The sequence below is a fragment of the Helianthus annuus genome, chromosome 6 (genome assembly GCF_002127325.2).
Source record: "Helianthus annuus cultivar XRQ/B chromosome 6, HanXRQr2.0-SUNRISE, whole genome shotgun sequence".
Taxonomy (NCBI): domain Eukaryota; kingdom Viridiplantae; phylum Streptophyta; class Magnoliopsida; order Asterales; family Asteraceae; genus Helianthus; species Helianthus annuus.
Window position 1 is genome coordinate 3,333,336 of NC_035438.2, and position 143,787 is coordinate 3,477,122.

The 143,787-nt window shown below is 36.9% G+C and overlaps 12 protein-coding genes, 3 long non-coding RNA genes, 1 other non-coding gene and 1 pseudogene across 18 annotated transcripts; 9 read left to right on the plus strand and 8 right to left on the minus strand.

Moving 5' to 3' along the window:
• Positions 1–7,749: 7,749 nt before the first annotated feature.
• Positions 7,750–9,581, minus strand: LOC110866078 (lichenase; the record flags this gene model as incomplete). The annotated part of the gene is made up of 3 exons (XM_022115428.2): positions 7,750–8,182; positions 8,306–8,846; positions 9,530–9,581. Coding segments are annotated over 3 exons (1,026 nt in total), but the record flags the coding sequence as incomplete, so codon positions are not given.
• Positions 9,582–12,714: 3,133 nt separating this feature from the next.
• On the plus strand, positions 12,715–12,787 carry TRNAA-AGC. Its single transcript has one exon. It is a non-coding gene; the product is annotated as a tRNA-Ala (tRNA).
• Positions 12,788–13,765: 978 nt separating this feature from the next.
• On the minus strand, positions 13,766–19,033 carry LOC110864383 (probable DEAD-box ATP-dependent RNA helicase 48). The gene is made up of 10 exons (XM_022113433.2): positions 17,801–19,033; positions 17,603–17,709; positions 17,395–17,450; positions 17,078–17,302; positions 16,792–16,998; positions 16,158–16,241; positions 15,945–16,040; positions 15,339–15,554; positions 14,570–14,752; positions 13,766–14,468 (listed from the first exon to the last, which is right to left on the minus strand). The coding sequence occupies exons 1-10, from the start codon at positions 18,967–18,969 to the stop codon at positions 14,238–14,240; spliced, it is 2,574 nt and encodes an 857-aa protein (XP_021969125.1). The 5' UTR covers positions 18,970–19,033; the 3' UTR covers positions 13,766–14,237.
• A 957-nt stretch (positions 19,034–19,990) lies between these two features.
• LOC110864384 (salutaridine reductase) lies at positions 19,991–22,566 on the plus strand. Its single transcript, XM_022113435.1, has 4 exons — positions 19,991–20,361; positions 21,531–21,602; positions 21,732–21,914; positions 22,010–22,566. Exons 1-4 carry the CDS (start codon positions 20,110–20,112, stop codon positions 22,388–22,390), a joined length of 888 nt encoding a protein of 295 aa, XP_021969127.1. The 5' UTR covers positions 19,991–20,109; the 3' UTR covers positions 22,391–22,566.
• A 14,046-nt stretch (positions 22,567–36,612) lies between these two features.
• On the plus strand, positions 36,613–39,105 carry LOC110864385 (eukaryotic translation initiation factor 3 subunit L). Of its 2 annotated transcripts, XM_022113436.2 has the most exons (5): positions 36,613–37,029; positions 37,256–37,393; positions 37,475–38,122; positions 38,195–38,314; positions 38,645–39,104. In XM_022113436.2, exons 1-5 carry the CDS (start codon positions 36,769–36,771, stop codon positions 39,053–39,055), a joined length of 1,578 nt encoding a protein of 525 aa, XP_021969128.1. In that variant the 5' UTR covers positions 36,613–36,768; the 3' UTR covers positions 39,056–39,104. The 2 variants fall into 2 exon arrangements, with proteins under 2 accessions (XP_021969128.1, XP_021969129.1); XM_022113437.2 differs by lacking the exon at positions 37,256–37,393 and having other exon boundaries at positions 38,645–39,105.
• A 265-nt stretch (positions 39,106–39,370) lies between these two features.
• Positions 39,371–41,702, plus strand: LOC110864386. Its single transcript, XM_022113439.2, has 4 exons — positions 39,371–39,706; positions 39,808–39,837; positions 39,927–40,233; positions 41,548–41,702. Exons 1-3 carry the CDS (start codon positions 39,677–39,679, stop codon positions 40,227–40,229), a joined length of 363 nt encoding a protein of 120 aa, XP_021969131.1. The 5' UTR covers positions 39,371–39,676; the 3' UTR covers positions 40,230–40,233; positions 41,548–41,702.
• A 6,078-nt stretch (positions 41,703–47,780) lies between these two features.
• Positions 47,781–49,678, plus strand: LOC110864387 ((+)-neomenthol dehydrogenase). The gene is made up of 5 exons (XM_022113440.2): positions 47,781–47,941; positions 48,038–48,281; positions 48,609–48,683; positions 48,872–49,060; positions 49,168–49,678. The coding sequence occupies exons 1-5, from the start codon at positions 47,895–47,897 to the stop codon at positions 49,543–49,545; spliced, it is 933 nt and encodes a 310-aa protein (XP_021969132.1). The 5' UTR covers positions 47,781–47,894; the 3' UTR covers positions 49,546–49,678.
• A 2,754-nt stretch (positions 49,679–52,432) lies between these two features.
• Positions 52,433–59,891, minus strand: LOC110864388 (probable LRR receptor-like serine/threonine-protein kinase At1g63430). The gene is made up of 13 exons (XM_022113441.2): positions 59,554–59,891; positions 59,021–59,153; positions 58,856–58,927; positions 58,620–58,763; positions 57,961–58,110; positions 57,767–57,883; positions 56,891–56,955; positions 56,528–56,785; positions 56,241–56,446; positions 56,018–56,150; positions 54,113–54,270; positions 53,739–53,954; positions 52,433–52,903 (listed from the first exon to the last, which is right to left on the minus strand). Exons 1-13 carry the CDS (start codon positions 59,636–59,638, stop codon positions 52,658–52,660), a joined length of 1,983 nt encoding a protein of 660 aa, XP_021969133.1. The 5' UTR covers positions 59,639–59,891; the 3' UTR covers positions 52,433–52,657.
• Positions 59,892–69,804: 9,913 nt separating this feature from the next.
• LOC110945155 (protein LURP-one-related 4) lies at positions 69,805–70,913 on the plus strand. Its single transcript, XM_022186767.2, has 3 exons — positions 69,805–70,032; positions 70,288–70,515; positions 70,604–70,913. Exons 1-3 carry the CDS (start codon positions 69,805–69,807, stop codon positions 70,736–70,738), a joined length of 591 nt encoding a protein of 196 aa, XP_022042459.1. The 3' UTR covers positions 70,739–70,913.
• Positions 70,914–75,187: 4,274 nt separating this feature from the next.
• On the plus strand, positions 75,188–76,406 carry LOC110945156 (protein LURP-one-related 4). Its single transcript, XM_022186768.2, has 3 exons — positions 75,188–75,447; positions 75,702–75,929; positions 76,087–76,406. Exons 1-3 carry the CDS (start codon positions 75,220–75,222, stop codon positions 76,219–76,221), a joined length of 591 nt encoding a protein of 196 aa, XP_022042460.1. The 5' UTR covers positions 75,188–75,219; the 3' UTR covers positions 76,222–76,406.
• Positions 76,407–80,884: 4,478 nt separating this feature from the next.
• Positions 80,885–83,283, minus strand: LOC110864390. The gene is made up of 3 exons (XR_002549816.2): positions 83,084–83,283; positions 81,670–81,773; positions 80,885–81,212 (listed from the first exon to the last, which is right to left on the minus strand). It is a non-coding gene; the product is annotated as an uncharacterized LOC110864390 (long non-coding RNA).
• A 987-nt stretch (positions 83,284–84,270) lies between these two features.
• LOC110945157 (eukaryotic translation initiation factor 3 subunit L) lies at positions 84,271–86,520 on the minus strand. The gene is made up of 5 exons (XM_022186770.1): positions 86,232–86,520; positions 85,851–85,988; positions 85,122–85,769; positions 84,930–85,049; positions 84,271–84,573 (listed from the first exon to the last, which is right to left on the minus strand). The coding sequence occupies exons 1-5, from the start codon at positions 86,484–86,486 to the stop codon at positions 84,529–84,531; spliced, it is 1,206 nt and encodes a 401-aa protein (XP_022042462.1). The 5' UTR covers positions 86,487–86,520; the 3' UTR covers positions 84,271–84,528.
• Positions 86,521–91,811: 5,291 nt separating this feature from the next.
• LOC110866079 (secreted RxLR effector protein 161-like) lies at positions 91,812–92,351 on the minus strand. The gene has a single exon (XM_022115429.1). It carries the CDS (start codon positions 92,349–92,351, stop codon positions 91,812–91,814), a length of 540 nt encoding a protein of 179 aa, XP_021971121.1.
• Positions 92,352–96,087: 3,736 nt separating this feature from the next.
• On the minus strand, positions 96,088–98,806 carry LOC110866080 (annotated as a pseudogene).
• A 6,868-nt stretch (positions 98,807–105,674) lies between these two features.
• On the plus strand, positions 105,675–108,786 carry LOC110864393 (DNA topoisomerase 3-alpha-like). Of its 2 annotated transcripts, none has more exons than XM_022113446.2 (6): positions 105,675–106,286; positions 107,506–107,691; positions 107,771–107,976; positions 108,062–108,096; positions 108,195–108,324; positions 108,551–108,786. In XM_022113446.2, exons 3-6 carry the CDS (start codon positions 107,899–107,901, stop codon positions 108,590–108,592), a joined length of 285 nt encoding a protein of 94 aa, XP_021969138.1. In that variant the 5' UTR covers positions 105,675–106,286; positions 107,506–107,691; positions 107,771–107,898; the 3' UTR covers positions 108,593–108,786. The 2 variants fall into 2 exon arrangements, with proteins under 2 accessions (XP_021969138.1, XP_021969139.1); XM_022113447.2 differs by lacking the exon at positions 105,675–106,286 and adding an exon at positions 106,376–106,513.
• Positions 108,787–110,548: 1,762 nt separating this feature from the next.
• Positions 110,549–111,050, plus strand: LOC110864395. Its single transcript, XR_002549820.2, has 2 exons — positions 110,549–110,782; positions 110,898–111,050. It is a non-coding gene; the product is annotated as an uncharacterized LOC110864395 (long non-coding RNA).
• An 836-nt stretch (positions 111,051–111,886) lies between these two features.
• On the minus strand, positions 111,887–112,118 carry LOC118479666. The gene is made up of 2 exons (XR_004859888.1): positions 112,031–112,118; positions 111,887–111,940 (listed from the first exon to the last, which is right to left on the minus strand). It is a non-coding gene; the product is annotated as an uncharacterized LOC118479666 (long non-coding RNA).
• Between the last annotated feature and the right edge of the window lie 31,669 nt (positions 112,119–143,787).

Sequence of the window (143,787 nt, forward strand, 5' to 3'; positions counted from 1 at the left end):
AACATGCAAGCCAAGAAAACCTCTCAAAACCGCTGATATAGCAGTTAAAATTGAGAGTTTAAATGGTTGAGATTTAATCTCAGCCTGATCTAATGGATGACATTGATTTAAAAGTTAGTTAGACTTAATGGGAACCATATATATATATAATTCTCATATTATTTCATGAAGTGTTCCAATTCCCTTGCAATATTCACCCCTCATATTTAATCATCTCTAACAGCTATATGTACATAATCAAACCAAGAAAAGAAAAACAAATGAACCCTTGGATTGAAGATTATGCTGTGAACAAGTAAACAGGTCGGGTTGGCGGGCTATGTTCTAACCCGAATGCCTAGTATATCTTTTAGGCCCAAATCCTGAATCTTACATATGTAAGATTCAAATCAAAATATACAAAAATACAGGATCAACTGATCAGTTGATCATAGAAATAAAACATCACTGCAAGATCAAACACTGGATCAACAACAAGATCCAACACTAGATCAACAACAACCAGACCAAACTTAGCTGGTGAACAATGAATACAGAAAAGCCAACAAGACTGGACCCATAATCGAATCAATCAACTAAAACAAGATCAACTGCACATGATGATCGCAACCATCCAGATATTACACAATACACCCTTGATCTTCTAACAACATTCCATCTGCTATAACAAACTAACAAACAAAACATTAAACTAACAGATCAGGGCCCATTCTCATACAATCCCATATCTACTAAGCCCAACATGCAAATATAACACTTTAGCCCAGTTACCTTTTATAAGCCCATTCTCATATGACTGATCAATAATTATAACATAACAACCATAGTATATGAGTTAATTTCTGGTTTTTCAACACCCACACCCAATGGTCTAAACATGCCAACTCAATGAACACTTCATTTTTTCACTTATCCAGTTATCCATCCTTCAAAAACAACATTTTTCTCTCAAAATCTACGTACTTCACAAACATTCCACATTGTCATCATTTTAACATTAAATTCTCAAAAAAGGATCATTTTTTTGTATAATTAACTATATATTTTAAATTGTATTATTTTAAAATACTTTTGTAAATATAAAGTATATTGTAAAATTTTAACAAAATGCAAATTAATACAACCAAGGATTTTTTTTCTCCAATGCACGAACACACGGCCACACGGCCACACGCAAAACACCCATATGGACTTTGTATGGCAACGAGTTAGCTCCAACCCGCGCGTTGCAGCGGGATATTAATTATTATCGCTTATTTATACAAATACAGTTAAAGATACGGATAATTGCTACTTTCAAAAAACCGTAATTTAAATTAGCGGCCACACACAAAGGCCTTTTGAGACTGATTTCAATAGCTTATTTCCATGTGAAGACCACAAATGTTGGTCAAAATGTCATATCCACAAAATGTCAAGTGCAAACTGTAACATTACAAAGAAATTAATATGTTTCAAAGTTCTATTACCTTTAGAAATACATACCGCAATATAAAGAAAAGATGCCATAAAATATGTTCTTTTGAAGCATGACATAAAGAATCGGATTACAAACAATCTGGAAATGCCGAACCAATCTAGTAACCCAAAGAACATAATAGTAAAATAAAAATTGTTGGCTGGGATTTAAACTTGGGTTTGCAAAGCCGCAAAGTGGCAACCTTGCCGCTAAGCTAAAATTACATAATATATTTTGTTTTCTTTCAAACAGAGGCCCTAAAATTATGGAGCCAAGCCTTAGTTTCTTATAGGGTTGGGCCGGCCCTGTTTGAAACAGAGATCAAGGTTTCGCACAAAGCCTAATATTCGGTAAGAAGCAAATACGATCAAGATTTGGATAGATAATCAGATTTGGTGACGACCGAATGCTACCCTCGATGAAAAACCCATTCAAATCATTTTTCATCAAGCGTAATGCATCAGTATTTTACTTTAATACTAATGAATCTTTCCATTAATGCATAAATCTTCTATTTCAAATCATTTTACTATAACACTGTCACGACTATTCAAATCATTTTTCAGTGTATCTGTCAAATCATTAGTTTCCTATTGCCTATTGAACGTCAACCAATCAAACATTTGGCGACATCAAAAGTTTAGATTTAGAATTATGTTCAATGAATTCAAACTTTTCCATGGTTATTGGTTTTTGCTTCTTGAATTTAATTTATGTTTAAGCGATTGAACCTTTTCCATAGTTATAGTTTGTTTCATTCTTATATCACGAATCAATTAAATTCAAAGACACGAAGAACACTTAGAAATTCAAGTATAAAACCAGTAATTAATTCAATTCAATGGAACGAATGTGAATACTGACTTGAAAATGGCGGTGCGTGGTAAAGATTTTGGACGACGCTGGAACAACGTAAGTCTCCTATAAAGCGGTCCATCCCGTCGTACACCGTTTTCCTATCTCCTACTATGACACGCCTATCGCCACCTTCTGTCTTACGGTTACGGGCGAAGGCCAAAAAAGCACGTTGACGTTCTTACGGCAGGAGAACAAAAATGGGGGTGGTGATGGTTATATAGAGTGGTGAAAAGGTGGCAAACGATGGGGGTGGTGGCCGTTGGAGGAGACGTGCGTGCTGTTTGAAATGGGGTGGTGAGAGGAGACGCCTCCGTTTGTGCACGCAGGTTGTTGAATGTTTGTGTCGACCTCATGACAACGGTAAAGTTTGAGAGTAAATATTGTTGTTGGATTGTAGAATAACTTGACCCATATAATATATAATAAACAAATGAAATTGGGTGAGTAAAATGAATTAAAAGATGTGACTTTTAAATAAATAAGACATAACCTAAGGGTGTTCGGTGTGGGCTTTGGCAAACCCACTTTACCGAAGTGGTAAAGTGTGGCAAACCAATGCCTACACCCATTTGCCGAAGAAGATGATGCCGATCGGTGAGGGTATGCCGAATCGGTGAGGGGAGGAAGGAAAGAGAGAGGGGGTGTGTGGGTGGGGTTCATTCCATCTCTCAACCAATCACATGTTTTACTTTTTTTTAAGTTTACCACTTTATCAAATGTCTAAACCATTGCCAACACTTTTCACCAAAGTTTAAACACTTTTGCCTGATTGACATGGCGAGCTCTGATTGGTCGTTTTTTAGTTTACCACTCCAAAATGTTTAACCACTCCTTACACCCTAACTATATAATTAAATGGTGTGTGTAAAATGAAGTAAAGATGTGACTTTTAAACAAATGAGACATACCCTAAGTTGCTAATTGTATAAGGGTATAATTCAAAACATATGAAGTTGGGTGGCTATAATATGAAAATATTAGTCAACTAATTTTTTTCGTTTATTTTTTACAAGTTGGTCGCTTTAATAGTTTAGTATACTAGAATTTTACCAGTCTTTTGAAGAATATTAAAAATATATATTATTTTTTAATAAAGTATATATCCGTTTAATTTTTTCAGTTCGTATTGGTTTTTCATTTTTTATCCATTACCCAATACTATATTTTTCAAAATATTTAGGCATAAGGTGTTGTACATTAGGCTTTGGGTGTTTTTCAAAAAAAAAAAATTGATTTTTACTTTTAATTCAAAACTATTTAATTCTTTACTTTTAACCCAAAACTATTTAGGTTTTTTACTTTTAGCCCCAAAACTTTTTGTAGTTACTTTTAACAAAAAATTATTTGATTTTTTTTTACTTTTAACCTCAAAACTTTTTCATCTTTTGCAATTTAACCTCACAACTTTTTTACTTTCAATTTCGGTCCTTTATACTTTTCATCATTTTACGTTCCATTCTAAATTATGTGAGTTAATATAGCGCAACGTACGTGTGTGGCTAAACGTTTTTACGTCGTCTATTTTTTCCGTTTGACAGGTTCATCATAATGCGCGGGTTCTAGATTGACTTAGTTATTCTTTTATATGTTTTACGTTTTGGTTTAATTTCTTTGCATTAACACGCCACAACTTCAGTGTTACTAACAGTAATATGACATTGGTGTTCGCCCCCCGCCGCAACGCGGGGGTGCTTAATACTAGTTCTAACTAAACACCAAAAAAGTAACTCAATACTTAAGTAAGCATTCTCGTATTTTCATGAGCCCAATGCCCACTAATGTTTGGGCTTTTTATTTTTATTTTTTGCATTCCATCTATAAACATTAACGAAGGATATGGCATTCATCAGTGGCGGATCCAGAAATTTTGTCGAGGAGTTCGCTTTTTTAAATGTTTCAATTTCATGTGTCCGAACATAAAAAATTTCAGGTTGGGTCGACGGTTCGGGTCAGTTATCCCCACGGTTCAGGCCAAATTCATTCGTAAGCTTGTCTTTTTAAAAGTTTAAGGAGTGAAAATTATTCCAAAAAAATTATAATTCACAGTCAGTGTGAGAATTCCCACTACATTCATATATACATGTTATCCCAATATGATCAGAAGATAAAAATTATGAAATATTAACCGGCATAACAATTTTTTTTGCTGGTCATAAGTATTATCAAAAGTTATGAAATATGGATGTTTTATGAAGAAACCCTAATCCAGTTTGATTTTGAATTAGAAAACGCCAAAAAAAATAGAACAAAGACGGTTTAAAGCGGAATCGAACATGGGACCCAGTCGACCAACCTGCACATTTCTTTATAAGGTTCCCCTACAAAATATTAACGGGTTCCTATAGAATTTTGTATATAACTAAACACTAAAAATTACGAACCGAACGGGTTCCTGGGAACCCCCTAAGTAAGCGTAGATCTGCCCCTGGCATTCACAAACTATATGTATTATTAAACCAGGATCACAAGAGAATACAAATACATTAAGCATGGATTTTTTTTTTTTTTTTCAAATTCACCCTCCGGAAAAATACGCTTTATGTTCATCAGGAACATGATAAACCAACTCTAAATCGACCCTAATCTTTTTTTGATCGAACTGAAATAGAGGTTATACTTTGTTGTTTGGCTTGGATAAAACAATCCAATGTTTTAAAAAGTTACGTATAAAAGGTTATTGACGTTTAAGAAAAGCGGGGGAAACTTGCATTTGCATTGAGGTGGACGACAGTTTTTTCATTTAAACAAAAAGGCACTATTACCCCTAATCTAGCTAAATTAGTCAAAAAAACTAAAACATAATTTACATTTAAGCCCTTTTTGATCTCAACCATTAATTTACATTTTAGGCATGCCCCATTGCGCATGTGCAACCATACAGGTTAAATATGTGCATGCATTATCAAATGTTGCCGTAGATGCACCAGCTGATGGCCATCCGGTTTCGGACACCACGATTTCTACCCAGGCCCCCTGGCTTTCTCTAATGCTGAGTACACCACATCTAGTATTGCGTCAAGAAGGTTTTAGTATCCAAGTGTTCCGTCTTGAACTACGATACCAGGACAGAGAATTCATACGAGGGATAGGCGACAAACACAACCATTAATCTCTCAAGATCAATGGCTCAAAACTAGGCGGTGACATTTTCGTAAATCTCAGGTTCAAACAATTGAAGAAAAACAAATAGAGAAAGGGTATTCTGGTCCTTTCTCACTTGAACTCATTCCCTCCTTAATTTCCAAACGACTGTAACTTTTTTTATACGTTAATATTTTTTTTAAATTACACCGTACTAACGAGCATTTCATTCTCTTTAATTCGAGCAAGCCTATTGCTGTAATTTTCTTTAAAAAATTACATGATTTTAAATACCCATCACGTGATTATATGATTTTGAATACAGAGCACATAAATAACTACGTGATTTTTGAATACTGATAGCGTTTTCGGTAACGCCTATCTTTTAGATCTATACCATGGGTTTAATATATCAAAAACATTTATCATCAATCGTTTTATAATTAAAAAAGGGCATTATGTTGACCGAACATGAGATCATTTTGAAGGTACTAAACTAAGAGTAAATCTAAAATTCATTCTAGTTGGTGATCGTTGGCAGAACACAGGTGTAGACATAGGAAAGTTGGCATTCGATGTGGCGGTCAACATGATGTCCGACATATGCGTGTTGCTAAACGTGACCACCTACGAGTCAGGTGATATCGGGGATTTAAAACGGTCGTTAAGACAGGAAGTTTAACGTAGCGGACATATATCCGGTGTTGAATCCGTTGGACCATCAAAACATAAGACGGCATGGGAAGGCGGTTTAAACCTGCTCGACCACCATGAAGCCGTTCCTACTGAGAGTTTTGTATGCTTTGTAAATAACTATTACGCTATGTATGTCACGACAGACGCGTGTACTAGTAACTAAAACTGGTAACCTAATGCCAAGCGATGGTTTTTTATTACGCAACAAAACACCACCACGTGCGAAGAAATACCTAAGTGCAAAATAAAAACAGTCGACTTACAAACCATCAGCCAAAATAAAATGCGAATTCAAGAGTCTAAAGCTTAAGGAAAATAAGTTAAGGTAGAAAGCATAATCTGAGAGTCCAAGCGACTTTCATCTCAATCCCGATCAACCCTGCAGCGAAAACAAAGAAAGCGGCTGAGCTTGTGCAGCAGATGACAAACAACAAATAAACCAGCAACAAAGTAGCGAATATTACCTTCCATGGAGGTTCCGGAAGGCTAGCTTATCGTTGGGGTCTGGGTGTTCAATGAGCCTGATCACCTTCCAAAACCGAAAAACCTTCTCCTTCTCTTCAACGGTCTTGAAGGATCTGCCATATCTAATGTTATCCGCTTCGAAAAGAGCCTTCCTTTCATCCTCTGTTTTCCCCACGATCGACACAAGAAATCTTCTTGTTGTTGAATTAACAGAAGAAGAAGAAGAATCACATAATCGAAGCACCGATTTTGATTTTTTCCACAGCAGGGCCATTGGCTGACGTACAAACAAACTATTTCTTTCTTTCTGTAACCCTAATAATAATTATTACCGATTTATTTAGAGTTAAATCCCATTTTAGTCCATCTGGTTTAGGTTATTTTGTCAGTTTATTTCAAAGATTTCATTTTTCACATGTGAATTCAAAAAGGTTTCACTGTTGCCATTTTATTCCACTGAGTTAACTTAATCTGTTAACGGGAAGGGCAGTTCGGTTATTTTACATGTAGTTCTGTTAACTAGAAGAGCTATTCGGCCAAATAAAATGACTGAATTGCCCTTCTCGTTAACAGAAACAATGGATGAAGTTAACCTAGTGGACTAAAATGGCGACATTGAAACCTTTTTGGACCCGCAGGCAAAAATAAAACCTTTTGACTAAACTGACAAAATGACACAAACATATGGACTAAAATAACATTTCACTCATTTCTTTATTTGAGAGTAAATTACACTATCCGTCCCTCTAGTTTACTGCAACTATGATCCTCATGGATTAAAACATATATTTTTTGACAAGTTGGGTGGCTGTTATATGTAAAAAAAAATTCGTTTATTTTTTACAAGTTGGGTCGCTTTAATAGTTTAATATACTAGAATTTTACCAGACTTTTAAAGAATATTTAAAATATATATTATTTTTATAAACTATATATCTGTTTAATTTTTTCAGTTCTTATTGGTTTTTCATTTTTTATCCATCCTAACTAAACACCAAAAAAAAAGTCACTCAGCATTCTCATATTTTCATGAGCCTAATGCCCACTAATGTTTGGGCTTTTTATTTTTAAATTTATTGTAGTCCAACTTTAAATACAAGAAAATACAAATGCATCATTAAGCATGAAAAATGTTCAAATTCACCCTCCGAAGTACGCTTTATGTTCATCAAGAACACGATAAACCAACTCTAAATCGACTCGAACCCTTTTTGGATAGAATTGAAATAGAGGCTATACTTTGTTGTTTGATTGGGATAAAACAATCCAAAGTTTTTCTCGATCTGAGGTTCCTTATTGTTCTCATCAAACATGGCAAATAAGTATGTCTCTATGGCTCTTCCTGGCCTCTTAGGCGTGCCCCATCGTGCATGTGCAACCATATTTCTTAAGTATGTGCGTGCATTATCAAATGTTGCTGCAGATGCACCAGCTGACGGCCATCCGGTTTCAGACACCACGATTTCTACCCAGGGCCCCCCAGCTTTCTCTAATGCTGAGTACACCACATCTACTATTGCGTCAAAAAGGTTTTGATATCCAAGTGCTCCGTCTTGAACTACGATACCAGGAGAAGTAAAAGTAGCATACGCTAGCGATATGTCTACTGGATTGTCCGCATAACTAAGGAACAAAATATAACACGGACTTAAAATCTAATTAACCATTATTCAATAGGCCTTTATTTGTATTTACTCAACAAACAATAAAACATTATAGTTATGAATATGTTGAAGAAAAACATACCTAAAATATGGATAGACGTTGACTAACAATGGCGCATTGTTCGCGACTAGGAATGCGATGATCGGGTCAATGTAAGCCCTAACTTCATCCTTAAATGCACCTTGCGACGGAGGATAATTGGCTCCAATCAAGGTCGTGTCAATCGAAGTTGAAACTTTGATTTGATTCCCGAGGCCATAAAACACAACTACTTCACGGATGTTGGTCAATGCACTATACACCAACGGAGCCAACGTGCCATCAGACGGCTTAACCTCATTTCCAACTGATATGTAACGGAACTTAACATCCGGATAAGTCATAATGTTATTCCACACCCAATCAAATGAATTGTCACGACTTGCAGCAACGTATGAAAGTTCTGAATTTGGGACCCCTACCATAACCTCAATGTTGGATCCACTCAATGCTTGTAGAGCGGCTTGGTTAGGATCATAGAGTCGCATCAGCCTAATGTCGTTTGAGTTATATAAACTTATGACATCTGTCGCTAACGGAAGATTGTCGCCAAGCATTCCATAACATACTCCAATTTGTGATTCTACATAGATATATAGATAGATAGATTAACGATTTATTCATATAAGTCATTTAATGTTTTTGTTTTGCGAGTTGTTTTTATAAAATGTTACATTATATAAGAAGATAATGAATCAATATTGGTTTCAACTACTCTAGCAATGATATTTGATTCTTCAAATGTGACAATTAGTACCTTTTTACAATTGGTTTCAACTACTTGAACGTGATAATTTAAATATCAAATTATACTAAACAAAGGCGATAAATACCCCACTCGAAAGAACTTTTTGTCGATGAAAGGTCAACGGACCCTAAGACCATGTAGTTATTTCCTTAATTTAAAAAAAAAAAATCGAAAACGCTAACGTTGTGTTCCCAAGTTTCATTTAACAAAGGAAAATAAATGATTTGTAAGGATGTCAAAAAAAGGTTGTGTTCCAGAGTTTTTTTAAGGAAGGAAAAGAAGAGAAATTGAAGGAAAACTTATGTCTTTTTTCTTCATTTTTAATCCTTCCAGATTAGAGAGATTTTAAAGGTAAGGATTTTTAATACATAAAATCCTTACGTTTTCTTTTGAACTCGGGAACAAAGTAGTAAACTAAATTTTTCCAGTCTACTCATTTTCTTTTCTCTTCTTTTCTTTTCTTTTCTTTCGTTTATTAAACTCAGGAACACAGAGGGGGAGAGAGAGATATGACGAACCTGTTGTATCTAGGAACGAAGCAAGGAGACCCAAAATAATAAGTAGAGTTGTCACGGCCCCCGACCCGGTTTGACCCGTTTCAGGAGCCGCGGAACAGAAATCCTGCGGTATTTTAATTTAGGCGACAGCGGAAGTCTTTTTAAAACAGGATCTTTAGTATTTAAAACTGCTCATTACATAATTTAGGGATAAAACCCAGTAATTTACAATAATGTGATTTCAATGGAAATCTTTATTTTCCAAAACATGTTTCTTTATTTATTTACACTGAGCCACTTTTCTAAGCTGGTAGTGCTTCCTGGCACTTTTCTTTGCTCACAACAGATTACCTGAAACATGTTTGAAAAAGGTTTTGTCAGCGGGGAAATACTGAGTGAGTTCATTCAGTTTTTAGGAAATGACCCATAGTTATAAATTACAGCATAAGAGCGATTACAATGGTTCATATCTTATTTTTATCTGGCTTTCTGTCACAATGGTGACAAGTCACAATGGTGACGATGGTCATACCACTATTAGGTCAATGAACTCTAATAGTGACGTTTCTCCCTAGTAGGTCAATGAACCTAACTGGGAGAAATAGTAATGTGCACAATACCCCACTAACCAATAGATCAAGATATCCACGACTTAGTCCCTGTAATTATAACATTTTGAAAATAATTTGGAGTATTGTAAAACAGTTGATAAAAAGAAGAATGACTCACATTGCAGATTTAACGAGCAGTGTATAAGCCTACTGATTAGCCTTGATTATTTCTAATTTAACAATAATGCACACAAAACAGGATTAGTGATTAATACAGCAGTTACGATAATTTCCCGAGATCAATTTTGACAATGAATGTCCAAGTGCAATACTTCGGCTCATTTATCAAAATGACAAACGATAAAGTATAGTACTTCAACTCGTATATCGAATTATCGACAACGACAAAGTACAATGCTTCGGCTCATTATCGAATTATCGACAACGATAAAGCATAGCCCAATGTGGGCGGCACTTAGACATTCTTTGAATGTATTGATTCTGGAAACTGAATCGTAATAGCGATCGAGTAATTACCCTGTTCTACGGCAGCGATTCGATAATTGTGTGTGTGTTGGACTGTTTTGCTTATAACTCGACCTACGTAACTCCGATTTTCGTCGTTCAAGTGCCAAAATTCAAGTCCCAACCCCTGCTATTTATACTGAGATTTTGACACCGTCGCGTAGCGCGAGGGGGTACCCCCTTAGGCGTCGCGCTACGCGAGTGACCACCCTATTTTCATAGAGTAGCCCTTCATGCGTGTAGACTTGCTGTGTTGTCAGTTTCTTAAAATTCGATTTTTATAATTAGTTATGAAGATAATCGTTGGCTAGGGTTTATCCCCCCCTGAGTTTTAGGGGCCCTGATCCTGATTCTGAAAATTCTGAAAATTTTAGGGTTTGTGTAGAATCACTTGGGTTTCTCAATTAGGGTTTCCTTAATAGCTAATTACCATCCTAATTAGGGATTTTAGTGACAGTTGTTACAAGAGTAGCCATGGAAGACATATCTGGTTATGTAAAATGTAACATATGATGGTCTCTTTATATAATAGGCAAGTAAACCATTAAAAAATATACATGTTGAGGAGGGGGATTATTAATTTTGAGCAACTAAGCAAGTGGACTGTGGAACTTTAAATGTACCAAAATAAATAAATAAATAAATATTGATAATGATATAAATTCTAGAGTAAACTTCTGTTTTGCTCCCTGTGGTTTGGTCATTTTAACGGTTTTGCTCCAATAGTTTAAAAATAGCCATTTTCCTCCCTGATCTTTTGAGTTTGTCGCCAGTTTGCTCCCTAATCTTTCGAGTTTGTTGCCAGTTTCCTCCCTGATGGAGTTAGAGGCTGGGAGCAAAATGAAGATAAGTTAGAAAAATCAGGGAGGAAAATGGCTATTTTTAAACTATTGGAGCAAAACCGTTAAAATGACCAAACCACAGGGAGCAAAACGGAAGTTTACTCTAAATTCTACTTTAAGGTTCTAATACTGATTGTCTAATTCAAACATTGGCATATTCTCTTCATCATTGACTATGGTTCTTTAACCCTACTGGCAGTTTATGTCTCATATCTAGTCTGTGACCAATGCGATGACCCATGGTTATAAGTCAACGTTTATCTCTTCCCAGTGCCATCAACAACTTGTATATTAGAAAGTTACATCCTAAATATTTATTTAGGAGTCCAAGTGGGGCTAGCCCACTTGGTAGAGGCTCTTGCCTCTTAGTGGGAGGTCTTGGGTTCAATCCCAAGTAAGGGTGAGTTATTTGTAAAATAGGAGTTTGGGAGAGTAATGTTAGCCATTCAAAAAAAAAATATATATTTATTTAGGAATTATAAAACGATATTGTGAAGATGTATTTGCAAAAATAAGAGATAGCATGAAGGGGTGAAATGAGAACAATAGAAAAAGAATATTGGACTCATAGAATTGTAACACATGACGAAACTAGTTACTTATTTAATGTGTATAGAATTTGAATGTCGAAGACATAGTTTTTAAAAATTGTTGAAGACATAGAATCCAAATTTAATTTGAATGGTTTCAAGAGGGCGTAGAGGGGAAGATGAAAAAGAATTTTACTTCTTTGCAAAAATGCACATCGGCGGTTAGAAAACTCGAAATAGACATGTGTTCATAGTCGTTCGTTAAACAAACAAATAAATGAACATAAATATATGTAAACTAACAAACAAAAAATAAACTTAAAGGAACTAGCGTTCACGAACTAGACATGTGTTCATGTTCGTTCATTAAACTAAACAATTTTTTTTTTCATGTTCGTCCATTTATTAAATGAACGAACATAAACAAACTTTCCGTATGTTTATCATAATCAATCTTTAGTCCTACAAGACCAATTTCAATTTCCATATGGTTCTTTGAATCTAGGTGAACATATTTCAACATAGAGTTAATATTGCCATGTTGAATTTCCTCGCTTTTTTCATCGCCATCATCAAACTTTAACGTTGCATGGTTGATTATCGGGACACTCTAGGGAATTGGAAAACTCAAAACGAGTTAATTGAACAAGAAATATTAATAAGTCATATTTACTTAACTACAAATGTGACACATATGTTTCTAACTTAATACATTTGCACTTTATAGCAATCAATGAGGCTGTTGAGTAACACATCATGGGGATGTAGCTCAGATGGTAGAGCGCTCGCTTAGCATGCGAGAGGTACGGGGATCGATACCCCGCATCTCCATTTTTTATTCAACATTTTTATGTTGAAAGGTTTGTTTTGAGTCACACCGAGTGTCTTAATTTCAGACACGAATTTCTGACTTAACACGAATTGAGTCACACCGAGTGTCTTAATTTCAGACACGAATTTCTGACTTAACACGAATTTTTTTGGTAATATGAAAAAAATGGGTTAATCATGTCGTATTTGTTTCATCTTGCAGACACGAATTTCTGACTTAACACGAATTTCTTTGGTAATATGAAAAAAATGGGTTAATCATGTCGTATTTGTTTCATCTTGCGAAAACTAGTTTGTGTTCAAATTTTATGTGTCTAGCATGATTGTTTAAGGTTTGCATCGAAATTTCCATGTTCTTGTTGGTTTAACCTATGATTGATGAACAAACATTTAAGTCTAGGATCTAAATCTTAATTCCATGTACATTCTGGATCGTGACATGAAGCTTCGTGATTCCGTTTAGTAATGGAGCATAGGTGTGAGAGTATATACGTTGGGTATGGACACAGAGAATTCTCATATCATTTAAATGAAGTGTTTCAAGATTACACGACTCCAAAAGGCGTATAATTGCTTGAAAATGTTATGCATTAAATAATACCAAAACTTAACTTTTTAAGCCTTAAAAATCATCCGTAATAGTTAACCCCCTCTAAAACCATGCGCAATGGATATTGTATAGGTGCAAAAAGGCTTCATAGCACCCCCAACACTGATCCCCTGGGTGTTATATGAGCATGAAGAGGTCTAGGCATTTCTAGTATAATGCCAACAATGGAAAAAAGCTATTGGAAAGTAATGACTGAAAGTGCATTAGGAAGCATTACAAATTCTTTTGAAAGGCCGTTATGTTGATGTGGCGGAAAATGCCCCTTAAAATGTAAATAATAAAGAAACCCTATTAGTAATAATAAATTCATACTCAAAACTCTTTAGTATGATTTATAAAAAATAAAAATTTGTAAGACTCTAGAAAGATATTTAAAGATCCCACATGATATTACAAGATTCCAATTCCCTTGCAATACTAAGGAGTATACCCACCCCTCTCATATTTGATCATTTCTAACAGCTATATGTAGGGATGAGCAAATCCTGATCCCGTCCCGATCCCGAAAATCCTGATCCCGAATTTCGCCAAAACTGGGTACCGATACCGATACCGAAATATGTCGGTATGGTATCGGTACGGTAGCGGTATTTGAAGGTAAAATTCGGTATTTTACCGGTACCGATCCCGAAAATACCGATACTGAAAATGCCAAAAAGCGGATACCATTTCCGGTACCGAAAAAATTCGGTATGGTATTTTCGGGATCGGGATTTGATACCAAATGCTCATCCCTAGCTATATGTACATAATCAAACGCAAGAAAAGGAAAACAAATGAACTCTTGGATTGAAGATTATGCTAGGACCCGTAAACAAGTAAACAGGGCGGGTTGGCGGGCTATTTTCGAACCCGAATGCCTGGTATATCTTTTAGGCCCATCTTGAGCACTGTTTTTCTAAAGAGTGCAGGCACTTTTTCTAACCCAATCGTGTCACAAAAAACCTTGGCTAGCTCAACTAGTGTCGTTTTATCCCTACCTATTTCCCTGATCGAGTTATAATATCCAAGCCAGGCATGATATGCTGCCTCTTTCACACTCGGGTCAACTTTCGCCATTGACTTCTCAATCTGCAAGTCAAATTTTCCAATTAGTGAAGCACCCCGCACCCCTTGATGGTATATGAATGAAATAACTCGAATTAACATGGAACGTTTAATTAAAAACAAACCTTTAATTTCATATCTGGATCTAAATGTGGTGACGGAGATTTATGAAGAGGAAGATCATTGATATCTTGAAGAAAATATTCTTCCCATGGTGCAAGTAACAATATTCCTACTCCGCCTTTACCTTCACGCCCTGTTCTTCCAAGTCGATTTATATATTGTTCACGATCCACAGGGACACCCACCTGCTCACGATACAAGTTTTCAAAACACAACAAAAAGCTAAACGATCTAGTGATGCCATTCTCGATATATGAACCAAGGATGGTTGAGTAAAATGTCGTTTTCGTCCCTGAGGTTTAGCCAGTTTTGCGCCTTTCGTCCAAAGGTTTGTTTTTTCACATCTGGATCCAAAGGTTTGAAATCTTGTCATTTTCATCCGGCTCGTTAACTTCATCCATTTCATTTTTCTCTGTTAAGTCGGGTATTTTCTTACATAAAGTGAAAAAGACCGAATTGCCCTTTAAGTGACAACTTGTACATTATGCTAAACGCTTGTACATAAAGTAAAAAACCCGAATTTCCCTTTAAGTCAACAAAAAAGACGGAAATACCCCTGACTTAACGGAGAAAAATGGATGGAGTTAACGAGCCGGATGAAAATGGCAAGATATTAAACATTTTGGATCCAGATGTGAAAAAAACAAACCTGTAGACGAAAGTCGCAAAACTGACCAAACCTCAGGGACAAAAATGACATTTTACTCTATCTTTTTTTTATTAGCAAAGTACATTGTAGATATCATAATTTCTATATCTTGTTCTTTTTACCTGAATTACCAGACTGACATCAGGATAATTCATTCCACGAGATGACACATCCGAGGTAATTAGAATAAGCTGGTTTTCTTGCTTAAACTCTTCAGAAACACGAGTTCGGTAGAGCTGCGGTTTCCTAGAATGAATCTCTCTGACATTCATTTTCATCTCACGGAGAAGCGAAAACATAAGTGACGTCATCATTGCTGTAGTACAGAACACAATAACCTGAGAAATAATAAGTTGTCACTGTAAGTCCAACATATGCTACGAATTTCAAATTATTATCAAGAGTTAATTACTGTTTTCGTCCCTGTGGTTTGTCAAAAATCACTATTTCAGTCCATTAGTTTAAAAATTGCGATTTCCGTCCCTGTGGTTTCACTTTTTGTAACCAATTCAGTCCCTGTGGTTTCACTTTCATAACCATTTCAATCCATTATTCTGTTAAGTACAGGGACTAAAATGGTTACAAGGTGGACTGAAATGGTTACAAAAGTGAAACCACAGGGACTGAAATCGCAATTTTTAAACTAATGGACTGAAATAGTGATTTTTGACAAGCCACAGGGACGAAAATAGTAATTAACTCTATTATATCAATTATAAGCATCATACCTTATAATTCGGGACCTGAAAAATGTGATCCTTTAATAGATGGTGTACTATTTGGAAATGTTGTTCATGCGGTGCAATAACGTAAGATTGATTGACCTGCATCGGTTATTAAAACAAGCCACCTAAACATCAAAACCAGTTCCTTGCAACAACGCAAAAATAATAAAATTCTGTATAGAAAACACAGCCGAACAATTGGTCAACAATATACACCTTATCGTGTGTTTCTGGACCTAATCCAACTGTATTAATATAAGCATGCTCCCTTTGCAAAACAAGTTGAGATACTCGCCGAACCTGCAGATTGTGTACCAACAGCAAGTGATCAATAATAATCATGAAATCAAAAGCTCATCATGCTTTTACTATCAAAAAAAGATAGATGCTAACAAATCGAGTAAAAGCCATTTTCGCCCCTGAGGTTTGGCCAGTTTTACGACTTTCGTCCAAAGGTTTGTTTTTCCGCATCTGAATCCAAAAGGTTTGAAATCTTGACATTTTCATCCGGCTTGTTAACTCCATCCATTTTCTCCGTTAATTCAAGGGTATATTCGTCTTTTTTGTTAACTTGAAGGGCAATTCGCTCTTTTTCAGGAGTATTCGGTCTTTTTACAGAAAGTGAAAAAGACCAAATTGCCCTTTAAGTTAGCAAAAACAGCCAAAAATACCCCTGACTTAACGGAGAAAATGGATGGCATTAACGAGCTGGATGAAAATGACAAGATTTCAAACCTTTTGGATCCAGATGCATAAAAACAAACCTTTGGACGAAAGTCGAAAAACTGGCCAAAACTCAGGGACGAAAAATGGCATTTTACTCCTAACAAATCAAACTAAAGATGCTAACCTCCTTTGGAAGTGTTGCAGAAAAGAGTAAAGTTTGCCGTTTACGAGGTAAACAATCGACGATTTTCTCTATGTCCTTCCGGAAGCCAAGGTCTAGTAAATGGTCTGCTTCATCAAGTATGAGCATCTGCAATCCCATCAAACGTGCAGAGAATCCCGATTTGTTCTCAATGTGATCCAGCAATCTACCAGGAGTTGCTACAATAATCTGCAAATGACAAAGAACATTTCAGCTTGTACAACTGAATCATCATGAGATGTAACAATGAGCAAACAGAGTTGCATACATGGCATGGTTCTGTTTCTAGACGTTTCTGATCATCTTTGAATCGAGTACCTCCAACAAGTGACTGTACACCAACTCCATCATGGTACTTTAGCAATACATTAGCTTCTGCAGTTATCTGACTAGCAAGTTCTCTTGTGGGGCACAGAATAAGAACACATATTGGTGGGACCCGCTTTGCAGTATTGTTAACTGAAGCCTTTAAAACTGTTTCAATTGCGGGGAGCTGTTTGTGTTTAACAACATTGCATAACCAGAAAAGAAAAGGGCTAGAAAGTAATTAACTTATATATAAACAAAAAGGAGCTTTTCATGTACCAAAAAAGCAGCACTTTTCCCGGTTCCAGTTTTCGCTTTGACTAAAGCATCCTTGCCTGTTAGCAAACCACTGAATGCATTAGCATAAGATATGTTTGGAGGATGTCATATTCATTTCAGTCACATAGAAGCTGGAGCATACGATAACAAATTGAGAGAGATATAAGCTAATTAACAACAAAAAAGATCCGACAAGTGAGCCCCATACCCTCAAGGCATGCAGATATCGTAGCATCTTGAACCTTGGTCATTTGCACATAGCCTGCTAAAGTAAGCGCCTTTACAGTCAACGGAGATATATTGCACTCATCAAACCTGAAAAAAAATCCCCATTCCGTTGTCAACGCAGAGCCTAAAAGGTCTTGTCTTTTTACATACTTATACCAGAAAAAATAACAACACGGACCTCTTTGGACTAAGGATCGAGTCATCATCACCCATTTCCCTATCTTTCTCAGCCATCCGTCTCTTATTAAACTCATTCCGAATAACCTGTACATGCAGCGACAAATCATCCTCATCTTCCAACGCTTTCAATGGTATCCGTTTCGTCTTCTTAACATCATACTTCCCCAAAGCCGCACTACTCATCATCACCCCCTTCTTCCCATTTCCCTTCCCTTCCTCATCACTCCCCTCCCCGTCCGACCCAACCAAACTCAACCGCACCCCTCTCAAATCCCCATCCCTCCTCTCCTTCATCATATATCCCTCATCATCGTCCGTACCGTCACTCGACGAACTATCATTCTTCCTGTAACTAAACCTAGAAGCCCTAACTGAATAATTATACACAGAGTAATGGCTAGCGTTCACGTTCAACAACTTATATCGGTTTTCCGGATATAAACACACAGAATAATGCCTAGCATTCAGGCTCCACAACTTATAACCGTTATCCGGATATAAACACGAAGAATAACGTCTGGCGTACAACAACTTACATCGGTTATCTGGATATAAACTCGCAGAATAATTCCTAAAGTTCAGGTTCAACGACTTATATTGGTTATCCGGATACAAACACGAAGAATAACGCCTACTGTTAAACTTATTATAGCCAAAACGTGAAGAATTTTCACTCAATTGATTACTCACACTATAACTTTGACTATTTTGACCAGATAACATTCTCTTCACATCAATTGGATTATGATTAGATTCAATTCTTACTATTTGTTGCTTAGAAGATGAACTAACGGAACTAATTGGACCATCAGCTTCATTCCACAGATCTTCAGCACCTTCTTTCATGAACCGGTCCGCTAGGGTTTTAATATGTTCTTTAGGAGATAACGGTTTATAATTGGGTGAATTAACGTGTACGGATGGATCCGGATCGGCGAGTTTGGAGCGGATCTCGGATCGGACTCTGGCTTGATAGAGTTGTTTTTCTTGATCGAGAAGGCGTTGTTCTTTTTGTCTGGCTTGTTTTTCGTGGAGACGCTTCCATTGCCATTTGTTCAGGCCGCCGGGGAAGGTGCGTGGACCGCCGCCCATGTGGCGGAGGATGGTGAGGCTGTGGTGGCGGAAGATGGTTCTAGAACGGTGGTGGAAGATGGTTGATGAGGACATTTTAGGTGGCGTAGGGGTTAGGGTTTTTAGGGTTTAAACGGTTGATTTTTGAAGGGGTGTTCTTGCAGATTTGATAGTTGATGGTTTTTGTATATTTACATTTTCAGCCCTTTTTGTTTAGGTGTTTGCTACATAGACACACGTTAGTTTCTGGTTACACGGACTATATACTTACACTCCTAAATTTATACCTTTTGTTGACTTAAGAATGGGGTTGTTCACGAGCTGAACCGAATCGAACGGATCTTTGCCCGTGTTTGGCTCGTTTAACTACGCGTCATTGTTAGAGTGTCATGTAGGCTGTTAACTATTAACTAAAGCACACTTTCACATAAACGTAATGATTTAACTAAAAGCTAAATAAACTTAAAAAAATATATATGTGATTGGTTAAACAAAAACATGGTCTCACTCCCTTCTCCTCCCTTAAAGCTCATGATTGCAATGGCAATGGTAGAGTTTGGTGTCGGCTTTAATGGTGGTGTAATAATGTTTGGGGACGTGTTTCAAGAGATGCTGCTGCTGGTAGTGGAGATGCTTGGGGTCTGGTGCGGATGCCAGAAAAGATGCTTCAAGGAAGAAGCCAAGGCAACGTTCCCTGATCCGTGCAGAGGATACATTGGGCGACATCTACTATAAGACCTATGATGAGAGTCGCGCCAATGAACCTAACCATTAAAATATATTTTTACACATATACATGTATATAAAACCAAAAAATAATAACTTTAACACACATAAGATAGGATTTGTAAACCAAAGAATTTATAACAAATATGTATTATAATCTTTTTTTTTTTTAACTTGGCTTACTCACCTTTTGACATTTTAGGTTATAGTGTTTATATATTAAAATAACTGCTTTTAATGTCAGTCTAGTGAAGATAAATATAATCAGATGGTTCCCTTTATGACATGATCCAAATTTGCCGTTAAAAAAAATTAAACGTGCCTAACAAGAAATCAAGCTTTACAAACCAACCTAGCCAAAGGCCCAAAGCCAATTCAAGCTTTACAAGCCAAAGCCAATTTTGAAGTGGCTTATACCAAATTACCAAAAAAGTCAACGCCCTCACATATAAGTCAAAAGGGACATCAATATTCTCACGCAATCCTGATATTGAAGCCCTTCAATCCATAATGTCGAGAATTGGTGTTGTTACCGGTGGAAACAAAGGCGTCGGTTTCGAAATATGCCGGCAACTGGCTGCTGATAAAGTCACGGTGGTGTTGACTGCAAGAGACCAAAAAAGGGGCGTTGACGCCGTCGCTAAACTGCACTCTTCCGGTTTACCCGACGTCGTTTTTCACCAGCTCGATGTCACAGATCCGGCCAGTATTGCTTCTTTCGCCAATTTCATTGATACCCGGTTCGGAAAATTAGATATATTGGTAATCATTTGAACTCCATCTTTTGCTTCATAATTTATATGTTTTAATCCGTATCTTTTGAGTTAACTCATTTAAGCTCGGGAGCTTTTAATGATCCCACTTTGAGTAGCTCACCAGTTAATAGATAAGCAATGATTTGATCAGCAATCCCAAACATGATTAAAAAAAACGCTTAGGGTATAGGGAGTGGTTAAACACTTTCAATAGGGAAACTTTCAAATCGACCAATCAAACACTGTCACGTCAGTTTACCCATTTTGTTTACCTATTGCTCAAAAACGTTGGCGGTGGTTAGACACTTTGGAATAGGTAAACTATTTAAAAAAAAAGGAAAAAAGTGTGATTGGTTGAGAAGGCATGGACCCCACCACACACCCCCTTTCTCTCCCCTTCCCTCCCTTTCTCCTATTCGGTGAAGGTTCACCGCATGAAACCAAGTTTGATAGGTAAACTTATGTTGCCGGTGGTGTTCCCGATAGGTAAACCAAGTTTACCGATGGAAACCGATACCACTCCGTATACCCTTATTGTTGTACCAAACACAATAAGGATATGAATAGTTTTAGTATGTAACGCCCCTAAAACAGCATGTTATACTTGGGCTTGTGGACGGTTCAAGGACCGAACCGGTAGTTACATACCAAACAAGAAAAATCAACCCAAAAGACTAGTTTGGTGGGTGAGAGAGCCCATTGGGTATAAACCCCACATTGGTTACCCATACATCCGAATATCCGTTGTGCCGTACTTTGCAATGGTGTTAGTCCATAACACCGGTTATAGACAAAACTGGACCAAGACTCTTTCTTTGTGAAAAGCAAACCGAGGGCCAGTCCGGTTTTACACACTTTGGTTTCAGTCTGTCGGTTTTCCATGTTAAACTGAGACAATAATCTGAACTAGGCTGCTTCGAGTCTAATTAAAAATATATGTTTTTAATTTCAAAAGTATAAAACTGAAAATAGCTTCAAGATTTACAAAATTTATATTAAATCGAACAGATCCATTTTCTGTCCGAAAACTGAATTTTCTCAAAATACTAGACCCAAGACCGAACCACAAGCTTACATTCGGTTTGGGCTACTGCTCTGCCCAGTCTAGACCGAATTGTGCACATGCATAGTTATACTACTTATACGTTATATGGAATAATGGAAGTAATGGAACAGGTGAATAATGCTGGAGTCGTTAGTACTACAGTCGACGAGGAGTCGTTTTGGAGTATAGACCTTCCATCTGAGGTAAGCCTTGTTCTTTTAAGGTAGAATGAAGCATGATGTTCTTTCTGACAAAGTTTCAAGTTAACCCATTTTTAGACAAACATGTGTTTTTTTTTAAATGAAATGATTGCTGGCATTTTCTTTTGATAGGTAAAAGATGAAAAGGCGAAACAGGCGAAGAAAATCGTAACACAAACATTTGAAGGAGCCCAAAAGTGCATGGAAACCAATTATTATGGAGCTAAACATGTCACTCAAGCTTTGCTAACGCTTCTTCTTAAATCTAACTCTCCGAGAGTAGTCAACGTCTCATCCAAATTGGGTCAACTAGAGGTAAGATCGACTACAAGCTAAAGTGAGATAGTATGTACGCGTTCTTGTTTGATTTAATATTCTAAAAAATTTAAGGTCATGTTTTGTTGTTACAGAATGTTCAAGATGAAAGCGCAAGGAATATTCTTAGTGATGTTGATGGATTGACTGAGGAAGTTGTGGATGAGGTTGTGAAGGAGTATCTAAAAGATGTTAAAGATGAAGAACTGTTGAAAAAGAAAGGGTGGTCTAGTAATGTTTCTGGGTATATTGTGTCCAAAGCGGCTCTTAACGCGTACACGAGGATCTTGGCCAAGAATTATCCATCATTGTGTGCAAATGCAGTTAGTCCTGGTTTTGTTGCGACAGATATGACATTTTCTAAAGGAACTTCAACTGCCGAAGAAGGTGCGAGAGGGCCTGTGAGACTAGCTTTGATGCCAGACGGTGGGCCCTCGGGTCAATACTTTTGGACAATACGAGACTCTACTTTTTAATACGAAGTAGAAGTCGTCGATGAAAGTTGAGAGTTGGATGAGTTTGCTAATGTATAAAATAAAGCGAAGAAAAGATTGATGTTGTAACACTATACATGTTTAACCTTTTTGGTGGCCTAAAGTGTAACACCTGTACTTTTAAAGACTCAATAAAATTGGTTATCCAATTACTAGAATGTGATACTTCCAATTTAATAAATGTCAAATTTGTATGCTTAAAAAACTATTTACTACATATACATTTTGAACTTGAGGGAATAATGTCAGGCAGCTTGCCTGACATTTCTCTATTGAACCAACTCATTTTTAATTTAATTTTATTCTTAGTTTAAAATTACGGTTTCGCCTTCGTTTAAAATTACGGTTTTGCACTCAGTTCAAAATAAAATTATAATTTTGCCCCTAGCTCAAAATTACGCTTTTGCCTCCAGTTCAAAAACCCATATTTTATTTCATTCCCAGTTTAAAATTACGGTTTCGCCCTCTGTTTAAAATTACGTTTTTACCCCTAGTTTAAAATTAAATTATGTTTTTGCCCCTACCTCAAAATTACGTTCTTGTCCATAGGTCAAAATAAAATTATGTCTTTCCCCTAGCTCAAAATTATGATTTCGCCATCCGTTTAAAATTATGATTTCGCCCCCAGTTCAAAATATAATTACGACTTTGCCCTCTGTTCATTTACTACATATACATTTTGAAGTTGAGGGAATTGTGCCAGACAACTTGTCTGGCACTTCCCTATTGAACCCACTCATTTTTAATTTAATTTTATTTCCAGTTTAGAATTACGATTTCGCCATTCGTTTAAAATTACAAACTACGGATTTCCCCCGTTCAAAATAAAATTATAATTTTGCCCCTACCTCAAAAGTACACTTTTGCCCTTAGTTTAAAAACCCATCTTTTATTTCATTCCCAGATTAAAATTACGGTTTTGCCCTCCATTTAAAATTATGTTTTTACCACCAGTTTAAAATTAAATTATGTTTTTGCCCCTACCTCAAAATTACGTTTTTGCCCACAGGTCAAAATAAAATTATGTTTTTCCCTTAGCTCAAAATTATGATTTCGCTCTCAGTTTAAAATTATGATTTCGCCCCAGTTCAAAATATAATTACGACTTTTCCCTCTGTTCAAAATCCTGATTTTCTTCTCATTTCAAAAATTACGATTTCTCCCCCAGTTAAAAATTGTGATCTTGCCATCATTTTACCTTTTTTTTACAAAATTATAGTAGTGTTTTATTTTGCTTGGTTGACTCAATGTAACTTTTATTGTGTCAAACAGTTGTCTAACACTCGCTCACTGGTCCTGTCAAATTAGTATTTTACCCCCAGCTCAAAATTACAGACCTGTCATCGTTTTAATTTTTTTTTAGCAAAACTATGGTAGTGTTTTGGTTTAATTAGTTGTCTCGATGTATTTTTTTAAATCGTGTTATAAGTAGTATGTACAAGTAAACTAAATAGATGCATACATGCTATGAAACTAAAAAAATATTCAATTTAACGCCCCGCAACGCGGGCGGGCATAAGTGTAATTTTTATTCGTCCATGCTTGCCTGGTACATGCTCATTTGTCTTGAAAAATTACAATTTTGCTCCCAGTTTAAAATTATAGTCTTTCTATCGTTTTAATTTTTTTTAGTAAAAGTATGGTAGTGTATTTGTTTTAATTAGTTGACTCGATGTAATTTTTTTAGATCGTGCTATGAGTAGTATGTACAAGTAACCGAAATACAGACATACATGTTATGCGAGAGAAATATTCGGATTATTGACCCGCAATGCGGGCGAGGCAAAAACTAGTTACATACAATACAAATTTAATAGTTACATACCTAACACAATTTACAAAGTGACATTTACAAAATTAGTTTATGATACTTCACCCCTATACCTATATAGATTCCATGACAAACCTAACCCATACATATCACGATTTTGTTTTTTGGTTTTCTGTTTTAGTTATAATGAGTGTTGGTATCGTAACGAACCAAACCAAATCGATACCTAATGAACACTGCCTAGTTGCTCCATATTAAGTGTAGGTCCCTCGTGGAGGATGAGGTTAAACCTTAACCTTGTTATATTAACACACTAGCAAGTGCGGAATCCAAGCTAGAGTGCAACCGAGTTGAGACAAGCATAAACACAATACACACAAGATTCACCGATTAACACCACTTGTATTAATGCGAATGAAGGTTCCGGTTACAAGCACAATGTTTACAAATCAGTTTTGTAAACTCTCTCTAAGTGTGTGTGTTCTTGACAGAATACTCTCTCTATCTCTCGAGTCTATCCTTCTGTCTGTGTGCATATGTCAAATGAACGCACTGCATGGGTATATATACCCAAACACAGGTAGTCTGTCCGAAGGATCATCAAGGCTGATCGAAGGATCCGATAGATGATCGAAGGATCATCTATCGAAGTCAAACCTGTCGAAGGACCTATGTATATCTCGAAGGATGATTTGTCGAGATTCATCTTTCGAGCTCATCGAAGGATCTAAACTATCCTTCGATGAGACATCCTTCGGCACAGACATTTTACATTCATGCACAAACTGTTTGGCCAAGTCAAACTAGGAGGATAGTTGACTTGGTCAAACTTACAAGACTAACATAGACATCGTTTTACATCGAGACCGAATACAGACAAAGTACAGACACAAGTGCACCAACAAACTCCCCCTTGGCTGTAGCTTTGTCTCGATCTTGATCATCTTTGATCTTCGTGTCTTCAAGTCTCGGATGTCCTTTCGAGTCATCAAAGTCGGAGGATCTTCAAAGTCTTCACGTCTTGAAAGCAGAAAGTGTATCAACAAACTACCCGTATCATGTAGGAAGTGTGTTGACAAACTCCCCCTTAACATAAGCTCCCCCTTGAGTTATGCTCGTGAATGACTTGATCTTCAAAGCTTAAGATCCTTGTGGTGTTGATGATGATCAGCGGCAACTCGATCATCTTCATCTTTTGAGTGCCTTCACGTCGTGTCTTTATTCCAAAGCTTGTCATCGACCATGTTCTCCTAGCCTTTAGAATCTGCACATGCAAGAAATCTAAACGCGTAATGAGAACAACTGCTTGGAATAGTTAGTGTAAACAAATGACACACGAATGACCATGTCACAATCAAACACCGTCCGACAGTTTGAAAGTTTAATAAATTTGTCAATTTTAGTCTTTAACTATCAAAACATGCAAATTTCGACCGTTTATGAAGATTTAGTCAATTTGGTTTTCAGTCAGGTTTCAGGTAACGAAGACTCGAGCTCCAACATCGTACGATCGAAAATAAGGTAGAAATAAAATCTTTTTGGCTTTTACAAAGTTTATATTAAAACTCACCTAAAATCTTTTTGGTATTCTTGAAATTAAAAGACAACAATTTTAATATCCTTTGAGTGTTATCAAACGACATCACCGCTAATGTCGTGCTGATATGCACCAAACGACGAAACTGTTTAAAATAAAACAATAAAAGTTAAGCAGTAAATAAATATATACAGACATTCTTTTTGCGAGTTTCGAGGGTAAGAGAATCATATCATTGTACGGTCATGTCAAAACACTCTTGTTGTTCAGTTAGTTAACATTAAAATAAGCATCCTATAACAATTATCGGTATTGTTGTCCACTTAAGCTCAACTTATCAGATGTAATCATGGCGAGGGATACGTTAAGGTATGATTTATACTTACCGACCGGTGTTCATCCACATCACGACACATTCCCGTATCAAGGTATGCACGAGGGTTCATCTTACCGGTGAGTATACCGATTATCATCTGTTTGACCGTATATGATGTGAGATTCTCACTTATTTTGATTTGAAAACAAGCCCTATGTGATATAATCACTTATTGATGAGGAACTTGATTTTCATATGCATGAGGGCACAGGAGCAAGTCCGTGAACAGGTCAGTACTTTCGTACAGCAGAGAGACGAACTTGACTCCCGGATAAATGTGATATTTTATCACTTATTTGATATGGACATGTGATTGTTTATCACTTATTGAGGTCGAATGCAGTATGTAATATGTACACGTATGTATAGTATCGTGGAAGATCTAGACTTGCGTCCCCGTTATTTTTCGGTAAAAGATACAACCATGATACCCAGATGATAAGCAGCATAAAGACCGAATATCTCAGAACCTTGGCAATCTATCAAACGAAATTTCGGTACTAAGACCATATGCCAATTAATGGTTTCCACCTGGTCTTCAGTCGATTTAAGTTTATATCACCCTGCACACTTTAAAATGATTGTGAGCCTACCGATACATCTTATATAGAGCTGCTTATCGTTTTTCATTTAAGGTTTAAAGAGGTTTGGATAGACCACTGATGTACTATCATTTTCTCTTTTGCGCGTCAGGAAACTCATTTTTGTTTTTCTATTGTTTTTGTGTTTTTGAAATTTTTCGATGTTTTTGGATTTTCAGATTTTGGATTACTCCCCCTAAAATCAATAAACTAAGACAAATTTAAAACACAAAGGTATTTACAAAAATGATTTTCCGATGTTGGTTTTACTCTTGCTTGACCTTAATGCCGTTTACCAATAATAAAAAGTCAAATCTTGATTTGTCAAATGCTTTGGTAAATAAGTCGGCACGTTGGTCATCGGTGTGGACCTTAACAACATCGATTAGCCTTTTCTCAAAGCAATCACGTATGAAGTGATATTTGATTTCGATGTGTTTGGTCTTTGAGTGCTGCACAGGATTTCTAGTGATCTGTAAAGCAGCAGAATTATCAACGTAAATAGGAGTAGTTAGGAATTCAAAACCGTAGTCCCGCAATTGTTGTTGGATCCAAAGAACTTGGGAGCAACAACTTGAGGCAGCAATGTATTCAGCTTCGCATGTTGATGTAGCGACGCACGTCTGCTTCTTGCATTGCCATATGACTAGGCGATTTCCTAAAAACTGACATCCAGCCGTTGTGGATTTGCCGTCGATTTTGCATCCGCCATGATCAGAATCACTGAATGCGATCAAGTCAAAGTTATTATCCCTAGGGTACCATAGACCGGTGTCAGGGTAACCCTTCAAATAACGAAAAATCCTTTTTACAGCTGCAAGATGTGAGGCCTTCGGGTTGACTTGATATCTGGCAAGCAGGCACGTTGGGTACATTATGTCTGGCCTTGATGCTGTGAGGTACATAAGAGATCCGATCATTGCGCGATAGTATGAGGGGCTAACAGCTTCACCCTTCAAGTCTGGAGTAATTCCGTGATTTTGTGGCAGTGGGGTACCAATGGGCGTTGCATCAGACATCTGGAACCGACTCAAGATGTCACCAACATATTTAGTCTGATGGATGAATATCCCAGACTCAGTTTGTTGCACTTGTAGGCCCAAGAAGAAGGTCATTTCCCCCATAGCACTCATCTCGAATTTATCCTGCATAATGCGCTCGAAATTCCTACACAAAACATCATTAGTAGAACCAAAAATAATATCATCGACATATACCTGTACAAGAAGAAGATCTCCATCTTGTTCTTTGATGAAAAGAGTACAGTCGATAAGACCTCTTCGAAAACCGTTCTCCAGCAGATAGGTGGATAAGGTTGCATACCAAGCTCGTGGTGCTTGATGAAGACCATAGAGAGCTTTGTTGAGCAACCAAACCCGATCGGGATGGATAGGATCTTCAAAACCTGGAGGCTGTTCGACGTACACCTCTTCTTCAACCACACCATGTAAGAATGCACTTTTGACGTCCTTCTGGTAAACCTTGAATCCTTTGAATGAAGCATAAGCCAGAAAGATCCGAATTGCTTCCAGACGTGCAACAGGTGCATAGACTTCGTTGTAGTCGATTCCTTCTATCTGACGAAAACCTTGAACGACTAAACGAGCTTTGTTCCGAATAACCACTCCACGGTCGTCTTTCTTGCATTTGAAGACCCATCGAGTGCCAATTTTCTTGTAGTTCTCAGGTCTTTCAACAAGCTTCCAAACACCAAGCTTTTGAAATTGCTGTAATTCTTCCTGCATGGCTTCAACCCAAGCGCTGTCTTTCAACGCTTCTTTCCATGATTTTGGTTCTTCTTGTGACACGTAACACGCGAAGGACCAGTCATTTTGTTGACCAGATTCTCTTATAGCTGAATACAAACCAGCATTACGGTTGTTTCTCAGCTGATTACGCGTCTGCACACCGCGATGGACATCTCCTATAATATTCTGCTGGGGGTGGGTATCATGAATCCTCATTTCAGGATTTTCTGGCACACGAGCATTGATACCCAAATTGTTAAGATTAAGATCAACAACCAACTCCACACCAGGAATGTGGGTAGAGGTGGATGCATTCCCTTCAGCAGTGTCTACATTCTGCATATGAGGTGTATCAACATAGGCACCTTGAACAGGAGCAGCTGGAGCCGAAGATCCTTCAGCTGCATCATGATATTCATCATCTTCAGAAGATTCATTATAATCAGCAGCATCTTCATAAACCTCATTTTGAACCATATTGTTGACAGACGAAGAAGCTTGTGGGTCAACAACAATGGGTCTAACCAAAGGCGAGAGAGCAGCGTTGTCACTTTCCAACAACATCCTAGCCGCTGCTGACTCTTCATCAAAGGTTGGCAGATTGAAGGAGTCAAATAGTCCATCATAATCGAACATCCACGGATCACCCGGAGCCCTAACAGGACTCGTGTACCTTTGAACCCTCACTTCACTCCATAGCTCAATCTTTTTGGTAGCTAGATTCCAAACACGAAAATTTGGAGTAGCATATCCAAGGAAGAAACCCTCGATAGCTTTTGCTCCAAACTTTCCATCCGGCTCAATCATAGTACATGGAGCACCAAACGGTTCTAGGTAAGAAAGATCCGGTTTCCTTTTCTGAAGGAGTTCGAAGCAAGTTTTTCCATGTCTCTTTACTGTAAGAACTCTGTTTAACGTGTAGCATGCAGCCGATACAGCCTCCCCCCAGAATTGTATAGGGAGTTCCGACTCTACTAACATTGTTCTTGCAGTTTCTATAATCGTTCGATTCTTCCTCTCCGCGACACCATTTTGTTGTGGAGTATAACGAGAACTGTACTCATGAAGAATGCCTTTAGAAGTACAAAACTCATCCATAACTTGATTCTTGAATTCGGTTCCATTGTCGCTTCGGATCCTCTTCACTTTCAACGAATAGAGATTCTCCAACATTGTAAGAAGATCCTTGAGGATGCCAGGAGTTTGACTCTTGTGTGCCATGAAGGATACCCAAGAAAATCTAGAATAATCATCGGTAACAACTAGGCAATAAGCATCTCCGAATGTTGTCTTGTGTTTCATAGGTCCAAAAAGATCCATATGAAGACGTTCGAGAGGCATGCTGACAGTGTTGATTTTCTTCAAAGGGTGAGACTTCTTTGTTTGCTTCCCTTTTTGGCACGAGACACAGATATCTTGTAAATGAAAACTTCTCACAGGCACACCATTCACAAGATTATTTTTCACCAAATGGTTCATCTTTCTCAAGTGAATGTGTCCCATTCTTCTGTGCCAAGATATAGACTCCTTTTCCGTGGCTTTTGAGACAAAGCAAGTGACTTGTGCAGATGTTGTAATCGCTTGGCTCATGTCGAGAATATAAAGATCATTAACTCTCGGAGCCGATAAGAGAATCCATTCTTGTGGAATTTTGAATCCAGGTTTCAGCACATAGCAGCCGGCATCATCAAAATGTACTGAGAATTTTTTATCGCAGATTTGCGACACACTGAGAAGATTATGATCAATTTGCTTAACATAATTGATCTTATCGAAGCACACAAAACCATTTGAGATACTTCCCTCTCCAGTGATGAATCCTCCTTTGTCTCCCGCAAATGCAACATACCCTCTTCTAATGTTTCTCACGTCGTATAGGAGCCGTAAGTCGCCAGTCATGTGCCTGGATGCTCCACTATCAACAATCCAGTGACTGTTAATAGTTCCTCCTAGAACATCCTGCACATGTCATTTAAAAACATCAGTTGAGAATGGGGACCCAAGCCTTAGTGGTCTTGGGTCGTCCCTGAGCATCACGAAACGTGATATCAATCTCTTGATGGTTTTCAAGAAAAACTGCTCCCCCTGAATTGTCACCCGCCTTAGTTAACCAAGTTCGTTTTTGCCTACCAGTTTTTGAAGATTCTGGTTTTACAGGTTGTGACACACTTGGTTCCCTTTGAACTGTTTTAACTTCAGATTTTAAAGCTTTTTCAACAGTTTTCATGTTCTTACGTCGTTGTTTAGTTTCTTGTTCTTTTACAGTTCGTTTATCATGTTTAGGTGAAACTGACCGACGTTGAAGATGAACTGTTTCAGGTGGAGCTTTCTCAACAAATTTATTCTTTGGAGCATTTGGGCAGTTTTTGATGATGTGCCCAATTTCTCCACATTTAAAACATGTTCTCCTTTCAACAAATTTAGGAGAACTTGATTGACCACAAGATGTCGAACTCGTGGAACCCGAGGTACTAGCCTTTTCATCACACCTATTTGTGCGTTGAGTGTAATTATTATCACTGTTACGTTTTAAGATTGTGACTTGTTTTACAAAATCAGTGTTAGATTTGTTCTCAAAAGTTTCAATCTTATCAGTACCCTTGGATGACACGAACTTGACATCTTTTGCTTTCTTTTGAAATCGAGCTCCTTTTGTTTCAGACTTCATCTGAGAGACTTTATGCTTTTGAGCTCGTTTGACTGGTTGTTTACCATTAGAAGCACTAGGTTGTTGAGTGGTTGAAGATTTTTGATTACCAAACTGTTTTCTAATCTCAGCCTTAGGAATTGGATCACATTGTGTTACAACAATTCCCGGAAGTGTTTTTCCCAAAAATTTGTTTGTGTTGTCTTCAAAGACTTTGTCAATCAAAGATTGATTTACATTTTTAATTGGGAAAACGTGATCTGAGTAGATTTGATTATCTCCAACCAATGTATACAACACATTACTGCTTTTAACAGTAGACACACATGTCTTATCAACTTTGACAGAATCAATCACTTGGTTCTTAACAGATGAGACATCAGGAGTATCAGAATCACAAAGAATGTGATTCTCTCGTGGAATAACTACTCCTTTCATCTTGTTAAGTGATTTATCCTGTTCACCTACATCCACTTCTGATTCATCATCCGATGTCTCATAGTCCTCGATAATTGGAGGACTTTGCTTCATGGATGATGAAGTTTCTTGTTGCTTAGAGGATGTGTTTGAAGAATTGTCCGGTTTGAACCCTAGGCCAGTAGCAAATTCCTCAACATCAAGAGGCACACTGGGTTCATACCGAGGCATTTCCTCCTCATCAGGCATCTTGGTATAATTGTTCATCAAGGGGGGCGGACATTTCTTATACCCTATGCCTTTCTGATTTCCCTTCGGTTGTTGAACATCGATGATGTGATCAAGCACAAATTGGGAGTTAGAATAACTCTCCAATTTTTGTTTGATCGCATCATGCTCGCATTGGGCTATGGCTAATTGCTTCTTAGTTTCTTCCACAATGTTAATGTATTCATTTATACTTACTTGCTTGTGGTAAACTACTTTGTTCACTTCGGACACATTTTTCTTTAATGTTTCAATTACTGATTTAAAATCTTTTTCGTTCCGAGTTAAAGCCATATTTGCCTCTTTGCATTTGGAAAGTTCAATAACCAAGTTTTGATTATGACTATGAAGCTTTTCTAGTTCAAGCTTCATTTCAGCACAAGATTCACAAACACTAGGAGCAGGAGGTTCAGAATTTACCTGACTCGAAGAGGCTGACGCATTTGTCATAAAAGCAGTTTGAAAAGAAAAAGATCCGTCTTCAGAAAAGAACTTTTCCATTTCCCTGGATGTAGTAGCAGCCTTCTTGATCAGAATTGATTTCTGACATAAGAGATCATCAGCTTCATTCAATAAATCTTCAACACCAGAACCTGCTTCCTCCTTCACATCAGACTCTGATTGATTATCCCCAGAAACAGAGCCTTCTTCATCAGAACTTCCAGAATAACCAGAACTGTCATCACTTTCAGAGGACTCTTCTTTATGAACATGCTTGATGATCTTTGCATAACAAGCTGTTCCACCTCCTTGATCACCTTCACCAAACTGCACAAACCAGTCACATCCCTCATCAGCTTGAACAGCCAAAGCCCGATTGGGATTTGAAATTCCAGACTGGCCCTGATTGTTATTAACTGCCACAATCCTCCTCTCACGGTTTTCTTGCTGGGCATTCACATTTGTAGTACTCGTCTGGTTTCTGAAAGGGTTGTAATTGCCTTGTTTTGTTGGTCGAGTGCACTCACGTTTAAAGTGCCCTTTATTACCACAATTGAAGCATGTAACGGCGTTGATATCAAACCCATACTTCGTATCTTTCTTTCCTTCCAACGAAGTTCTTCCAGTTCGAGCCATGAAATCTTTTGCCCTTCTCACTGCACTAGCAAAAGCCCATTTGATATCCATCAACTCCATTTCTTCCTTGTCGATCTGTTGATAATCTTCATTGGTCATGTTGATGTTTCCAAGCTGACCTGCTACCAAACCACAGTAAGCACTGACCATTGTATTGATAATTTCCATATGCTCCTTAGCAACTTCAGTGCTGAGGTGTGAAAGGTTTGAATTATCGACTCGGATTGTGTTAGAGTTTTGAGGTTGAGGATTGTTTGTATAGTGAGCCTGCTGTTGTTGTTGTGGTGGTTGGACTTGTGGCTGTGTTGGGACGGGAATGTAAGACCTCGGATCAAAAGCCGGAGCAGCAGTTGATTGAGGAAACGGAAGAGAACTTGTGTTGGACACAAATGCAGTTTGCAGTTTAGGTTGCTGAGCTGCAGCGGATCTTGCCAAAGCATCGAAGCCTGGAAGGTACATTTCTGTATTCTGAGGAGCGGGGACTCGCTTTGCTTTCCTGATTTCTTCGTCATTTTTATGTTCCAGCTTCTGAATGAACTCATAGATGTTAACTGTGTCTAGAGTTCCAGTATGCTTCAACAACTCAATAAAAGAACTCCACTTTGGAGGTAAGGCGTCAACAAACCTATTCACCATGTCTTGTTGAGTAGAGACAACCCCATAAGCACACATTTCACTAATCAGATGATAGAAACGTGTTGTCATGTCATTTAGAGTTTCGTTTTCCAAAAATTGAAACGATTCAAACTCTTTCTTCAACAAATCATGACGAGACTTTCGAGTAGCTGCATTGCCTTCTCCTCTAGCAACTAAGGCATCCCACAATGTTTTCGTGGTCTTGCAGTAGGAGAACTGATGATAGATATCTTTGTTGAGTGCTTGCGTAAGTGTAGCAAAAGCCTTTTTCTCCAATTCATATGCCTTCTTGTCATTTTCCAGCATGTTAGCATAACCTTCTGAAGTGGACGCCGCAACCTCAAGATTAGCATTGAATGCATTGATGAAACATGTCCAAAGATCGGTGCTTTGCCCTTGAACATACGTGTGAAAGCGGTTTTTCCATGATGGAAAGTCGTTCATATGGTTCAATTTTGGTGGACGGTTGTTGCTGCCCGTTTCGCTTTCACTAATCAAAAGATTTTGAATGCTTTGGCTTTGATTGGAAACCAAAGCCCATTGACTTGGACTGATTGAGGGCGGTGGAAACATACTTTTTGCCCAAGCTGCAGCAGAGGTTAGCTCTTGACTAGATTGTGAGTCAATACTCCAGTCCCAAGGACTTGTACAACTCATTTTGATGAGATACTAATTGGTAACCTTCACAAACACAAACCTGTTAGATTCAAACAGACAAGAATTGAAAGATACAGACTTGTTCGAAAGACCAAGACTTGTTCGAACGATCAACAGTGTTCGAAAGATCACTGTTGAGTTTCGAACAAAGACTTCGAAAGATTCACAATGAAAGATCCTTATCTTTCGAACATTAATCACGAAAGATTCACAATGAAAGATCCTTATCTTTCGAACACTGATCTCGAAAGATTCACAATGAAAGATCCTTATATTTCGAAAATGTATCCTCCGAATAGATTCGATGAGCTCGAAAGATAGATCACAAACTTCGAAGGATGGGTCGAAAGATGATTATCTATCGAGCCTTTCTTGATCGAAAGATGATCGTTCGATATCGAAAGATATCCTTCGATCGCTTCTGACACAATTGACAAAAAGGTGACAGGTTGGTGAGAAAGGTGATTGGTTGGTGAACTAACTTTCGGCAGAAAGGATGTTCTGACCTCAACTTTTCACCAACTTTGATTTTCAAACAAAATATGCCCAAAATGGCAAACCTTATCCAAAAAGTCCAGTCACCGGAACACACCGGAATTTGGCCGGAAATCACCAAATTTCGTAAAAACAAGTTGTAAGTTACCCAACCCGCTTTTAAACACTCCTGGTTGGTTTAGAACACGTTTTTATGCCAAGAAAACCAAGAAAATCACTAAAAACGGGAGCTAAACCAAGTGTCCAAACACACCAAGACTTGAACAAACCCGGTTTTTAACAAGGTAAAGAGCCACGACTCTGATACCACTTGTAGGTCCCTCGTGGAGGATGAGGTTAAACCTTAACCTTGTTATATTAACACACTAGCAAGTGCGGAATCCAAGCTAGAGTGCAACCGAGTTGAGACAAGCATAAACACAATACACACAAGATTCACCGATTAACACCACTTGTATTAATGCGAATGAAGGTTCCGGTTACAAGCACAATGTTTACAAATCAGTTTTGTAAACTCTCTCTAAGTGTGTGTGTTCTTGACAGAATACTCTCTCTATCTCTCGAGTCTATCCTTCTGTCTGTGTGCATATGTCAAATGAACGCACTGCATGGGTATATATACCCAAACACAGGTAGTCTGTCCGAAGGATCATCAAGGCTGATCGAAGGATCCGATAGAGGATCATCTATCGAAGTCAAACCTGTCGAAGGACCTATGTATATCTCGAAGGATGATCTGTCGAGATTCATCTTTCGAGCTCATCGAAGGATCTAAACTATCCTTCGATGAGACATCCTTCGGCACAGACATTTTACATTCATGCACAAACTGTTTGGCCAAGTCAAACTAGGAGGATAGTTGACTTGGTCAAACTTACAAGACTAACATAGACATCGTTTTACATCGAGACCGAATACAGACAAAGTACAGACACAAGTGCACCAACATTAAGGGCAATACACGTAGTATGGAAACAATGAACAGTGCTTTGGGTTATGTTTTAAACACAAACAGGTCAAAATGGGTGCAAATAACTTTTAGTTTAACATCGGCTTACATTAACCAGTAATATTCTTTTCTTTTTGTAATTAAAATAATTTAGGACGTATGCATCAGAAATATACTTGTGTGTTTTCATCTCGGAGTGCAAACGACCTAAGCCGAGGCGAGCCTGAGCTTGACCAGGCTCGAGCTCGGCTCGGTTCAAGCTTTGTTTTCGAAGCTCGAGCTCGGCTCGGTTAATATCTATTAATTATTATATTAAATAAATATAATATAAATAATAGACTCGTTTAGGCTTACGAGCTTGATAAGCTCAGCTCGGCTCGTTTCGAGCTTAATTTTCTCAAGCCAATCTCTAGCTGCTCGCGAGCCCCTCGGCATACTATGTGTAATGCTTCACTCATTTACGATAAATAATAAAGAAAAAGGCCATTCCATTTCGACAAAAGACCCACACCCAAGTTCCATAGCTTTTGGTCCGCTATCCCGATCATGATTTTCCTACCCCCAGAGGGAAAGGTCTTGTATCTGAGAAGACTTTCCAGCTTAATAGGAAGGAAGCTTAATCGATAGGAAGGAAGCTTAATCGAAATGAAGCAGAAGTTTTCTTCTATGATCGATCGATATACACATCAACAACTCCGAATTGGATTAGTTTCTCCTCAACAAATAAGTACTTGGTCCAAAAAAATCCTGCCTAATGGCGAGATTGTTGGAGAGGTGACAAAACCTTATACCTTTCATTACAAAACCAATAAACCAGAAAAAGATGGATTATTTTGTGAAAGAATTTTTGGGCCTATCAAAAGTGGAATTTGTGCTTGTGGAAATTATCGAGTAATCGGAGATGAAAAGGAAGACCCGCAATTTTGTGAACAATGCGGAGTCGAGTTTGTTCCTACTTTCACACATTCAAACCCGACCGAATCCGACCTGTTTGTGTTTAAAACATAACCCAAAGCACGGTTCAACTTAATATGTTTTTATTTATATTATTATGCATTTGGCGCCAAAACAGTTAACGTAAAACCCTAATCTGTGTGCAGCAGCAATCAATGGCCCAGGCCTGAAACAATTTATAAGTAAGGAAGCCCCCCCGGTGGTTATCGGAAGGAAGGAACCCTAATCTATCTATCTATCTGTAATCAATGGCGGCCATGGATATGGATGTGGTGAAGGAGCTTCACCGTAGTATCAATGAAGGAGACGAGAGTAAGATCTGCAAGTTGTATCGGGAGCTAATGACGTCGGATTGTTTGCCTTCTCTTGAGGAAGTTGATCAGGCGGTGGGCAACAATTTCTTCTACACGCTGTACGCAGAGATCTGGTATCGCCACCCCGGATCATCTTCAATTCCAACTTTTCCCCAGAGGCTTGCATCTTGGCATAAGTACCGCTGTCTCTTTCAGGTACTCACTCGATCTCTTTTTTCTCTTTCCATAAGAAATAATAATAATTATATGTGCTGCTGCAACTTTGGTTGGGTTTAAATTAAGATAGATGATTGGTTTGGATTGGTGTAGAATTAATTACAACTGTTTGTTTGTTGGTAGTTAGTTAGTTTTAGGTCTCAAAACGGTATCTGGAGCTCTTAATTCGGGTTAATAAGCTATGAGTGTGTGTGTGTGTGTTTAGGATCTCATACCTTGGATTTCGGATGCGCGGTTTCCTTACCAGTGGTTGTGGGACATGGTAGATGAGTTTGTGAATCAATTTCAGTCCTTCTCTGAGTTACGGGCCAAGGACCCGACGAAACTAAAAGAATATTACGAGGTTAGGCAGGCATTATTAGACAAGTAAGTAAGTAGCAGTATGTATATGTGTATGGTGATATTAATGTTTTATTTTGGGCAGGATTGGAGTGTGCATCATGTTCTACTTCTTTTGGAACGGTTGGCGGAGCTGTTTCCAAAGCTAGAGGAAAAAGATGTGGCCGGAGAGCTGATGAGAGCAGCAGCAGCAGGTGGTTGTTGTGATTCTGAACATGTGTCAATAGCTATGGGCTACTTCAGCAAGGTTGCTTTGTTAAGAGTCCATTGTTTATTGGGAAATTATCAAACTGGACTCGACTGTATGCGTCCTATGGACATAACTCAGCGAGGATTTTACACCAGACATATTGCCACTCACATCACAACCATCTATCATTATGGCTTTGCTAATTTTATGTCGGGGAGCTACGTAGAGGCCATACGTGAATTCAACGAAATTCTCAAGACTGAGCAGCAGCAGCCTCAACAGAATGAGCAGCGAATTCTAGACAAGATGCGTGATCTGCTTGCAGTCTGCCTCTCACTTTGTCCTGAGGTTCAACTCGAACTTGTTGATGAACGTCTCGGCTATCAACTAATGAAAAACCATGGTGAAAATATAGTCAGAATGCAAAGCTGTGATGATGCTGATGCCAAAGCCGTTTTTAAGGAGCTTCTCTCACATGCATGGCCCAGATTCACCACATCCTTTGCACCAAGCTCTGGTGACCCGCGTGAATTTTTTAGCATGGTACGAATCTTTCCCTCAAATGAATTGCTGGCAATACTGGTTTTGTGAGGGTTTTTTTAATGTATTGTTCAGGAAGAACTTGAAGAACTTGTCCCTGAAGGTGAGGATGGAGAGTTTTTGGCAATTGTATTTCCCGATTTTTTCGGACCCTCTGCCCCAAGCTATGTCTCGCCACTTGCAAATTACGAGGAGGTACAAATCTTTTGCTCAAATGAATCTGTTTGGTTGATTTGGCTTTTATTTTCAAAGAAAATGGGTCCTTTTTTATTTTAAAAACACCAACACTTTGATATTAATATCTATTTTGTTGTCACATTAAAATGTTTATAATGTAAAAAAAAGGCCACACAATGGACAAAAGAGTGTACTAAAAATGGTGTCGTTTTGACATCTCTCATGTAGTTGGAAGAACTTGCTAATCTTTGTTATAAGTTATACGGTGATTACTTTTTGCGTCAAATTGTTAAGGTAGCATCTCTATTCATTACTTCGCTTACTGATGGTTTTTTTTTTTCGTTGCAGCTTGATGCAGTGATTGAGAATATGTTGAAATCAAAACGGTCCAAACCAACATCCACTACCGAACCATACGAGTCCGATGCTCGTACTACTATTAATCTAAACGACGACTTCGACGAATTTGAACAACCGCAAGAGCTGCCACAACCAAAGGATAGGGATAGAAGTAAGGCAGCTGCACGAGCACGAGGCACATCTTCTTCAATGCCATCGGATGGCCCGTCAAAGTTGGACGAGTTCGACAATAGACTCAACAAGCTTCTCTCGATTATGGAAAAGGAGCAAGAACTAAAAATGGAGAAACAAATCCAGAAAGACATGGGATTTCTCGCGAAAGACTTTTCACATCTAGCAGAGGAGGACCGAGTCATTTTGGAGGCTCGTAAGGCACAAATTCGAGCGAAATATATCTAGTTTTTATTTTCTAGTACTTTATTTTTTAGAGTGAATTGCAAATTTTGTCCTTTATCTTTATACCATTTTGCAGGCGGTGTCCTTTATCTTTAAAATTGACGAGTTTTGTACTTTAGGTTTTAAAATCCTGCACGTTATGTCCTTTAGGCCTAACCTAGTTATTTTTTTCAGTTAACTATTGTCATGTGCCTTGCAAATGAGGGTATCCTTGTCTTTTCACCTTTTCAGGGGTTATTGTTTAAAAAAGTTATATACAAGGACTACTTTGTAAAAATAAATAATAATATTTAATTAAACAAATCTCTCTCTCTCTTCTCTCTCTCTCTCAAAAAAACAAATGCACTCTTCAATTCAGCAAGCCCTAAAAAATGGCCATCTTCTACCCCATCGACACCACAGCACCTCCTTCATCGTACCGACACCACACTTCTCCAACCCTCCATCTCCGCCGAGTCACCCCGTCTCCGGTTGGCTAATAGAGTGAAAGAGCAGTGTCATAGAGCTATACAAGCTGAAAAGACATCTAACCCTAAGAAAAGTGTAAAGTGGGATGCTGATTTGTGCTTTATTGATGATTATGATCGTGTTTTTAGAAATTGTCTTAAGTTAACAAAATTAGAGATGAACAGAGTTTATAATCTCAGGCTTGATGTGAGTCCCCTGTTTTCGGTTTTTTATTTTGGATTGTGCTTCATTGATGTGTTAAAATTTGTTTCTGATTAATTAATGTGTAATGATCTTGTAATCAACAGGATGGGTCTCCACCAGCAACAATCTATGAGGTTTGTTAGGGCTGATTTTATATATATGTGCCTGGTTTTCTTACAGTGATGAAGTTTATTCAACTGTAATGTTTTATTTTTGTTTGTAGAATATGTGGGATTTAACACCTGATACAGAGTTGCTAATGGAATTGCCTGAAGAGTACACTTTCGACTTCTTCAATAGCCGCCTGTCACCACCATCACCCTCAGCCTTCTTCACCACTCTGAACAACAGCCGTCGGTGCACCCTCATCCGCACCGGAATCGGCCGTCGACCACCGCCTACTCCGCAGCCCAACTTCTCCACCTTCAAATCACCTCCAATACCGGAAACCCTTCTCGCCGCCCTGAATTACCACCGCCCACCCCTACCTCTCGCCGTCGGATATCCAACCGGCGGTCGCCTTTAATCAGGTATGTTCTAATCTCTCCTCTGTAGTGTCTCGTGTTACTACACACCCGAACCAACCCACATCCTCAGCGATCCGGTTAAGCCCGCTACCGATTTGAGTCGTACCCCTGTTACCGGACCCCTGGAGTGGGAATAAAAGATTGGGGATTTGGGGATTTTTTATTTGTTCAAATGAGATGATTTGGTTAGTGGGTGGTGGTGATGGCGGCGACGGTTGAGAGAAGTAGAGGGGATCGGAGGTGGTTGAGGGTGGTGGTCGGAGGTGGTTGAGGGTGGTGGTCGGAGGTGGTTGTTGGTGGTGGCTAGAGAGAGGTAGAGAGAGAGCTAGAGAGAGGGTGTTGTTTCTTTATATATAAATGTATATACATATATTGTAATATTTTTAAATTTGTTTTTATTTTATTTATTAACATATTTTAAAGTAATTGGTAAAAAGACTAAATTGCCCTTGAGTGATCAGATTTAACAGAAAAAAAATTAACTGAGTTTGGCTCAAAGGACATAACGTGCAGGATTTTAAAACCTAAAGTACAAAACTCGTCAATTTTAAAGATAAAGGACACCGCCTGCAAAATGGTATAAAGATAAAGGACAAAATTTGCAATTCACTCTATTTTTTAACTTTGCATTTTTTAGTACTTTGTAATGTTTTATTTTATTTTAATGAATATTTGTTTTTTTAATATATTTTCTAGTTATTAAAATTGACATATAAATTAAAACAATAAAATATATAAATAAAAAATAATAATTAGGTAATGATGATTGGGGCTTTAAACCATTGCATGCAAATTAAAAGAACGGGTTTTAAAGTCCCCCTGTGTGACGTGGTGTGATAAAACCCCTAGGGGCTTTGTACCACACCTTGTAGGCTTGTAGCCTAATGATTGTTGTAAGAACTTGCTAATCTTTGTTATAAGGTTGGACGGTATGGGGACCGTCCAGCAACGTCGTGGTTGAGATGCCGTCCCCCTCTCCGTTCCATGCCCTCCATCGTCGTTCCTCCATCGTCGCTAACGTCGGGGTCTCGACGGCAAAGACGCCCCTCCCCCTCTCTCACACACTTATACATACAATATATACATATATATATTAGGCTCATCCCCTATTTCCTTAGCTCCATTCTCTTTGCCTCATCCTCGCACCCAATCTACGTGGCGCTTACGTGACGGATCATCCTCCAAGGATGGACCATCACCATACCGCATAGCCTAAGTTATATGATGGTTACTTTTTACGTCAAATTGTTAAGGTAGCATCTCTATTCGTTACTCCACTCACTGATGGTTTTTTTTTTTTTTTTTTTTTCATTGTAGCTTGATGCAGAATATGTTGAAATCAAAACGGAAATAATTTTTGCTTCTGAATGTTTTGGGTCTAATGTCTGGAGACCATTACGCACATGGACTAGGAGTTGTTTTTTTTATTGGTTGTTTTAGTACCTTTTTATTTATGTCTTGTAATTTCTTTCTTTTTCTAGTTTAATGGTAACTAGATGTTTACACCGCGCTACGCGCGGTCGGGGTTGATTTAGCATAGTTTTATGGGTTTCCAGGAACCCATTCGATTCGAAGAAAATGAAAAAAATTAGTGTAAACCTTGTATGATTTGGAAAAAAATAATGAAAATTAGTGAAAAACTACCAAAAGAAACCCAGTGAAATCCGACCTGGATCCGCCACTCGACAGTCGAGATTTCACATTGAGATATAGATAAAATACACTTTCACAAATTACAAATTTTATCACAGTTTGAACTTAAGTAAAACCATAACCTATTTAAATTATTATAAAATCAATTAAAATGTTTTGAAGAAGACTATAATAATATGTGATTCTAATGTCTTCGTTCCACATTATTGCAATTTGATAATGGAAAACTTAAATGTGGTATTGGGAAAACAAAACACTTGAGTATTGAAGATATCTAAACGTCTGAACAATACACAAAAGTCAAGTCACCAACTTTTTGACTACTTCATTGTTCAATTCCATTTTGAAAGCTAAACTATCAACCACCGGTAACCCTTCCACCAAACACAACCACCACTACCTATTGCCGCCCAGGACCCCCTTGTCGCCGCCTTCCATCGCCATCACCGGCCGACTGTCAACACCTTCAGCACCAAACTGCCACCGCGACCATCATCACTACAGCACAACCACCTAGCCACAGCAACAAACAAACCATGTAATTTCTTGCCTCTCTCTCTTATATATGACCGGGAAAACTTTCCATTGATTCCGATACACACCTTTGGTTGTTTCCTCATCTTTCCAACGGCGGATTGCCCCCACCGCCGCTCCAGAAAAACAATCTACACCGCTCCCCCTCCTCAATCCCTTGGCGGCCAAACTCAAACCACAAAACCCCCGCCGCCTAACCGCCACCATCACCGAAACACACCACCACAACCAAAACACAGCCACTGTCACTACCACACCAACACGACGATGTGAAGTAGGGTTTTGGCAGAAAGTCAAACGAAAATGTAGAAACCTTAGTGCCAACACCATACCATTGTTCATTATGTTTGAAAGTGCTTGACTTCAAGTTCTGATTTGTAGATTCACCATGGCCGGCACACATATTTCACCCTTCTGGAATATATGGTGGTGCCGGAGATGGATGGTGGAACAGTGATGATGGGTGCCGGAGATGGATGGTGGAGCGGTGATGATGGGTTTGGTGTTAGGGTTTTGAGAAGAATTGGGTTGCAGAGATGATAAAGGATGATCGTGTGTGTTTTAGGAATGCGTGCTAGGGGGTAAATCAAAGAAGCAAACTTCAGTGGCAAAAAGAAAAGTTAAAAAAGACTCCTGGCGCAAATATACGATATCAATTGATATGTATAATAATAATTTTTCATGTCTTAAGTGGCTTTTCTTTTAAATAAGATTATTTTACTTTAAATTTAGAGTAAATTGTTAAAATCATCCCTAAGGTTTGGGTATGTTTGTCATTTTCATCCAAAACATTTTTTTTTTTTTTGTATCATAAAGTCGTTCACTTTTAAGATTTTTTGTCATTTTCATCCAAACGTTCAAACATCTGACTGTTTTTTTTTTTTTGCCAAAATCATCCGAGAGATAGGATTTTCTGTCATTTTCATCCAAATATTTGATAGAAAAAATAATGCAAATTAGATGTTTGGATGAAAATGGCAAAAAATCCCAAAAGTGAAGGACAATATGGTACAAAAAATTGTTTTGGATGAAAATGGCAAACATGCCCAAACCTCAAAGACGATTTTGGCAATTTACTCTTAAATTTTTTATGTTTATAACTAAAAAAAATAAATTAAAAATAATGATTTTATAATTATGACATAGGCTTTATCACACTACAACCCAGTTAACAATGAAAGCCCTTTGTACAGTTGGTGTTGACGTGTCACTGATATGACGTGCTAAGGGCTTTATCCCACACCATATACTCTTATCATTCAAGATTGGGTCACAAACACCACCATAGGGATGAGTAAATGGTATCCGGTATTGGTACATTTTCGGTACCGATTCAATACCGACTTTTGACATTTTCGGTACCGTACCGGTACCGAACTGTACCGTACCGAGTATATTCGGTACCGGTACCTACTTTTGAGGATTTTCGGTACCTGTACTTTCGGTTCCGGTACCAGTTCGGTACCGATCGATACCGAGCTCATCCCTACACCACTATGACTCCATAGATCACATAACTACCACTTTGATTCTATCAATCCGTATGATCACTTATATTACCGTTGTGATTCATACTAATCATCGTGATAACATGCACCACTATGATTTGCAATTTCACCATTTGATCACAAAATGCCCCCGTGATTCTTACTCTCAAAAGAGACTTTATAACTTGTTTTAAGTATTTTAACTATGACCATTAAACCAAGTCATGAACATAGAAAAAGAATTTCATATACATGCATCATAATCACACTTAATCCATTTAAACTGAATCGTACATTGTATTTACGTATATTTTTCTGTTTCGGTCATCTAACACTCAACTTGTTCTGTACGATCTTGTCATTCTTGATTCCTAACTTTTTGGGTAATGTAACACTCAACTTTCTGAATGTATGCTAGTTTTTGACATACAACACATTTTCACAACTCATAGGTCATTTTATCTTATTACATTACACCCCTAACCATACTTGGCACACCAGTATAAGTTTATAGAACTTGTTTACCAACTCCTTAAAACCAATGTTAGTCTTTAAGCCCCATATCTCCCTTTTTGATCCATTGACCCATTAGATCGTCAATAGACATAAGTAACCTCCAAATACCAATGGAGTGGTGGTCCATTGACAAAAACAATGCCTTTAAAACACCTGAGGAGAGGTCTTAGATTCAAATTCTACAGACGACATGATTAAAAAGAAATTTATCGTTCAAAAAAAAGTAACCTCCAAATTGTTATACACCCTACTTCAACTTGCAAGACTCTCTTTAAGTATATAAATAAAGACCCTCAAAGTTCCGTTTTAGACTATTAGACTAACTTTGACACCAAATATTATAATTAGTAAAATAAGTGTCTTTTAAGGGTTAAATCATCAAAACTCACCCTTCAAGTTCATAGACACCATTGTTAGAAGTTTATAGCAATTTCTTTACACTTTGAATAGATTATACACAATTAACCGAAAAACGAAATTTTGCTACAATTAGGCCGATTTCTCTAAATACCCACATATCCGTAATTTGGGTTTGATTTAATAAAGCATATCTAATAAATTCAACAACTTAGATACACTCAAAATGATGCCTTCTATCATTAGTTCTAGCTAAATACTCTAAACTCACAAGATTACCCTCAAATCCTCAAACATGTATTCATTGCTTAATCAACATTCATGGAGTTGTGAGTATTATAACCATAGAATAATGGATTTTAATAATCCCAACAATTAGTCGTTGGCACGCAACGATCCCAACTTCAAAAATATCCGGTGGTGGTCATTCATTTTCACATATTGTAAACCAATAGATCTTTACTAACATAACCTTAATTTCTTTTTGCCCCCTTTTTTTTCTATTAGAAAATGTCCATTTGTTTAAAAATATGTGAAAATGTGAGACCATCATTAGTTATTTTTTAAGTTGGAACCGTTGCAGACCAACAACTAATAATTGGATTATTAAAATCCATTATTCCTATAACCACATTACATACTTGGCAAAACATCTATATTTCAAATTTACAACACGTTTGCAGATTTCAAACGTACATCAACATTTATTCAAGATTCACACAAGATTAGAAGTTGGGATCGGAATTTCTTACCACTTTGGCTATAGCCTAGTGATCAAGAGAAATTATCTCTTGTGTGAGACCAAAATTTAATACTTGAGAGATATAAGTATTTAAAGAGAAAAAAGTTAAAAAAATTGGAATTTCTTACCCAAAACCTCTTTCTTCACTAGGAGATGGATGAATAAGTCTGACACGTTGTTCCTAAACTCCACTAACACAAATGATTGATATTTCTCCTTTAATTACACTTTAACTATTTAATTTGGTATTATATTTGACTTATACTTTTACAAAAAGTAGGTTTCAAATTAATTAATAAAGAACGAAACCAAAAAAAAAAAATAATAATTAAGTATTGAAATTGACAAATAACAACAATCATACCTTCTAAATCCACAAATAGCAAAGTTATTGGTAAAGTATATGAAGAGTAAAGTGTAGGCAAAATATATCTTTATCCCAAAGGATAGAGATGGTGCTTCTAGAAAGATCTCTAGCTCGAAACTGATAAATAAAGAACATAACTAAAAGGGTCTGATGAAACACTGATTAATACTAAATTATCTCAGCTAGTCGTCTCGTGGAAGGTGGTTCAATCTCTATCTTTTACTCGCCGAATAGCTGATCTAACAAAGCAGTCCTGCAAAACAACAACACCGGTGACTCGCCACAAGGAGGAGAAGATGGGGGGTTCTTCTTGTGATCACCCTCCGGCGTGAGAATAAGTGTTTGTTTTGAGGATAATAGTGTGTGTATAGAGTAAGAGAGTGAGAAATCGAATCCTTAAACCTGGAGGTAGAGTCTACTATTTATAGCCGGAGAATAGTGAAGGAGGAGACTTGCCAGCTAGCCAGTGCCTGCCAGTTATCCGACCAGGAGGATTATCCTTTCTGTCTCCTCTGACGTTGCCAGTCTCGGAGGTGACGTGGCGCACGGCTATTCGCTACAGCTGGGCACTCGCTTGTACTGGTTGTCGTCTTGTCCTCCCAGGATCTTGCACCCGTTGTTGGCGTCTCACTAGTGGTGCCACCTGTTGTTCTTTTTGTCTGGAGGAGCATCTTCTTATCATCGGGTGACTTCTTCCAGAAGCTTCTAAAATCTTCTGGAAACCTGTGTGTAACGGGGACGCCAGCTTGGAGTGTTATGGTCTCTTTAACATGTGTTCACATGTGATTTGGAATCATACCTATTCAGAGTCACAATTGGCACCGATTAATTGATTACCTAATAATGGTGATAGAATTGGTCATTTTTTTCAAAAGCGTTGACACTACGAAAAATGCAGTTTAGGATTGGTGTACTTTGATTGCTTGTGTGAATGTAATCTCATATTATCTCATTGTAACGCCATGCTAGTTATTAGTAGAAAGAAATGTTTTCAAAACGAAAATGATATAAAATATACTTAAAATTCATAATGACTCAAAGGAAGAGCAAATACATTTAGCATTTATTATTTTCAATTGACATATCAATCTAGTTATTTTCTGGTGAAGTTGTAATCTTAATTAAAAAAAATATCAGAACTAATTTGAAATCATTCTTTTCTAAAGCATCAATTACATGAACAGAAGTTTTCTATTAAAAAAAATCAATTACATGAACAATTAACACTACGATTAGCCATTAGGTTAAATATGCATGTTAAAAGAAATTTAGATTTAAATAAACAACTATCTCGATGTAAATTCAAAAGTAGGGTCATATAATATAAAAAAAAAACTCTAATAAACAAATTCTGGATAATTTTTAGAATGTCAGTTTATAACTTTTTATATAGTTTTAGTTTTTCAAATGAATTCAAATATCCATATTTTAGCTACTATCGTATTACAATGAATTATTATAATATAATTTTTAAAAACTTTTTATAGTTTTATATCAAATAGAAAACACCTGACTAAACTACTTTAGAATTAAAAAAATCTTTAATCTGCTTTATTGTATTATTAAATAAAATTAAAATATCTACAATATATAATAAGGTTTATAATTAAAAAATTCTTTAATCTGCTTTATCACATTAAATTAAATTACCTGTATTATATAATTTTTTATTCTCGACATGTTCGTTAAATCATATATCATATAATTTTATAATTGTTAAACCTTTTAATAGTAAGGATAAATCCATAAGTCTGTCGTTGCACACCAGAACCGCATGATTTTCTTTTCGTTTATTATTTTATTCAAATAAAAAAATAATCCATATCAAACAAAATCTCGATACACATATAAAAATATGCTACAATACAACCACAACCTCTCGCAAACATATCATAATCATAATTGACTAATAAAAACAAAAGCCAAGATTAGGTTGAATATATTTATAAGAGCTTGTTGCTCCCTTCATTTCTCATTATAAATCCGGCCTGCTAACAAGTTAATATATATGGCATCAATAGGTGACAAGACTCGTGTTGCTTCAACCGAGCACAGGTACATAATATTTAGTGTTCTACATAGATCATGTGCAAAAGAAATCTTATTTTTCTTTATTTTTTGCTTTTATTTTGGCTTTGGTTTTGGTTTTAGGGTGGCGGTTGTGACCGGAGGAAACAAAGGTATCGGGCTTGAGATATGTCGCCAGTTGGCCTCAAACGGGATCACTGTCGTACTAGCCGCTAGAGATGAGGGTCGGGGATTGGAAGCTGCCGGCAAGCTCAAAGATTCCGGGCTCTTGAATGTTGTTTTTCATCAACTCGATATTAAAGATCCAACGAGTATTTCTAGGTTCACCAAATTCGTCGAATCTCAATTTGAGAAACTTGATATCTTGGTAAGTGAAAAAAATAGTGTTAAAGTCGGTTTCTCAACTGTATAGAGGAAATGTTTGTCCTCATCTCACCCTCTGCTGACCCTACTAATTGCTTGGATTTTACTCAATATAATTCTTTTAATATGTTCCTTAAGTAATCCTGAATGGTTTTTACATGTTCTTAGAAGTTGGAACATAAAATAAAAATATATAACCTTGAATGAATCTTTTTTGATGATCTAATTATTTGAAAATACAATATATATTGTTATTTATTAAAAAAAACATAGATTATACACAATAAAAAATAAATTGTGTAGTGTAAAATGTTTTCCATGTATAACGCAGGTGAATAACGCAGCTGAAAATGGACTTATTGTAAATTATGATGAATTTAGAGCCTTCAAAGATGGAGCAGGATATGTAAGTGCATACCTTTTTTTGTTTATTGTTAATGTTTATTATCTAGTATACATGTGTTGTATATTACTATAAAATAATTTATATATTAAAAACATACACAAATTTACTACATTTTCGTCAAGTGTCAATAGGATTTTTTTTTTAAATTTTTTGAAGAATATAAACATGGTATTGTATATGGTTTGTAGGAGTATGTGTATGATGAAAACGCACACATTTTAGCGTCGATGATAGAGGAACCTTATAATTTGGGGGAAGAATGTATAAAGACGAATTATTATGGAACTAAAGCAGTAACCGAAGCGTTACTCCCCCTTCTCCAACTCTCAAACACACCAAGAATCGTCAATGTTTCTTCAAACTATGGAGAGCTACACGTAAGTAATTATTCACACTCGCGAAAAATAAAACGCAATATTTCACATGTCATTGGAAACTAATTAAACTAGCTTTCATAGTTTCATCATATCTTCTTGCTTTTTAGTGGATCAGCAATGAGACGGTGAGAGCCGAGTTCTTAGATATCGACAACCTTACCGAAGAAAGGATTGATGGGATCATTCAAAGGTTTTTGAGGGATTTCAAGGACAATAAGTTGGTTGAGAACGGCTGGCCTCTAACGTGCGCTGCTTATAAGATTGCAAAAGCTTCACTTAATGCTTACACAAGGCTAATGGCGCGAAAGTATAATAATATTCTTGTCAACTGTGTCCATCCGGGGTATGTTATAACCGATATCACATCTCACACGGGACACTTGACCCCAGAAGAAGGCGCCAAAGCTCCTGTAATGCTTGCGTTGTTACCTAACGATGGTCCTTCGGGTGTCTACTTCAATCAAATGGAAATAGCGTCGTTTTGATCGACAATGCTATGATGCTATGTTACTTGATCATGTCAAAATTAATAAATTTGTACTCTTGGTTCTAAAAAATCACAAAGTGTTAGTTATATATCTTATATATAAAATAATTAATTATGACTTGCTTCCCTAATTGTAAAACGTGTTTAAGTAGTGGTTGCATATATGTATGTCCTTTCATCAACTTTCTCAAAATTTTATTCGAAAGTTATCGAAGTTATATCCTTTAGATGAAAGTATCGTGTGTAAATGAGCTTGAGTCAAACCCGCTTGACTAAGCTCAAGTTTGGCTCGTTTCAAGCTCAACGTCAATTGTGAGTAAGTTTGCAAACTCGGGTTAAGAAAAGGGCACGAGTTTGATGTAACCAATTCGGTTGTAATCTTGATTAAATAAGCAAAAGGACATGAATATACATACCGTCCAACATAATCATAAGTGATAAGAACACATTTGTGAGTGATTATGTAACCAACAAAAAAAGTTATAAACTAACGATTAGGCTACTCGGTGTGTGGCGTGGAGAGTGGGAGGCCAATCCCCTCTATGCCCCAAACACCACCTACATCATAATTTTGGTCGGCGTTGCCTAAGGGGGCGGCAAAAACTCCATGGGTGTGGGGATGTTTGGGTTGTTGAGTGTTGACTTGTGCTTTGACCTAGTGAATTTTGTGTGTTTCTAATATGTCCCTTGCCCACCACCCGTTTCATTTTGTGTTTTGGAGGGCAAAGCCCCCACTGTCTAGATAGCTAGATAGCGTACACATGACATTATTTGTCTCTTGCCCACCACACTGCATATGATTAAAAGAAAAAGAAAATTAGAAACAATTCCAACTCTTTACTTTAATTTTAATAAAAAATACTAGTGGATTTTAACCGAATTATTTACATACATTTGATGAGTTTTAATCTTTGGTATCAATTCCAACTCTTTTGTTATGAAAAACAGGGTTGGCCCCGGGTTGGCAACCTTCTAGTCCTAGACACACTTTCCCGGGGCTCAAAAGTTTTAAGTTTTTTTATATATTTTTTAAACCCATTAATCTTTCTATTTTTTTGACCCATTTAAACAATTAAACTTATTTGTCATTTAACCCAATTACCCAACTCAACAAAATGCAAAACTTTAAGAAAAGAACTTTGGCGAATGCTCTTTGTTGTCGAATCGCATAAAGTTTGGGAGAAGATTTCCATTTGTCTCCCCGCCAGAAAGCCGTCATTGAATGCATACAGAGACCTCACACTCAGGATTTCTTAACTGTTATTCCTATTGAAGGTCTGGGTCAACGTATGTTAGCGATAGAGTACTGGTCAATACTTAAGTACCGTCTGATGATCCCCATGTTCCCGAATGATGAAACTTGTCCAGTATGTCGTAAAGCAAGCCTGGATAAATACGGGGAGCATGTGTTACACTGTAGAGAGTTGCTGGGGTTTAAGTATCGCTATGACTTTGTTCGAAACGCGTTAATGGATATTCTCAGACGAGCAGGGATCTCGGCAAAGAAAGAGGCACCGGTTAATTTTCTTACAGACCCGGCGGAAGGGAGGTCCACCCTACGCCCGGCTGACGTGCTAGTTTTTTGTTGGGAGGGCGGGAAACATGCTTGTGTCGATCTCACAAGTGTATCCCCCCTAGTCGGGTTCCGGAAAAATGGGTTTGTGGCAGGGCAAGCGGTACTGAAAGCAGAGTCAAAAAAGGTGGAAAAGTACGCGAAAGCTTGTGAGGATAATCAGCATGCCTTTCTCCCCCTGGTGTTTGACACATTCGGCCCCTTGGCGCCGGAGGCGGTTTGGTTCTTGGCTAGAGTTCAGCGTGTAGTCAACAGCAACTTTTCGACCCCTAGTCAAGCTTGTTATTTTTTGGTGGCGTAGCTTCGCACGTTAAGGAACTTTTGTATTTTAAACTTTATATATAGTCGTACAGGATTCTCGAAGACATCCCATAATTTAAAAATACGAACTTTGAAATGAACAAAAACAATTTAGTCTTAATGAATAACTTGAAGTACAGAAGTAGCTTTTTCAGGATGAATGAAGTAACAAGGCTAATAACAAAAACGGAACATGACAATTTATTGTTTGTTGGAGCTCTAGCTAACAATTGGACCATATGACATTAGCATAAAAGGACTGTTGGTACTTGCCACTTGGTAGAACGTCTTATCAAATCTCAACTAAAACAACTGGACCATATGACATTAGCATATGCAAGCAAAGAAACCTAACTAAAAGATTAGGTCATGTTATTATTTTGGATGAAATATTTGTTACGAGTCGAGTCGAGCCGAGCCACGTTGAGCTCGAGCTTGAGCCAAATCGAGCCGGCTCGTTAATTATTTTATTTTATTTTTTTAATTTCTTTTACAAATATTGATAAAATAAAAAAAAACAAGGAAAAAAATAAAAACTACACGTATATCTATATGTATTATTTTTATTTTTTAATATTATAAAAATCGAAAGGCATATTACAAGTATTATATATGTATAATTTTTGCTTATTTTCCCATAGTTTCTTATGTTATTTGGTTAATTAAACTCAAAATATTCGCACTTCAACACCCTCTCACATATTTTTACTTTAATAGACTTAAAATTTAAATATGATATACATAAAATAAAATAAATCGATCTAGCTCGCAAGCTAAACCAGGCCTGGCTCGAGCTCGGCTCGTTTACAAATTTTGCCGAGCCGAGCCGACTTGTTCACAACCGAGCTTTTTCCGAGCGAACCGCGAGCTGCAGGCTTTTCGAACACCCCTAGTTACAACATTTGCATGTGTGTGATGCATACTATAGACAAATCAAATTTACTATAAAAAAATATACAGATTGTCAAAAAAAAATCTTTATAACTTTCTAAGCTTCTATGACTAACAAAAATTAAAATGGATTAAAATCTAGTCATTCTTTTCAAGAACCATAACTTGGTTACAAAACAAGACTTGTAAGTATCAACTCATCATATACTCTTCTGTCCCCAAACAAAATTTACAAAAAAAAAAAAAAAAAAAAAAAAAAAAAAGTCATCTTTAATCCAATGCTAATCAGATGGTATATATTGATCAGTAGAATGTACAGTGTTTGCTAGATATTACGAAACTCGGGTCAACATGAAAGCGCCAGCTCAGCCCAGGCGATCGAAGAGGCCTTGAGCTCTGATGAGCCTGTGGTGTCCAGTTTGCTTTCCAGCATTGCACACACTTCTTGCATGGTCACTATATCTCCATTCCTTACTTGAATGCAATTTATAACCACCTCGCGTATCACTTCAAGATCCTCGGCTCTAAAATGCTTCAGTGCAGGATCTACAACCGACGACATCATGTCCGGTTCTTCAAGATACTCTTTTGCCTGTTTAAACATTTTTTTTTTAAATAAATCATTGATCATTTCAATGTATCAAGACAAGCATAAGTTCAGTAAAGACTGATTTTGAAAAGAATATGCCCCGCACTATTGACGTGGTAAATGTGACCCGTTTACTTATAAATAGGTCGGCTTGGGTTATATATTAACTAGGGGTGCAAACGAGCCAAACCGAGCTGGCTGGCTCGTTTGTTATCTATTAAATTAAATATAAATAATAAGCTCATTTAGGCTAGACAGCTCGATAAGTGAAGCTCGAGATCAGGCTCGTTTACTAAACAAGCTTATTTTTAGGTTTGGGCTCGGCATGTAAACAAGTTTAAATAAACTCGGCTCGTTTACTAGACAACTTTAAACAAGTGGGCAAATGTTATTAAATATTAATAAAAACTAATATTACACTAAGGCTCGACGAGTCTGACGAGCTTCACATGCCTGGCTCGAGCTCGGGCTTGATAAATAAACGAGCTTTATTTTAGGCTCAAGCTCGGCTCGGGCTCAATAAGGCTCGGCTCATTTCGAGCTTTTTCTCAAGCCGATCTCGAGTAGCTCACGGGCCGCTCGGCTCGTTCGCACCCCTAATATTAACTCTAAATGGGTATAAAGAAAGTAGTTTAAAAGAACTTTCTACGGGTCGAAGGTCATCCAAAGTATATTTTTAATGCATAAAACTTTCAAGAATATTTTTATTATAAAACAACAAAGAGCTGATTTTATTTCTAAAACAAAAAAGTGTTTTGACCCGTTACCCAACTTGCATGAACCGCCCATTTTGCCACCTTTGCGCGTTACATGCTAATACGAATCACGAATTTCTTACCCAGTCTACTAGTAACCCCTTGTCTTTGCCGACCGGAGGTCGTCCGCTAATGATTTCCAATAGAAGAACGCCGAATGCACAGATGTTACCCTGAATATCCGACTGGCGTGCTGCTAACGAACCGGGTTGAACACACAAGGTATCTGCATTGCTAATAGAGCTAGAGTTGTTCTCAAATCTTGTAAGAATACTTTTCCAGCTTTCAAACTCAACTAACTACAAGAATCAAGAAAACTAAAATGTAAAACATATCTATCAGTATGAAAATTCGGGGGGGGGGGGGGGGGGGGGTGATAGAGCACGATCCTCCCAACCGCTGGAGTGATTCAGTGTGAAAATTCTGTTTAAAGAAAAAAAAGGTATAAAGGTGGTACCTTTGGTGAGAAATCTTCTGTGAGATATACCGCGCTAGAGTTTAACTCGGATATAGTGAATGGAGGTTCGATTTCTGTATGAAGATATTTTAGACCTTTAGCGATTCCTAAAACGATCGTCATTCTTCGTGTCCAACTTAGTTGACACCCTTCTTCGCCTACGTTAAACAAAAGCATTTGTTCATGTTTCTCTATAGGGTCCTAAATTGGTTGTGGTTGCGGGTTGGCAGGTTCGACCCGACCCGAACCCGGAAAATTTAGACAAACCCGAACCAACCCCGAAAATCGTGTCATACTTATAAACCCAAATACAACCGGAATATTCGCGGGTTGACCAGAACACGACCCGTTCAACCGGATTTTTTTCGCCATTATATTAAAATTAAAAATTTACTAACAAAAACACAAATTTATATAACACAATTACATTTTAATTATAAAATGTTATGTCAATTTCTCTTTTTTAGTTATAATTATGGCATAAAATACACACCCGATTGAATTTATGACATAAAAATATGTAAAAAAAATAAAATATAATATAAATGGTTAAACGGGTCAACCCGCCAACCCGAACGGGCAGACACAAATCCGACCCAAATGGGTTCGCGGATTCAACTTGAAACTGACCCGAGCCCATTTAGACTAAACCCAAACCCGCGTTTTGTATTAGGTTCAAGGTTTAAAAAGGCGGAAACGGGTATCGAGGCGTTTTCTCTTAGCCTCACAAGGCGTAAGCCTCGAGGCAGGTCGAGGCGTAAGCCTCAAAACATTATTAAAAAAATTAAAGAAAAATATATATCTCTCATAAAATCACAAATTACCATAAAACAAACATCATAAATAGAAAATAGAAAAACAAACAAGGTTTAACATAAAACAAACATCATAAAATAGTTCGAACAACTTAAATTAGTAATGTTATGACATCTAAATATCATAGAACTCGTTTTCCTCCGCATCATCATCCTCAAAGTTTTCATCCTGGCGTATTTAGATCGTCATCATCATCATCAACCAAATTAATAACTCTTTTCCTTTTCCTCCTAGATGATGAACTCTCACCTTTTTCCTCATTTGACATGGCAACTCCACCAATACCATCTTCATCTCCACTTGGGTTAGCTATCCACTCATCATCCGACAAAACATCATCGGCAACTATCGGGACTTCATCATCTTTTAGATTCGTCTTCTTTATAAACATTTGCTACAATCTCCTATTGTACATAACGTACACCAACTTGTTCATCCTATTCGTGCACAACCGATATCTTCTTTTCGATTAGGTTTTTTTAACCTAATAGATGTTTTTTAACTGAACTATTGGGTTGGCCCACCAATTAAGCCTAATAAACACTAAATGGTTCTAAAATAAAGTCCAAAAAACCTAAAATTTTCCATTTTCACAAGGTCTGGTGAGGCTTAAGCCTCACCGCCTCGCCTCACCGCCTCAGCGCCTCGGACGGCCTCAGAAAGCCTCGGATGACTGAGGCCTAGGTTTCAGTTGACCCATATGAGGCTAAGCCTTTAAGGCGTTTTTTCATAGCCTCAGCCGAGGCGTAAGCCTCGAGGCGGGCCTCGGAAAGCCTTTTTAAACCATGATTAGGTTCGTGTTGTGTTTTCAGGTCGTGTCAGAAACTCACGCCGCTATTTCTCTACAACAAACAATAAATCCTAATGGGTCAAATGGACAAGATTAAAAAAATACTTAAAAGATCAAAAGGAACCTGTTCAGAGTTTAGTTTCAATACATAAAACATTCTAATCAAATAGTATGATTATGCAGTCATATTTGAGACAATGATTTTGGACAAAAAGTGTTTCAGGTCGACCGTTTTAAATAATGGCGCGTTACCCAACCACTCGACCCGCAATATCACCACCTTTCATAGAGAGACTTACAATGAAGGTGCTCGTATAACGTCCCGTTAGATGCATATTCAAAGACTAACATCCTTGTAAACGGGACACCTTCGATACAATATCCCAGCAATTTCGCAACGTTTTCATGATTTAGCCTAGCTAAATCAGCCACCTGATCAATACAATACAATACAATACAAACTTCTTCAATGAGACCACTTTGTTAAAAACACGTATAAAAATTCGAGCTTTTCGGCATCACCTCTTTTTGAAAATAAGGCTCAAGACAGCTCAACCAGTTTTCTCCCCGGTTGCAAAGAGAAATAACCGCAATTTCGGGCCCACGTTTCATGTTTCCTTTGTAAACTACACTATCCGACGATGACCCGATAATGTTGCTAAAATCTTCGCAGGCAACTTCAAGTTCTTGTCGACTGTATCTCATCACGTCCTTTAGCATATCAGTGTCTACATATCCGAAAAAAAAAATTACATACCAAGTTAATATAAAACGATGTTTTTTTTTTATAAACAACCGAGCTTCCTCACCAATGAAGATTTCCATATGTTCCTTTTCGGTTTTGGACTTCTTCCATGTAGTGATGATATTCCGTGATTTGACTTTCCACCTGTGAGCGGATGTAAAAATGGCTGCAAGGAAGACGCACCCGACCATCACTCCAATCGCTACTTCAAGAGTTAAAATCCAAGCGGGCTTTGATGCACGCGTAACGGGCTTTTGTTTATCTTCAACAGGATGGTGTTTCATGTCGTCTGACTGTAGAGGTTTAGCTGGTGCAGCAGCACCTACATTAAAGAAACTCCATCTCTGTTAGTTCATAGTAACATAACAACACTTCATAACTTATATCATATAATATAACGGGCCGTCTGTTTGTTACTAAAACATACCGCACTCTTCAGGAGCCCGTGGTGTGATATCTTTGTACTTTATGCAGTTGCCCCGAAAGCTGTCCCTGCAAAGGCGTAACAAAAGAAAACGAGCATAAACACAAGCTGAGGTGGCAAAATTGGCAGTTTGAGTGAGTGTAATAACGGGTCAGAACCATAGTTGTCAATAGCGAATAGCGGACAATAGCGACAAGCTACCTATATGCTAGGTAGCGACAGCGATTAAATAGTGGGCGCTATTTCATGTTTGTTAATGCACTAGAAGAAAATTTAAAAATATTTTAGATGTATATTTTATCAAAAATAACTAAAATACGCATCTAAATATGCTTAATAGTTAATAATAAATATGCTTCTTTTTCGATCGCTATTTCTAATTACCAAGATAAAATCCTAGAAATCCGCTATTTAGTCGCTAACCATCATATAGCGACATACTGTCTGTCGCATCGCCACGCTATTCGCTATAGCGCCCGCTATGATCACTATTAATAACTGTGGTAAGAACAGGTTTGGCTTGAAATGGTTTCATTTTGGTCCTGCTGAAACGGGTCAGTTTGGGTTGACCCGTCACCCGTCAACATTTTTCTTCCATTTTTTTGCATTAGAAGTTTGTATGCATTAAAAATACTCTTCAACCCACCTTTAATACTATCAATGGCGGATCTTGCCCGTTAAATGTGCCAGGGGCGAAAGACACGTGCACTAAAAAAAGCCTGGGCAAGCCCGGGCCAAACATAGTATATATAAAAAATTTCGATCGAAATGCGGAAAATTAGCACTACGCCCGAAAAACTTACCCGGGCCGTGGCCCTGCCAGAGCCCTTCTAAGATCCGCCAATGAATACTATTATTATGAAGCATAAAGAACAGTACCTTGGAAGATATTCCAAGCATTTAGGTATACTTCCAACAAGGTAGTTGAATGAAAAATCCGCAACTCTTAAAGGAGACGCGTGACAAAAACCTAGAACATTCGTATTTGAGGCATACCTGGACCGAAACAATCAAAACATTTAAAACATCTTAAAATAAACATACTCAAAACAGTCGAAATATTTCTAACTTACATTCCTGTCATGGCAGAACCATAGTCTGTAACATTCGCACCCGGAATAATTCCTTCCAGTTTATTTCGGTCCAACCGAAGCTCTTGAAGATTCTTAAGATTGCCAAGCTCCGGAGGTAAATTTCCGGTCAATGCATTAGATTGTAAGTTTCTATCGATATAAAACTAGATTTAGAATTATGATAAACCTTTTTTTTAAATCTTGAAATGATGAAATTCTATAATAGACTTACACATGGTTTTAAAAAACGTTTGAGGCGTGCGCCTCAAGACGCGCCTCGAGGCGAAACGGCCAAAAAACGAGTCTGAGGCGCGCCTCATGGTGTTTTTAATGTATATGCGCCTCAGAGGGGCTGAGGCGCTAAAAAAGCTGCGCCTCAGGTGCGCCTCAGGGGATTTTGATAGTTGTTTTTTATGTTTTTTACTTTTTGTGTCAATTCCAAGCATTTCATGTCTTTTTTAAGTATGTTTTTGATGATTTTGATGAATTTGATGATAATATTAGTTAGTATTATTAATCTTATAATATATATAATTTTTATACTTATTTATTAATATCGCCTCGGCCTTACGCCTCGTTTCGCCTCGAGGCTTACGACTCGTGAGGCGAAGGGAAAACGCCTCGAAACTCGTTTCCGTTCTTTTAAACCTTGGACTTACATTTTAACAATGCTATCAAGATTAGCAATCTCGTGTGGAATCGGTCCGGATAACTGGTTTCCACCTAAATCTAAGACTTTTAAGTGATTTAGCAATCCGATTTCTTTAGGTATTGAACCGCGGAGATTGTTCCCGTGTAGAATCCTGCAAACATGACCATTTCTTGGTGAACATATTTTAAATTTTTTACAATATTTCTTAAAGGTAATAAGATAACATCCAAACCGAAAACATACAATTCGCGTAAGAACGAGAGAAGAAACAGTTCTTCGGCGATGAATCCCTTTATCAAACTACCGGAAATGTTACTGCAAAAACAAGAGTAAAAACCCGAATTACTTTCGTTACAATAATCATTTTTAATTATTTAAATTCATAACACATAACAAGAAATTCCTTACATTTTTATAACATGATCATTAAAACAAGAAACACCAACCCAATGACAAGGATCTGAATCTAGGGCATTCCAGTTTGATAAAACCAATGATGGGTCATCAAATATACCTTCTTTGAACATTGTAAGAGAATGAACTGCAATAAAAAAATCAAGAAATTATATAAATTATAAAAAAAATATTTATAAATTATTAGTTTCTTGCTAAACCCTACAAAATCAAGATCATCCCCTTCTCAGTAATATCTTCAATAATATTACAAAAAAAAAAAAAAAAAAAAAAAAACCGAACAAAAACTATTCAAGATTCTTGCTAAACCCTACAAAATCAAGAAATTATAAAATATATATATATATATATTTAATTATTAGTTTCTTGCTAAACCCTACAAAATCAAGATCATCCCCTTCTCAGTAACATCTTCAAAAAAAAAAAAAAAAAAAAAAAAAAAAAAAAAAAAAAAAAAAAAAAAAAAAAAACCGAACAAAAACTGAACAAAAACCATTCAAGATTCTTGAAAAAAAAATGCATAATACCTTCAGTTGGTTGAACAGCAAAACTTGTAGCAAGAAACAATCCCAGAGTAAGACAGAAAAACTGAAATGAAAGCAACCCTTTCATCTTTCTTGAAATCCCACAAAAACCCAGAAACAAAAACAGAGATAAAGCTTGAAAGATAGAATCTTTTTTGTAAAAACAAAATCAAGAACTTGAAGATACAAGTGGATGAATGTTTTAACAGCAACCCTTGAACTAATTCAGTATAAAGATGTAAAAAGATTTGTGAAAACTTGACGTCGAAGAGAGATTTGGTGACAATAGGGTTTCAAGAAAATTACAGAGGAGGGGTTTTGTAAATTTGGAATGTTTTATTTCTGTTTTGTGATTGATGAAGATTGAAGGTATTACTATTAATTAATTAATAAATTGGCGGTTTTTACATTTTTTTGAATTTTAATATTGAGAAAATTATCTAAATTGTCATAATACCCGACAAACTTCGTTACCCACTACACACGACCCATCAATGGACCCGACCCACTTCACTACTATAACTTGTAACTAGAGGTGTACAGTCTGGTTTTTAACCGAATCGGTGTTTTTTTTTTTTGGAGAAAAAACCGGTTTTACAAGGTGGGAATCCAATTGGTACTAATCGATTCGGTTCGGTTAAAAACTGATTTGAGCAAAAAAAAAGGTTTTTAAACGGTTTAAACCGGGTTTTTAAAACCAGCTTTAAAGTTCAAGAATAGGGATGAGCATTTGGTACTAAGTACCGGTACCGATTTTTTTCTAGTGGTGTTCAAATATAATTAGAAAAAAAAGAACAAAGTGAATTAGATGAACGGTTTACATATCACGGTTAAAATAACACTTACAAGTATTTATTACATTTTATACATTTCTATTTTTTTTTTCTTGAACCACTAAATAAAAGAGCTATCAATAAACTATTTCCTCATGAAAAAGAATAATATTGAATAAAAGTTGTGTAGCACTCTTTATCAACTCTCTTTTGTATATTTGTTTTGTCTAAAAGAGAAACCGGGAGAGAATCAAATTTTGTGTTAGGTCATCGTAGAAACTAGAAAGAAACAAGTGTTAGTGGGGTAGTTAGATCTCTATTGCTTTCTAGATAATAGGTTAACTTTAATAACATTCTTATTTAATTACCACAATACCTAAATTATGAATGTTACAAACCAATTATACATTCTTGAAAAACTAAATTTATAGTGTTATTCATATCAAAGTTTATAAAGAAATGTAAGCATTACCTAAACATTTACTTGCTCCAATTATTTATTTAAAACAATTCGTAACTATGAGGTTTATCACAACTAATCTAGTTAGTTAGCCCGTTTCAAGAACCAATCAACCAGACAACAAGAAGAGGCAACCTTACTCTCATCTTGACTGATATAGAGTAGAAACTCTATAAAATAATACACTTGGGACCACCAAAATTTATTAATTAAAAGAGTTATTAATTAATCGATAAATTAATAACTATTAATTTATATATTAATTAATATTTTTATTAATTTATAGTAGAATACTTAGTTTACAAACACCTTTCGCGAAACGAACCTATTAAAGCGGCAATCATATTGAACAATTTCTTATTGAGCTATGAGAAAACAACACCAGAAGTTCTTACCATGCTAAGGAAAATTAGAGACGAGATTCAAGGGGAAATTGATTTCAACAAAAAACAAAAGACAATTAAGTCATTTTTCAAGAAACCTTCATAAATCATTCATGTAATATGCTATATATAAGGAATTATTAATTTATATTTTATATGGGGTCTAAAGAAATTATAAAAAATGTATTATCTTATAATTTTAGCGAATTATTAATTTAGCACCCTATCCCCGAGTCGGGACCGGCAAAAAATATTATCTTAGAGAGTTTATTATATAATCGAGTATTAATTTATCGAGTTTCTACTGTAATCGGTTCATTCAAAAGCAACTAGTTAATTTGTTCCGGGTCCATTGATCATTAGATCGTAACCAAACCAGTGCCACAAACAATTCCTAGCTTAACCAATCGAACCGATTGTTTTGGTTTGATTTTTATTACATATTTAACAATTCAAAGAAAGTTTTGTTTACCTTCTATTAAATATCATTCTATAAAACAAATAATTTAAAAATTTTTAAAAAAATCAATACACTGGAATATGAAATTAAAATAATCACGCCCATATGCACTTGAGTCCAAAAGGTAGCATATGTGATGGGTAGATTGGGCACATTTTTTAGCCTAGAAGTGAGATGGGCTCAATAGCCCGAGCTCTGTAGTACATTTAAGCTGCCAAAGGCCCACAACCCAGACTTCAAATTTTTGTTCAATCACCCAAAATATTAAATATCCCATCCACTTTGGTTTAATTTTTGTTTACACTCACACAATTTAATTAGTTTATTATTTTCTTCTCCCTGTGCTTTATCAAAACTTTTGTTTACAAATTCTGTATTTTAGTTGGTTGACATTTTTTCTCCCCACTATAACTCCTAAACTTTAGGAATACTTTGTTACCGTAGGAGAGACATGAAAAAAAAAAAACGCTGAGTGTTTTTCTATATATATTTTTTTGAAAATTCAATGTTTTTATATAAATATACTAGTTTATAGACCCGCGTACTACACGGATTTAAAGATAAAAATAATGCAATTTTATAATATGTAATCCAATTTACATAAATGAATTATTCTTATTAAATCAAACAATGTAAAATCAAGATACACATTACATTTATAAATTTTTAAACACTTCTTTATACACGAAATTTGTAGTTTTGCTTGTATTTAACTATCATCAACAAGTATCAATAGCTTAAGGTCATCTCTACTTTTTACTTTGGACAATGCCACATATTATTGGTCATACATAAAACTATTTTTTTAGAAACAAACCAACCTTACATAGCAATTGTTCCTTAAAAAATTATTAAACTTTTAAATTAATAAATATGAAATAGCTAAAGATATAATTATTATTATGCACTATAATATTTATTCATATGAAATATAAATATATATTATTAGTGAATTGAATGAGAAAATGTCATGTGATATTAATATGACTCTTTTATTAGAATTAAAATTCATATTAAATTTAAAAAGCTTAAAGATCGAATTAACTTATATTTTAAAAGCTCAATTACATTAGGAATTGGTGTCTTCCATTGCAGCGCAGTGGTTGTACACATCTCGGTGAGGGCTTGGCTCGGGGTTTTACCCGGGTTCGAGTCCGGGGTGGGGGGGCGTGGTTTTACCTATTCCACGGGGTTTCTGCGCATCTAGGGTGTGCTACGCTTTCTAGCGGTGGTTGAGTAATCGGCCTTTGGACATAGCTCCGAAAGGGTGGGTTTACACGTGGAAAGCAGTTAGCCGTTCAAAACAAAAAAGCATTATGAATTGCCAGGTGACATTTTATGGAATGTTCGTCGAAGCCGCTTGGTGCCCCGCCCTCCCTTATATATATATATATATATATATATATATATATATATATATATTCTTAACTAATATTAATTAATTGGGTAAATTAATTCAATATTATATATATTCTTTTAAAATATAAAAATTCTTATTATTATTTTGATAGTTTTATTTATCCCTAGTGATTACTATACTTTATATCATTATAATTTATTATTTTTGTTTTTTAATTATTAATTTTCAATTAAAACAACTCTAAGAAATATTAAACTTTTAAATTATTAAATATTAAATAGCTAAACAAATCTTATGATATATGCAAAATAATTATTGTTATTGTTATGCATTAAAATATTTATGCATATGAAATATTAATATCTATTATTAGTGAATTGAATAAGAAAATGCTATATGGCTTTAATAGAACTTTTGAATGAGAAAATGCCATGTGGCATTAATATGACTCTTTTATTAGAATTAGATGCTAAAAACCGAATTTTTAATTTATTTTATAAAAACCCACTCGGCGCTTTTTGGTTTCTTTTACTCATAACGTTCGAAAACATGTAACTTACATCACCTAATTTTTTAAAGGAAAAAAAGTTTGTTACATAAGGTTTTCTTGAGTTCTCGTAACTCAAGTGGGTTTTCACTCTATTATTCCCCTATCTATATAGTGAAAGTATTGGGAGAAATCCTATAAGGGTGGAGGAAGCCGTCAATCACTATTACAGTGTTTGAGTTATTGTCTAGCCAATAATATCATGTCATGTCAAGTCCCCATTCCACTCCCCATTTTGCACTCAATCACTAGCAATGATCAAACACATGGAGAGAGTGGTAAAGAATTTAAAAAAAATGTGATTGGTTGAAAGGGGTTAGGACCCACCATTAAACCCCATCTCTCTCCTCCTTATCTCCTCTTCCCGATCGGTGTATACTCACCGAAGAAACCTCAACCCACTCACTGATTTGAAGCTGGCACCCCTTCCCCATGCGACAACCCCCCTCCCCGATCAAAGTCACCGAGATGATACCAACCACCTTAAGACGGAAACCCAGGAAACTCAAAGTGTCTCAAACCAATCAATATTTTTTTATTTAAAAATTGTTGACTGACTTCATATTGCACCCCTTTAGGAATGATTAATAAAATAGTTATTTCTTTCTCAAAGTCCAATTAAATCTCTCTATTTCAAAATCGAAAAAAAGAATATTTTTAGTTTACTAGTTTGAAATACTTAGTTTCAGTTATATATAAATATACTTATGAGAGATCAAAACAAAATTAAATTTGAATTATTTTTTTCAACGAATAGGATACCGAAGAATTTACATACAAGAGGAGATTATTATTATTAGTAAACCATAATAATGCAACGAATTATTAAGAGTTAATTACTGTTTTCGTCCCTAAGGTTTGTCAAAAATAACGGTTTCAGTCCATTAGTTTAAAAATTGCGATTTCAGTCCATTAGTTTCATTTTCGTAACCATTTCAGTCCACTAACTTAACTCCATCCATTTATTTTGTTAACTTTGAGTTAACTAATGACCATTCAGATGTTACCTCTTAATGGTTTAAAACCTCTGAATGAATAAGAGGTAACCTCAAGTCTGAATGGTTAAGAGGTAACCTCTGAATGGTAAATCATCACATGTCACATTCTTCTACCTTCTCATTGGTAAAATTCTTTATGATTCCATTAAGAGGTAGCCTCTTAATGATGATTCAGAGGCTACCAAACAGCCCCTAACTAATTCAGGGACGGTTTGCGTCAGTTTTAGAAACACAGGGACTTAATTGTAAACTCTAAAACATTAAAACAAAAAAAATAGTAAATTCCAAAAAATCAAACAAATTCCAAAAAATTCTAAAAAATAATAAAAATTCTAAAAAATCATAAAAATTCTAAAAAATCCAAAAAATCCGTTTCGGCGCGAACTGTTTCGACCCGAACCGTTTCGAGCTGAACCGTCCGTACCGTTTCGAGCTGAACCGTTTCGACGCGAACCGTTTCGACCAGTACCGTTTCGAGCCGAACCGTTTCGACCCGTACCGTTTCGAAGCCGAACCGTTTCGAGCTGAACCGTCCGTACCGTTTCGACCCGAACCGTTTCGAGCTGAACCGTTTCGACGCGAACCGTTTCGACCAGTACCGTTTCGAGCCGAACCATTTCGACCCGTACCGTTTCGAAGCCGAACTGTTTCGAGCTGAACCGTTTCGAACCGAACCGTTTCGACCCGTACTGTTTCGAAGCCGTACCGTTTCAAGCCGTACCGTTTCGAACCGAACCGTGCCGTTTCGAACCGAACCCTTTCGAGCTGAACTGTTTCGAACCGAACCGTGCCGTATCGAACCGAACCGTTTCGAGCTGTACCGTTTTGACGCGAACCGTGCCGTATCGAACCGTGCCGTATCGAACCGTACCGGTTCGGCTTCGAAACAGTTCGCGTCGAAATGGTTCGCGTCGAAACGGTTCGCGTCCAAAGGGTTCGGTTCGAAACGGTTCACATCGAAACGGTACGGTTCGAAACGGTATAGCTCGAAACGGTTCAGTTCGAAACGGTTCAGCTCGAAACGGTTCGGTTCGATACGGCACGGTTCGGTTCGAAACGGTTCAGCTCGAAAGGGTTCGGTTCGAAACGGTACGGCTTGAAACGGTTCGGCTTCGAAACGGTACGGGTCGAAACAGTTCGGTTCGAAACGGTTCAACTCGAAACGGTTCGGCTTCGAAACGGTACGGGTCGAAACGGTTCGGCTCGAAACGGTACGGGTCGAAACGGTTCGCGTCGAAACGGTTCGGACGGTTCAGCTTGAAACGGTTCAGCTCGAAACGGTTCGGGTCGAAATGGTACGGGTCGAAACAGTTGGCGTCGAAACGGTTCAGCTCGAAACGGTTCGGGTTCGAAACAGTTCGCGCCGAAACGGATTTTTTGGATTTTTTAGAAGTTTTTAGAATTTTTATTATTTTTTAGAATTTTTTGGAATTTGTTTGGTTTTTTGGAATTTTTTTGATTTTTTGGAATTTACTATTTTTTTTGTTTTAATGTTTTAGAGTTTACACTTAAGTCCCTATGTTTCTAAAACTGACGCAAATCGTCTCTGAATTAGTTAGTTAACTCAAAGTTAACAAAATAAATGGATGGAGTTAAGTTAGTGGACTGAAATGGTTACGAAAATGAACTAATGGACTGAAATCGCAATTTTTAAACTAATGGACTGAAACCGTTATTTTTAACAAACCTCGGGGACGAAAACAGTAATTAACTCGAATTATTAATGTAAATCAGATAATAGTGTGGAAATTTACGGATTGATAATCAACTTTAATTAGAGAATTTTAAAAACAGTGTCGGCTCTGATGGTGTGCGGGGAGAACCTCCGTACAGGGTCCCTGATTTCGAGGGGCACGTGATTTAAAAAAAAAATTCCGATATATATATATATACTTCAATTTTTTAACAGTAAACACATACCAATTCCAATATAGGCTCATTTACAAATCATTTTTTATGATTTATAATTTAGCCCACTTATATTAGGTTTATTGGTTCCAATACTATTTTAATTTTAAAAAATAAAAATTATTAAACATAATTGCAAAGGCATAAGTGCATATTTTTTCAAGATCGAACATTGTAAATGAATTTATAGAGACACCACTATTTAGAAATCATAGAAAGATGCATACCTTTTATTTTAACTAGCTATGATATATAAGTCGATTATATCCTCTCACACTATATAGAAGTGTGTTATGCATTTTCATGTTTCTCTAATTGAAATTAGTTTTGTATTAGATGCATCCAAAACACATAACTCCATATAGATGCATGCTAGTTTTACAATAGTATATATCCTCTCTGTGGTGCATGTACTAACACTATACACTTCATAAAAAAAGTGCCCTTTAAATAAAAGTCTATGTTTGGCTTTGGTCTAAGAAGTGGGGTCGTTGAAAATTTTGTGTTACAACATCCTCTAGAACATAAAAAAACATGTGCCCCTTTAAACAAAACGTTTTAAGAAAAGTGTACATAAATTTTAATTTTCATGTCCCTTCAATCTTCTCATATGCAATGCATATAACTTTTAAATGTTTATATTTCTCTTAAATGTGTTAAATGTGATATATAATACGGTTTTTAAATGTTTATATTTCTCTTCCACTAATGCATGTAATTATCTTCTATTGTAATATTTTTCTGAAAGATTATAATTTCCAAGTTTTATAGAATTGTTTTACTAAATCTAATTATCCATAGATTTCCAAGAGGTAGGTGTAGAATTTCAACCATGCACGCAATATGATTTACATGCTTTGTGATTAAAGAAGGAAATTCATGTTTTAATAAATAAAAGAGTTAAATGCCATTTTAGTCTTTATGGTTTGAGGTATTTTGTCAGTTTAGTCTATATGTTTCATTTTTCGTTTGTGGGTCCAAAAAGGTTTCACCATTGCCATTTTAGTCTACTGGGTTAACTTCATCTATTTTTTATGTCAAGGGGAAAGGCAATTCGGTCATTTTATATGTAATTCTATTAACTAGAAGGGCAATTCGGCCATATAAAATGATCGAATTGCTCTTCTCGTTAACAGAAAAAATGGATGAAGTTAACCTAGTAAACTAAAATGATAATGGTGAAATCTTTTTGGATCAACAGACGAAAAATGAAACTTTTGGACTAAATTGGTAAAACGACCCAAACCACAGGGACTAAAATGACATTTAACTCTAAATAAAAAGAAGTTTAACTATTGAAATAGTGATTCATAGTATAGTAATAGGGTTGTTCCCTAGTATCAAAAGACATGTTTTTTAACGTTGTGTGTAGCATGATTCATACATGGCCCAGTAGACATTGTTTAACGTTGCTGCCTAAAGTCTTGTGTGAAAGGTCATTTGTAATAGGGTTGTTCCCTACTATCAAAAGACATGTTTTTTGTTTTGTTTTTTTACTTAAATTGTCAAAATCTAGTAAAAATACTTAAATGTTATATATACATCTAGTTATACAACAACAACAACAACAACCATACCCAGTAAATCTCACAAATAGCAAAGCTACTTATATATACATCTAGTTATCTACATACGAAAACAAAACTTTTTATTTGTATGCTAAAATTTTGATTCCTAATTATAATTACTCTGCATACTACCACGAGGTCCTTTGCCTAATGGCATTACGGAAATCATTTCAACCAATTGGTAAGTATTCAAATTGTGGATTTTAGATGATTTAGAACTTGACATCGTGTATATTGTCGTTCTAAAAATATATATTAGCTAAGGACGCCTCATATAATCAAAGTGAATGAAAGTTTCATAGTCAAATACCGTTAGAAGATAAACTGGTTAGTTGAAAGATTAACAAAATTGAAGGGGTATAGTAATTTTTATGTAAATAATGAAAAATGCTTTGTTTTGTGTTTCAAAAGTTATGTAATGTATGTGGATTTTCATATATACCATCTTATTTATTTTAAGTTTTAACTGTGCTTTATAATTTTGGTTGGTTCATTTGTACAACTATTAGTAAAACTTAAATCATTTTAATTTTTGTAAGAAGTTTCGTTTATACAGTGACGGATCCAACCCTGTTTTGTAGGTTCACATAAACCCACTCAGTATGGAAAAAATATAAACAATTATTAGTGAGAATCTTGTATGATATGAAAAAATTTAGTAAGAGTACCAAAACGAACCCACTGTAAAAAGTTTCTGAATTCGCCACTGCGTATATAAAAATAAATTACTTGGTACACATAACGTATATGTCATATAACTATTTTGTATTCGTACTCAATGATTTTGTACTTATTTATTTACATAAATAACCTTTTTTCATATATAAAAACTATAATATGATACCAACATGTATCGTCACAAGTCTTTTCTGGAAGGATAAGCATCCCACCAAACATAAATTAATCATAAGATGACGCAAAGACTCACTCTCCACAATTAAATAGATTATTAAGAACCTCCTTAATCTTCAGGGTATTAAACTATGTGGTATAAACAACTAACTTCAAATAAAACAAATACCAAATTAATAAGTTTTGTTTGTTTCTAGCTAATAGATAATCGTTGCGTATGAACATATACTTAATTACATGTGGTTGCATAAATCTTGATCCTGCATTTTATTTTATCTATAGAAGGAATTAAGTGATGAGAGATAGTTAAGAGAAGGGAATGTTTGGTGTTCATAGGTAGGGGTGTAATGAGCTGAGTTGAGTCTGGAGTTCGCCTAGGATCGAGCTAAAACTTATTTAACTTATGAGTGCTCGAGTTTGACTTGGTTCAAGCTCGAGCTCTAATCAGATTCGACTCGTTTATTATACATTAATTAATCTACATACATATATATTTATATAACTATAGTTTCCTCCCCTAAAATAACATATCCCTAGTTGTAAATTATCCCTTGTTTCTACAAACAAGCATGCCCAAAATGTTTTAAATGTGATATATTTCTGATTATATCAAACATTTAGTAGAAAAAGATAATAAAAAACAAATACAAAACTAGTACAAAGTTGAATTTGACATATAATTTAATGATAACTCTTAGACTACTATTAATTAAATATCGGAAAATATTTTTTCAAATATAGAAGTTCAATTTCAAACTCACTTTTCTAAAATATTCTATATTACATTGTTTTAAAGCAAAAAGTGCAAGTTAAACATTGCCATTTTTATTATTAATTTTGTTTTTAATAGTTGAAGCCCATCACTGTGTATTTTGGAAGATATATATAAATTAATAAATGGATGCTGCTTGATGCATACCTGAAATACCAAATTCTCTTCCTAAAATGGCCAAAGTGCATCCTTGTATACCTTCTTCATCTTCTTCTTGTTCAACCCAAAGAGAAACATACACTATATGGATGAAGTCACTTGTATTAAACTCTAACGGGTATACGGTTTACGATTCCAATGGAGAAGTCGTTTATCGTATAGATAACTATGATAGCAAGTGTAGAAGTGAAGTTTATTTGATGGATCTTCGGGGAAATATTTTATGCACGATACTTCGAAAGGTAAATTCGAATTTTATGATTTATGAAGATAATTGCAACTTGTGACATCACAAATTGATTTTTAGTATTTGTAATGAAAGCAATTAATGATGGTTCTTAAAATCATTTATAACATGTTTTTTATTTTGTAATAAATAAAGTCACTACATAAGAACTACAAATTTGGCGACGAATTGAATTAATTACCAAATACAAATTCTTTTGTTTTTTAAAGTGATATCAAAATAATACTTTTATGTTCAAACTATGTTACAGAAACTACTGCGGTTTGGGCTTTGGGATTGTTATAACGATAAAGATTCTCGGATACCATGGTTTAAAGTTGGAAAAGCTTTTGGATTTTTCAATAACGATTCGGTTTATGATATTTTGGTTGGAACCAACGAAGCACAAAATATAAGTAGCTCGAACCATAGAATGGAAGGATCGGTTCATAACTTAGAGTTCAAGATATTTGACGGTGAAGGACAAATCATGGCCGTGGTGAGACTTGGTTAATTAAAGTTGTATGTTTACATGGATCACGTTTTATTCTGTTATGAATAACAATTAGCTTTGTTTCGTGATGCAGATGCAAAGAAAACTATCGTCGTCAGGCGTCGCATTGGGTGAAGACGTATTGTTCGTGACCATTGAGCCACATATAGATCATATATTCGTAATGGCTTTAGTAGCGATACTAGGATTAATTCGTCGAAAAATGTAGATAACAAATCATCATTTTTGATGTTTGAACAAAAAATACATGTACTTGTATGTGTAAACTAACTAGAGGTGTACCCATGTACTAAACACAAGTGTTACACGACACAAGTAAAATTTCTTTTATGCGTTCTAAAATATTCGATACTTGTTTTTATATGTTATATTTATGTATTTAACACTTAGATGACATGACACTGATTCACTAGACATTTTTTTATAAATACACGAGTAAGAGAATAATGAGTCCGCCGCTTCAGATAAGTCTCTTTTACAAATGATCTTTTAGCGTACTCGTATGTTGTTAAGACGGATTACATTATGTTATCTATAATCTATATGTTGTTTGTATCGAAATATAAGGTTACTGCATGATTGATAATCATCCGACTTGTTTTACATAGTCCATTTTGTTCGTCAGTTTTGTGCCGGTTATCCATCCAAATGTTCATAACAGTTAAGAGTTACATGCACTTCGTTTATATGTTTTTGATACATAGTACTTATTCTGGTGGCTGCCCGCCTGCCCGGTTGAACATCGAAAAATAATTACCTAAATATAGCACCCATCATGAAAATTCACATTGAAGTGATTACACGACAGGGGGGACTTATGAAAATATAATATTTGAGTGTTTTTTTAACGAGAACGAACGACGTGTCAACCATCATGATACCGAGCGCTGTGGCCAAGGTTGACTACTCGACCGCCGCCAGCCCCTTGGCTCTCCCACATGTGCGGAAACCCGACCTCCATCCGCCCGAAGGCACGACAGTGGAATAATCGTAAAACCTCGCACCTATCCAAGACGAACCGGTGTCACCCGTATTCGGCCTTCACCCGGATGCCACAAAAAATAATGGGAAGAATAGGAGTCGAACCTGGGTCATAAGAAACGCCAAGAACCGCTCCACCACTACCTGATTGTCATAATATTTGAGTGTTAATAGAAAAGAGAGGGGTGGACCGTAGGTGCAACATTATCAATTGAACCTCACTTCCATCATCTCTTCTAACAAAAGTGTGTTGGAAATCAAGCCCCACAAACACACAAGAAACTCAAGAATTAAGAAGATTGTATTACTGCTTATAACTTTCTTATTATCTAGAATTGAGAGTACAAAATTAATTACTTTTTTTTACATATAAAACCAATATAAATACCCATCAATTTTTAACATTTTTTTTTACCACTTCTCTACTTCTTCTACCATATCTCTTTATTTAATTTCCTCCAACAACCAATGGCGGACCCAGGAATTTTTTCATGGGGGTGCGAAACATTTTTAAAAATTTTAGGCTCCTAGGTATATAAGTAAAAAAATCGGTTCGTATCGGGTCGGTTCGGGTCGTGTCAGGTCAGGTCGGGTCGGGTCGTGTAAAACAAAAGAAATTGCGCCATAACGTCCTTACTCATGGTTCCTATCACAAATAAATTGATCCATAAGTTCATCGCTCCATAATATAATGTTTCAATTTTAATTTTCAACCCTAGAAATCGTGTGTAATCACGCTAAAAATCATCTAAACAACACATTCACCCTAAAAATAATCTAAACAACCATAAATAACGTCAAAACACATGAAATTTCAAACCTATTTAAGAATTTTGTTACCCTTTGGTGTCAGACGGCGATGGTTCGCGGCTGTTGATGTCGTGCTGTTGTGGTTGCTGTTGTGTTCGATGATCGCTGGCAGGAGACGACCCAAGAGAGGGAGGGCGGGAGGAATTCTAAGGGACTATTAGGCTTATTTTAATTATTATAGTTTGAACTTAGGTTGAGTTTGGTTAATGAGCTAGTAATTAGTGGGCTAATTATGTTTAATGAAATAGTGGGTTAAGGTATTGCGTATTTGGGTATTTGGGTTAAGTTGGGTGGGCTAATTATGTTTAATGAAATAGTGGGTTAAGGTATTGCGTATTTGGGTTAAGTTGGTTAGTATAAGTTTATATAATTTAGGTAGTTTTTTTTTTTTTTTTTAATTAGAGTTTACTAAAAAAATTTAAAATATAAATCAATAACATTTTTTACCTAAGGTATGTGGACGAAAAATTCCAACGGGTGCGGATGAAAAAATTCAAGGGGTGCGAACGAAAAAATCCAAGGGGTGCGGACGAGATTTTCAACGGAAAATAGCACTAAATTTTTTTTCCCGAGGGTGCGCCCGCCCACCTTGGGCTAGGGGTAAGTCTGCCCCTGCCAACAACAAAAGATCGAGATGAGGAAAAATATCCAAACGTCGTACGATAAAAAGATTTCTCTAAAAGAAAAACGCAAAGATATGAAATTTCTCACCATGCCCGTCAATCACCTTACTAACCCACAATTGACAATGACGTTGGAAATGAAAGAAGAAATCATGAAAAAATATAACATGGAGAAATCATGGAGTTTTTAATTTTTTTTTTTAAATTTATGTAGCTTTTTTTTATTTTTTGTAGTTTTTTAAAATATTATATGTAATCTTCTCTTTTATTTTAATTAGTGTGTTATTTTAATTAAATGAAATTTAAAATAGTTTAAACAAAACACAAAAAAAAAATCCATATTAGCCGAAGCCACACCACACCACACCTTTATTTTTGAATGAGTAAACTTCTGTTTTGCTCCCTGTGGTTTGGTCACTTTAACGGTTTTGCTCCAAACCTTTAAAAATAGCCATTTTACTCCCTGATGTTTCGTTTTTTTGCCAGTTTGCTCCCCGCCTCTAACTCCATCCAATTTGTTTGTTTTTCCATTTTGCTCCCCGCAGGGAGCAAACTGGCCACAAAACCAAAACATCAGAGAGTAAAATGACTATTTTTAAAAGTTTGGAGCAAAACCGTTAAAGTGAACAAACCACAAAGAGCAAAACGGAAGTTTACTCTTTTTGAATATTACCTTGTGAATCTCACATTCACCATGTGCCAAACAATGCCTCCAATCCGAATCCAAGTCCCTTCATACTCTATAGTTTTAAGAGGCATGTTCCTATCGTAACTGTTTGAAAAGAAAAGAATTAAAAAACATACACAAAATGGTCCACTTATAGAAAGCCACGTGGCCCAATCGAATACATAACAGTCGACGTGAATTGTTGTATAGGATATTTTCTGTAGTTTTTTTAATTCTTTTTTTTTGTAGTTTTTTAAAATATTATATATAATCTTAGGGATCAGCAAATGGTACCAGGTACCGGTACTGAATTTATCGAACCAGGTACATTTTTGTATCAATTCGGTACCGACTTTTAACTTTTCGGTACCGGTTTTTACATTAAAATACCGGTACCGAACCGTACCCTGCCGAGTATATTCGGCACCGGTACCTACTTTTGAGGATTTTCGTTACCGGTTTGGTATCGAACGGATACCATGCTCATCCCTATGTAATCTTCTCTTCTATTTTAATTAGTGTGTTATTTTAATTAAATGAAATTTAAAATAGTTTAAACAAAAAATAAAACAAAATCCATATGGCTGGTACGGCAGCCGAAACCACACCACACCACACCTTTGTTTTTGAATATTACCTTCATAGGCGGATCTTATAAGGGCTGTGGCAGGGCCACGGCTCGGGCAAGTTTTTCGGCCGTAGTGCTAATTTTCCGCATTTCGATCGAAATTTTTTATATATACTATGTTTGGCCCGGGCTTGCCCGGGCTTTTTTTAGTGCCCGTGTCTTTCGGCCCTGACACGCTCAACGGGCAAGATCCGCCACTGATTACCTTATAGATCACACATCACAACATGTCGAGCAATCCCACTAACACCCATAGTTTTAAGAGGCATGTTCCTAACGTAACTGCTTGAAAAGAAAAGAATTAAAAAAAACATACACAACATGGTCCACTTATAGAAAGCCACGTGGCCCAAGTGAATACATAACAATCGACGTGAATTGTTATTGTTATATATATAGGATAAAATAGTTGAAGTTCATCTGTATTTGGAAGTCAAATTTAGAAAAGTAAACTACCAAAAAGGTCCCTGAGTTTGGTATTTTTTACACTTTAGTTTAAAACTTAAATATTTTGAATCTGGGTCCCTATGGTTTCAATTTTATTGACATTTTCATCTAAAAGCAAAATCGGGTCAGATTTTTTAGTTAAAATCTAGCTTTTTTGTCTTTTTCATCCCTTATAATGAAGGACAAAATGATCAGATTTTTTAAATTTGTTATAATAAAACGTTAAAAGATCATTTTGCCCTTCATTAAAAGGGAGGAAAAAGACAGAACAGTTGGATCTTAACTGAAAAATCTGATCAGATTTTTATTTTGGGTGAAAATGGCAACAAAACTAAAATCACAGGGACCCAGATTCAAAAGGTTTAAGTTTTGAACTAATGTGGCAAAAGTAAACAAACCTCAGGGACCATTTTAGCAGTCTACTCTGTTTAAAAGGATGCTGCTTGATGCATACTTGAATACCAATACCAAATTCTCTTCCTAAAATGGCTAAAGTGCATCTTTGTATACCTTCTTCATCTTCTTCTTGTTCAATGGCTAAAGTGCATCTTTGTATACCTTCTTCATCTTCTTCTTGTTCAACCCAAAGAGAAACATACACTATATGGATGAAGTCACTTGTATTAAACTCTAACGGGTATACGGTTTACGATTCCAATGGAGAAGTCGTTTTTCGTATAGATAACTATGATAGCAAGTGTAGAAGTGAAGTTTATTTGATGGATCTTCGGGGAAATATTGTATGCACGATACTTCGAAAGGTAATTTGAATTTTATGATTTGATTAAGTTAATTGTAACTTGTGATGATTTAAGAATTTTTCACAAATTGTAACTTGTGATGATTAAAAATTAAATGTTGAATACTAAAAAAATTGTAATGAATAAAGTCACTACATAAGAGCTACAAATTTGGTGATAAATTGGCGATGAATTGAATTCATCGTCAAATACAATTTCTTTTGTTTTTAAAAGTGATATTAAAATAATACTTTTATATTCAAACTATGTTACAGAAACTATTGCGATTTGGGCTTTGGGATTGTTATAACGATAAAGATTCTCGGATACCTTGGTTTAAAGTGGGAAAAGCTTTTGGCTTTTTCAATAACGATTATATTTATGATATTTTGGTTGGAACGAACGAAGCACAAAGTATAAGTAGCTCGAGCCATAGAATGGAAGGATCGGTTGATAACTTAGAGTTCAAGATATTTGATGGTAAAGGACGAATTATGGCCGTGGTGAGACTTGGTTGTTATTATTATTATATTTTTTGGAACAACAAATTTGGATCACTAAAAAGATAATTAAAATAAAGTTGGTTCATTAAAGTTGTATGTTTAAATGGATCATGTTTTGTTCTATTATGAAAACAATTGGCTTCGTTTCGTGATGTAGGTGCAAAGAAAACTATCATCTTCAGGCGTCGCATTGGGTGAAGACGTATTGTTCGTGACCATTGAGCCGCACATAGATCATATATTCGTAATGTCTTTAGTAGCGATACTAGGATTAATTCGTCGAAAAATGTAGATAATAATTCGTCATTTTTGGTGTTTATACAAAAAAAAAAAAAAAATACATGCGCTTGTACGTGTAAACTAACCAAAGTTGTATTCATGTACTAAACACAAGTGTCGCACGACACAAGTAAAAATTCTTTTATGTGTTATGTATGCATTTAAATGACACTGATTCACTGGACATTATTTTATAAATGCACGAGTAAGAGAATAATGAGTCCGCCACTTCAGATAAATCTCTTTTACAAATGATCTTTTAGCATACTCGTATGTTGTTAAGACGGATTATATTATGCTATCTATAATGTATATGTTGTTTGTATCGAAATAAAAGGTTACTACATGATAATCAGCCGGCCTGTTTTACGTAGTCCATTTTGTTCGTCAGAGTCAGTTTTGTGCCGGTTATCATGCAAATGTTCATAATAGTTAGGAGTTACGTGCAATTGGTTTATATGTTTTTTTTTTTATTTTTTATTATCGATTATATAATAAAAACTTAAAAAGTACTTAAGAAACAAAAAAAGCGTCCACAACGTGGGGTGCACCTCCCTTATTTGATTTTTTTTTTTTTTTTTTTTTTATGAAAGATAGTGATTTTTTCGTGAATGTTGGGAGGTCTAGCATACGTTGTCTTAACTGGATCCGCGCTAGAGAACCCTCTAGCATAATAGATCCCCAATTTAAACCCCTCAATGAGAAACACCTATCACCCAGACTCGAACTTGAGACCTGGAGGAGAAAACTCATCCGGACCCACCAAAGATGGAACTTAAATACCGTGGCGACCACTATAGCACTAGTGATGGTTCCTTATTTGAATATAAGAGTAAATTGCTATTTTAGTCCCTGAGTTTTTGTCCAAATTGTCATTTTAGTCCAAATAGTTTTTTTTCTCCTCTGGCTCCCTGACTTTTTCTTTTTCTTGTCATTTAGATCACATTGTCTAACTTAGTCTAAAAACCAGGTTATAATCAGGGGTATTTTTGGTATTAAATTATTAGGAGGTTTATAAATTATGTTGTAAACTACCACTGGTTATCACTACACAACAGTTATGCTAAAAATACCCCTGGTTATAACCAGATGTTTAGACTGAGTTAGACAATGTGATTAAAATGGCAAAAAAATGGAAAAGTCGGGAACCCAGAGGAGAAAAAAAACTATTTAAACTAAAATGGCAATTTAGATCAAACATCATGGACTAAAATGACAATTTACTCTTGAATATTTTTTTTTGAACGGCAAATTTGGATCACTGACGGACCACTAGAGTGATCATATTCATCTCCACTAGGCATAATGCCTATACACCAATTCAGGAGGAAACCCAATAAATATGGGAAAACCCCCTTATGGAAATTGAACCCAAAACCTATTAATACAAAGTATTATCCCACCACCAAAATATCACTATAAAGCGATCAGTGTTACTCTTGAATATAAAGTTGGTTTGTTTTTAAAGTGTTTTTCTCGATAACTTCAAGATAGTGTTTTTCTCGATAAGTTCAATATATTATTTTATTTATAAAAAGAAGAAGAAGAAGAAGAAGAATCAACACTAGCTATCGAGAAAAACCAATACTCGGATAAGATATAAAAACAATCAAGATTGCAAATCAATTTCTATATGAAAAATGAAGTTCTAATTTTTTGTGTTAAACAAACAAAATGAAAATCTATATATAGGGGGGTTGCAACTCTTTGCGAAAGGGTACAATAGTTAGCAGTTAAATTATCAATTGTATCAATGAAAAGTCTCCATGGAAATATGTTGCTACTTAGTAGTTACCACTGCTCGCATTTACTACTTGGCATAGCTACTGTTGAGTTAAGTTGCTACTTCCCGGCAAATTACAACCGATAAGATAACTCCTAATGCTTAGTGGTAACTTGCTACTAAGCTTCATGGTCATTGTTGGTCTAAATTGCCACTATTTTTTAGTTACCACTTATGATTGGTTGCAACTCACTATTGATGATAAGTTGCTACTACATATAATTTTTCTTGCAACTTTTAACTGATCATGCAAATCTGAAGCAAACCTATCATGGGCTCAGCCCATCGGGACGCCACCCTGAATCTTACTAGAGCGATGCTCCTTTGGAACCTCCATAGTATAGGGGTTTCACCCCTTAGAACCCTAAAGGTTCTTTAGTGCCCGAAATCATAATAGGGATTGAAATAGTGTGTACTTCAAACCTCCTAACTCATATCAATTTATATTATGATACCCCATTTTGTGGTAAGTAAAATCTAATCATACAAAAATTATATTGATGATACTAAAATCACCAACATAGGTATGCATTCGGGCTTTATTAAGGATGTTAGGAAATATCATTTGTAAAACCCTAAGTATTTAGGTGAAGTGTCGAAGAAAAAGATACTTCAAAAGACATAAGTTATGTCTCGTGGGACAATTGGTGTAGGTTCAATTTTGTGTAATGGTGTTCTCTTGTTGGTTCTCTTTGTTTGCATAGTGTGTTGTGCCGTCTCTGCTTGCTGGTAGGGGGCATTCTATGAATGAAGTTGATTTTCAAAAAAAAAAAAAATCTATATTTTTTAAAACTGTTTATCGTTTGTTGAGATTATTTAGGGATATTGAAATTTAATAATCCTAACTTTCACTCATCGGCCGACATGAATCCCAACATAAAAAATTCTCTCTAATAGTCCCAACTTGCAAATTGTTTTCCCCCACCGATCCTTTTCTAACTGGGGTCTAACCCAATTAGTTTTTTTGTTTCTTTCTTTCGTGCATGGTAAAATTACTTAGGTGCCCTTATTTTATCTATTAGCTTCTTAAATATTTAGGACTTGACAAAGTTTTAGTTCCATTATTTAGCAGACAAACCGCATTCAAATGCTATCTACTGCATGATAATCTTATTACAAACAAACATACCCAGTAAAGTGTTGGGTTTTGTGGAGTCTTCGGCCAAGACCACAGGGCACGTGGCCTAATTTACGTATTTCTTGTTCCCAAAGTTATACACCCTAATTTTGTATTATTATAAATAGATGGGTAGAGCATTTGTAATTCGTATCACCTCTAAAAGAAATAAAAACATCCTAGTTGTATCCCGTGGGAGTGGGTAAACTTAGACCAAACCACGTTAAATCTCCGTGTTCTTTAGTTTTCGTATTGTAATCTTGTGTGAATATTTATCATATAGAGAGGCTGCGCCCATTAAGAGCCGCGACTCAACTAACCCTTTTGAAGAAAATAAGAAAACATAAAACACATACTAGTAGTAAAATAAGAAAGAAAAGAGGACGACAAAAATAGGCACGAATCGCCTAGACATAGCTAAGAGAAATCCTAAAATTTCTAAACTTTATCCTACATCTCCAAGAACTCCTATCACCGCACAGGTGCATGATAATCTTATTCTGATTATTTAATATCTTATAATCACATTCAAAACACCTCCTTAATCTGTTGACAAATCTGGGTCTAGTCAACTACTCTACTCAACCAGATTACAACAATCATTAAACCTGAGTTAGGGCAAGCCTACCCCCAACCAGTTTTATTTTTGTGTCAAACTATTCATAGTTATTTTTGTTTCTTGTTTCTTTGTTCACATGTGATGTGATGTGATAATAGATATTTTGAGCTAGGAAGACACAATTTTCTAACTTTTAAAACCATCCGTAGTGGGGCGTTATTTTTAAAAAAAAATTGAAAAAAAGCGCCCCAAAACGCCCCCTCCCCCACTACACTAGGCGTTTTGGGGCGTTACTTTTGGGAAAAATTGTTTTTGGCGTTATGTTTAAAACGCCGAATTGCTCTGACACATGTTATGTTGGTAGCTTGGACCACTAAGACCCACCAATCAAATTACCCTGACACACCCACATGTTTTTTTTTTCATTAAAAATAATATGGGGTTATTGGAATAATGCCCCACTATACCACTTTATGCTATAATGCCCCATGCTGACTGGGATGACACGTGTCGGATAATGCCCCATGGTGGGGCATTATATTTCTTCACCACTACACATAGTCTAAAAGCCCAAGTTGTAGACTAGTAGTAACTAGCTAGTAGTTTAATTTGGCTACATATAGATAAGAATGTATGATATTTTCAAGAAAAAAGATAAGAATGTATGATAAGACATACGACTCTTCATCTCTTAGTTTCAACTAGTGTTTAACCCCGCGTTGCGGGCGTGAAGACGTAAAACCATATTAAGCAAACGACAACCAAAACCGGAAAATCGTAAAACAAAAACACGAATTATACGATCATGTGACATAAAACGTAGGAAAAATAAACTCAAACTTATATCACGAGCTGACGTAAAATGTAGACAAACTCAGCTTTGTAGAGAAAAATAAATACCCAACTAAATACCCAAAGGAATAAAAATGTAATTATACTATAAGAAAAAACAAAAGAAAAAAAATATCCAATACTTGGATCTGTTTGATGAAAGAGATGATACTCAAATGGTACTTTAGTAAATATCTTTATAATGAAGGTTTAATTGGCTACTATAGCCAAGATGCTACCTAAATTGTTAATATACTAGAATTTTCCGACCCCCGCTTTGCGGGGAACCCCAATTTCTTTACAAAAGTTTAGCTGACCCATCGACGTCCAAAATCATGCGATCGTATTTTATAGTTTTTCGATATGTTAAAGGTGCCGAGAGCACATCAAAAAAGCACATCAAAATCATTAACACTAAACCATCGTTACAAAGTAAAGGAGCACAGAAAGTGGGGGTGTGTTGTTCTTGAGACGAAGCAGATCAATCACCTATCACTGACTCTTAACATTCATAATACCCTACGCAAACGACGACCATGTGCAGATACACATTTTAATAAGAACTAAACTTTGTTGAACGCTTGCCAAAGGCCCCTCTCGGATTCATTTTGGTACACAATGTTAGTAAGCCGGTAAACATAAGTGAAAACCATAACATGTGGAATGGGGAACAATTAAAAGGCTAACTGCAACCTAGGGCCTGCAATTTGGGACCTGCGAAGTAGAAGAATACACCTTTGTTAAACCAGAAATAGGAGAGTTTAGTGTGGATAGGTAACATTAAACAATACATGTTCTCACAAAATAACTGCAAGCATAATGCAAATTAATAAATCATATATTTGAATAATACTTTTTTTGTCTGTTATCACAAAATGATTTGCCCAACAAAAGCTATTTGAATAATAATTCTTATACTATTGCCCAGCACAGTTATTTTTTCCATTGTTGGCTTGCCTCATACGAACCAAATTAAACTTTGACATGTGGTAACTCTAGGAACTTAGCACCCACAAAGTAGAAGAAAGCACACTCAATAGCAAAAGAAGGAACTTTTGAGGCAATTATAATAAAGTTGATAAAAAAAGAATCTGATGACAACATAAATAACTAACTCTAATACAATTATGTTGCATAAACTGATCAATCATGTAACTGCCCAAAAAATTACCTTCAAGCATTATACCATCATATTGTTTATGGCAACCAAAAACGCCACATCAAACGTTGGAACTGATGATATACTTTGTTTCGAGGAAGATTCTACCAAGTTACCTTGAAAACATACGACAATCAGTATACTAAGTTCTTTATGAAATATACAAAATAAAATGGTATGGATTTAATCACATTTTCAATACTAACTTCTGCTAGCATGCTTGACCTTTAACCTGTATGACCTTTAACCTGTATGACCCAGTCAACACATCATTTCCACTTGATGTGAAATCCAAGTCGGTCCTTCACATAGAAATGGCCGAGAAAAATCTCTTTCTCAAACGGGTTAACCTTTCTTGCTTTAGCGTCTCACATATTTACATTTTAAATTGCGTTTATAAGTTATTGACTCATCTCTTCTGGAGTTGCTAAAGGTCTTCCTAATGTTTTGTTCACAGAGATATGCACTTAATAGCATCTACTACTACATTTGCCATTACTATTTTGGTGTTTTATCAACAACTTTTTTATGGCTCTTTGACACTATAATACATGTTTGCCCCCAATCTTATCTTTCTCTAAATACCATTACTTTATTATAGCGGTCTCATAGTTTTCTAGACACATGTTGCCTATCCATGTCTCCACCTCCTTGGGATATTTTTCACATTTTCCTAACTACCTAACTGCATTCTAACTTGATGGACTACTGATACGAACTGGCTTGATAATATGGACTGTAATTAGAAGAAACAAATAGAACAGTCTATATTTGAGAGGTAGATAAACTTTCTCATGACTCATGGTTTACTTTCTAGAGGTAAACCAACAACCCTGACACCCTGTTGTTGCAAATCAATTTTCGAATAAAGCATACAAAGAATTACAACTTTAGAGTCCTATATATATTGAATATAGTTAAATCCTTATACTTATAGAAGTAACTTTTCCTCAGGTGTATTCGCAATTAGTTGATTAAGCATGCTCTAAATACAAAAAAAAAAACTTATCGAATAACTTCCATGATAATTATAATCACTAACTCGGGGCTTATCAAACCCGATTCATGCGAACTAATTTATGTGCCCCCATGCGGCCACACCCACCCTATAATACACATAGATTTACAATCCTGAAGTCGTATTTATAAGGTGTAAAAAAAACCCTGGCACCTCCTATCTGTTGCAAGGTGAATGTTAGATGAAAAGCGTACACAACTGTAGAATCTAAAATCAACCCAAGTGAGACCTAAAGTGCCAGATCTTCTACAAAAATCTGGAAATAGGATTGCAAAAATAGAAAGCGCCATACCTCAAATTGTAAATATTCATCCAAAACTAATTAAAATTCAAGCCCTAATTGCAGAAGTAAAGCTGAAGATTTACCATAAACTAACTGAAATCCGAGCCCAAATAGCTGAAACATACCTGTTGGAGCCCTAATTTCAAACGAAAGCATCAAGCGTGATCATCGGAATCGAAATTGAAGGGAGGGACGACGACGTGTGGACGTAGCAGTCGTAGACAGAGAGAAGAGGGAGGAAGCGGAGGACGTCGTGGGATGCGGTGGAACTGGATTACGTGGGTTACCCTTTTTTAAACGATGTTTCTTCACGGCGTTAGTACTGTAGCTAAGAACCTACGGCAAATGTTATTATAGATAATATAGTAATGAGCAATGAGCAATCTGGGCCCAGCTTTATGCATATCTATTGTTAATGATTTCTTTGTAACATAAGTATATGCTAATGCATTCCTATTAGATCATCCGTAGTGGGGTGAGATTCAGCCGTTTTTTGCTTAATCCACGCCCACATATGGCTCCCCTAGGCGTTTTTTTGAAAAAATTGGTTTTGGCGTTTTATTTTAAACGCCTTGGTTCATTACTTTTGGCCAATCACCCTTGATCTTCTTTTTCTTTGTCCAATAATTTTTTTAATGGTTTTTTTTATTTAATTTATTACACCTGTTTTAACATAATGCCCCACATTCCCACTACACCCATTTTAGAAAACACCTCATAATGACTCATTGCTGACTGGGATGCCACATGACGCTAAACGCCCAAGGGTAGGGGTATTACGACTATACATGGTCTTAGGATTAGTGTTCCTAATCTCTCAGGGTGAAGGGAGTGGTACCTAATCCAAATAGGTAAACTCATATTTCACCCAATCACACATTGTCATGTCAATTCACCTAAATAAGTTATCTAATGCTCAAAAACGTTGACGGTGGTTTACCTAATGAGGTTTAGGTAAACTATTTAAAAAGGAAAAAATGTATGATTGGTTGAGAAGGAATGAACCCCACCACACACCCATCCCCCCCCCCTCCCTCCCTCTCACCGAATCGGTGAAGGTTCATCGCATTGCATGATCTTGTTCGGTAAACTGGTTGATGGCAGTGGTTTACCTATTCGGTAAAGTGGTTTACCGCATGAGTTTACCTACCACTCCGTATACCCTTATTCATTTAGTTGTGGTTTGTTTCTGCTTTTAGGGTCGGGTTCGATTTTGAAACTGGAAAATAACAAGAAAAATACTACAATCTTTAATGTACAACGTTGATGAATTTTTTCACATTTTTGCTTATGTTTGGGTAATGTTCTCATCTTTAACAGAATCTGGAGCAGCAAGTCTTTGTGCCTTATGGGCTTCCTCGGCCCAATTAATCCTTGAAATGAACACTAATAGCAACATTCAACAGCCCAAAACACCTACTAAGAAACCTATTAACAATCCTTGGAGTTGCAAGTTCAAACACGATTCTAGTCTGGGGGACTATTCCTACCACAAAACAACAATAAAATCCATCCAATCCAGTGCATAATGTTCTCGAGAAATTAGACCCAAAACATTCAGAAACAAAAATTATTTGCGTTTTGATTTCAACATATTCTCAATCACTGCATCAAGCTGCAACGAAAAAAAGAAAAAAAAAAACATTAGTGAAAAAAAACATTAGTGAGCGGAGTAATGAATAGAGATGTTACCTTAACAATTTGACGCAAAAAGTAATCACCATATAACTTACAACACAAATTAGCAAGTCTTTCCAACAATCATTACATGAGAGATGTCAAAACGACACCCTTACTAGTACACTCTTTTGTCCATTGTGTGCCCTTTTTTTCATTATAAACGTTTTAATGTGACAACAAAATAAATATTAATATCAAAGTGTTGGTGTTTTTAAAATAAAAATGACCCATTTTCTTTGAAAATAAAAGCCAAATCAACCAAACAGATTCATTTGAGCAAAAGATTTGTACCTCCTCGTAATTTGCAAGTGGCGAGACATAGCTTGGGGCAGAGGGTCCGAAAAAACCGGGAAATACCATTGCCAAAAACTCTTCACCCTCACCTTCAGGGATAAGTTCTTCAAGTTCTTCCTGAACAATACATAAAAAAAACCCTCACAAAACCAGTATTGCCAGCAATTCATTTGAGGGAAAGATTCGTACCATGCTAAAAAATTCACGCGGGTCACCAGAGCTTCGTGCAAAGGGTGTGGTGAATCTGGGCCATGCATGTGAGAGAAGCTCCTTAAAAACGGCTTTGGCATCAGCATCATCACAGCTTTGCATTCTCAACATATTTTCACCATGGTTTCCCATTAGTTGATAGCCGAGACGTTCATCAACAAGTTCGAGTTGAACCTCAGGACAAAGTGAGAGGCAGACTGCAAGCAGATCACGCATCTTGTCTAGCATTCGCTGCTCTTTCTGTTGAGGCTGCTGCTGCTCAGTCTTGAGAATTTCGTTGAATTCACGTATGGCCTCTACGTAGCTCCCCGACATAAAATTAGCAAAGCCATAATGATAGATGGTTGTGATGTGAGTGGCAATATGTCTGGTGTAAAATCCTTGCTGAGTTATGTCCATAGGACGCATACAGTCGAGTCCAGTTTGATAATTTCCCAATAAACAATGGACTCTTAACAAAGCAACCTTGCTGAAGTAGCCCATAGCTATTGACACATGTTCAGAATCACAACAACCACCTGCTGCTGCTGCTCTCATCGGCTCTCCGGCCACATCTTTTTCCTCTAGCTTTGGAAACAGCTCCGCCAACCGTTCCAAAAGAAGTAGAACATAATGCACACTCCAATCCTGCCCAAAATAAAACATTCATATCACCATACACATATACATACTGCTACTTACTTACTTGTCTAATAATGCCTGCCTAACCTCGTAATATTCTTTTAGTTTCGTCGGGTCCTTCGCCCGTAACTCAGAGAAGGACTGAAATTGATTCACAAACTCATCTACCATGTCCCACAACCACTGGTAAGGAAACCGCCTATCCGAAATCCAAGGTATGAGATCCTGAAAACACACACACACTAACAGCTTATTAACCCGAATTAAGAGCAGAGTTCTTCAGATACCGTTTTGATACCGAAAACTAATTACCAACAAACAAACAAGCAAACAGTTGTAATTAATTCTAGACCAAACCAAACCAATCATCTATCTTAATTTAAACCCGACCAAAGTTGCAGCAGCACGTATAATGGAATTATTATTATTATTTCGTATGGAAAGAGAAAAAAGAGATCGAGTGAGTACCTGAAAGAGACAGCGGTAGCTATGCCAAGATGCAAGCCTCTGGAGAAAAGTTGGAATTGAAGATGATCCGGGGTGGCGATACCAGATCTCTACGTACAGCGTGTAGAAGATATTGTTGCCCACCGCCTGTTTAACGTCCTCAAGAGAAGGCAAATGATACGACATCATTAGCGCCCGATACAACGTGCACATCTTATTCTCGTGTTTTTCATTGATACTACGGCACAGCTCCAACACCACATCCATGGCCGCCATTGATTACAGATAGATAGATAGATTAGGGTTTTACGTAAACTGTTTTGGCGCCAAATGCATAATAATACAAATAAAAGCATATTAAGTTGAACGGTGCTTTGGGTTATGTTTTAAACACAAACAGGTCGGATTCGGTCGGGTTTGAATGTGTGAAAGTAGGAGTGCAAATGAGCCGAGGGGCTCGTGAGCTGCTGGAGATTGGCTTGAGAAAAAGCTCGAAACGAGCCTAGCCTTATAGAGCTCGAGCTGAGCTTGAGCCTAAAACAAGGCTCGTTTATTTATCAAGCCTGAGCTCGAGGTTGGCATGTGAAGCCTGCCAGGCTATTCGAGCTTTATTGAGCCTTAGTGTTAGTTTTTATTAATAGTTAATAATATTTATCCCTTATTTAAATTTGTCTAGTAAACGAGTCGGACTTATTTAAACTTTTTTACGAGCCGAGTCCGAACCTAAAAATAAGCTTGTTTAGTAAACGAGCCCGAGCTTCACTTATCAAGCTCGTGAGCCTAAACGAGTCTATTATTTATATTATATTTATTTAATATATTAATTAATAGATATTAAACGAGCCAAGCTCGAGCTTCGAAATCAAAGCTTGAACCGAGCCGAGCTCGAGCCTGGTCAAGCTCGGGCTCGCCTCGGCTCAGGTCGTTTGCACTCCTAGATGAAAACACGCAAGTATATTTCTGATGCATACGTCCTAAATTATTTTAATTACAAAAAGAAAAGAATGTTACTGGTTAATGCAAGCTGATGTTAAACTAAAAGTTTACTTGCACCCATTTTGACCTGTTTGTGTTTAAAACATAACCCAAAGCACGGTTCATTGTTTCCATACTACGTGTATTGCCCTTAATATGGAGCAGTGGCGGATCTAGAAAATCCGCATAGGGGTAACATTTCAATAAAAAGGGGTAACGAAATCGAAAAAAGTCAAATTTTTCCAAACTTTACACTACTGTGTGAGCGTCAAGGTGTTACCCCTTCTATCACTCTAGGTCCGCTCCTGATATGGAGCAACTAGGCCGTGTTCATTAGGTATCGATTTGGTTTGGTTTGTTATGGTACCAACACTCATTATAGCAACTGAAACAGAAAACCAAAAAACAAAATCGACGACAATCGTGATATGTATGGGTTAGGTTTGTCATGGAATCTATATAGGTATATGGGTTAAGTATCATAAACTAGTTTTGTAAATGTCACTTAGGGTGAGAGGGGCACTCCCCTCTTAGGGGAGTCCCCTCTCTTACGCACACCCAATCAGGTTATGCCACGTCAACTCCCCTCTTAAACTCCCCTCACACCCCAATTTGATGGCGGCACTCCCCTCTTAGGTGACTTGTTTTTTTTATTAAAAAAAAGGAAAATCACTGATTGGTTGAAAATGAGGGTGGCCCCACCATCCCCTCTCTCCTTCTTCGGTGAACTCACCCCGACCACCCTCCCCGAATTGGGTCACCGCAGGGATGGCGGCGGTGTTCCCGCTGGGGGAATTGGGTCACCGCGGCCACTCCCCGCTGGTGCCCCGTATGCCCTTAGTAAATTGTGTTAGGTATGTAACTATTAAATTTGTATTGTATGTAATGGTTTTTTAAGCATACAAATTTGACATTTTTTTTAAATTGGAAGTATCACATTCTAGTAATTGGATAACCAATTTTATTGAGTCTTTAAAAGTACGGGTGTTACACTTTAGGCCACCAAAAAGGGTAAACGAGTATAAGTGTTACAACATCAATCTTTTCTTCGTTTTATTTTATACATTAGCAAACTCATCCAACTCTCTCAACTTTCATCGACGACTTCTACTTCGTATTAAAAAGTGGAGTCTTGTATTGTCCAAAAGTATTAACCCGAGGTCCCACCGTCTGGCATCAAAGCTAGTCTCACAGGCCCTCTCGCACCTTCTTCGGCAGTTGAAGTTCCTTTAAAAAATGACATATTCGTCACAACAAAACCAGGACTAACTGCATTTGCACACAATGATGGATATTTCTTGGCCAAGATCCTCGTGTACGCGTTAAGAGCCGCTTTGGACACAATATACCCAGAAACATTATTAGACCACCCTTTCTTTTTCAACAGTTCTTCATCTTTAACGTCTTTTAGATACTCCTTCAAGATCAAGGTTCGTCGCAACGCACAATTCCTAGATCATCTTGGTTATTTTTTTCTATGTTTTACGCTTACATTTTCTGCTTAATATGTATTATTTAATTAGTTTCATAACTACTTTTAATACATAAACTCTATCTATGTATTATTTAAATTCCTGTTCAAAATATTTTGAATTTTGATTTTTTTCATCAGGATCAAGAATTTTTTTCTATCACTAATGCGGCACAAAATTAAAGTGTTGGTTCATGACATGTACATAAACTAACGTGTACTCAAAAGAGCCTTTAGACTGTGTAGCGCGGTATGAAGGGTCTGCCACCTCATCCAATCACACCCGAAATGCCACTACACCACCATTAAGGGCGACACCAAGCTCCACCATCTCCATTGCAATCACGTGCGTCAAGAGGGATAAGGGAGTGGGACCATTTTTTTTGTTCACCAATCACATATAATTTTTAAGTTGTTCGTTAAAACCACTAAGCTCATGTGAAAGTGTGGTTTCGTTAATAGTTAATTGCTTGCATGCCAAGTGGTGAGGTTTCGTTAATAGCTAGTTGCCTACATGCTAAGGCTATAGGGTGTGGGAGTCATGGTTGAGACATGATTTGCCACCTAGGAACATGAATGGAAGGCTACACCACCCCCTTGATTGATCCACCATGGTTTGCATGGATTACACCATGGCAACCATTATTCTCCTTTCCATTTTTCAATAAATCATTTTCTTTTTCTTTAGACAAGATAAATTAAAATAAATAAAGGGCTACAAAATCAATATTAATATCAAAGTGTTGGTGTTTTTAAAATAAAAATGACCCATTTTCTTTTAAAATATAAGCCAAATCAACCAAACAGATTGACTCCTGACCAATATATAAAACCAAATCATTTGAGCTTGGGACAGAGGGTCCGAAAAATCCGGGAAATGCAACTGCCAAAAGCTGACCTATCACCATCACCATCAGGGTCAAGTTCTTCCTGAATAATACATTAAAAAAACCCTCACAAAACCAGTATTGCCAGCAATTCATTTGAGGGAAAGATTCGTACCATGCTGAAAACTTCACGCGGGTCACCATTCATAACATATATATACTACTACTTACTTAGCGTGGAATTATTATTATTTCGTATTATGAAAGAGAAAAAAGAGAGTGCCAAAGAGACGGGAGTAGTTATGCCAAGATGCAATCCTCTGGTCAAGAGTTGGAATTGAAGATGATCTGTGGCGATACCAGATCTCTACGTACAGCCCGCAGAAGATATAGTTGTTGTCCACCGCCTAAGCAACGTCCTCAACACAAGGCAAAGGATCCAACATGCAGCTCAGCACCATGGTTGCAAAAGTCGCTAGGCCCTCCCTAGTCGGTCGACTGGGGAGTTGAGAGTACTCGGCATAGGCGGAGAGTACTCGGGGAATACTCGGACATGTTAAATTATAAAGAAATTAGTTTCCGGAGACTAAATATATATCTAATAACATGAATTTACTAATATTTATAACAAAATGCGTGAAAATGATATTCATTATTTAATATGATAGTCAAATAAATTATGTTATTATTTTTTAAGTCAAACTCGGCCAGAATTGACCTACTAGATCCGATTTTGGCTGAGTTTGACCGCGTTTGATCGATTCCAAGTAATTAGGCGGAGTTAGAGAAAGTCGCCTCGGCAACCTACCTTGTAGCGACTACTCGGGGAGTACTCGGCCTTGGAAACCTTGTTTTACAACCATACAACTTGCAGATCCCATACAACTTACATAACTGAATTAACGAATGTAAAACCAACCTTCAATTTTTGTATATTTTACAAGTAATATGTAATGTATCCGGAAAAAAAAAATTGTTATAGTTTTCTATAAGTAACATATTAGTTGTGGTTTATTCATTTTTATACGTTTAAGTAATTGACAATATTTTATTTCATCAAAATATAGCTGAATTTATTTTTGGAAATTAGTTTGAATCCAACCCACCCCAAGACCGGCGGTTAACCGAACCATCTTTTCCGATAACCAAATTTTCCGAACTGTCTATAACCGAAATTGATCAGTTATGAAAATCTAAAAACCCAAACCAACCAAATATTAAAAATATATATGTTGCAGTTTTTTTAACTTTAATATGTTTATATAATAGATTGCTTTTTGGCGCAATCACAAATTCCATTTAAGGCTTAAGGAAGTTGCGATTGCTAAAAAGATATCTTAGAAGGAATTATTTGATCCATAGTAATGTTAAGTTGTTAACTATCATTGACGAATGATTGCATCCTATTGTTCAACATGTAGAGTTGGTTTAAGCTAAACACCAACCACATCACCCCAAATGGGAGCTAAACACCGCGCCGCTGGGGCGCCAAACGCAAGAGTGTGAGTAGAATAATGAGGGTTAAGCATGAACAAAAGTTGCAGAGGTTTTAATCGACTCAAACGAAGACACGTCGAGTGAACGTGTAGTGGGGCATCAACCCACTACACATGTTCTAAAGGCAACCTAGCTAGTTACCTTGTATAGAGGGAGAGACAATTAAAAGTTTCCAACTGAAACCTTATTAAACCGGCAAGGTATTGTTGCTAACTTTCACAGGCTTTTTAGCTCCATGCCTTATCATCTTGTACTCAATCAAGAAAGTATCACTTTTCAATCATGATAAGATCTAACGGAAGTAGAAAAAAATCATGGATTATATGTTGGTATTAGAACTTATAATATTCTCACGAAACTTTAAACAATGAGGATCAACTCAGGCTTTTATTATTGCTGTTGTGAATGACAAAACAAGAACATAGAGCTGCCATTATATAGGCCAGCATACAACGGCTAGAATGCATAAACGGCTAGAAACAAAAGACTCGGACTCCCTAACAACTTAGACATATTCAAAACTGAAAACAGAATAAGTAAACTTCAAAGCCCACGTGCATGATCCTCAAACCTTCTAGAAGACATGTGCATAGGAGGATTTAATCACATTTTAATACCCCCCCCTTGATTGATACTCCTGCACTCCCAGTTGATAGCGAAACATCACAAATTTTTCTCTTGCCAATGCTTTAGTGAAGCAGTCTGCCACTTGTGCTTCTGTGCTGCAAAACTTGAGAGCTACTTTCTCTTGGTTCACCATATCTCGAATGAAATGATACCTTAGATCAATATGCTTTGATCTACTATGCATGACTGGATTTTTTGACAAATTTATAGCTGATTGATTGTCACAATAGATTGAAGTTGCATGCTCTTGTTTGATACCCAGATCTTCCAACATTCTTCTAATCCATATGCCTTGACAAGTAGCACCAATATATATTCAGCCTCAATACTAGATAAAGCCACCGTATTTTGCTTTTTTGAACACCAGGATACTGCACCATTTCCCAAGGTAAACACGTAAGCACTTAGAGTCTTCCTGTCATCAAGACATGCACCCCAATCACTATCTGCAAATCCCACTAGCTCAATCTTGTCTGTTCTCTTATACCATATTCCATAAGTAACAGTTGCTGCTATGTATCTAAGCACCCTTCTAGCTGCACCTGCATGAACTTTCAACGGTGACTGCATGAACCTTGATAACACACCAACTGCATATGCAAGTTCTGGACGTGTATGAGTTAAGTAGATCAGGCCACCCACAAGGCTTCTGTACTTGGTTTCGTTGACTCTATCTTCACCATCTTCAATCTTGTACTTCTCATTAGGACACATTGGAATGTCTTCCAGCTTGCAATCACTCATGCCGAATTTTATCAACAGATTTCTGGCATATTTTTCTTGAGAAACAAAGATACCTTGATCACATTGCTTGACCTCTAATCCCAAAAAATATTTTAATAACCCCAGATCAGTCATCTCAAAAACTTTCTTCATTCCTTCTTTAAATTCAGCAATCAGAGCATCACTTGAACTTGTACAGATAATATCATCCACATATAAGCATACATAGATGAGTCATGCTTAACATAAAGAGTTGGCTCATTGAGACTTCGTGTGTATCCGGTTCTTGCAAAATAGCTGTCGATCTTACCATACCAGGCTCTAGGAGCCTGTTTTAGGCCATATAGAGCCTTATGCAACCTGTAAACTTTATCTTCCTTTCCTTTAACTTGAAACCCCTCTGGCTGCTCTACATAGATTTCTTCAGCTAGTTCCCCATTGAGAAATGCTGACTTTACGTCAAGTTGATGCACCATCCAGCCTCTATGAGCAGCAACAGCAAGCACTATTCTTATAGTTTCAAACCTTGCTACTGGAGCAAAGGTTTCTTCAAAGTCTATGCCATATTTCTGAGAGTAACCTTTAGCCACAAGTCTGGCTTTGTGCTTGATTATCTGACCATCTGGACCAACCTTTGTCTTGAATAACCACTTCAAGCCAACTAGATTCTTCCCTGTAGGCAAGGAGACCAGCTTCCATGTTCCATTTCGATTAATAGCAGACAACTCTTCTTCCATTGCAAGAACCCATTCCTTCTTTTGAACTGCCTCGTTAAAACATGTAGGATCTGATATGTTTAGAGCAAATTGACAACTTGAGTATTCAGTTGGCATCATCTCCTCAGTGTTAGCATACAAGTCAGTCATCGATCTAACCCGTAGAGGAGCAGATGAACCTGAACTTGACCCAGCACTAAGCTCAGCTTGATTAGATACAACTGGAGATGTGGGCTCTTCCTGATTAAATGAAGGACTTGCTGGATTCTCTGTGTTATCAGCCACATTTTGAACTTCTTCTTCTATAGGAAATGGATCAGCATACATCCGTTCATAAACTTGTTTTTCTGACTTGTGCACTTCTTGCCAATCCCAAGCAGCATCTTCAATAACAGTTGTGTCTCCACTTCTTCGAGTTTCAAACTTCTTTGTGATGGGATTAAACAATCTATACCCATTGCCATGTGAAGAATAACTGATGAAGATCATTTTGTTAGACCTGTCATCTAGTTTTCTCCTACCATGAGCAAACACATGACCATATGCAATACACCCGAACACTTTCAGAGTTGAGACATCAGGCTTTTCATCAAACCATACCTGATAAGGGGTTTTGTCTTGAACTGCAGATGTAGGGAATCGGTTGATGACATAGACAGCAGTAGCAACAGCTTCAGCCCACAGATAGTTTGGCAAATTTCTCTCCTTCAACATACTTCTTGTCATCCCCATAATTGTTCTATTTTTTCTTTCCACAACACCATTGTGTTGAGGAGTATGAGGTTCTGTTAATTCTCTTCGAATCCCATGCATTTCACAAAATGAATTGAACTCCTTTGAACAGAACTCTCCTCCTCTATCTGTTCTCAATACCTTAATATCACATTCACTTTGTTTTTCAACTAAAGCCTTGAACACTTTAAACCTTTCAAAAGCATCTGACTTTTTCGTAATGAAATAAACCCAACACATTCTAGATACATCATCTATAAGCAGTAGATAATACAAACTACGCCCTAGACTTTGTACCTGCATGGGTCCGCAAAGATCTGCATGCACAAGTTCCAGCCTTTTGTAGCCCTCCATGAATGAGCTTTAAATGGAAGCCTAATCTGTTTACCCAGGATACACCCTTCACATATCTCTGCCCCTTTTATTTTTGGCATGCCAATAACCATTTGTTTATCATATAAATTCTTCAAATCACTAAAGTTAACATGTGCATATCTCTTGTGCCATAACTGAATAACTGAAGTATCACTAGGAGTGCAGTTACCTGATCTTGTGGCATCAAGGACAAACATATTGTTGTTTGACACAGGGATCTGCATAAGATTGACATCACGACTTCTAATATTGCACACGCCATCTTCAAACAGAAGTGAATATCCCTTTCGCATGAGTTGCCCGACACTCAAGAGATTATACCCTAGAGTTGGTGCATAGTAGACATCACTCAAAAACTTGAACCTGCCAGGACCAGTATTAATACGAACTACCCCTTTACCTTCAATTGCAAGAATCTTTTTGTTTCCTAACTGAACTTCAAGCTTGAATGACTCATCTAACTCAGTGAAACTGGTTCTTGACCCTGTCATATGATTTGAACACCCTGAGTCGATGAACCACAGGTTGTTTATTTCATTGACAGGAGTCGTTTTTGTCATGAGGGCAAATGGAGTTTCACAATGAGTTGTGTAAGCCATAAACAAATATTGTTCTTCATTTTTGTCTCCTTGTTCATCACTTTCTGCTGCAACATTCACTTGTGCTTCATCATTATACCAGCAGTCTTTTGATAAGTGGCCATACTTCTTGCAAGTATAGCATTGAGGCACTTTGCTTCTATCAAGTGATCTGCCCCTTCCACGGCCCCTGAAGCCTCCACGACCTCTACCACGTGTGTTTGTTGGCCGATTGCTTTCTTGGATCACCTGTAAAGCATGATCTTCAACTTTTCCTGATTTTTCTGTGGATCTACTGTTGAGCCTCTCTTCCTGGGATTGTAGAGATCCCATAAGTTTTACTGGTGTAAGTTTGGTGAGATCAAAAGAGACCTCAATGGACGGCACAATATAGTCAAACCTAGGGGTAAGACTACGCAATATTTTCTCAACAATAGCCTGATCCGTTACAACTTCACCATATGCTCTTTTTTGACTCACAATTCCCATAACCCTGGAGAAATCCAACAGTTTCTCCTTCTTTCATGGTAAGATTTTCGAAATCTCTTCTTAGACCCTGAAGTTTTATTGCTTTTACTTGCGTATCTCCTTGATACTCCATTTTCAAGATCTCCCAACTTTCTTTTGATGATTCAGCAGCAGCAATTCTGGAAAACAATTGATCATGCACACCTTGTTGAATTATCGCCATAGCATGAGCATCTCTCTTCTTTGCTTCTTGAGTTTGCCTGCATCTGTCTCAGCTTCATTCACACCTTGTTCAACCATATCCCATAGATCTCTTGACTTCAGAGTTGTTTTCATACGGATACTCCAGTGTTCATACCCTTCTCCCTTGAAGACAGGGATCGGAGTAGGAGCAGTGGGTAACGTACTTGTTTGTTCAGCCATAACAGATCTGATTTGCAGTAGGGTTTAAACAGAGAAGGATTACACTCTAGCTCTGATACCACTGTTGGTATTAGAACTTATAATATTCTCACGAAACTTTAAACAATGAGGATCAACTCAGGCTTTTATTATTGTTGTTGTGAATGACAAAACAAGAACATAGAGCTGCCATTATATAGGCCAGCATACAACGGCTAGAATGCATAAACGGCTAGAAACAAAAGACTCGGACTCCCTAACAACTTAGACATATTCAAAACTGAAAACAGAATAAGTAAACTTCAAAGCCCACGTGCATGATCCTCAAACCTTCTAGAAGACATGTGCATAGGAGGATTTAATCACATTTTAATATTATAATTATTAAGAGGCTTAGCATGCTAATCTACAAGGTACATGTAACATCCTCAAGAAGCCCAACAAAAAAATAAAATAAAATACACAAAAAAAAAAAAGAAAACCCGATTTACATATTTTTCCCATTATGCAGATTATGTTTGTACCATCAACAGTTCTTGAGGTTTCTAAGGGTCGTTACAAGTTGTTGCCTTTTACCCTCCACCTCTGCAAACTTTAGACTTATTTCTGAATATCTTTCTTGCAGTTCCTTCAATTCGACTTCCATATACTTGTTTCTATTTAGTAACTCAACGATTTCTTGATCTCTCGTCTTCTTAATCTCGGCATCATCACAATTTTGAGCTGTAGAAGCCTGTGATTGAAGAAGATTAATAATTCATTTCATATAACTATAGTAGCAGGACATTTGAAATTGAAAAAAAAAATAATAAAAATGAAAAATCCTATCTTGAACTTTTCATCATAAATGTTATGAAGTTACCTGTGGATTCTCGATGTTTTGATCAAGAACCTCCAAATGTCTTTCCAAGTCTTCAATTCTATGTTTAAGATCTTTCTCTTTCTCCAGAAATGAAGCTTCAACGCGTTCTAATGCGATTTCCTTGAGATTTATTTGGCCCTGATTATAATAAAATTTCAAAATTAGCACAAGCATACACAATACCATAGTTATTAAAAGGCTTTAGGCGCACTTAAGGCGCATAGACCTCGCCTGGGGCCTAGGCGCAAATAAGAAAAGAAAAACGCACAACAAAAAAAAATTAAATATTTTTATATAATAGAAAATTAATACTATTCTTTAAATAAAATAAATTAAAGCTTTTATATAACATTTAATATCGTCTATTTTGTACCAAAAGTTATAAAATGCAAGTTTATTAGTGTAGAAAAGTAGTTTCGTTAGATAAAAGTAGAAATCTTGCTCGAATCTTGCCAAAATTTAGAGAATTTTGCTGAAACTCTTAAGAATCTAGGAATCATGCCGGAATCTGCGCATGAACCATCACCTGGAGAATTAAAGCGCAATTGCCTCGCCTCGCTAGGAAATTGGGCCTAGGCGCAAGAGGCGATGGCTTTTAACAACTATGCACAATACCGTACGTATCCAACATGAAAAAGGGGGAAATTTAGTCCCTTTAGTTCATAAAAATTGAAACTTTTTGACTAGAAACTATTTGACTATTTAACAAATGTGATATCGCATTATCGCCCAAACATGTGTCCACTAGAGGTGGCAATTTCAACCCATTTACTTATGAATGGGTTGATCTAAAGTTATGTTGTATCTTAAAAGAATCAAATTTAAAAATAGAGTAAATTGTCATTTTCGTCCCTAGGGTTTGGCCCCTTTTGCGACCTTTATCCAAAGGTTTGTTTTTCGCATATGGGTCCTCGTGGTTTCAAAATCTTTTCATATTCGTCCTTGAGAGCCAAACCTCGGGGGACGAAAGTTGCAATAAATTGTCAAACATTAGGGCCGAAAATGGCAAGATTTTGAAACCACGAAGACCCAGATGCCGAAAAACAAACCTTTGTATGAAAGTCGCAAAGGTGGCCAAACCTCATAGATTTAGATTATCACTGTGCTGTTAGTTTTTCAGTTATAACCAACTTAGTAAATGCAACAATTTTTTTGCTATTATATTTTTGGAAACGGACAAGTAAGAGTTGGACATAAGTAAGAAAACGCACCTCGAGTTGTTTGACTTTTTCTTTCATATTGTTGACCTCTTTCGGGCTACGAGCCACAAGGACGGTTTTATTGTTTATCAGAGGCGGTTTGCTTCCCTCCTTGAGCTTTTTCTCAATACTACTAAGCGCTTCATCTTTCTTCTTGAGATCACCTTTTAGTTGAGACACCTGTTTTTTCAAATTTTCTATCTCCGATTCATTCTCTTTACAGAACTTTTTCATGTCGTTACATCTGGATTTCAACCGCTCTATCGCCAATTGCAGCCTTTCGACTTCAATATCCTTATCATTTTTAGCATTTTTCAAATCCCTAAGCTCGTTTTCTAAACTCTCGAGATCCACCTTCACCAAACGGATCTCGATTTCACGGTCGTTTATTTCACCGTCGAGATCCTCAATCATGGCGTTATTACTAGTTTTTTGATGTGTAAGACCATGAGATAAGTTTTCGATCTGTTTCTCCATCTCCTCCAATTGTTTCGACTTTGGAGTTATTTGGTTTGTTAGCCAATTTGTCTACGTATTGACTCCCGAGATGGTCAAACTCTTTTTTGACTTTCTTAATCGTCTCTTCATGATGTTTTCTCTACCCTGAGTCGATTTGGTTCATCAATGGCTTTCATCAATGCATTTTCATTTTCTCAAAAATTCGACGCCATTTCTATTGATAATTTTCTGAATTCCTCTTGAAGTTTGCCAGCAGTATTAGCGTTTTGAAGTTTTTTTTTCTTAAATTATCCTCTGCATGAATCGTTCTTTGTTCTTGCTCGACTTTTGCGCGTATTAACTCTTCCATATCCGCCTCAAACCCGTTAGCTTGTTTACCAATTTCTTCTTCCAAATTCTTGATTTGTGTTTCCAATTCTTTAACCGCAAGAGGCGATTCTGATAACTCTTTGGATTTCAGTTTGAGCTCATTGTGTAAGTTTTCAATCTGCGAATCGAGTTCGTTTATACCGGCGTAAGACGTTGAACATTCGTCTTGCATCTTTAAATGTTCCTGAATTTGACTTTGTTCTAGTTTGTAAGACAAATCATGGTTTTCCTGCCTCGTGCGAACTAACGCTCTTGAACGGATGAAGCCCTTTGTGCGGACGTACCCTCCTTCGTGCGAACCAGCCCACTCTAGCATGAACCAACCTTCCTCTGTGCGGACCAACCTTCCTTCGTGCGGACGTGAGCACCTTCGCACGAACTAGCACTCCTTTGCACGAACCACCTTCATCCACACGAACGGAGCTGGCAGCGGGTTACGGCAGAAAACGCAAACAGGCGTGTTTTACCTACTTTTTCACCTTTATACAACACCCAATCACTTCCTACTTCATCAATGACTTAAACCCTAATCCCATCCTATAAATAAGAGCCCTATTTCACTCCTAAACACTTTCCAAACACTTAAATCTCTCCTAGATCCTCATAATCTCTATACATTTACAAACTTTGGGTAGAAAGTTACAAGTATTCTAAGTGAGTTTTAGCTCACCTATCTTCTTATTTCTTCATGTTTTCTTCTATCATTCTTCTTGGACAACCTATAGGAAGGTTTTCACAAGTTTTTCGTGGCAAACTAAGGTGAAACCTCACCACATTTGAGGTCCAAAGTGGAACTAAAATTCTCTTTTCGTTCATGTTTTTATACATTACATTTCTTGATAAAAACTTGGTGGAATCTTGTACCCACTAAGCTCACAACTAAGTTCATAGTTGTGGGTTTGTGTTGTGGTTGATTTCCACCAAGAAGCAAGTTCAATATGCTCATACATATTCCAAGTGTTAAAACAATCCTAGATTCACCATCTTTAATATGGATGAACTTGTGTTTTGGTATAAGTGTGAACCATGGGAGCCTTGGCTTTCCAAACTAGTTCCACTATCTCACTTATGGACTTGTGTATGAACATCCAAGTAGCTTCCAAGACTCAAAAGTAACACAACCCTGCCGCACCTCCAACATTTATGATGGGTATGGAACACCCGGGTTGATCTTACTTGGCTACTTGGCAAAAGTAGTTAGTTTGTGTTATTATTATTCATGACCAACTGAGTTTATCAACTATGTTGATAAACTTTGTGCTTTGGTGAATTCATACAAAGAGGTATACATACCCCCATGTTTGACTTGCATGACATCTATGATAATACATGATGGACCACATACAATAATATTATATAATATAAGACATAAAAAATATATATTTTGGCCGAATTCATGATACTAATCGGTTTATGGTTAGCTATTATGAACATAGGTTATTTTATCTTTGTTTTAAACTTCTCGTTTATGATTCTAATGGGCAAGTTAGGACCCCATGTGTCACACCCTGGCTTTGCGGAAGCGTGGTTAATTTGGTGTGACTTCTTAATACCATAGCTTAATCATAACAAGCTATATGAAATAAAAACCATGCAAGATCATCCATTAAATTAAGTTTGAAAAGTAAAGAACCACAACATTGTCTTAACGGAAATTACATCCTAACAACATAAACAGTGTTCAAAAGACACAACCCCAACAAGAAATAAACACAGTTTAAGAACTATGACTCGTCCAGGAAAAAGTCACATCCCTTAAACTCGGATGACCTCGAAACTAGTGCAGCGGGAAAACGTGTCATACCGCGCCAGATCCTTTAATTCCCTGAAATACATGTAAGTTGAAAAAATCAACAAATAATGTTGAGCGAGTTCATGTGTAAGTGAGTAAATAAACCTTTGTATGTATAAAAACCCTGGTATGTAGCAAATAAGGAAAAAGAGATCACCAATGGTTTGCAAGGCCATTGATATGTGTGAAGTGCAAGTAGGAAGACTCAAACCTAGCGGATTTATCCGTTGGTCACAAAGTCACCCCGAGGTCCATTATGCTAGGCCTGGGGCTGGGCTCGCTACACCCAGATAGATCTACCGCTCCTGTCCCTCGGTCCTACCCTGAGGATTAATGGCCTTAAGTTTCCGCCTACCCACTCACATGATCTAAGTAGTAAACCTCCTTACGCTAACCATACCATGTATAAAGTATTCGTAATCAAAGTAACATGTATTTCACCCCTGCAGTTTAGAAAACTGAAAACAGTTAAGAGAAAAGGGGGACATGAACTCACAGTGGTGCGTCTCTACCAAGTATATATCCTGATCAAGCAGCTGTGCGACGACCTACACGTACTAACTCTATTAGACGGACGGCCGTGCCTTAGCTTTATGGTTTAAGTTTTTGGGAAATAGTTAGACAACTATTTCGTGTTTACACTTTGTAAATACTTGGTAATTATTTTCCTTCCCAATGATGGGGGATTTAATACATGTGCGTTTAAAATATATTATTAAGTCTCACTTAAAATATATTTTATTTCTAACTCCAAAATATAAATATTTTTCTCAAAAATATTATATTTTAATACACATAATTTTCCTAAAATAATACCTTGACAAAAAAATACGCGTTCATAAATATTTCCTTAAAATGCGTAAGTTACGTTTTAAAGATCGAGTGGTAATAATAATTACCGGTGTAACTTAAATAATTATTGCAAAGGCGTTCGTATTATTTTGGAGCCGTTACAATTGGTAATATTATTTTTACCCTAAAAATAATATTTGTATATTTCCCAAAATAATCATAAACACATAACAAGTGACGTTATGAAAAATATATATACTAAATATATATTTACCGCGTTTTATTTTGTGAAAATTCCACCTCCGATATTTTGTAAATAAGGTCGTGGCGAAATTTACATGTTGAAAACAAGTCAAAAATACATTTGTAACACTTGTGATGAAAATAGTTTTAAGTGTTGGGTTTTTAGAAAAATTTCGCCAGAGTTTCCCCTGTAACTGGAGGTGGCCACGCTTTCAAGCGTATCATTTTCTTTTATAATTCAATTTAACAATTTTCTCATTCAACCAAAACAATTTTCCAAAGCATCAAACTAGTCAATATATATGTAAATCGCAAAAATTACATGAACTTGTAGTTTGTCCGGAATAAGAAGTAAATCTCATTACTTTTAGTGGATCTTTGTATAAATCAATCAGGTTTCATAAAAGCCTCGTTTTTAAAGAAATTCCATTTTTACAAATTCTTGTAAAATTTGACAAAACTAGTTCTTTGTCGAAACTTAATGTTACACAAGTGTTTACACACTTGTGTGTTTAAAAATCATTCTTGTTCATGTAAGATCCGGCTTTAGAAAATAGGATTTCTTTGACACTTGGTCCTTTGAAAATACCATTTGTAGATCCGTAGATCTACTAGTTTTTAACAATATTTCATAAGTAAAATCGATTTTACACAAGTTCATGTTTAGTGTGTGGTAGAGTTTCATCATTTAACCTCTTTCATCTTTGAACATACTCTATGTTATGTTTTATGAACATGACTAATCCGGGTTAGATGATGATCCGAGCTACCACAACATAGATCGGCACTAAATAGTTACACAAAACAAATCTTACAAGATTTACACAACCCTTGTGCTATTAACCAACGTATTCATCATTTTAGTAAGCTTTTAACACTTCATCTTGTAAGTTCACGAGTTTTAACCATCATATATCGTTTTAGCCACTTTAAAATAGATCGAGAGTGTGTTTCAAGCAACTTACTACTAGCTCGAAGCTAGGGAAGATTCTAGTCGAAGAATGAGTGGATAAAAGAAATGAGAAGAGGTCCTTCACGTTCCGAATGCACCAAGCCTCCTCGTATGTGATCTGTAACACTTGTATGCTCTTGAAATTGCTTGATCAAAGCTCGACGATGGATGGATGGTTGTAGGGGGGTTCGGCCGAGAGCTTGCAAGGAGAGGGAGAGAGTGTGTGTTGTGAGTTGTGATGAGTGAAAGAATGATGTGTTATGGCTTGATCTTATAGGCAAGGTCTTCCAACATTAACCAAGGGATTATGTGTCTAATAGATATCCAGCAAGCTTGATTAATTTAATCACAAAAGGTACAAGGGTGTCCCCCTAGGGGACGGTTCGGTTGGGGGGGGGGGGTTAGCCGATTGGTTTTCAACTAAACATTAAGTATTAGTTAAGTTAAGTTAAGTTTAACTCGGTTACTAGTGTGTTATGCGTTATAGCGGGTGTTAGGGTATTCAGGGACCCTAACTGGCTCAGAAAAAAGATAAACAATGTTAATGGCAATATTTTTATGTTCCGGGTAAAGTCCGGTTGTTCGGTTGGATAGTGATTCGTTAAAGCGCTTGACAAAGTTTTAAAGTGTCGTTAATACTATTTTTAGTGACACAACTTATTCCCGACACTTTGGAAAGTGTCTAGTAATATTTTTCTCATGTTTTGGCACTTTATTAGTTAACCAAATGCTGAATTTTTAGTTAAAGTGCTGAATTTTGTACTTAAAGTACATTTTAGGCACATCCGGTCGCTATAACTTATTCCTAGTGACGCAGTTCTACAACCCTTATATCCCTACACTCTCTATCAGTGTAGCAACTATCTCTGGCTCATACAGGCCTTAGAGGCAGTGTCTGCCTGATGCTGGCTATAACAGCATGTTTGATAGGTTATCCGTTCTTAGTGCTACTGTGCTTTTGTGCATCAAGATTGTCACTAGAGTTCAGTATGTAATAGTAGAGTGACAGCAAAGAAAGTATGATGCAAGTATGTACTTGTATCAGTATTTCAAGTAGCAGTTTATCCATAATTTCAAATAAGCACAGTAATTAAGCAGTAATCAATTGTTAATTAAGTCGTACGGATACCTGGTTTAGTGAGGGTTGTCACACCATGAAATCACATAAAAACTTAGTGTCAAAACGAGTACTTAGACAGATATATATTTTTGTGTATACATACTTTTTGTACTTGAATTCCAAATCCGAATCCTTCGTCAAAATCCGAATTCTCACACACCTTCGTTTCCCCCATTGTAGGGTAACATTGGTGTTCCAACTCCCACATTCGTCCAACTCACGGATTAATCAGAAAGCTAGCAAAACTGTGAGTGTACATGACCCTTTTTATTTTAACACTTTTGGGTGCAATACGTATGCATTATCAAACTCACACCATCACATACTTTATGCTTAAAAAACAAACAAGCAATCCAATATACATGCTTAATACGTTATGCTTAAATTCGTATATGCTAGACTATTCTTATGCTTTATACTTGTCATTAACTTCGTACAAGCCTCCCTTAACATGTATAGCGCTATAGGATTAACGCACCGCCAGTATTCTTGAGGTCATGTTAAGTAAACAAAACGGTCTATTCATTGCTATGATTAGATTATGCTATAGTGGGAATCTTTGGGTTGACATGTATAGATGCATGCTAGTATTGTATGTTAGTTTTAAGTTAACAATTATGCCATGTGGATTCGTTTAAACTTTTATACTTATGCTAGTAATCAAACTTGTATACTCGCCAATACTTTTGTGTTGAACTATACTTTAATACGTGTTGCATGAATTTGATGACGATGATGATGAATGAAATCTAGTAGGATGAAATAGAAACCCATTTTAATTTTTGTATTGTTGTTGTAATTTTGTTTCATGTTCCTTTTCGTATTTGTTCCAAACAATGTACTTTGATTTAGTAATGAAATGAAATATTGTTATTTAAATATTTGTCACAAATAGTATTACGAAGTCTCTTGCAATCTCGTTTTCGTCTCACTCTGATGTTTCCGCCATCGGTTGGGGTGTGACAAGATCGCTTTCTCTTTTTAAAGTCCAACTCCGACCTTAGCTTTAGGGAGAGTATTAGTCGATATCTTTGTATAGTGTAGGCCTAGCCCTAGACACTAATAGTCGGCCCTAATGATGCTATGTATGGTCTATATATAGGACCCTGTTGTATACCTATTATGATCATTAATAATAATACAACTCGTTACCAAGTTTATCTCTCAACAGCACCTACCAACACCAAACCCCCATCACTCAATGATTGTTGCCTTTCTGGTCCACATCAGCTAGTACACCACGATTTGTTGAAAATTTGAATTCAATGCTTTGAAGAAACCCTAACTTGTGTAATTTTGATATGCGATGTGTTTGAAGGTTGAATGAAATGAAGACTAGGTGTTTTAAATGAAGACACATGTCAAATTGACGTTTTTACCCCTCACAAGATAGCATTTAACGGAGGTGTTGGATGGTAGTTAGAGAAAAGGATAAAGAGTGTGCAAAATTGGAATATAAAGAACATGCAGTGAACATTTTAAAGACAAAGGATAGAGTGAAATTTTGTGTATTAATAAACGACAAGCTGTGTAATTAACTCAAGAAAGATTCTTAAATTTTGAATTATACCTTTTTATTTTTGAATCATATGTAATTTGTTTCAAAAACAGAAAAACCAAACCGAACCGTTGCTAAAATCGTGACGGGGCATGGTATTGGACCCGACCCAAACGATCGGACATTTCCGTTACTTATTGCCTTTTATTGTTTTGTTATTTATTATTACGTACTAACCCGCGAAGCCCAACGCGATGTAGTTTACACTACATTAGGTTGTGGGCTTGTAGAGACAACCCCTAACTGGGCCTGGCCCATTGAGGTTAGGGTTGCCCATGTCTCCTATATAAGGAGGTCTTCACCTCATTATTAGGGCAAAAGATATGGGGCAACACACTTTTCGTAGCTGGAAAAAGGGAATTCTTTCCCTACCGGTCGTCCTACATTCCCACCTTTTTTTTTTTGCAGATCTGGATTCGAAGAGAAAAGGCAAGTTGTGATTCTCCATCTCTCAGAGAAAGCGGTTCAAATCATCCTAGTGATGACTCCGCGTTTCTTCATCGGCGCCCACCGTATCAAAATCTAGATTCAAGAATCACAACTCGTTTCTTCTCCACTTCACCTTTCAGATTTGTTTCTTTTTTTAGTTTATTCACGATTCTCGATCTGAAACTCCAGATCTAGTTTTCCCTTTAATTTATATATATATATATATATATATATATATATATATATATATATATATATGATCGTTCATGATTGAGAACTGCTCTTTCATATGAAAATATGGATTCAAAAAACAGTCGTTTCATCGCATCTCTTTGTATCTTTAAATCATAAATATTAAAGAGCAGCAAACATATCTTTGTTGAAGAAATTCGTAGACCATCCTTTTAAAAAACAAAAAAGAACAAACAAGAAGAGGAGTAATTTATAGCTGGCAAGGTACAATTCATAGTACACAAGGTATGGTCTCTATTGCATATACTTCCTTTAAGGGGGCACATCCTGACATGGGCAGACAAAAGATGTACAAGTGATCCCCATCCTTACACCTATGGTTTGTCCCCATCCGAACTATTTTCAAAAACCGAAAGCCGAACTTTCGGTTGGTGGTACTTACTCTCCTGAACTCAGCAGTAGCATCATAAAACATGTAATTAATCCATCCAGCATCTCTAGCAGCATTATAAATGTGCCTATCGATAAAAACAACAATTTGTAAAACCAATATATTCTAGAGCGGCAAAAAAATAGTGTATCAATCCACATACGTATCATATATGGATGAGAAACGAGTTCTACGAATTTCGAGATAAGGATTCACTTCTCTATAGACTTCTACAACTTCATTAGCAATATATTCCCCTTCAATATCGCAGTCTAGCCACAGAATGAGGTACTTGCACATTTTTACTTCATCACATAAATTGTTTATTACGAATTTCTGGTCCTCGTGACTTATCAATATCTATGTCAAATAGTGTAACAGGGTCAGAAGATTCAAAACTCTTAACATGATATGGGAAGACCATCTTTTTAAGATGTCCACTAATTGATGTAAATACCATTTTAGCATCAAGCCCATCAATCTAATATTCAAAATCAATATTTATAGTACACAAGGTATGGCCTCTATTGCATATACTTCCTTTAGGGGGGCACGTCCTGACAGGGTAGATAAAAGATGTACTAGAGGTCCCCATCCTTACACCTATGTTTTGTCCCCATCTAAACTCAGCAGCATCAGAAAACATGTAATTAATCCATCCGGCATCTCTAGTAGCATTATGAATGTGCCTATCGATAAAAACAACAATTTGTAAAACCAATATATTCTAGAGCGGAAAAATAAATAGTGTATCAATCCACATACGTATCATATATGGATGAGAAATGAGTTCTACGAATTTCGAGATAAGGATTCACTTCTATATAGACTTATGCAACTTCGTTAGCAATATTTCCCCTTCAATATCGTAGTCTAGCCACATAATTAGGTACTTGCAAGTTTTGGCTTTATCACATAAATTGTTTATTACGAATTTCTGGTCCTCGTGACTTTTCAATATCTATATCAAATAGTGTAATAGGGTCACAAGATTCAAAACTCTTAACATGATATGGGAAGACCACTTTAAGATGTCCACTAACCGATGTAAATACCATTTTAGCATCAAGCCCATAAATCTGATATTCAAAATCAAAATTATTGATTTGTGTTGTGAATTGTTGGTTTGATAATTACTTAAAAAAAATAATTACTTACCCCCCACACGCATTAAATGCCTCGGAACCCAAAGGAGCGTTTTCCCGTCGTGCTCGCTCGCTTTAATAGCTATGGATTTGAACTTTGAAGTTTTACTATTTTTTTACTTTTTGAACGTTTTTTTCCAAGTCTAAACAATTTGCTGTTGGGATATTTTGGTGATTTTAATTGATTGTGGTACTTTATTTTGAATGATTGTTTGGGTCTTCCATGTTTTTAGTATTCTGAACTTTTGTTTTATGTTAATCTTCAAGCATAATAAGAAGCATGCTCACGAATTAGTTTTTTACTCCTGTCTTTTTGTTTTCTAATATGATTGTTATTACTAACATGTTTTGTGTGGTTCTAGCGCAAGGTGGCATGTCAGACTTTGAATGCTAGATGGAGCGATTATTGTAGAAAACTCTTAAGGCCTCATGCTATGCAATACGAAAACTATTTGCAAAATTATACTATGCCGAAACACGGAACACATCCTCCAGTTCTCCCAATGATTGGAATGCCTCCAATAGATGACCTGGATCCAGATCAGAAGGTAAGTTTATGTTAGTAAATTAACATTGTATCATAAGTGATTATTTTTCTAATAATAAACGAACAAATATTTGCTACAGAAATTATGTGAGCTGGTTGTTCGACACTATTTGGCATCTATATCTTCGACTACTGTTAAGAGTATTGATACAACAGTAAAAATTGATGTTGCTGGACATAGCTTTACCGCTTCGGGCACCCATCGACGATGCATCTACATATAAGTACGCTGGTTGAAAAGGGCTATGCCATGAGGGATGGGATCAATTTGAGGCCAACTATACTTGTACAATATTTATTTGTTATCTATCTGTTTTCATTAACTTTTTTAAAAATCTATTTTAACTATAAATTTGAATTTGAGTAAATAGGGTAAGGCATTAATTGAAGGCTACAAATCGATGGGGTAAGACATTATATTATTATTGCATTTCGTTAAGTTGTTTTTATCATTCTTTTGCTTGATGTTTGTGACAACAAATTAAACTTGTGGTATAATTTCAGTGTTGAACTGTGGAAGCCAAAGACACGAAAAGAATTGAATGACACCGTAAAAGCAATTAGTGTTCGCGAAATGACAAAAGATGACGCTTTGAACGAGTGGAAGGACAGAATGAAGGGTCACTTCCGACATGTATGTTGATGAAGCTTCTTTTTATTAATAGGGTAGATTTCAAATAAAATAAAATTTGAACTTTTATTGTTCTACTAAACTGCTTAAAATGATATATTACTTAAAGTAAAATAACTAGTTTTTTTTGCTCTTGTGTGCGTGTCCTGAGTTTATACGCTCTTAACCTGGAGGCACACTTGTTCATCTTTGATGTCAGTTAATTTACTTGACCTGACACACTTTGCAGGTCGAAAAAGAAAAAAAACAAGCTTTCGGACGTCTTTGGTGAATGTTATGAGAAAAAAAGTACAACCGGAAAGCGGAGACGTGAAGAAGATAAAGATTCAAGAACTGATGTAAAGTACAAAGGGTAGGTTGTTCTTCGTGTCGGATAACTAATACTAGTTACTCCTTAGTATTTCGATTTGGAAACATGATTTCAAAATTAACGTTTGCTTAATTGATAAGCTTTGGATTCGATTTAGGAACAGATCTGCTGTTTTTTTTTTTTTGAGTAAATTGCCCAAATCGTCCTTGAGGTTTGGGAATGTTTGCCAGTTTCTTCCAAATCAACTTTTTTGTACCATATCGCCTTTCAATTTTAGGATTTTTTGCATTTTCATCCAAACGTCTTAACTTTTTTTGCCAAAATGGTGTCTGAAATTTGGGTTTTTTTGCCATTTTCATCCAAATTTTGACAGAAAAAAGACTTTTGGATGAAAATTGCAAAAAAAAATCCCAAATGTGATATAAAGATAAAAAAAATTCTGAATAAACATTAGCAAGACCCTAGTTTTTTGTATGAATGGAACTTTTTCTATAAATCTCTATCTCAAAAAAATGTCTAACAGAAATATCCAGAAATCTAAATATAGAAATAAAATAACTAACAGAAATCACACGAATAAATAAATTCTATTTGACTCTGCCTCTTCAAGTGACTCAATAAGATAGACTGACCCATTCCAACTTCCCAAAGATTCAATCCATAAATAATCATTACAGGGCAATATGGTACAAAAAAGTTGTTTTGTATGAAATTTGCAAACATGCCCAAACCTCAGGGACGATTTTGGCAATTTACTCTTTTCTTTGAGTTGGTTATCTTAATATGGACTTTAAACAGTTCATAATTCGTTGTGGTTATTACAAATGACATTAAGATAAGGTCTAGAATCTTGAAATTATTAGACGACTACAACCTTAAAGAAGATCTAAGATCACAACATAACCTCTTAATGTTGCCCTTAAGGTGTTTGATCTTGGTTTTGAGGTTTATTAATCGACTAATTTGTAAATTTTGTGACAGTTTTAAGATGTGTTAGTGTTGTCATGAATTACATTCTGTTGAGCTTTGGTTGGGGACTGAATCTTAAACAAGAAAGAACTGAGATGGAATTTGTGCAAAACCTTAAACTAGACTACCTTGTTTTGTAATGTAGCATACAAGTAATACTTCTAACCAGTAGCCGGTTTAGATACATTGTGATTCATAACATCTTGCTAATTGCTAAAGTAAAGTTTGATCTAACTTGATAGTAGCCGGTTTAGATACATTGTGATTCATAGCATCTTGCTAATTGCCAAAGTAAAGTTTGATCTAGCTTGATTCTCGTGATTTTTGCATAACACAACAAATGAATTTAGAAAACCTAAATCACAAGCTTTCTGTATGATTTTGTTTCTTTTGTCTATTAAACATATTAGTTTGTAGGTTTTGTGAGTTCTAGTTAATATGAACCGGTATGAATGAAATTCAAGATTTGATCATGTGATCGATGGATTAAGGGTATGAAATAGCCCTGGCAATTCTAGCCCAAACAACATAAAATGGGTTCATCTGGGCTTTAAATATTACACTATGGTAGCGTTCGTTTCATGGAATGGAATTAGGAAGTTTTTCTTTGTAAAATTGATCTTGATTGGGGGAGGGAGGAATTTAAATCCTTCACTCTAATGAAATTTGTGACTATTTCAACATTCCTTAGAAATCCTTCACTCTAATGAAGGAATGGAATGGAATGTTGAAATAGTCACAAATTTCATTGATTAAAGAAATTCATTGGATTTCAAATTCCTCACTCCCCAAACCAAGATCAATTTTACAAAGAAAAGCTTCCCAATTCCATTCCATTCCATTCCATGAAACGAACGCTACCTATGGGTTATTTTGGGTAATAGATTATTTCCAAGGGGGTTTAAATGGGTATAGTTGAAAATTAAAAAAAAGAAGGTTAAGGGTCAATATGGGCTGAAAGAAAAAGGGTTGTGGGTCGGGATGGTTCTCTCTTTGTTTACCTGTGCTGACCAGGGTAAATTGATGCCAACATCAATGGTTCCATCAATTAGGAATGACATGAATACATTCAATCAATAAATTCTACCATTACAGTATCAATACATTCGAACCTATCAATGAATCAATCAATACGGTCATCTTCTGCAGTTCATTAGTTATGTAGTCGATTAGGGTTTGAAGGTATTTTGAGTTTTTTTTTTTTTTTTTACTATTTTCTGAATAATTTTTACGTTCTTCTTGTCGATTAGTATGTGATTTGTAGTTGATGTGAAGTTGAATCTTTGTGATTTGTCAGGTCATTAGAGATACACTCTAGGTGTTCGATGAAATGTCTGGGTAGAATTTGTTTTGCGATCCAACAAGTTTACATTATTTTGTATATGTTAAAGGGTGTATACGATGATTTTTACGATCAAAATATGTAGTTCATATTTTATGTTATACTAAACTTTGGTGTATTACTCGAGATAATCGTCTGTCACCTGCAAATTGCTCTCTTTTCCATGTAGGAAAGTCCCAAACAGTCCCTTTTTTAAAGTTTTAAGTTATGGATACTTATTTACTAGTCATTATCATTACATAAAGTTAATGGCATTGATTGGGCTCAAAATATTTTCTTTATTTTGTATGTAATCTAGGATATATACGATGATCCTTATGCTATACTATACCTTAATGTTAAGAAGATACCAACACTTGCATATTGCGTTGTTTTCCATCTAGGATTACTTAGTTGCTACTTGTAAACATTGTAGATGAAGATGCGGTTGTAGATAAAACCAGAGATGCAAGATATACTATCTTCATCATATTTTTGTTAATGTTCAATAACTTTAATTGGATTCTTTATGTCAAAAACAAGGCTCCATTTGACACATATTTCTTTTGATCTTTAATTTCTTATTCTTGCAAGTACTGGTTATGCTTTCTTATTTAAACTAATCTGCATAGTCCATTCAACATTCATTCATCTCTAAATGAAGCGATGCTAATCGTAGAAGCTCAAAAGTGGTTAAAGGGTTTGGATTCAATATACTATTATCCGTAACGTCAACATTTGTGACCTGAATTTTAATAAATTTGTTAAACAAGCCACAGATTCCAAGGTCATTAATGGTTAAACACTTACGCGTGCACGAGAGTTTTGGATAAAAGAATTATAAATTGATGTCACCTCTTGAGAATCAGACACATCCCTATCTGTGGATTCTCGATGTTTTGATCAAGAACCTCTAATCGTCTTTCCATGTCTTCAATTCTATGTTTAAGATCTTTCTCTTTCTCCAGAAATGAAGCTTCGGCGCGTTCTAACGCTATTTCCTTGAGATTTATTTGGCCCTGATTATAAAAAAATTTCAAAATTAGCACAAGTATACACAATACCGTCGAAATCCAACATAAGTATTGGACGTAAGTTAGAAAACACACCTCGAGTTGTTTGACTTTTTCTTTCATATTGTTGACCTCTTTCGGGCTGCGAGAAACCGGGACGGTTTTATTATTTCTCAAAGGCGGTTTGCTTACCTCCTTGAGCCTTTTCTCAATACTACTAATCGCTTCATCTTTCTTCTTGAGATCACCTTTTAATTGAGACACCTGTTTTTTTCAAATTTTCTTTCTCCGGTTCATTCTCTTTACAGAACTGTTTCATGTCGTTACATCTGGATTTCAACCGTTCTATCTTCTATCTACGATTGCAGCCTTTCGACTTCATTAACCTTATCATTTTTAGCGGTTTTCAAATCCCTAAGCTCGTTTTCTAAACTCTCGAGATCCACCTTTACCAAACGGATCTCGGTTTCACGGTCGTTTATTTCACCATCCTGATCCTCAATCATGGCGTTATAACTAGTTTTTTTATGTGTAAGCTCATGAGATAAGTTTTCAATCTGTTTCTCCATTTCTTCTAATTGTTTCGACTTTAGAGTTATTTCGTTTGTTAGATCAGCCAATTTGTCTTCGTATTGGCTCCCGAGATGGTCAAACTCTTTGTTGACTTTCTTGATCGTCTCTTCAAGATGTTTTTTCTCTACCCTGAGTCGATTGGCTTCATCAATGGCTTTCATCGCTGCATTTTCATTTTCTCGAAAACACCAATGATTGTGATCACAAGAGGCGAGAGGCCGGAAGCACCACCTGAATTATCATCAGAAGGTGAAGGTGGTGGTGGAGGAGAAAGAAAACTGGCGTAGTTACACGATTCTCCATCTGAAACTCAAGATCTAGTTTTTCCTTTAATTTATATATATATATATATACATATATATATATATATGATCGTTCATGATTGAGAACTGCTCTTTCATGTGAAAATATAGATTCAAAAAACAGTCGTTTCGTCGCATCTCTTTGTATCTTTAATTATCATAAATATTAAAGAGCAGCAAACATATCTTTGTTGAAGAAATTCGTACAACATCCTTTTAAAAAACAGAAAAAAACAAACAAGAAGAGGAGTAATTTATAGCTGGCAAGGTACAATTCATAGTACACAAGGTATTGTCTCAATTGCATATACTTCCTTTAAGGGGGCACATCCTGACATGGGCAGACAAAAGATGTACAAGTGGTCCCCATCCTTACACCTATGTTTTGTCCCCATCCGAACGATTTTCAAAACCGAAAACCGAACTTTGGGTTGGTGGTACTTACTCTCCTGAACTCAGCAGCCGCATCATAAAACATGTAATTAATCCATCCAACATCTCTAGCAGCATTATAAATGTGCCTATCGATAAAAACAACAATTTGTAAAACCAATATATTCTAGAGCGGAAAAAAATAGTGTATCAATCCACATACGTATCATATATGGATGAGAAACGAGTTCTACGAATTTTGAGATAAGGATTCACTACTCTACAGACTTCTGCAACTTCGTTAGCAATATATTCCCTTTCAATATCGCAGTCTAGCCACAGAATGAGGTACTTGCATGTTTTTACTTCATCACATAAATTGTTTATTACGAATTTCTGGTCCTCGTGACTTATCAATATCTATACCAAATAGTGTAACAGGGTCACAAGATTCAAAACTCTTAACATGATCTGGGAAGACCATCTTTTTAAGATGTCCACTAACTGATGTTAATACCATTTTAGCATCAAGCCCATAAATCTGATGTTCAAAATCAATATTTATAGTACACAAGGTATGGCCTCTATTGCATATACTTCCTTTAGGGGGGCACATCCTGACAGGGTAGACAAAAGATGTACTAGAGGTCCCCATCCAAACTCAGCAGCATCAGAAAACTGAACTTTCGATTGGTGGTACTTACTCTCCTGAACTCAGCAGCATTAGAAAACCGAACTTTCAATTGGTGGTACTTACTCTCCTGAACTCAGCAGCATCAGAAAACATGTCATTAATCCATCCAGCATCTCTAGCAGCATTATGAATGTGCCTATCGATAAAAACAACAATTTGTAAAACCAATATATTCTAGAGCGGAAAAATAAATAGTGTATCAATCCACATACCTATCATATATGGATGAGAAATGAGCTCTACGGATTTCGAGATAAGGATTCACTTCTATATAGACTTATGTAACTTCGTTAGCAATAGTTTCCCCTTCAATATCACAGTCTAGCCACAGAATGAGGTACTTGCAAGTTTTGGCTTCATCACATAAAATGTTTATTACAAATTTCTGGTCCTCGTGATTTTTCAATATCTATATCAAATAGTGTAATAGGGTCACAAGATTCAAAACTCTTAACATGATCTGGGAAGACCATTTTAAGATGTCCACTAACTGATGTAAATACCATTTTAGCATTAAGCCCATAAATCTGATATTCAACATCAAAATTATTGATTTGTGTTGTGAATTGTTGGTTTGATAATATTCCCGCCAACTTCCGCAACGTTCAGTATTTTAATCTTCTCTCCGCTTATCGCCATCCCCGACTTCAAACTGGTATACCTAAACGTTGATTTTATGCTGAAGTTAACATCTTTGAGTAGTATAACTAATGAATCTAATATATGCAGATTGCAAAAGATGGATACACGGCAGAATAATCCAACATCATATCAATATACTAAAAAATGAAGTTGAATTGATTTAGGTTTTGATGTATTAGCTTTTGGAATTTTGATTTAGGTTTTAATGTATTATCTAAACCTACAAATCTAATACTAATAAAAGAGTATGTTTAATGACACATGGCATTCTCATACTAAAACAAGAGCCTACTTAATGCCACATGTCATTATCTCATTTAATTTACTAATATTATTATTATTATTAATTAATTAATTAATTAATTAATACAAAACAATAAAAAATTCCTTAACAACTTAATAGTAACAAATATTTTATTGTTTACTTACATAATGATTAGTTACTTTTAACTTATTTAAAATGTATACTTAGTATGAGTAACAACTCTACTTATAATAAACAATTTCAACTAATATCAATGTGACAACATCTTCTTATTATTTTAAAAAGATTTTTTACTATATGTTAAAACATCCCATGCTTTGAAAACACTTTCAATGTTATTAGACGCGTGTAATAAACGGGTTTAAGGATAAAATATCTTCATAATAATTTTGGTTCAAGTCTAAACTCACCGGATGTCCTAAATGAAGTTATATTTTTAGGTTTGCCAAACCACACATATTATCCATATTATCCGAAAGTAATATTGGCACTTGAACATTTATCCCTAGATTTCGTTTAATACCGCCAAATAGAAGAATTCCGTTTTAATTGAAAAGAAGATAGTTTCCTCTTGCCCTATGTTTTGCCATGACGATAAACAAAAGTATAGGACAGTTTCTATCTAAAGTTGGTTTGTTTCTACAAGAATTAGTTTTTACACATGACCAACTTATACGTCATCTATGGTAAAAAAAATTCACTTATGTAAATTTTTGTAAAGAATATAAATTTAAATAATTTATAAATTTATATCCTTAAACTCGTGTAGTACACGGATCTAATAATCTAGTGTAAAATATAACTCAACATCAAAGCAAGCAAGCGAACTTCTTATTTTGCTTAACTAACCTGAAGAAAGGGCTGGAAAACAAATCAATGGAAATGGAATTTTTTTTAGTAGCTAACTACCATGGTTTTCAACTAACCGAAATCCCCTTTTTTAGCTGAACGCAAATCGAACCATTAGGTTAAAATGGTATACGCTTCAGTTGTCCACCAGAGACACCCTAAAATCATGAAGTCCAAACTAGTGTATGTTAAAAAAAATTAAAAGAAATTAAAAAAAATTAAAAAAAAACCATGACTGATGACGGAGGTAGCCCAAGACTAAATAAAGTGACTAAACATGCAAGTGCTTAAAGGGTTAAACGGTTCAATGGTTGAAAAGCTGTGAAATGGGAAAAGCGAGGAGGGAACAGTAATCAATCACATCCGAGCTCGCTTCACCAACCCACGCTCGCAAAAGCAAAGCAGGTCTGCACCATACATGCTATTATCCAGGGGACAAAAGCCTTCAACCCCAAAAGGGGAAACCCTCCACTGCAAACAGGTTCTACTAGTCTTGTACATACTATTTGAGGAGATGTCTTCCCCTATAAGAAGACAGCTCATTCACCTCAAAAGACATTCTTCGATCAGTTGAGATTCCCTCATTTCTGGTCATTCGTGGAGTACTTGCTCACTCTCAAGTTACTTCTTATCACATCCACCACACACATTCTGTTTGCTTTCACTTCTGGATTCGAGCACGTCTCGGAGAAAGAACTCTCAGCAAACAACAATTACATACTAGTGAACCTCCTTCCACGTTTTGCAAATGTGGGGGGACCCCGCGACCTGCGTTAGACAAGGTTGAACCCTTCAACCTTTTTGCCTAACCAACTCAGCTACCATCTTTGGTCTCGTGTTTGTTGCATCAACAAGTTGGCGCCCACCGTGGGGCTACGCCGCTATTTTTTCTCAAAAAAAGACCTAGTAGTGTAGCTCTCTTCACTCAAAGTCACCATGTCTGAAAGTGGATCTCCGGGAGAAGTGAACCAGATCCCTAACACTTCCACCCCGGGTGGTGGCCAAGCTCATACGACTATAACAACACCTTTCTCGACTCCAGGGAGCACACCCGAGTTCCTTACCTTCAACACACCAACCCCATCCAGATCCGGGGCTCCATCCCCCAATGTCGGTGTATCTGACACCCCGGCGCGTGTTGAACTTACCCCCGAGGGGGTCGCTAATAATTTCCTTGAGTTAAGGTCACTTCTTAACCAACATGTGAGTAAAGAAAGGGAAAAGGGTATAAGGATTCGTTTAGATTATGACGAACCTGAGCCAACGCTGTCTCCCGGACCACCCCTACCACCTTTTACCACAAGAAGTGAGGCTGGTCCCAGCAACCCTCCAAACCCTCACCCTTATCTGTCCACTGTGACAAATCCTACGGTACATCCTATCTTCTCTTCCCAACCAATTACTAGTGGTGCTCCTCTGGGACACGAGCTAACGCTTGACCAGCTCCTACGGTCCTCAGTGACAAGCTATCCAGCTTCTGTAACAACCACATGGGAGCAAGCTCTGTCCGTGCTCCCTTTAGCACGAAGTGCTGTTACTAGCACCCCTCTTGGAATAAACTGCTCGGTTGGTCCAGGAAGCCTTCAAGGCTTCAACCTCATACCCAATATAATGACCCAGATGATGGCCAACTTCCCGTGGCAACACTTCATTAATCAAGTGCTAGCCACTCAGGGGAATCATGGCAATAATCACAATGTGGATACAAGGCCTGAAGAGGACTTGGCTAAACCCTATAAGCCAAGCAACCTTTCATGCTTCTCAAGGCAGATAGCCGATTATGATTTTCAATCAAAAATCAAGATGCCAACCCACATCAGAACGTATGATGGGACTGAAGATCCCGAGGACCACCTCCAGATCTTCACTGGTGCTGCTCGGATAGAAAAATGGTCAAATGCTGAATGTTGCCTAATGTTCATGCAGACTCTTCTTGGATCCGCCAGAATCTGGTTCAACAACCTACCTGCTCAAAGCATTCGAAGCTTTGACGATCTCAGCAGGGGTTTTTTTGGCAAACTTCTCCCAACAAAGGCGATATGTCAAAGACGCAACAGTAATCTTCCAGATAAAATAACGTGATGATGAAAGTCTTCGAGCATTCATTGAACGATACAAGAAGGAAGATCTGACCTATGTAGGGGCAGACGAGAAAATGAGAGTAGCTGGCTTTATGAATGCCATAACCTCTAAATACCTCACACGAGATTTCAACAAATCTCTGCCCAAAACCTTGGAAGAAGCCCTTGAAAGGGCCGAAGCCCACATTCGGGGAGAGGAAGCTGTAGACATCAAGGAACAAAGGAAAAGAGGGTCTGGCTGGCGAAGCAATAGTCCAGCCAGGAAGAGGGGAAACTTCAACTCCTACGACAGGCGCCCAAAGGGTTCAGACTCTCGAAGGTCTGAAGGTCGGAACCCTTCAAGCAGAGACAAAGGCATGAGTTTCACTCCCCTCACCAAAACCCCTCAGGAAATCCTGGCAACAGAAGAGGTCAAACAAAACTTTAGACCTCCCAGGCCTCTCCCCAAAAGCAGAAAAAATGAGAACTCCACGCAATTCTGTGAGTTTCATGAAGAAAAGGGACATCACACCAACGATTGCTTCCAACTAAAAAAGAGAATTGAAGAGGCTGTTAAGTCAGGAGAACTCGCCCATTTGGTAAAAGGAGTTCGAGACAAGATGGCTGAAGGCAAGGGAAAGGAAGTCAATATGGTATACTCTGATGAAAAGGTTCCTCACAAGAAGCAGCGGTTGGAAGCCTGGGAGCTTCAGTGTGTCTGCTTCCCCCCAACGAGGAAGGATCCACTTCCCAGTCCCCTTGTGGTAGAAGCCACCGTGGGAACACTACAAACATGTAAAGCATACATAGATACTGGGGCAGCCACTGAAATCATGTTCGAAAAGTTCTTCAACCGTTTAAGCAATGAAGAACGTTCAAGGCTTCAACCTTCCGGAACCTCCATAAAAGGTATCGCCAATATAACCCTCAAGCCTCTGGGGCAGCTAACCCTTGATGTTCGCTTCAGCGAAGGATCGAAAGAGAGAACCCAATCATTAACCTTTGTGGTTATCAACATCCCCTCAAGTTATGACGTAACCATAGGGAGGCCCGGACAATGTGCATTTTACATGGCAGTGTCTGTTGGCCATGGCACAGTCAAATTCCCTACTGAAAGGGGGATAGCAACCCTTCAACCCTCACAGGAAGCTTACATGATTGAGGGTGAAAGATCAAACAGTGAAGAAGACAGGCAAGGGTTGGTCATAAACCCTAAATACCCTGAGCAACGGATAAGAGTCAACCCAAACCTTTCCCAGGAGACCCTTTCATACCTTGAAAAGCTGCTAAAACATCACAGTGATGTATTCGCTTGGTGTCCTGAAGATATGACTGAGATCCCCCGGAACATTGCCGAACACGAGTTAAGAATACCACCGGATGTCAAACCGGTGGTCCAAAAGAAAAGAAGCCTGGCACCCGAAAGAAGCCTGGCAGCTTGCCAAGAGGTTGAAAAACTTGTGTCGGCCGGCATTCTCCGAGAAGTCAAGTACCAATCATGGGTTGCAAACCCGGTCATGGTCAAGAAACCCGACAACTCTTGGAGAATGTGCATAGATTTTAAAGATCTTAACAAAGCTTGTCCCAAAGATTGTTACCCACTGCCGGAAATCGATCTCAAAGTCGATTCCCTCACAGGATATTCGTTTAAATGCTTTCTTGATGCATACAAAGGTTATCACCAAATCCTCATGAAGAAGGAGGATGAAGAAAAGACAGCTTTTCACACGGACAAAGGTATCTTTTGTTATCAAAAGATGCCTTTTGGCCTCAAAAATGCAGGTGCCACCTCTCAGCGACTCGTTGACAAGGCCTTCGAAAACCAAATTGGCAAAAACATGGAGGCATACGTTGATGACTTGGTGATTAAAAGCAAAACGGAACACCAAATGCTTGACGATATTCAAGAAACTTTCAAGAACCTCAGAAAGGTCAACATGAAGCTCAATCCGGAGAAATGCTCGTTTGGATTCGAGGAAGGAAAATTCTTAGGTCACATCGTCGGAAAGCAAAGCATCAAGGCCAACCCTAACAAAGTAAAAGCTATCCTCGAAGCTAAGCCACCAAGAACCAAGAAGGAGGTTGAAAGCTTAAATGGGAAGCTTGCAGCCTTGAAGCGTTTTACCTCAAAATTGGCCGAAAGATCTCTACCCTTCTACAAAACGCTCAAAAACTGCTCAGACAAGAAAGATTTCAAATGGACTGACGAAGCTGAAGAAGCTTTCAATCAAATGAAGCAACATTTAGCTTCCCTACCAGACATTGCAGCACCAGAAACTGGGGAGGTAATATCGGTGTACCTTTCAATCGCTGACGAAGCCATCAGTGCAGTCCTCACCATTGAGCGAGACAAGGCCCAGGTACCCGTTTATTTTTTCAGCAAACCTCTAAAATTAGCTGAAACCAAATACCCTCCCCTCGAAAAACTTGCCCTTGCTCTTGTCCAAACGGCTAGAAGGCTTAGGAGGTACTTCCAAGCACATCCTATACAAGTGGTCACTGATCAACCTGTCAAGAATGTGCTTGAAAAACCTGAAAACTCTGGAAGGCTAGCAAAGTGGGCAGTGGAACTGGGTGAACACAACATCACCTATGTCCCACGAAAAGCCATTAAAGCTCAAGTTCTGGCCGACTTCTTGGTAGAGGTCCCAAGCCAAACAATTGACGAAGTAAACACCACAACCGCTGAACCCTCCAACCCTGAAGCCTGTAAATTATTTACTGATGGGGCTTCAAGCGTTGAAGGGTTAGGAGCCGGTTTAGTTTTAATCAACCCTGAAGGGTTAGAATTCACATATGCTCTCCGTTTTAATTTTCAGACCACCAATAACGAGGCTGAATACGAGGCATTGATCGCTGGTTTAAGACTGGCCAAAGAGATGAAAGTTCAGAAGCTTGAAGTGTTCATAGATCCATTGCTAGTCTCAAGCCAAGTTAACGACAGCTACATTGCTAAAGAACCCAACATGAGAAGATACAAAGAGAAGTCCAAGGAGTTAATGAACACCTTCCAAACATGCAGCATCAAGCAAATTCCAAGGTCCCAAAACAAAAAGGCCGATGCCTTGAGTAAATTAGCATCCCTCACCTTTGCCCACCTTACTAAAAAGGTGTTGGTTGAAGTGTTGAAGGCCCCATCGATCGATGAATTGGAAGTACAAGATGTAGTCACCGAGGAAGATCCAAATTGGATGACTCCCATCAAAAAATTCCTTCAAAACGATGAACTACCCAATGATCAAATAGAAGCCGAAAGGGTTAAAATCAAAGCAAGACAATATGTGTTGCAAGGAGAAACCCTCTACAAAAAAGGTTACCTTGCCCCCTTGCTAAGATGTGTTGGTCCTGAACAAAGCAAGTATTTGATCAAGGAAATACACGAAGGAGTATGCGGAGCTCATTTTGGAGCTAGGTTGGTGGTTGCAAAGCTCATGAACCTTGGATATTTCTGGCCGTCGATGCATCGTGACACCATTGAGCAATTGAAGAAATGTGATGCCCGTCAAATCCATGCCCCAATCCCAAGAAGTCCCAAACATGATCTCGTTCCAATAACCTCGGCATGGCCATTCCATAAGTGGGGAATGGACATTGTTGGGTCGTTCCCTCCGAGCAAAGGGGGAGTAAAATTCTTGTTAGTAGCAATTGACTATTTTAGCAAGTGGCCAGAGGTTAAACCCCTTGCCAAGATCACAGGAAAACAAGTCATAGACTTCGTTTGGGAAAACATCATCTGCCGCTATGGGTTGCCGGGAGTAATTGTCACCGACAATGGAAAGCAATTTGCTGAGAAACCTTTCAGCCTTTGGTGCAAAGAATACAGGATCAACCAGATCTTTAGCTCAGTGGCTTACCCACAATCAAATGGCCAGGTTGAAAGGGCCAACCGAAGCATAGTGGAAGGCATCAAGACGAGATTAGGAAGATATGAAAGCAATTGGCTCGAAGAATTGCCTAGTGTTCTATGGGCGATTAGAACAACTGAAAAAACAAGTCACAAGAAAACACCTTATAGCTTGGTCTTTGGATACGAGGCCGTAATCCCTGCTGAAATAGGAGTTGTAACCCAACGAGTTGTCAACATGGATCCCGAAACAAATCAACAAGAGACCATGTTGAATTTACAACTCCTAGAGGAAGCCCGAGATCAAGCGGCAATACAAGAAGCCAAGTACAAACAGAAGATGGAAGCCTACTACAACAAAAAGGTTAAGAATGAACGATTCAAACCAGGAGATCTAGTCCTCAGAAACAACGAAGCTAGCAAAAAGGAAAACCAAGGGAAGCTGGGCCCAAAATGGGAAGGACCATATACTATCCTCGAAGTACACAAGGGCGGATCCTACAAGCTAGCAGACTCGGAAGGCAAAAGGCTTCCAAGACATTGGAACGGGAAAACCCTGAGAAAATTCTATGTTTAGACAGAAAAGTTTGGTTTGTATCGAAATGAAAACCTTTTGTAAAAAGCAGGTACTGCTTGAATGAATGAAGTTGATTTATCAAACTTGTCTTTCTATCCTAATATCAGGTTGAGAACCTAGCAAAAAACTCCATGGCAAGGGCCATGTAAGGGGATGAGCTCCCAGGCCATATCGCTCAATAGGTTCAAGGATTGAATGAACCTATATAAGGGGTGAGTTCCTAAATCAATACAACTCCATGAGACTTATTAAGCAAAAGCAATGATGTCTCATAGACAGGTTTGAACAGCCTACACCAATCGTTCCTTAAGTCTTAGAAATACAATCAACAAATATGCTTACGAAATCAAGTAAATCACAAAGAAATAATGAAAAGGATAGATACTACATCTTCTTGTTCATAAACACTAAGGCTAAGTGTCTGCAGCACTGAACCCTTTAAAGTGTAAAAAACAAAAGACAAAGTAAACTCAACAAAAGACAAGGCTAAGAAAGAATGATAATTGACAAAGGGAAAATAAGCAGGCCCATCAATAAAACATGCAAACCAAACCAAAAGCTATCAAGGCTTCAAGCCACCCAGATAATAAGCTCGAAACGTTGAAGGCTTCAACCCAAAAGCAGCTAACCAAAAGGCTTGAAGGGTTGAAAGCCTACTGAACAAATCAAGCAAAGCAAGTAAACAAACATAACACAAGTAACATAATAACCATCATATCATAACTAGGAAGGTCATAAGAGACCTTCAGAAAAGAGTTAAAGCAAGTTCTAGTAACTTGCAAGAGAAACTATTGTTCAAATGGCCATACAGGCCCAACAAACCACCAACAGGAACCTTAAGGGTTCCTGAAAACCTAATATTGTTTAAAACATTACAGAAATAAAGTGTTTTGCTAAGAAAGCTACGAATAAATGTCAGATGGCAGAAGGCTTGGAACCTTCAGCTTTGGACTTCTTGGCTTTCTTAGACTTCTTGGCCTTAGCGCCATCACCACCACCAACCGCGGAGGCCTCTAAACCAACATCCTTTGAAGCATCAGGCAGACTGGAAAGGGTATCATCACTATCCCCGGAATAAGATCTCTTCTTTGAAAGGGAGCCCAAAACCTCAGCACACACCTTTTCATTCAGACCCTCAGGTTTCATATCCTGTAAAACAGATAAAGGCTTACCAAAGCAAGAAGAAACCTGATGAACATAGGGATAAGTTAGCGTCTCCATTTGTTCAACTGAGCTCTTGAATACATCAGAAGAATCCGGGCGAAATAAGGGAGACTTTTCCAGAGCATGCCCAGCTTCATGCAGTTTATAACCAGCAACAAGACCTTGGTGTTTTCCCAAGTTGAGCAACTTTGTATACACTTCACCAAGAGCAGAATTAAACTCAGTAGAGTGAAGTAGGTAAGTGACAACCTGTTGAAAGCCCTGCTCAATCAACCACTGGTTATCGCTAGTGGCACGAGACACTGAAGCCTTCAAGCTCTTTTTCTCCTCATCAAAGGCTTTCTGGGCAACAGACAAAGCCTCCCTGTCCGCCTTTAGCTTCAACTGATCAGCCTCGAAATTCTTCTTAAAATCAGTCATTTCAATTTCATGCTGCCTGGATAAGCCTTCAACCTTCTTAGACCAAGCCTCATCCCTCTCAGCAAAGCCGCTTATCTCCTTTCTCATTAACGCCATTGAAGACTTCATTTTATCTTTCTTTTTGGAAAAGTCTTCATACTCTCGCATCCTTTGGCGAAAACGAGCAACCCCCTGAGGAAGCATGGCTGCAAGGTTGCAAGTACTAAGAATCATCCGGGATAGCATCACATCATCGTCCATCTCAGAGATAGTCTTGTGAACCGAAGGAGGAGCAATATGACTAAGGGCCTCTTCACAGACAGAAGCATCTTTAAAGCTATCATCAACCTTCACTGACCAGCTTGCCACATAAACGGCATCAGGATTCAACCCTTCAACGTCCATACTCGAAGAACCTTGAACAGGTGTAGCAGCAACCTTTCTGGCCGAATCCTTTTTGTCACGAACAACCAACTTCCCTTCCCTTTCGGAACCCGCCTCAACACCTTGGTCCTCAGACTCTTCAATATCATCACTCAAATCCACCGGTTCAGTAGAGGTGGATTGAGGAGCAGCTTTCAAACGACGAGTAGATCGTCGAGTTGAAGCCTTGGGAGCAAGAGGCTTAGAGAAACCTTTCACAGTCGACACACTAACATACCCACCACCCTCAAACCTTTGCTCAGCAGTCCTAACAACAACATTCTCACCCGAAACAGATGGAGCATCCTCAAACACAACGTCCGAAGTATCATCACTCTTGATGAAATCCAAGGCAGACATAACTGCAAAAAACAAACGGATAAAACATGAGACAAAAATTTGAAAAGATAAAAGAAAAAAGAAAACAAAAATGCATACCCGTGCCATCTCTCATCAGAACCGGATCCCGGTCAGCTTTTTCCCACAACTTACTAACCCCTAATAGAACCAGCAAATGCTCAGGAAAGGGACGAACCCTCGCAGGGCATTTACGAATACATTGCAGAAAAGCATCGTTTAAATCAGACTCAAGGGGTTCCGGTTCATTGAGAACAGCATCCGGGTGACGCCACACAGTTTTAAACGGAACAATAGTGTCTGAAACCCAGAAAAAACGATTCTTCCAAGTTCCAAGCGTGGTAACCATCGATGAAATAAGGCCAGAATCAACCTTAGATGCTTCAAAAGTAAACCAATCACCATTCTTGGCGAGTCGGAAAAAGCGACGGAATAACAATAAAGAGGGATCATATCCGAGGGCACGGCACAAAACCTCGAAGTGTAAAACCCTAGCCATGCCCTTCGGATGAATCTGACCAAAGGAAACCCGATAATACTCTAACAAATTCAAAACAAATAGAGAAAACGGATAGCGAAGGTTGGAAAATTCAAAGTGACGGCAATAAAGGGCGATGGAACCAGCCGGACATTTATCAATCGAAGCATCACACGCAGGAGCAATAGGTGTAAATTCAGTCCCAATGCCATAATCTTTACAAAACAACTCTACTTCCTCTTGGGTTAACCGGGAAAAGGATCTTGCTAAATCCTTAAGGGCACCCATTTTTGCAAGAAAATTATGAAACAAAAGTAAAGCAAAGGATGAACAAACACTAACCTCGAAAGAAAGGGGAGAGATTTGCAGAAAACACTTGATGCAAAATGAAACGGCAGTAAAAGAAAATATAAAACGAGTTAATATAGGGGCAAAAAAGTAATTAAAGTCTTCTGCAAAACCGCCACCCTATCTACTGCCATACGTCAATCAAATCAACTGTCAATCATTTAAAATTCAAATTCAAATATTAACTGCCTTCAGCCTTTCAACCCATCAAGCAACGAACCATTGAAACCTTCAAGCAATAACACACATGCATAAAAGTCAGAAGTCTTTGAGTATACTACCCAAAAGCCTCTGACTTGGGGGGCTGATGACGGGGGTAGCCCAAGACTAAATAAAGTGACTAAACATGCAAGTGCTTAAAGGGTTAAACGGTTCAATGGTTGAAAAGCTGTGAAATGGGAAAAGCGAGGAGGGAACAGTAATCAATCACATCCGAGCTCGCTTCACCAACCCACGCTCGCAAAAGCAAAGCAGGTCTGCACCATACATGCTATTATCCAGGGGACAAAAGCCTTCAACCCCAAAAGGGGAAACCCTCCACTGCAAACAGGTTCTACTAGTCTTGTACATACTATTTGAGGAGATGTCTTCCCCTATAAGAAGACAGCTCATTCACCTCAAAAGACATTCTTCGATCAGTTGAGATTCCCTCATTTCTGGTCATTCGTCGAGTACTTGCTCACTCTCAAGTTACTTCTTATCACATCCACCACACACATTCTGTTTGCTTTCACTTCTGGATTCGAGCACGTCTCGGAGAAAGAACTCTCAGCAAACAACAATTACATACTAGTGAACCTCCTTCCACGTTTTGCAAACGTGGGGGGACCCCGCGACCTGCGTTAGGCAAGGTTGAACCCTTCAACCTCTTTGCCTAACCAACTCAGCTACCATCTTTGGTCTCGTGTTTGTTGCATCAACAATGACCAAACTAGTGTATATTAAGAGTGTCAGAACAACCCTAAAATCTGCAATCAATTTTAACAACCATTTAAACGCTACCCATGTAAATCATGACCATAAAATAACCAAACAAAGCTATAAATTAAGTAACCAAACATGAATATAAACAATAACTCTGCAAATTAACATAAGCTAAACGTCCTCAAACACTCATTTTCACCCTAACCAACATCCATAAAATTGCATTCCCTACACCTCTCACAATCACCTTATCATGGTTAAATAAACAACCCCATGTGCCTCTAGCTAGCACCATAACTAACCCACCAACCAAATCTGCAACCGATTAATGTCGGCTAACGTATGAAAGTTAGGATTATTAAAATCCAGTATCCTTTTATTATAGCATCGCTATTGATGGGGTTTACTGGGTATGGTTGTTGTTGGTTGTTATAGTATCACTTTTATCGTCAAACTCCAAACTCATCACTAGGTACCAAAAGAGAAACAAAACATAATTAATGTTTCATAATTTTTTTTTAAAAAACATGGCTCTATTTGAAGCTTTTGGGGTATAATTTTGTGTTAGAAAACAGACATAAAATTTATGAAACTTATTAGACTAAAGGGTATGGGGGCCGGCTGAGGTCCGGCTAGGACCGGCGCCGGTCCCCCACACCACCCCCCATAGGGACGGCTCGGCAAGACCGACTCCCCACAATCGGTGTAGCCGTACCTCTCTCCTCTCTCCTAACACACACACATCTATACATACATACATATATATATATATAGGGGTTCATCCCCAGGTCCATCCTTTCCAAGCCGAGCCTACGTGGCGCTGACGTGGCGGCCCATCCCCTTAGGGATGAGGCTCTCCATGCCCACTAGTCTTATAGCATCGGTTTTGTGTAAGCAATCAGATTTTCAACTACCCCTTCCTCAATATCTACGTTTTTCTACTTGTTGGATTTATATGTACGGGTTCGATAAATCAACGCTGCTGACCGAGCTATGACCCGTAAGAGTTACACCTTGGGCAACGGACATTAAATCCACTTAACTTGGTTAACTGGTGACCACGAACAATTAACGGAACGAAATATATAATTATCTAGAATAATTATATATCCACGAAAAACGGGATTTATTATTTATACGGGCTATAAATAATATAACGTTTAATTACTTATTTAATTAAACTTTGTTTTTCGGGCTTCGTATCGCGTCTGGGCTTGAACTTATTATATTAGGCTTCGAGACCTAAGAGATAATTAGGGTTATTAGTTAACCTAAATATATATATATTACTATATATATATATATATATATATATATATTTGATCTCATGCATCTCCATGTGTGTGTGGAGCTTCTGCCGTAATAAACAAAAGGAAGGAAAACATCCTTTTGTTTTGTGAGACAATCACAAAAGGAATAAAAGGAACAGCCACCATTCTTAGGAAGGTTGGTGCCTCCCTTTTTGCTCCCATCTTACGACAGTTCAGTCAAGCCAAAGCCGCCACTGCTTGTTTCGCGTTCGTGTTCTAGCATTCGTTCGTTGTACCTCGGTATCTCACACGGTTAATTATTAACCACAAGGGTATAATTTTTCTCATCGGTAGATTAATTATTTTATTTACCGTATTTGCATGTTTGTAACCATGATCCTGTTCGGTTCACTTTTGGTGTCGATTATTATATTTATTCCGCTGCGTATTTATTAATTATATATTTAGTTAATAAAATATATCAAACCTGTTTTGATAAAAAGTAAAGTTGATACCACTGAATCCCAACAGTGGTATCAGAGCCAGGTTTACAACATGCAAATCGGAACCGGTACTTTTAACCGGTTATAGATCTCAAACTTTAACTTGTTTAAAGTTTCAGATCTAAATATTTCTTGGGCAAAAAGTTATTTGGTCAAAAGTTTTATTTATTTTATTTGACCAAAAGATTGTCCACTTTAATATGATTGTGTTGAATATGTAAATCTGGCCGACCTTGTACTTGTTTTTTTTTTTTTTTTTTTTTTTTGTTATTGCTTTGTTTTATGGTTTTTGGCCCACTTTGTGGCTCAAAGTTGTAATAGATTAGGGTTTCAATTTTGTTATATTTTATATTATAATATAAAGTTGAAGACCCGAAGACAAAACTGAAGACATTACAGGAATCAAGGAGGTGCTAAAGACAACTAGATGCACTAGGTCCATCCTTGTGGTTGTTTGTTATCCCGTGACCCAGTTTGGTCTTGCTATTTGGCTCTAACAAGAACATACAAAATGGCCTAAAGATTTACATATTTATTTTTGCTATTATGGTTGCTTTTATCATATAAGTTGTTATATAACATACCAACCTAATACCAAACTTTTAAAAGGTGTTTTAAAATGTTCACAATCAATTATAACAAGTTCTAAACTGATTTTTACAACTTGTATATATTTGTTATAAAACAAATAGTTTATTTTAAAATAAATAATAACCATTAGAGTTTTTGAAATTTAACAAGTTTTTAACTTTCTAAAACTTATAACTTAATAGTTTTAAAACTATTAACTTTAAATGGTTATACAAGTCGCGACAAACTTAGTTTTAATAGGTTATTTAAAATTAAGTGTCCTGAGAGATGAAAGGGTTCATCAAGATGTCACGACTAAATATATACTAAAATTGGCTCTTATGACCCTATTTGGTAAATATTAAATTAACCCATAATTAAAATCAATAGTCTATGCCATCCTATCACAAGCTACATTTGGAACGTAAAAGCGAACCATCAGTGTTTGGAGCCACAACACCACACTTGATGTCTAGCATATCCTTCCAAGGTGCAAGGGTTTTGTTGACACATCCGGCCTTTCCACAAGTACCTCTTTTAGGACGACTATTACTTTTTCTTTTCTCACCACATGCTCCAGCTATCTCGAAAGTAAAAAGTCGGCATAGATGAGGCTAAACGTATCAATGCATAGACAAGAGTTGTCTTAGCGGCCTCATACTCGAGAGTTGTGCAATTCTCACAATTGACACTCGTTGTCAGTCTGCCTAGTCACTTATTAAAGTGCATGCCACAGCTGCCTTTACTACTGAAATAGCAAGATTCTCATTCCTTGTTCTAATTACTGTAATGGGTCATTAATTAAATAAGGAAATATACATCGAAAATACTAATTAAAATCTCTTTGCTTATGTAACAGATGTCTAATGAAAACAACTCCTTCGTTCTCAAGTCTATACTTGAAAAGGAAAAACTTAATAACACCAACTTTCTCGAATGGCACCGCAATCTGAGAATAGTTCTCAAGATGGCGAAAAAGCTCTATATCTTAGATGGCCCAGTCCCTACCGAGCCTGAAAGTAACACTACTGCTGCTCGTAAGGCACTAGAAAAGCATAACGAGTATGCCATTGAGGTAGCCTGCCTTATGCAAGCCACCATGTCTCCTGAACTTCAGAAGAACATGGAAGATAAAGATGCTTATGACATGATCCAGCAACTGAAAGGCATGTTTCAGAAAAAAGCCCGACAGGAGCGATATGACACCATGAAGCAGCTCATAAGCTGTAAAATGCAAGAAGGATCGTGTGTCAGTACTCATGTGCTTAAGATGAAAGGGTACATTGACCAGATGAACAAACTTGGTTATCCCCTGCAAGATGAAATGGCAGCGGACTTCATCTTGAACTCTCTCCCTAGCTCGTATGACCAGTTCATTATGAACTATAATATGAATGCTTGGGTGAAGACTGTGCCTGAGCTACATGGTATGCTCAAAACGGCCGAGATGAACATTCCACATAAAACCAACCAAGTTCTGATGGTCAAGTCTGGTGGTGTTAAGAAGCCCAACAAAAAGAAAAGGGCTCATAACAGCAAAGGCAAGAAAATGGTTGTTGTTGCTGCCAAATCTGCCACCAACAACAAGCAGGTTGCTAAACCACACTCTCCCCAGGAGCGTCAGTGCTTTGAATGCAACCAAATGGGGCACTGGAAAAGGAACTGCCCGTAGTATCTAGCCAAGCTGAAGGCGAACAAGGCCAATAACATTGGCACTTCTTCAGGTATTCTCATTTATGTTATTGAGCTTTTTACTGTCTCTAGCAACACATGGGTATTTGATACCGGGTGTGGTTACCACATCACTAATGTTTTGCAGGAGCCTGAAAAGTGGAGGAAGCTGAAACAAGGCGACATGGAACTCATCGTTGGTGATGGGAAAAGAGTGCTCGTTCTTGCAACCGGCACATTTCATTTTTCATGTCCTTCTGGCCTTGTAGTTAATTTAAAAAATTGTTTGTTTGCACCTGGTATAACCAGAAACATTATTTCAGTTTCCCTTTTGTTTGAACAAGGTTTCAAGTACGTTTTTAATGGTATTTCTATTTCTGCCTACTTGAATGATGTCTTTTATTTTGAGGCTAAACCTCGAAATGGTATTTATGAGATTGATGTTCAGACATGTAATAACATATATCATCTTTCTAAGCGTAACAAAGTTGGTACTAATGAAACTTTTCTATGGCATTGTAGACTTGGCCACATAAGTAAGGCACGCATAAAATGGCTCCAATCCGAGGGTATTCTTGAACCCACTGGACAGGACTCCTTTAATGATTGCGAATCTTGCTTAGCTGGCAAACTCACAAAGCGTCCCTTCACTGGTGTTGGTGAACGGGCTAATGGTCTGCTAGGACTCATTCACACTGATGTATGTGGCCCTTTCAGAACCATGACAAGAAACCATGAAAGATACTTCGTTACTTTCATCGACGATTATAGTCGATATGCTTATGTCTATCTTATGAAGCATAAGCATGAAACTTTTGAAAAGTTCAAAGAGTTTCAAAACGAAGTAGAAAACCAACTTACTAGAAAGATAAAAAGACTTCGATCAGATCGAGGTGGCGAATACCTCAGCTTAGAGTTCCTCAATCATCTCAAAGAGTGTGGAATAATTTCAGAACCCACTCCACCTGGCACACCCCAACTTAATGGCGTGAGCGAGAGGAGAAATCGAACCCTACTTAATATGGTTCGATCGATGATGTGTAGAACTAACTTGCCTCACTCCTTTTGGGGTCATGCTCTTATGACTGTTGCCCGCATTGTCAATCTGGCTCCGACTAAAAAGGTAAACAAAACCCCATATGAGATATGGCATGGGCGTAAACCTGATTTGGAATACCTAAAAGTATGGGGATGTGATGCATACATCACAAGTGATGCTGATGATAAGCTTGATCCTCGAGGCGAAAAGGTTGTTTTCGTCGGATACTATAAAAGAAGCGGATATTATTTCTACCATCCTGATGCAAATGTTATTTCCATCAAAATAAAGGGGCACTTTCTCGAGGAAGAACTTCTTAATCGAGGAACTGGAAATAATGTGGTTGATCTTGAAGAAATTCGAGAACCAACAACAACCGTTGATGAAGTCGGAACGTCTGAACAACAAGAAATTGTTGCTGATGAATCAGACATGAACACAGACGTTCGTAGAAGTAGCAGGACTCGTAAAGAACCTGACAGATACCTTTGGCATCTCGAAGGTGCTGAAGTCTTGGTAGTAGATGAGTCTAATGACGAACCTACTAACTACAAATCTGCTATCTCAGATCCTGAATCTGAGAAATGGCTGGAAGCCATGAACGCTGAGATGCAATCTATGCGTGATAATCAAGTCTGGGACTTGGTTGAGCTAACCCCCGAATCTCGGGCAGTAGGGAGCAAATGGGTTTTCAAGAGAAAAACCGATATGCATGGAAATGTACACACCTTTAAAGCACGGCTAGTTGCGAAGGGTTTCACTCAAACTCAGGGTATTGACTATGATGAAACCTTCTCGCCCGTTGCTATGATCAAATCGATCAGGATATTGCTTGCCATAGCCGCGTACTATGACTACGAGATATGGCAAATGGATGTCAAAACCGCTTTTCTTAATGGGCATCTCTCTGAAGATGTCTATATGGTTCAGCCAGATGGTTTTGTTGATCCAAAATATCCTAATAGGGTGTGCAAGCTGAATAAGTCCATTTATGGACTCAAGCAGGCGTCTCGTAGCTGGAATCTTCGTTTTGACCAAAAGATCAAAGAGTTTGGTTTTGTCAAAAATGAAGATGAGCCTTGTGTTTACAGAAAGGCTAGTGGGAGCACTATATCATTCCTTATCCTGTATGTGGATGATATACTGATCATTGGAAACAGCATTCCTATGCTTAACGAAGTTAAACACTATTTGGGAACTTGTTTCGCAATGAAAGATCTTGGAGAAGCAGCTTATATTCTAGGAATCAAGATCTATAGGGATAGATCTAAGCGGCTTCTTGGGCTAAGTCAAAGTACATACATAGACAAAATGATGACACGCTTTAAGATGGAAAACTCCAAGAAAGGAGGTGTTCCTATGACTAAAGGTACTGTGTTGAACAAATCGCAATCTCCTTCCACGGACATTGAAATTAAGCGAATGGAAGCAGTTCCATATGCTTCAGCGATTGGTTCTATCATGTATGCTATGTTATGTACTAGACCTGACGTCTCGCATGCTTTAAGCATGACTAGTCGTTATCAGCAAACTCCTGGCATTGCCCATTGGACTGCTGTTAAGAACATTCTGAAGTATCTGTGAAGAACTAAAGATATGTTCTTAGTATTTGGAGGAGTAGAAGAAGAGCTCACTGTAAGATGTTACACTGATGCTAGTTTTCAAACTGACCGAGATGATTCTCGCTCACAATCAGGTTTCGTATTCACTCTAAATGGAGGAGCTATCTCATGGAAGAGCTCCAAGTGGCGGATTCAACCACCGAATCTGAATATATAGCCGCATCAGATGCTGCAAAGGAGGCTGCTTGGATGAAGAAATTCATAACCGACCTCGATGTGGTTCCAAGCATTAAGAAACCCATCGAGATATTCTGTGATAACACAGGTGCTATTGCTCAAGCCAAAGAGCCCAGGTCTCATCACAAGGCCAAGCACATTCTAAGAAAGTTCCACTACATACGGGAAATTGTGGAACGTGGAGACATCGTGATAAGCAAAGTGGACACAGATCAAAACCTAGCAGACCCGTTTACTAAGCCCATGACTCAGGACAAGCATGATCAGCACATGGGTGCTATCGGGCTTAGATTAGCTAGCAGTATGTTTTGATTTAGTATTTGGATGTACGAACTTTTAACAGTTGTACTTTTCGAATTCAATTTTGATTTACTGGTGAAATGCAATTTTGAATCTTATAACTGTGTTCAATTTTAATACGTTTAATCCGTGAATGTTGCATTCTAAACTATCCGTAGTCGGTCAGACTCGTGGGAACGATTTTGAACTAAGACTATTCTGACTTTGGACTCAAGGTGTTGACTTCCAAATTCACAGACCTCATTGAGAATGACGTTGGATGTAACTCGTATCAAATCATCTTCATGGATCTTAGTCATAAGATGATTTGATATTGGTATACTCATTTAGTATCCTTTGACCTGAGATACATATTAGAACTTCCGTTTACCAAGGGTTGTTCTTTGATTACTGTCAATCGTTGTCGCGTAACTGCCAGTCATAAAGGCTTTAATTAGGAATAGTTCTGAAGTTCAGTGGGAGTTGTATGTAGTCGATATGGGATTTTGTACTCTTACATGATATGTAACAGTTAGACATTGTGGCGCCCTCGTTGATTCAAACTGGTGAAGTGTAAGGCCTTACCCAAACTTACTGTGTGTTTGTTCGGACCACTTTGACTCTTGATCGAGAACAATAATAATTGAACACCATATGCGAATGAATTTAATCCATGTCTCATTGATTCAATTTATGTCTTTTACAGAAAGGATAAATGACAATAATTACCATAAGTCTATCGTCTTGCAATAGTAAGTTGTTACAAATGGCAAGTTGTTTTGGTTAATGACTTTAAAGTGTCATACCTTGTTGGGGGCAGCCATGTGCAGCTAGAGCACCGCTGACTGTCTGCGTTGAGAATTTTATCGAAGGCCGTCCAAGTGGGAGATTGTTGGATTTATATGTACGGGTTCGATAAATCAACGCTGCTGACCGAGCTATGACCCGTAAGAGTTACACCTTGGGCAACGGACATTAAATCCACTTAACTTGGTTAACTGGTGACCACGAACAATTAACGGAACGAAATATATAATTATCTAGAATAATTATATATCCACGAAAAATGGGATTTATTATTTATACGGGCTATAAATAATATAACGTTTAATTACTTATTTAATTAAACTTTGTTTTTCGGGCTTCGTATCGCGTCTGGGCTTGAACTTATTATATTGGGCTTCGAGACCTAAGAGATAATTAGGGTTATTAGTTAACCTAAATATATATATTACTGTATATATATATATATATATATATATATATATATATATATATATATATATATATATATATAGGGGAAGGTTCAAATGAAAACCAATAGTTATTGTAAAAACTAGAAAACTAACTAAAACCCACTAAAAAGGAGGGAGGGAAGACTTTTAATGAAGGAGGGGTAAAATTGGAACAAAAAATATATAACTTTTCAAACATTTCTCATTTCTCCATACGTTATCATTTTAAAACAAAAATGACACCATAAGATCACAAATTTTCTTATCTTTCATTCAAGTATATTCGAGCATATTTTTTATGACATAAAAAAATATTGAGTTAATTACTGTTTTCGTCCCTGTGGTTTGTCAAAAATCACTATTTCAGTCCATTAGTTTAAAAATTGCGATTTCAGTCCCTGTGGTTTCACTTCCGTAACCATTTCAGTCCACCTCGTAACCATTTCAGTCCCTGTACTTACAGAATAAATGGATTGAAATGGTTACGAAAGTGAATCCACAGGGACTGAAATGGTTACGAAAGTGAAACCACAGGGACTGAAATCGCAATTTTTAAACTAATGGACTGAAATAGTGATTTTTGACAAACCACAGGGACGAAAACAGTAATTAACTCAAAAATATTTATGGTTTCGTCTTGTTTTCAATACTATTATTATAGTAGTGCACATGTGCAATATAACATATACTACAATGTGCATTACATGCTTAAAATTAGTTTTTTGATTCTAGTTTAGCTTTTAGGGTTAGTTTTTTTGGAGGTTTAGGATTAGGATTAAGTTTTTGGGTGTGGGGGGGAGGGGGTTTAGGTTTTTGGGGGGTGGGGGTGGGGGGGTTAGGTTTTTTTCGGGTTTATGTTTAGGGTTTAGTTTTAGGTTTTCGGGAGGGTGGGGGTGGGGGGTTTAGGTTTTTTTTTTTTTTTTTTTTTTTTTGGGGGGGGGGGTTAGGCTTTTGGTGGGAGAGTGAATTCAGGTTTTTTTTTTTTTTTTTTTTTTGGGGAGGGGGGGGGGGGTTAGGTTTTTGGGGGGTGTCGGTGGGGGGTGGGTTAAGTGGTTTAGGCTTTCCGTATTAGTGCACATGTGCAGTACAACCAAAAAAAAATTTTTTTTTTTTTTGAAATTTTTTTTCCATATATAAAAAGTAGCGATTTTTCTAAAAAAAATTGTTAAAAAAAAAAATTTGTATGTTTTTTAGGTTTTTTTAGGCTTTTTTAGTTAGTTTTCGAGTTTTCACAATAAAAGTGGTTTTCATTTGAACCATCCCCTATATATATATATGATCTCATGCATCTCCATGTGTGTGTGGAGCTTCTGCCGTAATAAACAAAAGGAAGGAAAACATCCTTTTGTTTTGTGAGACAATCACAAAAGGAATAAAAGGAACAGCCACCATTCTTAGGAAGGTTGGTGCCTCCCTTTTTGCTCCCATCTTACGACAGTTCAGTCAAGCCAAAGCCGCCACTGCTTGTTTCGCGTTCGTGTTCTAGCATCCGTTCGTTGTACCTCGGTGTCTCACACGGTTAATTATTAACCACAAGGGTATAATTTTTCTCATCGGTAGATTAATTATTTTATTTACCGTATTTGCATGTTTGTAACCATGATCCTGTTCGGTTCACTTTTGGTGTCGATTATTATATTTATTCCGCTGCGTATTTATTAATTATATATTTTGTTAATAAAATATATCAAACCTGTTTTGATAAAAAGTAAAGTTGACACCACTGAATCCCAACACTACTTCCTAATATTTCATTCTAACTTTAACGGTGGACATTTCTTGCTTTATTCTTCTTTCCTAATAGAGTAATGGTCAATAATCAATATACGTAAGGTGTGGTATCTACTTCTCTTTTTTTATAAACATGCTAAATTTTGAAATAAAGAAACAGATATATCATTAAACACAATGTGTTAGATAATGTTGGACCATTGATAGATAATGTTCAAATCTGGATTGATGTGTTAGAAATCTATAAGATACCACCAAATTTTAATGTGTTAGAAGTCTATAAGATTCCACCAAATTGAATGTTAGCATCTTTTACATTTTTTTAAGTGAACTTCATTAACGAAACTGCGAACACCACCTACTCTCCAAGACGGAGAGTAGAGGCCGCCAAACAAATTACATCATATACAAATAACACCAAGACGTCCAAACCAATCCTTTACTATTATGTCTATTACTAAACCATAAGTAAGTTAGGGCCTTGATATCCGCAACTATCTCCACGACTTTGACCACTTTGTTCTCAAATACCGATTCGTTTCTAGCTTCCATAACCTCCAACAACAAACTATAACCACCCCTCTAACGATCTCTTTGTGAAGCGTAGACATACCGTGCACTTTATGAAGCTCCATCACATCTTTAAGGCTAAAGGCGAAATAGTTTGGAATACCGCACCACTTCGACACACTATCCCAAACCCCCTCAATCATGGCGTTATAACTAGTTTTTTGATGTGTAAGCTCATGAGATAAGTTTTCAATCTGTTTCTCCATTTCTTCTAATTGTTTCCACTTTAGAGTTAGCCAATTTGTCTTCGTATTGGCTCCCGAGATGGTCAAACTCTTTGTTGACTTTCTTGATCGTCTCTTCAAGATGTTTTTTCTCTACCCTGAATCGATTGGCTTCATCAATGGCTTTCATCGCTGCATTTTCATTTTCTCGAAAACACCAATGATTGTGATCACAAGAGGCGAGAGGCCGGAAGCACCACCTGAATTATCATCAGAAGGTGGTGGTGGAGGAGAAAGAAAACCGGCGTAGTTACACCATTGTGGACAATATATGCTGCAAATTTGTTGAGGACAATCTTGATTGTTCATATAAGGCACCATAGTGTTGGATTATCCACAGACCCCATAATTCACAAACTTAGAATCTACAAATCTACAAATAATTGTATAACATGTAAACCCTAAGAGAGTACCATGCAAAGGAAAAACAACATTTAGGATGATTTATTAATATCAACTTTAACTTAGTAAGAAACTTCTAAGTTATGCCACTATAGTGACACAAAGCAGAAAAAACATATGGGTTTTGAAGAAAAACACAAAAGAAGTGATTGAATTAATCTTGATCAAATGTTAGAATGGAGTCTCACATCAACCATTTAAAAAAGAGAATAAAAGGATTGAAATATCAAGGAAGAAGACATTCTTAGTTGGAAAGTGGGTTAAAGTAAAGATGTGCTTTTGATGTGGGGATATATGGAGTTGACTTTTTCCCTTCAAGTTAATTCTTTTTTCCTTTAAATTTCCTGCTGTTCTTTGTCTAAATTTATATTATCAGCTTCATACCAAAAAATGCCGAAATGTTGATTAAAGTTGGTGTTTTTGTGAGTGATGTTGTGGGTGCCTTGGTGGGGTATCTATCAAAGCAATAGAAAGCAATTTGTTACTTTCATTTGTTAAATGGTTCTTTGTTAAAGAAATTGTGATAAAGGCGATATATATGATCAATAGTTTATTCACTTATTGAATAATGACTTATTACATTCATTTAACTCTATTGAATAATGACTTATTACATGCATTTAACTCTTTCAATGGACATGAAACACGATGTGAATAACCAGCAGTGTCGTAATGAATTAAACCGAATTTCCGCCCTGTCCAAGAAATTCCAGAAGTTTTGGTTCTCAAATGCGGATAGTCTAAAACTTTTAGAAATTTCACAAATTGTCATTATAGTGTATTAGTTTTTTAGTAAAAAATCTTGTTATGTACGTTACATTTGACATAACTGTTATCAAATATCTATATTGTGAAATATATCAAATTTTACATAAACTGTTATCATATATTGTTAAATTTAATTCTCTTTCAGTACGTATTTAACTTTCAAAACTTATATATATTATATCTGATTACTATCATAGGCTAGGAGTTGGCTACAAAATCTAAATTTCCTAAAAAGTGTAAAAAGTCATAAAACACAATAATGTCAACCATAAAACCCACAAAAACCCCACAAATAAAGTAATGAAGATTACTAAAACATTATATATGTGGGTTTTGTGTTGTGTTTTGAATAATAAGGCTCTGATTATGGAATGACAAACATTACTGTGTTTTATGTTGATTAGCATGTTGTGTTATATATTCATAATTCTACGATGGTGTGTTTGAAGTTTTTATAGACTATTATGGTTTGAATATGATGTTTTAGTAATCTTCACTCTATTATTTTTGGGATTTATGTGTGTTTTATGGCTGAAACTACAGTGTTTTATGGCTTTTTACACTTTTTAGGAAATTTGTACTTTGTAGCCGAACCCCACCCTACTGTGATAATAGGTAAGCAGTTATTAATTTTATAAGTATATATTTATTTATGATATATCAACTACAAGAAAATGTATTAAATCTGAGATGAACCATTATATGTATGATAGGCTTTGACAAGTCTAATGCAACAAAAGAGAATCTTGAAGTCACTAATATATATAGTTTAATAAAAACTAGATGTAAGACCCCGTCGCGTTGCGGCCGGGGCTTACAAATTCAGCCGGCATGGGTTAGTTAATAATTAATGGGCTGTTTATTTACCTCTTAATAAGGGTCTGAATGGTTCAGACCTCTTACTGGTTCAACACTAATGATTCATACTGTTTGTTTCGTGAGTAAATGTCTGAATGTTTCAGACATTTGCATCTGAATGGTTCAGACATTTACATCTGAATGATTAATTATTATACTGAGTCTCAATGGTTAAGACCTCTAATCTGAATTGGTCAGACATTTGTCTTTGAACGGTTAAGCATTATACTGCCTCTTAATAATTCAGACCTCATACTGCTTAAACATTTAATAGTTCAGACCTCTCCTCTTACTGATTCATCACTTAACCATTCAAAAGTTACCAAACAGCCCCTAAACATTATACATGAGCTCCATGTTACGGCCGGTGTATTCGGTACCGGTACCCACTTTTCTCGTTTTTCAGTACCGGTATACTCGGATTTTATAAAAGTATCGAAACGTTGATAAAAATAGATGCATCGCAACGATATACTCGGATTTTATAAAAGCATCGTATTTTAAAAGTTATAAAGATATTAAAAAAATCAATATAGTCTTAATAATTCTAAGCATCATATTTTACTTATGCTAAATTTATACTTTTTTATTATATGTCTAATTTGTATATTATGCTAAATTTATATTTGTTTATTATATATTTAACAATAGACAAACAAAAATCTTGTACAAACACTAATTAAAATTGTACAACATGAAAGAGCACAAAACTCACCTAAAGCACAAAATACAACCTAGTAATGCCTACATGTATTACAAATTCATAATATATAATTATAAATGACACATGTGTTATTATTCAAGGTCTTATCAACTTGTATTTTTTTTACTTTCGCCTATTAAATAATTATATTAAACATTATTAAAACATAAAAATATATTTTTAGATATTTAATATAAAGTAAATTTCAGATACTTATTATTTAATTATAGATAGTTATTATAGTATTAACCAAATGAATATATTATAAAGCTAATTATAAATAATTATAATTTATGACTTTACTTATCAATTTTGACAAAATTATTTTGTATTATAAATATTTATTACATATCTTGTTTCTATTATGCTATCTTATTATCAAGTGGACTCTGGACATAATCGATAAAAATTTTTACATATTTCAATAAAAATTTCTGAATAATTTTAGTTTTGCACTTAAAAGCTTATGTTGAAGTCTTTAAATATCACAAAGTCCAAGGAAGGAGAGGCAAGATATAAAGTGCTGGAACTGTAATGAAAACGGGCACTTTAGAAGTCAATGCACTAAATCATCCATAAACCAAAAAGAGATACATTCTGCCACTGTCTCTGATTCAGATGATGCTTTAATTTGTTGTGTTGATGATACATTAGAGTCTTGGATTATAGACTTAGGAGCATCTTTTCATGCTATCTCAAGTCGAGAAAGATGAAGAATCTCAGACAGGGCAATTTTGGTCAGGTAAGGCTTGCTAACGATAAAACGCTTGACATTACTGGGATTGGGGATATTGATTTGAAAACATCTTTGAGTAGTGTCTGGAAATGTCAGGGTAATTGCAGAATTAAAAAAAAAAGGCCAATTGGATTTTAACACCTTTAACTTTGAAGAATTGGCCGATAACACCCGCAACTAACACTTTGATATGTGACACCCCAAACTTTTAATTTTGTTTGTCATTTCACCACTCAGTTAAAAAATGACTAACTGAGTTAGTCTTCCATCCTAGCTGGCATCCTACGTGGACTATTTTTGCCAATGGCTTCATGGGTATAAAACCTCACTTCATTTGCAACATTTGGAGAAAACACTAAATCATAAACTTGCAGCCAACAACATTTCTCTGCCTCTCTCTCATCCTCACGAGCTCCGATGACCGGAGCCGTATCACCGGCGCTCCGGCGTCTCACCCTCTCCGCCAAACACCACCCATAGCACCCCCAAAATCACGTTTTAGCCGACAATCACTTGCACACCTACACCCTGCCTCTGTTTCGCCCTCATCTCCGGTGATCGGAGGTTCCGGCGACGAGTCCAGGAGGTGCCGACCGTCGTTCCTGTTGTCGATCGAGATGTTACCCGGTGGAACACGCCCCCAATTTTTAGCTTCATCAAAACGGAGCACCACCACCACTATCGGGTGGTGGTGAGTGACGGGTAGAGAGAGAGAGAGGAGAAAACAGAAGAGAGAGAAGCTCCGATCGTCTTCTCCGACACCGGCAACAGTGCAGCGGCGGTCCAAGACTCAGTCCGACAGTCGGAGACAGTTGAAGATGATGATGATTAACGGGGGTCTTAGTCTTTATCCGATGGGTTCTGACAGTTGAAGATGATGATGATTAACGGCGACAGCGGCGACATGGAGGTGGTCCGACGGCGACGGTGGCGGAGGAATGTGGTGGCTCAGCTTTGTTCAAGACAGGTTCAGATTAGATGATGTTCGGGTGTTTGGTTCAAATTGTTTTAAGTTTGGTTCAGGTTCAGGTTAGATGATGTGCCATATCGGCAAAAATAGTCCACGTAGAATGCCAGCTAGGATGGAAGACTAACTCAGTTAGTCATTTTTTAACTTAGTGGTGAAATGACAAACAAAATTAAAAGTTTGGGGTGTCACAGATCAAAGTGTTAGTTGCAGGGGTTATCGCCCAATTCTTCAAAGTTAAAGGTGTTAAAATCCAATTGGCCTAAAAAGAATGTTGAATTCCACTGGGCAATTAGACGACCAGGGGTACGACGTTCACTTTGAGGGTGGACAATGGAGGGTTGTCAAGGGTAATATGGTAATTGCTAAGGGAAAGAAATGGGGTAATTTGTATATGGTTGAAGTGCCTGCAGCGAATGCAAATACATTGGCAAAAGGGCCAAGTCCGTCCAGTGTTTGGCATCAACGGCTCGGCCACATGGGTGAAAAAGGGATGAAAATGCTTGTCGCCAGAAGAAGAAAATATCATTTGCCAAGACGGGTAAAGCACCGAAAGCTCAGAAATTAGAGCTCGTTCACACAGATGTATACGGCCCACTCCAGTAGCTTCAGTGGGAGCTCACTATTATGTCACCTTCATCGACGACTCAACACGCAAGGTATAGGTTAAATTTCTTAAACATAAGTCTGATGTTTTTAATACTTTTAAGAAATGGAAAATTGTTGTTGAAAATGAAACTAATTTGAAGGTGAAATTTCTTAAACATAAGTCTGATGTTCCAAATATATTTTTTTAAAACATATATGATTCGATTGAAATAAGATTTCAAAAAAGATATATATAGTTGTAAATATATATATGGTATATGTATAAAAGTAAAGCCTTAAAACACCTGGGTTGGGAAGGGGGATGTCTTAGGTTCAAGTCCCACAGGCGACAAGGGATTAAAGAAATTAGTCGTTCAAAAAAATGAATAAAAGTAAAGATTTCAATAGTGATAGCACTACCCAGAATGGTCGTTTAGGGAGCCTAGGCGAGCACTTTGATGACAGCAATAGCACTACCGTACAAAGAATGGATGATGGTTTAATTTGATGAAAAAATACTCACTTTTATCTCGAACTCTTCTACTTCACAAACATCGTCCCCGGTACGGGAATAGCTTACGAAACCAGCCTCGTAAAGATCTTGTGCAACCTAAAAAACAAATTAAGCAGCAAAACAATACGAGAAGGGATTTATTTTAACCAAAAAACAAGTGAAGTACTGGTTATGCTTTCTTATTTAAACTAACCTACATAGTCCGTTCAACATTCATATTCATCTTTAAATGAAGCGATGCCAATCGTAGAAGCTCAAAAGTGGCTAAAGGTTTTGGATTCAATATACTATTATCCGTAACGTCAACATTTGTGACCTGAATTTTAATAAAATTGTTAAACAAGCCACAGATTCCAAGGTCATTAATGGTTAAATACTTACGCGTGCATGAGAGTTTTGGATACAAGAATTATAAATTGATGTCGCCTCTTTAGAATCAGACACATCCCTATAAATTAAAAACAAAATGAGTTAAAACACTAACTCATTAATATATATAAAGTTGACTAGTAGTACAAACTTTACATGCTAAACTTTGTGGTGTCATCAACGGTTTTATGTGTACACTTAATCTTCGAAACTTGATTCTTTCTCTCTTCACATTGTTCCACAATGAAACCGAGTGTTGGAAGCATGAAAACACATTATAGAATCACAGATATATTTATTAAATTTCAATTTCGTGATAAATTTGAATTCTATTTGAAAAATCTTCATACCTGGCACATGCCGTAACTTAGAACGTTGTGAATTTTATATGCGTTTGACAGTAAACTTATTTGAAAACGTGTAAACGCGTAACCACTTCGCAAATCTATTTCCGGCATATGGCTCATGATCAGGTTAAATCAGATTATGTTTTATCTCTAACGAGTTAAACGTCAAACAATAGATTAAAACAAACTTGTTTAAAAAAACAGGACGTATTTAGAAAACGAACATTTAAAAATACGGCTTTCACATTGTTCAACGCTTTAATTAGGGATGAGCAGAAAACTGAAATAACCGAAAAATCCAAACTCAAATAACTGAGCCAAAACAAAAACCAACGGTTCGGGTTTCGGATTTTTAATAACCAAAAAAATCCAGTTCGGTTTTCAGATAACTATTTTCAATAACCGAACCGATAAGTTACAATAGTAAGCCCACTCCATATATTTTTATGTTTAAGTTTA

Coding starts and splice junctions, on each gene's coding strand:
- LOC110864383 (XM_022113433.2), bottom strand. CDS start 18,969: ATGTCCTCATCAACCATCTTCCACCACCGTTCTAGAACCATCTTCCGC. Junction 17,710..17,800: donor TCGATCCTTAGTCCAAAGAG/GTCCGTGTTGTT, acceptor ATTTTTTTTCAG/GTTTGATGAGTGCAATATAT. Junction 16,242..16,791: donor CTGCAACACTTCCAAAGGAG/GTTAGCATCTTT, acceptor CACAATCTGCAG/GTTCGGCGAGTATCTCAACT.
- LOC110864384 (XM_022113435.1), top strand. CDS start 20,110: ATGTCGAGAATTGGTGTTGTTACCGGTGGAAACAAAGGCGTCGGTTTC. Junction 20,362..21,530: donor TCGGAAAATTAGATATATTG/GTAATCATTTGA, acceptor GTAATGGAACAG/GTGAATAATGCTGGAGTCGT. Junction 21,915..22,009: donor CCAAATTGGGTCAACTAGAG/GTAAGATCGACT, acceptor TTGTTGTTACAG/AATGTTCAAGATGAAAGCGC.
- LOC110864385 (XM_022113436.2), top strand. CDS start 36,769: ATGGCGGCCATGGATATGGATGTGGTGAAGGAGCTTCACCGTAGTATC. Junction 37,030..37,255: donor AGTACCGCTGTCTCTTTCAG/GTACTCACTCGA, acceptor GTGTGTGTTTAG/GATCTCATACCTTGGATTTC. Junction 38,315..38,644: donor CACTTGCAAATTACGAGGAG/GTACAAATCTTT, acceptor TTTTCGTTGCAG/CTTGATGCAGTGATTGAGAA.
- LOC110864386 (XM_022113439.2), top strand. CDS start 39,677: ATGAACAGAGTTTATAATCTCAGGCTTGAT. Junction 39,707..39,807: donor TTTATAATCTCAGGCTTGAT/GTGAGTCCCCTG, acceptor TGTAATCAACAG/GATGGGTCTCCACCAGCAAC. Junction 39,838..39,926: donor CACCAGCAACAATCTATGAG/GTTTGTTAGGGC, acceptor TTTTGTTTGTAG/AATATGTGGGATTTAACACC.
- LOC110864387 (XM_022113440.2), top strand. CDS start 47,895: ATGGCATCAATAGGTGACAAGACTCGTGTTGCTTCAACCGAGCACAG. Junction 48,282..48,608: donor TTGAGAAACTTGATATCTTG/GTAAGTGAAAAA, acceptor TGTATAACGCAG/GTGAATAACGCAGCTGAAAA. Junction 49,061..49,167: donor CAAACTATGGAGAGCTACAC/GTAAGTAATTAT, acceptor CTTGCTTTTTAG/TGGATCAGCAATGAGACGGT.
- LOC110864388 (XM_022113441.2), bottom strand. CDS start 59,638: ATGAAAGGGTTGCTTTCATTTCAGTTTTTCTGTCTTACTCTGGGATTG. Junction 53,955..54,112: donor CAGAAGATTTCTCACCAAAG/GTACCACCTTTA, acceptor TGATTCTTGTAG/TTAGTTGAGTTTGAAAGCTG. Junction 52,904..53,738: donor AGGGGTTACTAGTAGACTGG/GTAAGAAATTCG, acceptor ATGTTTAAACAG/GCAAAAGAGTATCTTGAAGA.
- LOC110945155 (XM_022186767.2), top strand. CDS start 69,805: ATGGCCAAAGTGCATCCTTGTATACCTTCTTCATCTTCTTCTTGTTCA. Junction 70,033..70,287: donor TATGCACGATACTTCGAAAG/GTAAATTCGAAT, acceptor ACTATGTTACAG/AAACTACTGCGGTTTGGGCT. Junction 70,516..70,603: donor AAGGACAAATCATGGCCGTG/GTGAGACTTGGT, acceptor TTCGTGATGCAG/ATGCAAAGAAAACTATCGTC.
- LOC110945156 (XM_022186768.2), top strand. CDS start 75,220: ATGGCTAAAGTGCATCTTTGTATACCTTCTTCATCTTCTTCTTGTTCA. Junction 75,448..75,701: donor TATGCACGATACTTCGAAAG/GTAATTTGAATT, acceptor ACTATGTTACAG/AAACTATTGCGATTTGGGCT. Junction 75,930..76,086: donor AAGGACGAATTATGGCCGTG/GTGAGACTTGGT, acceptor TTCGTGATGTAG/GTGCAAAGAAAACTATCATC.
- LOC110945157 (XM_022186770.1), bottom strand. CDS start 86,486: ATGGCGGCCATGGATGTGGTGTTGGAGCTGTGCCGTAGTATCAATGAA. Junction 85,989..86,231: donor GCTACCGCTGTCTCTTTCAG/GTACTCACTCGA, acceptor GTGTGTTTTCAG/GATCTCATACCTTGGATTTC. Junction 85,050..85,121: donor CGCGTGAATTTTTTAGCATG/GTACGAATCTTT, acceptor TGTATTGTTCAG/GAAGAACTTGAAGAACTTAT.
- LOC110866079 (XM_022115429.1), bottom strand. CDS start 92,351: ATGAGTGATTGCAAGCTGGAAGACATTCCAATGTGTCCTAATGAGAAG.
- LOC110864393 (XM_022113446.2), top strand. CDS start 107,899: ATGCATCTACATATAAGTACGCTGGTTGAAAAGGGCTATGCCATGAGG. Junction 107,977..108,061: donor ATTTGAGGCCAACTATACTT/GTACAATATTTA, acceptor TTGAGTAAATAG/GGTAAGGCATTAATTGAAGG. Junction 108,097..108,194: donor GAAGGCTACAAATCGATGGG/GTAAGACATTAT, acceptor GTATAATTTCAG/TGTTGAACTGTGGAAGCCAA.